Source organism: Malus domestica, chromosome 03 (genome assembly GCF_042453785.1).
Source record: "Malus domestica chromosome 03, GDT2T_hap1".
Classification (NCBI taxonomy): domain Eukaryota; kingdom Viridiplantae; phylum Streptophyta; class Magnoliopsida; order Rosales; family Rosaceae; genus Malus; species Malus domestica.
The window spans coordinates 6,240,228-6,381,480 of NC_091663.1; the positions used below are offsets into that span (position 1 = coordinate 6,240,228).

General features: G+C 38.2%; 18 protein-coding genes, 4 long non-coding RNA genes and 4 pseudogenes across 28 annotated transcripts; 17 read left to right on the forward strand and 9 right to left on the reverse strand.

Moving 5' to 3' along the window:
- Positions 1-237: 237 nt before the first annotated feature.
- Positions 238-1,961, reverse strand: LOC103418759 (uncharacterized). The gene has a single exon (XM_017327683.3). The coding sequence runs from the start codon at positions 1,616-1,618 to the stop codon at positions 491-493; it is 1,128 nt and encodes a 375-aa protein (XP_017183172.3). The 5' UTR covers positions 1,619-1,961; the 3' UTR covers positions 238-490.
- A 9,642-nt stretch (positions 1,962-11,603) lies between these two features.
- LOC108173111 (uncharacterized) lies at positions 11,604-13,407 on the reverse strand. The gene is made up of 3 exons (XR_011578944.1): positions 13,194-13,407; positions 12,490-12,553; positions 11,604-11,832 (listed from the first exon to the last, which is right to left on the reverse strand). It is a non-coding gene; the product is annotated as an uncharacterized lncRNA (long non-coding RNA).
- A 1,591-nt stretch (positions 13,408-14,998) lies between these two features.
- On the forward strand, positions 14,999-18,923 carry LOC103418927 (sodium-dependent phosphate transport protein 1, chloroplastic). Its single transcript, XM_008357049.4, has 10 exons — positions 14,999-15,666; positions 15,765-15,872; positions 16,311-16,466; positions 16,639-16,854; positions 17,041-17,250; positions 17,455-17,592; positions 17,715-17,816; positions 17,916-17,981; positions 18,185-18,269; positions 18,440-18,923. The coding sequence occupies exons 1-10, from the start codon at positions 15,262-15,264 to the stop codon at positions 18,535-18,537; spliced, it is 1,584 nt and encodes a 527-aa protein (XP_008355271.3). The 5' UTR covers positions 14,999-15,261; the 3' UTR covers positions 18,538-18,923.
- A 494-nt stretch (positions 18,924-19,417) lies between these two features.
- LOC103418919 (cytochrome P450 86A1) lies at positions 19,418-21,806 on the reverse strand. Its single transcript, XM_008357037.4, has 2 exons — positions 21,163-21,806; positions 19,418-21,062 (listed from the first exon to the last, which is right to left on the reverse strand). The coding sequence occupies exons 1-2, from the start codon at positions 21,746-21,748 to the stop codon at positions 20,074-20,076; spliced, it is 1,575 nt and encodes a 524-aa protein (XP_008355259.3). The 5' UTR covers positions 21,749-21,806; the 3' UTR covers positions 19,418-20,073.
- A 5,169-nt stretch (positions 21,807-26,975) lies between these two features.
- On the forward strand, positions 26,976-27,254 carry LOC103418963 (uncharacterized). The gene has a single exon (XM_008357084.4). The coding sequence runs from the start codon at positions 26,976-26,978 to the stop codon at positions 27,252-27,254; it is 279 nt and encodes a 92-aa protein (XP_008355306.3).
- A 634-nt stretch (positions 27,255-27,888) lies between these two features.
- Positions 27,889-29,021, reverse strand: LOC139194048 (uncharacterized). The gene is made up of 2 exons (XR_011578737.1): positions 28,736-29,021; positions 27,889-28,567 (listed from the first exon to the last, which is right to left on the reverse strand). It is a non-coding gene; the product is annotated as an uncharacterized lncRNA (long non-coding RNA).
- Positions 29,022-30,661: 1,640 nt separating this feature from the next.
- Positions 30,662-31,141, reverse strand: LOC103420210 (josephin-like protein). The gene has a single exon (XM_070819504.1). The coding sequence runs from the start codon at positions 31,139-31,141 to the stop codon at positions 30,662-30,664; it is 480 nt and encodes a 159-aa protein (XP_070675605.1).
- Positions 31,142-31,632: 491 nt separating this feature from the next.
- Positions 31,633-33,655, forward strand: LOC103418944 (large ribosomal subunit protein uL4c-like). Its single transcript, XM_017327485.3, has 2 exons — positions 31,633-32,697; positions 33,404-33,655. Exons 1-2 carry the CDS (start codon positions 31,836-31,838, stop codon positions 33,439-33,441), a joined length of 900 nt encoding a protein of 299 aa, XP_017182974.3. The 5' UTR covers positions 31,633-31,835; the 3' UTR covers positions 33,442-33,655.
- LOC103418935 (phosphomethylpyrimidine synthase, chloroplastic) lies at positions 33,538-37,781 on the reverse strand. Of its 6 annotated transcripts, none has more exons than XR_003771960.2 (6): positions 37,632-37,752; positions 36,559-36,871; positions 36,289-36,416; positions 34,578-36,099; positions 34,334-34,413; positions 33,538-34,164 (listed from the first exon to the last, which is right to left on the reverse strand). XR_003771960.2 is itself a non-coding variant. In XM_029099667.2 (5 exons), exons 2-4 carry the CDS (start codon positions 36,867-36,869, stop codon positions 34,580-34,582), a joined length of 1,959 nt encoding a protein of 652 aa, XP_028955500.2. In that variant the 5' UTR covers positions 36,870-36,871; positions 37,625-37,781; the 3' UTR covers positions 34,244-34,413; positions 34,578-34,579. The 6 variants fall into 6 exon arrangements, 4 of the variants coding, with proteins under 4 accessions (XP_028955500.2, XP_028955499.2, XP_028955501.2 ...); XR_003771959.2 differs by having other exon boundaries at positions 33,538-34,185; XM_029099667.2 differs by lacking the exon at positions 33,538-34,164 and having other exon boundaries at positions 34,244-34,413; positions 37,625-37,781.
- Positions 37,782-40,692: 2,911 nt separating this feature from the next.
- On the reverse strand, positions 40,693-46,723 carry LOC103418972 (ATP-dependent zinc metalloprotease FTSH 9, chloroplastic). 2 transcript variants are annotated; one of them, XM_070818199.1, is made up of 14 exons: positions 45,651-46,723; positions 45,235-45,300; positions 45,000-45,134; positions 44,800-44,865; positions 44,154-44,339; positions 43,971-44,057; positions 43,769-43,882; positions 43,488-43,612; positions 43,245-43,353; positions 42,493-42,618; positions 41,978-42,301; positions 41,769-41,892; positions 41,108-41,247; positions 40,693-41,012 (listed from the first exon to the last, which is right to left on the reverse strand). In XM_070818199.1, the coding sequence occupies exons 1-13, from the start codon at positions 46,527-46,529 to the stop codon at positions 41,120-41,122; spliced, it is 2,469 nt and encodes an 822-aa protein (XP_070674300.1). In that variant the 5' UTR covers positions 46,530-46,723; the 3' UTR covers positions 40,693-41,012; positions 41,108-41,119. The 2 variants fall into 2 exon arrangements, with proteins under 2 accessions (XP_070674300.1, XP_008355315.3); XM_008357093.4 differs by having other exon boundaries at positions 40,693-41,247.
- A 4,966-nt stretch (positions 46,724-51,689) lies between these two features.
- Positions 51,690-54,156, reverse strand: LOC139194407 (uncharacterized). Its single transcript, XR_011579200.1, has 5 exons — positions 53,982-54,156; positions 53,738-53,897; positions 53,564-53,632; positions 52,805-52,863; positions 51,690-51,890 (listed from the first exon to the last, which is right to left on the reverse strand). It is a non-coding gene; the product is annotated as an uncharacterized lncRNA (long non-coding RNA).
- A 3,639-nt stretch (positions 54,157-57,795) lies between these two features.
- On the forward strand, positions 57,796-58,365 carry LOC139194168 (uncharacterized). The gene has a single exon (XM_070818563.1). The coding sequence runs from the start codon at positions 57,796-57,798 to the stop codon at positions 58,363-58,365; it is 570 nt and encodes a 189-aa protein (XP_070674664.1).
- A 3,444-nt stretch (positions 58,366-61,809) lies between these two features.
- Positions 61,810-62,379, forward strand: LOC139194224 (uncharacterized; annotated as a pseudogene).
- A 4,753-nt stretch (positions 62,380-67,132) lies between these two features.
- Positions 67,133-67,702, forward strand: LOC108172163 (uncharacterized). Its single transcript, XM_017329409.3, has one exon. It carries the CDS (start codon positions 67,133-67,135, stop codon positions 67,700-67,702), a length of 570 nt encoding a protein of 189 aa, XP_017184898.3.
- Positions 67,703-75,886: 8,184 nt separating this feature from the next.
- Positions 75,887-76,602, forward strand: LOC139194169 (uncharacterized; annotated as a pseudogene).
- Positions 76,603-78,766: 2,164 nt separating this feature from the next.
- LOC139194170 (uncharacterized) lies at positions 78,767-79,336 on the forward strand. Its single transcript, XM_070818564.1, has one exon. It carries the CDS (start codon positions 78,767-78,769, stop codon positions 79,334-79,336), a length of 570 nt encoding a protein of 189 aa, XP_070674665.1.
- Positions 79,337-86,571: 7,235 nt separating this feature from the next.
- Positions 86,572-87,142, forward strand: LOC114824146 (uncharacterized; annotated as a pseudogene).
- A 3,859-nt stretch (positions 87,143-91,001) lies between these two features.
- LOC108169977 (uncharacterized) lies at positions 91,002-91,571 on the forward strand. Its single transcript, XM_017324381.3, has one exon. The coding sequence runs from the start codon at positions 91,002-91,004 to the stop codon at positions 91,569-91,571; it is 570 nt and encodes a 189-aa protein (XP_017179870.3).
- Positions 91,572-97,354: 5,783 nt separating this feature from the next.
- LOC139194620 (uncharacterized) lies at positions 97,355-100,630 on the forward strand (annotated as a pseudogene).
- A 2,250-nt stretch (positions 100,631-102,880) lies between these two features.
- On the forward strand, positions 102,881-103,450 carry LOC139194171 (uncharacterized). Its single transcript, XM_070818565.1, has one exon. It carries the CDS (start codon positions 102,881-102,883, stop codon positions 103,448-103,450), a length of 570 nt encoding a protein of 189 aa, XP_070674666.1.
- Positions 103,451-108,126: 4,676 nt separating this feature from the next.
- On the forward strand, positions 108,127-108,696 carry LOC139194172 (uncharacterized). Its single transcript, XM_070818566.1, has one exon. The coding sequence runs from the start codon at positions 108,127-108,129 to the stop codon at positions 108,694-108,696; it is 570 nt and encodes a 189-aa protein (XP_070674667.1).
- A 552-nt stretch (positions 108,697-109,248) lies between these two features.
- On the reverse strand, positions 109,249-110,037 carry LOC139194173 (uncharacterized). Its single transcript, XR_011578945.1, has 2 exons — positions 109,555-110,037; positions 109,249-109,457 (listed from the first exon to the last, which is right to left on the reverse strand). It is a non-coding gene; the product is annotated as an uncharacterized lncRNA (long non-coding RNA).
- Positions 110,038-112,455: 2,418 nt separating this feature from the next.
- Positions 112,456-113,025, forward strand: LOC114824148 (uncharacterized). Its single transcript, XM_029100545.2, has one exon. The coding sequence runs from the start codon at positions 112,456-112,458 to the stop codon at positions 113,023-113,025; it is 570 nt and encodes a 189-aa protein (XP_028956378.2).
- Positions 113,026-124,212: 11,187 nt separating this feature from the next.
- On the forward strand, positions 124,213-124,782 carry LOC114824147 (uncharacterized). The gene has a single exon (XM_029100544.2). The coding sequence runs from the start codon at positions 124,213-124,215 to the stop codon at positions 124,780-124,782; it is 570 nt and encodes a 189-aa protein (XP_028956377.2).
- A 2,873-nt stretch (positions 124,783-127,655) lies between these two features.
- On the forward strand, positions 127,656-128,225 carry LOC139194353 (uncharacterized). The gene has a single exon (XM_070818663.1). It carries the CDS (start codon positions 127,656-127,658, stop codon positions 128,223-128,225), a length of 570 nt encoding a protein of 189 aa, XP_070674764.1.
- A 10,477-nt stretch (positions 128,226-138,702) lies between these two features.
- On the forward strand, positions 138,703-139,272 carry LOC139194174 (uncharacterized). Its single transcript, XM_070818567.1, has one exon. It carries the CDS (start codon positions 138,703-138,705, stop codon positions 139,270-139,272), a length of 570 nt encoding a protein of 189 aa, XP_070674668.1.
- Positions 139,273-141,253: the final 1,981 nt, after the last annotated feature.

Genomic DNA, 141,253 nt, shown 5'->3' on the forward strand with positions numbered 1-141,253 from the left:
TTAATCAATATTTAAATAATAATTCAATCATCAGCTTCCATATTATTTAGTTTACAAAATTTACTCTACAAATTTAGTCCATAGCGATAATTAACATGGTAGGATGCACCAATTACCAAATACATCCAATCCAAATATCACATGTAAGTTGTAACATGTTAAATGGGATAGGACGACAAGCCGACAAGGCCACAAGGAGCAGGAGCTCAACCTACACACTCCACACACACTTAACAATTAACATCAACAGTTCATCATCTAATATATATTATACCAAGAATCAAAATATATCCACATACCAAAATTAATTATCAAAATCATGATGCTGGCAGCTGTGACATGTTTTTGGTCACAGGCTAAGAAAAAACCTGGGGTGAATCAAACAATATCACCACCACACATCACCAAAATATATTCACAATCCTTGCTAAAAAATAAGGACTAATACATGTTTATATTGCATGCATCAAACGCTTAAACTATAACACCGTTACATGGTATATATGATCACAAAGCAAGGAAGAACGGCTCTTGGATTAAACACCAAAAGCTCCTCCTCGTCCACCCTCGTGTGGACCCCGCTGCCTTCTCTGCCGACAACCGAGTCGAATCCGCCGCCCTCTTTGTCCACGTCGTCAATATCCTCCTCAGTGTCACACCCGACCCGACCCGCCACGACCCGGCAGACCAGCATAGCCCGCTTCACGTTCATGAACTGAAACTCCTCCTCGATATCCTCTGGAATTGCCACGTGTGCTCTGGAGCTACTCGACAGCGTGGAAATTCCGTCCAACTTGGGTGAGAATCCAGATTTAATAATTCCACAAACACTGCAGTACTCGTGATTACAAATCCCAGAATTCCCGTTGAGTCCCAAATCGCAAACGAAAGTTGAGCAGTGAAATCTGAGAAGCTCGTTGCCGTCGGCGATGCACCGCTCATCCCTCCTCCGAACGGTGCCGTTTCGCGCCGCCTTGGACTTGACCAGCTCTCTGTACTCCTCGAACCTCGACAGGATTTTTCCGCTGTTGTGGATCTTCAGGATCCGGTGAATTTCGGGGGCTTTTCGCGTATCGGTCCAACCTGTTTTGAATATGATTCGGACAATGTTTTTGCCCGAGTCTCCGTCATGAAGCTCCGAAACGGCGTGGTGGATCGCCTGGTGGTGATCGAGAGTCTCGGGTTTCGGGAAGATTTCCCCGCAGGCGGTGCAGGGGAAGATATCGTTTCGGAGAGGGAACAATTGGTGGGAATCGGCCGAGATATCTGATTCGGGGAGCGACCCAGGTAGGTATTTGGGGTCGGAGTCAGGTAGGACGAGGGAGACGATGGAGTGGTGGGAGGATCGAGGTGGCGTGGAGAGGTGGGATTGGATGATGTTGGTGCAGGTGATTTTGTAGGATTTGGAGGTGAAAATGCGTTTGAGATAGGACCAGGAGGTGGAGAGGGCTTTTTGGGGTTTTAGGGTGCTGGGTTTGGAGAGGTGAGTGGAGATTTTACGGCGGTGATGAGGGTTTTTTGGGTGGTTGGCAGTGGCGGTGGAAGAGAAACAGCCGAGGTGGAGGAGGAGGATGAGGAGAGAGAGGAACTTGTTGAAGAGGGTTGATATGTTAGCCATATTAGGGTTTTGGAAAATGAGAGCACAGTAGATGTAGTATAGATAGCTATAGGATATGCATGGAGACAGAGAGAGAGAGAGAGAGAGAGAGAGAGAGAGAGATCAGATAATTGGGGAAGAAGGAGGAGGAGGAGGAGGAGGAGGAGGAGGAGGAGGAGGAGGAGGAGAGAGAAGGAATAGATGATCATGAAAGGTGAAGGAGATAGAGAGGGGGAGGAGGTGGGACATGGGAGCAGACAGAGCAGTGGAAGAAGAATAAAGCTAAAAGAGAGAAAGAGTAGGTGGAAGGCAACTTCATGGTATCTCTTTGTCTGCCTCTACATCTCTGTCTCGTTTCTTTTAGATGATGGGGAGATATATAGTGAGAGCTTTGCCGGTTCATGAGATTGTGACTAGCAGGGCCGGCCCAGGCCAAGTGCGGGGCAACCGTCCAGAGCCCAAAAAAATTAGGGACACCAAAATTATTAGGGTGGTATATTTACATATGTTTTTATAAGAGTATAAATTTATAAAATTTGATCCAAAAACACATAAATTTAACTAGAAGTGGTGGTTTGTCATTTGTAAATAAACACTATGTGTGCTTATTTACTTTCCTTTTTTTACAAAATTTTTTTATAAGAGTATAAATTTAGAAAATTTGGTTAAAGGATCAAAAAGTTTAATTAGAAACAATGATTTTTGTTGTTTAAAATTAACAAGTGGTCCTAAGTTCGAAATGCTATGTGCATGTTTATTCTTTTCAATTTTTATAAATTTTTGTTTGGTTGGTAATTTATTTTTAGTTACTATCTAGTAGCTATGTGGATTGTTATTTTTAAATATTCGTTTAAATTCAAGTCTAATCTTCAACAAAGAATAATACGTAAACCAAATTTGCAAATTATATGACGTGTCATCAAAATGTTTAATTTAGTACCCATTCATTAATAATACATATTAATTAAAGATTCGAAAACATCATTATTTTTTAGTCCAGTATTGACAAGTTTAGTAAATAAGAAAAAAACACCTCACGATTTATTCAAAAACACATTCAAAGTTCAAATGGAAAACAAAACTCATCATCTATCTACTTGTAAGCCCGCAGTTTTTTTGTTTCCCTCTCTCAATACAAAATAAATTAGTCTTTCTGTGTTTCTAAATTATTGAGTTTGAAGTGTTTTTCTAAGTACAAAATAAATTAGTCTTTCTGTGTTTCTAAATTATTGAGTTTGAAGTGTTTTTCTAAGTATAATTTTTTCGATGTCTTATGTGTGAAAATAAATAATTTTCTTACATGAAGTTAGGGCATTTTTTTTTACGTCGCCCCGGGCCTCAAAAATCTCTGGACCGGCCCTGGTGACTAGGGTAGGGTTAACAATATATTTCGAGAGAGAGTGTGAATCCTACGTTAAAAATTGGAGAATATAAGGACCTGTTTCACATATTATTACCATAACATGCTTTTGACTGTGATTAACTGTCTTCCATTTCAAGGGCAATTCAAAATACATGCATCATATATTTGTATAGGGGATGAATCTTAGGTACAAAATTCGGATTTCATATGCGGTTATGATTAAGGACAAATTTGGCAATCTAACAGCTAGAAACTGTACTTGCATAAAAAAAAAGGTGAATCTGTCATTCTAACATTATTTGAATCTTAATTATTAACAATTTAAGAAATATTGTCATCTAATTTACCAAGACATATTAGTTAGTAATTAACATCTGAAGAAACTGTATATTCAATTGAGATTTTGAAAGATTTTAAAAGAGTTATAAATTCATCGATTTTAATGGAGTTTTATAGACTCGTTGAGATTCTATCATAAAACCAATTAGAAACAAGGGGAGGAGCCCAACTTACTTATAAGCCCATGTAAAGTCCCTTATCTCATCAATGTGGGATTCATTTTCAACACGACCCCTCACGTGTAGCGAATTTTCAAGCCTAACATGTGGACAACACAACGGGGTGACGTGGCTGTTTGGCTTTATAGTGGGACAACCAGCTCTGATACCATGAAGAAAGTTGAGGTTCCATCATAAAATCTATTGGCAATATGAGAAGTATCTCAACTTACTTATAAGCCCATGCAAGTCCCTCATCTCATCAATGTGGGTTTTACTCATGAAGAAGTTTGGGTTCCACTATAAAATCAACTGACAATATGGGGAGTAGCCTAACTAATTATAAGCACATGCAAGGTCCTTCGTCTCATTAATGTGAGATTGATTTTCAACACGCCCCTTGATTCATCATTTTTTTAATGAACGATATTATCTACACTAAGGGCGAATGGGTGGACTTAGCCTCACAATGGACTAACAATAATATGGTTCAAATTTGCTTTTTGTGAGAATCGAATATAAGACTCTCACTTATAAGTGAAGAAGAATACTACTAGATCATAATAATAAATAGTGATTCATCATTTTTTATGACTTGTACTTTTTATGGTTTCACATGAAGCATGCTTTTGTTCAGCTTGAAGATGATACATGCACTTGAAACACCCCGCATGCATCACATGGTTCTTACTTTTCTGTCGCAACTTTAACCGTAATTAGCGTTCTCTTACATTTTGTTGAGATATACAAAAATACAACTTGTCTATAATTTCCTTTTAATAAAAACTATGAAATAAAATGCAATCACTTATTTCTATGATGTAATTGTATTGAATTTTAAATTTGACTTTTTTAAATAACTAATTTGAATCGAATTATTATTATTTTATTGTATAACTTAACCTAAATATACACAAATTTTAATTAAATACATCTTCGTATCAAACACGTAAACTCCGTACGCATGCACTTCTTGATCATGAAGTAGATACCTAAATTAAAATGAATTAGTCACGTCAAGGATCGACAATCCAAAATTCTTCATCATTGTCAACAATTGATTGAGGACTGAGATTGGCATGTGGAATTGCTTAAGCTCGTCATCATTCACGATCATGTATCAATATAATATAACTTGGAAATTAAAGAAGAGATTAATAAATTGATCAAGAACAGACTCTTAGATGTGATACTATGGAATGGATGTGGTTACACACGTGCATGGTTCTCCCACAAAAGCGGCCAACCCATTTAATTAAACAATTTTTTTTATATACAAAACCAACAATTCAATATTTAAATGGGGTTTAACATGCATGGCCATTTCTCAAAGACAATCCAAAGCCTGCTCTTGCCATTGCTGTCCAGGAAACTTTAACGAAAAGTTTATGGTACTATTTATTTTAATAAAAAAAACCATATTTTTATACTAAAAAGTCAATCCTGGTACTATTCACTTTACCCTTTATCTTGTCATTTTCATTAAAACTTAAAGTTTTCAAGCCATTTTCATTAGTTTTTCTTTTTAATTAAGTTTAGTTTGTTTTTTCTTTGATAGATCGATATGAACACAATGATGCATTACTTGTGTCCAAAATTGCAGGGTTTTAGTTTTTATGACTAAAAATCGAGTTATGCGACAAAATTTCACTTATTTAGGATGGCATTGTATGTGGAGGATCCCCAAAAGTACATGCATGAAACCAATATAATTTTGTAAAGGTTGGTGAAGCCAAACGTTGAGGTTTAAATCGGTTTTAGTGCTTCACAGAATCGATTCTATTTTACAACGAGAAATGCGGACTTTTCAAAGTAAGATTCTCTATGAATTTTTTGTCATAGTTTATGACATATCTCGACCTAGGATGTTTACTCGGATTTCGAATCGAACTGTGCTGGCCGACATCTGGAGAGAGACGAAACCATAAAGTATAGTGATGTAGAAAATGTGAATAAATTTAAACCTAAAAGTGCCTAAATATAAGAGTGCGCTGTGAGCGGGAATAAACCTATTTCACACGTGATGTCAGAGCACAAGTACAATACAGTAAAATAGGGTGAGAATTATACAATCGAATGTAATCGTCTACACCAAGATTTGCCAATAATCCTCATCAGTACGAAAGCTCTGCTACTAGAACCTGAAGGGGCGAAAAACAAGGGTGAGTGGGCCTAAAAATAAAGTTTTATAAAAACCTTTTTGAAAACATAATTAACCTCTCGCTGTAAAACAAGTATAGTTTCCAAAATATACATACTACATATAGTATGAACATACTTACCATAGCCTGCAATAGCTCAAGAGTTAAATATGACACAATATTTCATAAGTAAATGCATGACGTCCGTAATCAACATAATCTCGCATAAGCAAACATCTCATATCGAGTGCTCATTGACACATGCTGACACACGAGTTCATGCAAAGGTATTCTGACATGAACAGGACTGGGTGTAACAATGATATATACTATAGTACTACAATCACGTGAAGATTGGCGCTATGCGCAACACATATAAGTCGGAGCTGCCTATTGCAACTTGTACGATAGGACTGACACCTACAAGGGATCCAAAGTGAGCGTACAGTGCGATGTGCATATACACATGAAAGATTAGCCCTGGCCTGGGCGAGTACTAACACCGGTGCAGCAAACGATGAGCAAATAACATAAATGTAGCCATGCCATAATGATTTGATAATTCTAATCAACATAATATTATTCATAGCCGTAAATTTAGCTAAGGCATCCCGTAAGATTCATAATGATTTCCTAATTCTCTTCATTACGTCATTTTCTATAAATATTAATTTAACTACGACATTCATATAGAAAATTCATTATTAGATGTATATATGGAAACTAAACATATATATATATATATATGTGTATGTATATATCAAGAAAAGACCCACTCACAAATCATCTCGTTAAGTCGAACCTGACTCGCAGCATCGAGAGTCCTTGCGAGCCGTTTCGCCTAGAAACAAACCATTTACGTAAATACGTAATGTACTAATGTATAAACGCATTTTCGTACAAAGTGTGGGGGAAAAAGAGGGCGGATTTAGGTCCAGCACGTCGAGAAACCTAAGGTGGGACCTCGGGTTTCTCCACGCACCGCACGCGCCGATGACCTATGTAAGCCCACGCACGCCCACGTGCCTGCGAGTACCATCGTACTCGCCTTCCTTGCGAAGGCCTGCGTTTTACAGGTTTTTTGTCCGACTTCCAGAGCTCATATTGAGCTTGATTCTCCACCAAAATCAATAATTCAAGAGCCATTTTGAAGTTAGAAATGTAGAGAGCAACACCATACCAAGGTGAGACCGAGTTAAGGTCGGTGTTGGCCGAAAAAATGGCCTAAAAGTTGTCAGATGACCACGGTTCCTAATTTTCCAGAAATCTGGAAAACTTCCTCCCTCGCCATTTATGTTATGAAACCAATCCAAACTTCACTCATTAAGCCTAAAAGTCATTTTAAACCACGAGGGGGAGATCACACAAAGCATAATCGACACCCACCTTCATAGAAAGTGGTGAGATCCATGCCGGATAGTCTCCGCAGTGTTAGAACTCTAAGATTCGAGAGCTATTCCCGTTGGGATGTCTGGAATTAAACCTAGGGCTAGGTTTCATATGATATGATATATTGGGAACGTTGGTTCAATGGTCATCTGTCGTGGAAGACGGCGATGATGATGACCTTAACCTCATGGTTGTCCTGTGTTTGTAGAGATAAGAGAGACGACATGAAGATTGAGGGAGAAAGATCCATAACAAGAGAGAGACAGAGGGATATGGTATAATGGTTCAGGTGTAGTTCGTCGGAAACGTGGCGAGGTGGTGGTTGTACTGCTCGGCTCCACCTTTTTTTTGTTTTTTTTATACAGAGAGAAGAGAGAGGTGAGAGATGAGAGGGAGAAGATATAGGGAAGATAGAGAGTTCCGAGTGATTTGGAAGGCATGAGATTTGGGGGAAAAGAAGTGGGGAGTCCCACTAGACAGAAATTCAAGGGAAAATATTAAAATAATAGAGAGCCAAATATTTAGGATGATGATGAAATTATTAAAATGCTCTTCGACTTCGTAAGTCCGTAAAATTTTTATTGCAACTCCGAATTCGATTCTGCTTGCGCCTACGTGTCTGTATCGTCGAGTAGTTCGAGAATATGGCAAAATAGTAGCTCGAACGCGTTACAAAAAGACAGTCAACAAAGTCAACGACCTCACCTCTAGGGGAATTTTCGTCAATTCTCACATTTAAAATTACTAAAATCATAAAATTAGGGACAGGTCGTCATAGTTTAACGTTTATTTCGTGCCAACATTATAAAATATTGTGCAAAAAACATGAGGTGACAGAAAGTCCATGGAGAGTCCTACTTTTGAGAGAGTTTCCTTAGCATTTCTCTTTTACAATTTATCTAGTGTTGGTAGCCATGCATTTTAGATAGGGGTGAGCATTAAACCGACCAAATCAACTGGTTCAAACAAAATTAATTTGGTCTGTTTGGTGATCAAGTAAAAACAAATAATTTAAAAATCGAACCAAAACAATTTATTTTTTGTTTGGTTCTATTTTGATACTTTTAAAATCGATCAAAACCAAATCGAACTGACCATGTATCTTTGAATTATTAATTAGTTTATTTTACAAGTTGTAATGATTATTAACAATAAGGTGATTTATATGTATTTCATGCTTATATGAGGTTATAGCTAATAAATTGTTTGCTAGCATGAGACTTTATTTAATTGAAACTTGGTTCTATTTGACTTGATGAACTTTTATGTTCTGAAAAATTTAATCTTTCAATCCAATTGGAACGCACGAGATGTGAATGTTTAGAAGAATAAAACTCTTAAAATGTACAATGTTTTTTATTTATGTGTTGAATAGGCTTAAACCAACCGAATCAAACCAAATCAAACCGATATGATCTCCCCATTTTTTATTTGGTTTAGTTCGATTTGAATAGTGGTATTGATCAAAATTGAATCGAACTGAACCACTGAATACTATTTGATTCAGTTATATTTTTTATTGTCAAACCAAACCGATGTAATCTGCCCCTCTACTTAAATTAAAATAGGATTTCGATGGATTCATCAAACAAAGTAGAATTATACTTTATCTCGTGATATATTGGTTTGATTAACATCAATATATATGCCACAACGGTTTTCATTATTTCAAATCGCGTCCTAGCTTTCTTTTATGGTAGGCCAATATGATTCGTCTTTGGCTGATGAAATATTGTTCTGGAATCTCCCTACTTCTATCTTATAATGAGAGGTAATCATGGTACATAATTGGCCTATGACCTACCTTAATGGGAAATTAAGTACAAAATTAATCGCACTAAATTGTCAAAATTTTAGAGTAGAAACTCGAAAATGTAACATTTTCAATAGGGCCACATACGTTTAGCCTCAGTTTTATGAAAATTTGAAAGAAATTGAGGTTTCACTTTTTAAAAACCAATTGACAATAGATGAATGGCACAGTTTCTTATAAGTTTTTGTAAAGTTTCACACATAACGTCATGTAAGTTAATATGCTTTAGTGGGAAAAGGCTGTGTTGTTGTTGTTGTAGTACAATTAAGGAAGATGAAGTTCCATCCTGAATCTGAATGAGATCATTAACTCTTCATAAAACCTTGCATGCTAACTAAGGGTTTGCGGTAGTTTAACCCACAAGTAGTCTTACTTTTTAAACAATTTTCACCCTTTGAATTCTTAAAATTAATCTTAGGGTCAAATTAACCCACAAGTAATTTTACTTTTTAAACAATCTTCATCGTTTGAATTCTTAAAATAAATCTTAAGATCAATTTCTACTGTTTATTTTTCAGACTACTCGATAGTCTCATACTATTAAAGAAAAATTGACTAACAGTGCGCTTGACTTGGACCATACTGTTGACTTAAAGAAGAAGTAAACACACCAGGCTAAAGAGGAAGAAAAAGAAGTAAAAGAAGCTTCTGCAGTGTTGTTTTTATCTTTTAGTAAAGCTTTCATTTGCACAGCAAAGAAATTGTATCTTCTATCTTGACTAGGTATTATTTCCTTTCTCCTTTGCCCCAGTCAGTAGGAGAAAGATGCCGACATTGATTTGCTTTTAGATTAGTAGGTAATGATGGTGTGAATTCTTCTACCGGAACAGGATCTTCCCCGGATCTACTTTGCGGGAATTTTAAGGATCTTCATATTCTAACATTTTATCGTACATCGTGCAGACAGTTTTTGTCAGCTATTATTTATGTTTAATTTTAAATAAAAAAAATTGAATGCTTATTTATCGCACGATACACGATGAATAACTAAGATGTAAAGTTCTTTAAAAGCTCCACAATTTAGATCTGGATGGATCCAAATCCGTAATTCAAATTGGTGACCAAATATGCGTACGTGATAATATGATGTCACTTGGGAAGGGCAGCTTTAATTGGTCACCATTTCAATTGTTAATCATGTATGGAAATAAACTATCTTATCATGATACACTAAGAGGGCTTGAGGCTATATATTATTTTTCCTCATCATCCTCAAGTAATGGAGTTGCTTATTACCATGTTTATTTTTGTTAGATAAGTTTAAATTTAAGATTTGTGTAGTAAATAAACATAAATTTCAAATTTTAAAATCATTCAATGACAATAAGTAGGTGATGAACATTATCACCACTTGAAAGATTTTTCAGTGTGTCGGGAACACATTCCGGTACACTAAGTATAATAATACAATTGGTTTGAAACTTGAAAAACAAAATTCCACCAATAATGTTATGACATTTAGGATACCGAGCCATGTTCCTGACACACTTAAAAGTGTTTAGCAAAAATGCACCTTATATAATCCTCATCTAAGGAGCTCATGTGTGCTAAACGTCACTGAGTATGGAGAGTATCAATTTGTTGTTCATTTGGTGAGGAAACTTGTTTTCTCATTCGGGTATTCAGTTGTTAGGATCTGCATCAACAATTATGCGATCGTTCGAAGTGAATCTCATTCATATCTTCGGAACTTGTATAACTATAAAAGGAGTGGAAGATATAGACCTGGATTTAAAGTTTGAATCGGCTAGAGCAGTATACTTATCTTTCTACATCAAAGTTTGAATCTCCTTCTTTATAGTTTAAAATATATTAATCGATCAAGATATTGCTCCAATAAGAAAAAGCGTTGAAGATAAAGAAATTGATAATAGAATCACACATCGTGCATACATGGATGAATGCGGAGCGTTGATGCATATAGGCTACACAATTCATTTGATAATTCTTCTTATATGTGGTGGGATCAAAGCTCAAAAGTCTTTTGTCGAAAGCTGAAGGAGTCTTTAGCAATAAGTTTTCAGTTTTTATAGAAAAAAGCCTTTCTTCTTACATATAGGCTACACAATTCATTTGATAATTCTCTTACATGTGGTGGGATCAAAGCTCAAAAGTCTTTTGTCGAAAGCTGAAGGAGTCTTTAGCAACAAGTTTTCAGTTTTTATAGAAAAAAGCCTTCCTTCTGAAACTCTAATTGCTTGACACGACTGACCTACAAAGCGTTTTGGTTCCATCCACGACGTTGTAGTCATCATTGCAATTACTTGTATAAGAACCTTGAGCTTGAATATCTGAAAGAACTGTGGACTTTATGCGCAGTTTAGGCATTTTCTTTTGCAAGGTATGATGGCTAATGAGTGACCCAAGAGAATAAATTTCATTGGGACACAAGTTTTATGAAAGTTATTTTACAGGGACATTAGGGAAAATATTTCAAGTAAGATCATTGAGGGAACAAAGATTGGACCCATTTTGGAGTCAATTTTGCATACAAGAAGATATAATCATCTCACATTATGTGACACGCACCGATCCTGATGTCCTAGGGACATTAGGATGGCCACGTGCTGGCCCACACCCGAAGGTGACACAAGCCATTTAATGAAGGGAGTTTTAACAAAACACTCCCGGTACTGTTCATTTTTAACGAAAAACCACATTTTAACCTTTAACTTGCACTATTCACTATACCTTTAAAAAGAGCTTTTCATTAAAAGATAAGTTTTTTTGGACTTTTCGTTAGTTTTCCTTTTAATGAATGCATATGCTGAGAACATGTAAATCATGAATATAAAACTATAGCAAAATAATAAGATGTGACTATTCATTTCTGCATGAAGATAGTGATATAAATAATATTCAACTGCCAACAATGAAAACACATTGATAATTCATGACATGTTCAGAGCATACATCTAATTCAGAATACAACGGAAGGTGCAATCACAAAGATGTCAAAGCAGAGGTGATGGCACGATATCACTGGTAGGGGAAAGCCTCGTAGCACGGGTCGTAATCCTCGTTCCTATATCCTGAGGGGGGTAAAACAAATATGAGTGGACCAAGTTGATAAATATATATAATATTGAAACAGTTATCAACATACTAACCCTCAAAGTTTTATGAAAACTAATAGCATAATATGTGATAGGTTTTCCGAAAACCCTAGCATACCATAAAATCTTTCATAAAACATATCTTGTATATAGTGTGCTAACTAGTGGTATCAATATCGTCAGAAGGCATAGAGAACTCTTCATTTAGAACACTTCATTTGCCAAATAGGCACCAACCTACGCTCGGTCGAAGCCAATATAAGTATCATCGCATGTAGGTAGCACAACGACCACTAGATACGCACAAAAACATTGAATGTAGTCTTTCCCAAAACATAAGTACATATATCTCAAAATCATCTTCGTAGCATATAGTCATCATCATGTATACTATAAAGAAGTGTAAAGAAAACATGTTCATAAATAGTATGTAGTCATCCATCATATATACTATAAAGAACATTAGTTCGATAAAATATGGTATTCCAAAATATTCATAGTATAGCATGATAATCCATAAGTGTAAATCCAAATTGCTTATAAAACGTTTTCATAAAACGTAATCATTAAATCATGTTTTTCATGTATGCATTTCTACTATTAAAGCATGCATTTTAGAAGGGGTCCACTCACAGATACTCCGTCGTCGTAGAGCCGTATGAAATAGGAATGACGGAATCACCGCTAATAATTGCACCTAAGCACATAAAAGGTACAATTAACAAAACTATACTCAAACGATTGAATTTCAAGAAATGGACGTCATAAAACGTCGAAATTAGCCTAGGAGAGGTTGTCCCGGATGAAACACCAAAAAAGTCAACAAAATTCAACGTTGACCGTTGACAGATCAAAGTCAAAGTCCATGGATCTGGGCTGGGTTGGATCCGGGTTAGGCTTTGGGTCAGTGGCTGGTAACCTAGCCCAAGGGGAAAGGGTTTATGGTTAAACGGGCTGAGGGCCTTGGGTTCTATATAAAGGGTTTAGGCTTGAAAGCCTGGCCCAATGCCTTTGGGTTTTAGAAAATAAAAATAAATAAATAAAATAAAAAGGTTAACGGGCCTAAGGCCGGAGTCCCTTACGGCCCAGAGGCCTAATCTAACAAGAATTTGGGTTTGGGCTGCCCTAAAGCTTTGGGCTTGGGGTTTAGGCCCAAAGGCCCTGGGTCACTTGTTCTCGCCGGGGAAGGAGGCCGGAGCCTACCGTGCTCCGGTCAACATCGATCTACCACCCTAGGGTATGATTTAGGTACCAAAAGGAAGCTTAGGAGGAGAGGGAGAGTTTCCAAACCTGTTTCACGATAAGTGGTAGCCGGAGGTGAGGGAGAGTTTCCAAACCTGTTTCATAACAAGGGGTAGCCGGAGGTGGCCTGAATATGGGCTCGAAGTAATCGAGCTCGCGGAGGGGTTAGGTGGCCTCTATGCTTCACCAAGAAGAGAAAGAGGGAGAGAGTTACCACGATGGTGAAGGTGGCAAGGGTGTTGTCGTCGTCGGGGTGTTCCATTGGGTATCAACATGGGTGTGTTGCCGGGAATTAGAGGGAAGGTGAGCTGAGAGAGATAGAAAGTTGAGAGAGAGATCGAGGAAAAGAATGAGATAAGAAGAGGGATAAGGTTAAGGACTGCCACGTGGCAAGCTAAGAGGGAAGGAGAATCTAAAGCGAGGGTTCGGATTTGGTTAAGGATAAGGGGACTAAAATGTGATTTCAATAAAACTTTAGGGTACAAAAGTAAAATTACAAATATTGGGGGTGGGCTTTAACATTATGCCAAAAATGAAAAATCGATGTCACGAATCTTCTCTTAGACCATGTCTACTAAAATCACCCAAATTTAAAAACCAAATAACCGTTGGATTAAACAATAGTCATTTTAGTGTTTATTTGCAAAACCGTATTCATTCATTTTCTTCACTACAAATAAATGTCTTAATGATTTTGTATTGCTTAATTTTTTATAAGGATGATCTATGTATAGTGAATTCAAATATAGACGTTTTAGATTGTTAAAAGACAATACGAAGTGAGTTCTACAAAATAGGTATAAAAAAATAAATGTCTCCAAATCTTAACCCTATATATATGAATAGGAAATGGTTAATAGCACTCGACGTGCACACTACCTTGGTATTGAAAAACAATCTTACTGTATATGATAATATCATGTTGGTTGAGAAAAAAAATGTTACGTAGTATAATAGTACTTGTGGATGGATAATGCCTAAGGGCCGAAGTTTACTATTTGAATATTCTCGCTTGTAAGCAAGATTCAGCTTTCGAACTAAAGTTTGTGAGCGCAGCCTCGCAACCAAATGTGGGAGGACACACCATCAGCCCAAGAACGAGCTTCCACCACTAATTGCTTGACGTCAAAGTAAGTGAAGGTGACCAAGTGACTAAGAGAACGAGCTTCCACCATCAATGAGTGGTGATCATTTGTCATATATCGACTAATTGTTTGACTATGGGCAATAAGTTGATATATTGCAAATGATTAGCACGCATGAGGGGCAAACCAAAAGCTAGACACTCCATTAGCCCGAGTTTAGCTTGAACATTTTGGACATTAAAATCACAGGTTTTAATAAAACAATGAGATATGGTCCACGCGCTACGTAGTGTAAATATAAAAAATTCAAAGAAAATTTCGATTGAAAAAAAAAAACGGTTGGATGAGGGAATTTTGTTTCTTACAAACGATAACGTTAATTGATTGAATCGTTAGTTGTTAGTGCCTCATAGAAAATCCACTTAAAATTACTTTTGAAATAAGCATATGACATGTGATTCTTCAAAAGACGCTTCCATAGTTCACGAACATTCTTAAGTCATGAGACTTTCTCTAATGAACATCAAAAGTGCACATTTAAGTTACATGTTTAAATAACAGTAGTTAAATCACTTAATTAACGGAATCTAGCGATTCTTTTTCAGATGTGTTATTTAAGTGTGCACTTTTGATATGCATTAAAAAAATATTCATTTAAGTCAGAAACGCATTTAACTGTAAAGAGAAATAAAAATTTAGCCTCCCAAGAGCAAGCCCTATAGTTTGAAATAGAAGCCTAAGCCCAAACCTTTCCAAATGCCACAGCCCAGTCCATTGAGAAGCATTAAATAGCAATTCTAATTCAATTTTCAGTTAACCACCCGCCAACCCAAAACAAAGCGGAAATAACCGTCCGCCTCCTAACCTTACCCTCAACAATCCAAATCCCTTCCGTGCAACCGCCACGTGTTCTAACCTCAGCCAGTGCAGATAAATATCCCTCCACATTTCCCCTCTCCGAAATCTTCCCCGACCTTATAGCATGCGTCTCGCGCGCTGCGATGCTCAGAACTCGGAACAGTCACTCAGCGACACAGTAACTCAGTGACTCAACGAGTCGTTTCATGATCTGGAAACCATGAATGCCAGAGCACTTCTTTACTCCTTCTCTCCGAAGCCCAATATCGCCCCGCCCGATTTTTCGGCCACCAAGATCAGCGCCGATAACCCGAGACCCCAAACGCCGTTTCGGTTTCGAGTGCGGATTCGCAACAGGGAGCAGTACTGCTGCTTCGTTCGCGTTTCGGGCGGCGGAGGCGGAAACCGGAGGGGCGGGAAAGTGTTTGCGGACGTTAAATCGGAGGCGTACGACATATCGGAATCCGTGGATAAGTTCGACAAGGGGTTGAGCGATGTCGTTTCGGTGAAGGAGGATTTGGAAGCGGAGTCTGCGGCGGAGGTTTCGTGGTTACAAGAGTTTCCGAAACGATGGGTCATTGTCGTTTTGTGCTTTTCGGCTTTCCTTCTATGCAACATGGACAGAGTAAGCTTTAATGGTTCTGCAATTTGGGAATGTTAAAACTGGAAGATGGAAGTTAATCACGGCAGTTAAAAAGTAACTTTTTGTGTGAATTATGGCAGGTAAATATGAGCATTGCAATACTGCCCATGTCAGCAGAGTACAATTGGAACCCAGCAACTGTGGGTTTGATACAATCTTCTTTCTTCTGGGGATACCTCCTCACTCAGGTTAATTACATTTATGCACTTCTCCTAATTAGTAATTACATGTTTGAACTTGCTTTATAAGCTCTCAATTTGAGTTTATATGCGATAGGGTTAAGCTAGTTGATCAGAGTAATGTGCCCGCTTTATTGCACCTGAGTTTATTAAACCCATTTTTCTATAGATTAGAGTAGTTTAGAATATCGTGTTGTCAAACAACATTAAGCAGATAACCATATAGGCCTAAATCCTTTCCTACTGAATTTAAATTGTATAGCCGATGAGATTAACATATCGGTTTTTCTTTTAGTTATGTTGAAGGGAATCAAAATCTTGAACTTACCATAATCCTAACCTATTACTCCGCCTTCCCTCGCTACTTGGGTTAACCCCGGGGACTCAACACTTTGGTGTTTCATCTTTTTTTTTTTTTTTTTTTTAACTTATAACTGTGAGTGGCAGATTGCTGGTGGAATATGGGCAGACACAGTAGGTGGGAAGCAAGTACTGGCATTTGGAGTCATTTGGTGGTCCATTGCTACTATTCTCACTCCTGTTGCTGCTAAAATTGGATTGCCTTTCCTACTAGTTGTTCGCGCTTTCATGGGGATTGGTGAGGTTGGTCTTCTAAAATTCATCAGTAATATCTAATATGTAGGAAGTAGTTTGCTTATCAGTTACTAATATCTATGATTATTCGTTAACTTTTGCTAATTACTAATTCCTAATCACTATGGTTATTTGTTAAATTTTACTAATTACTATTCACTTAGTCTGCTTTTCGGTTCAGGGTGTTGCTATGCCTGCCATGAATAATATACTGTCAAAATGGATTCCTGTAGCAGAGAGAAGTCGATCTTTGGCTCTGGTTTACAGTGGAATGTATCTTGGATCGGTCACCGGCTTGGCCTTTTCGCCATATCTAATACATCAGTTTGGATGGCCATCAGTCTTTTACTCCTTTGGTTCCCTGGGGACGGTCTGGTTCGCTGTATGGCTAAGTAAGGTGAGCGATATTTTAAAATCCCCCACATAGAATAGTACGGTTTTGTCAAGAAGCATGTTACTTGCAAGATAAGTTACGACTTTTCTCTTTAAGTTTGGTTATTTGTAAGCAATGTCATCATTTTTCCAATACTGATGTATAAGATTAATATTTGATTTTTTTTTTTTCATGGGGCTGTTGATGTAGGCACATAGTTCACCTCTCGAGGATCCAGAGCTGCGACCGGCGGAGAAGAAGCTTATTCTTGCAAGTAGTATTTCCAAGGAACCTGTTAAAGTGATTCCTTGGAAATTAATTTTGTCAAAAGCACCTGTTTGGGCCCTGATAGTGTCTCACTTCTGCCACAATTGGGGTACATTTATTCTTCTCACATGGATGCCAACATACTATAACCAAGTAAGTCATAATTTCTTGCATTTGTTACCCTAGTTTCATGCTGCCTAGTTTTCCTTCTAGTATATAAATTAACTTTCTTGTGGCTTTGTCAAAATAGACGGTACTATGAAATGGGTTAATGCTTGTTGCTGCAGAGTGGCCAAGTGTTCAATCGGGCCTGAAATTGCAAGTTGAATACTGATTTTACATTAATCCAACCATCAGGTACTGAAGTTCAATCTTACCGAATCAGGGCTATTCTGCGTCCTGCCCTGGTTAACAATGGCGTTTTCTGCAAATCTTGGCGGTTGGATTGCAGACACACTAGTCAGTAAGGGTTTCTCCGTGACAAGGGTTCGGAAGGTATTACATTAACATCATCTTTTTTTATCTAAACCAAACAGTATCTGGGGAACAATCTTCCTAGAAAATCACATTTCTCTAAATCAGCTGTCTGCGTTGCTAATCTATATCATCCATTGCAGATTATGCAAACAATTGGGTTTTTAGGCCCCGCTTTCTTCCTAACACAGTTGAGCCATATTAATTCTCCTGCAATGGCTGTTCTATGTATGGCATGCAGTCAGGTATGCTTCTTTTCAAAGCTTGGTACAATTGCTTAATATTTTGGTTGTTCATTTGCTATCATTTGCCTTATCTTGTTTTTGTCTCTTTTGCTTGGATAGGGAACTGATGCATTCTCACAATCTGGTCTATATTCAAACCATCAAGATATTGCCCCACGATATTCTGTAAGTATTGGTTTTAGTATCTGGTTTTGGCTTGTATGTTCAAATTTGATCCGTGTAATTTAACCGTGGGATCAAACATCCTACTAAGTTCCAACATAAGCCTGTCGATCACTTGCCAATGCACGCGTTCGGATTTGTAGTATTGTATGGCAGAGTGAAGAGTAAATATGGTTCTAATTATCTTTTTTCCAAATGTTTCTCAGGGGGTATTGCTTGGTCTGTCAAATACCGCCGGAGTGCTGGCAGGTGTATTTGGAACAGCGTCCACTGGTTACATCTTACAACATGGTTAGTCTCCATCTGTTGCAGATTTTAGTTTTCATTTCACACATGTGGAAATCAAATTGGCCATAAATTTTTGGCCTCGACATCCAGTCAGGACATCAAGTTGTAAGCTTTAGGCAGCAAGCAGTTTCTAAGTTCTAACATCCCTCCCTCTCCACATTGACTATTTCCAGGTTCTTGGGACGATGTGTTCAAGGTTTCAGTAGGGCTTTACCTGGTCGGAACTGTTGTCTGGAATCTTTTCTCAACTGGCGAAAAGGTCATAGATTAGTTCACAGATAACTTGATCCTTAACAATCGCTCGGGGCTTCGATCCTGAATACAGAAGTACCAAAAACGCCATGAAATTCAATTTGCAAGGAAAGCTACATCTTTTTGTTGAGATTCTTGGACTTGATGGAGAATTGTTCGAAGATTTTGACATGGAACGGCGAGCTCGAAATCTGAAACGGCGTTTGGTAAATTTGGTTGCATTTCATACCCATTGTCATGAAAGATGAATATATAGAAAAATTAAATGACCTCAACACACAGCCATTTTCTGTAAATGTTGTATCAAATACTAACAATTCAAATATTTATGGTTATGTAGCAATATATTGTAATCTGCATGTATATGCATTTCCCATTAATATACCCTTTTGAATCATTCTTAAACTGTTGTTTCTTCTTATAAACAATAGTTTTAATGGGTTAAATTGTTAAATGTTAGAGGAAATGGGATCGGTGATGATCGAACTGCATCACTGCATACGCATTATTGTTTTCCGCCACTGCGATAAAGTAACATCTGCTTCATTCTTTAACATTGAATCATTATACAAGTTGGTACATCAATTACATCGAAAATTTACCTTGTAATCCTCCTACAATATCATCATACAAGTTGGTGTTTAGGATTGGGTGGAAAGAAATAATTTATTACATTCAATTTTTTGAAGAGAGAAAAATTGTGTGCAACTTCAAATTAGAAGATAGACTCCCTCCTACAAGTTGGTTAGCTACTAATGATTTGTTAATCATATCTCTCGGATAAGTGACATTCGATTCTCCCTCCTTCGCTTCGTTTGTGCAAAACAAAAACATCACCCTAACTAAATTAAAAATGTTAAAACAATTGGCAATCTAGTTTAACTATTACATATATAGAATAGGTTAAAGAGTGTACATTTACATTTTATTAATAAAAGTATTAATAAAAAACACATCAAATAATATGGAATATAATTAACAACACAAGGACATCATCAAATCTTCCAACTTTAGATGAGCAACCATCACTCACCCATTCAACCCACTTTTTTACTTAACCCACCCAACAAAACCAACAATTGACAACGTATACATTTTTCTTAATTACAACCAAGAAATTTTTCAGTGTGTCAGGAACACAACTCGAAACATCAAGTGTCAAAATACAATTGGCTAAATTCTTTTTTAATTTTAAGCCAATTATATTATAACACTTAGTATTCCAAACCGTGTTTCCAGCATACTAAGAACTCGTTTGAATGTGTTTTTAAAATGACTGAAAATGCTTTTAGAGAAAATGTTTTTTGGTTCCAAAAGCACTTAAAGTGCTTTCTGCAAGAAGCACTAGTTATGTGTTTCTTTCAATAAGCACTTTAAGTGATTTTCCAGAATTTACTTGCATTTTTACTAAGGATTGGTTTCAAAAACATTTTCACTAAAAGCGCTTTCAGTCATTTTAAAAACATATCTAAACGAACTTTAAAAAATCTCTCTTACCCACTGGCCACCAAAGTACACATGCCATAGTTTTTCTGAATCTCGAAAATACCCCTGCCTATGCTGAGGTGGCAGCGGCCTGAGTAACTTGATCTGGCCCACCTCCAAGCTTACGTGGATGCAAATACACCTGAAGCCCGTCCTTCATGAAGAGCGTGAGTGACATCTTCTGCTGGGCCCGGAATCCGGGAACCAGAGACAGCCGGTAACGCAAGAGCACGGCGGAAGCCACCGACTTCATCTGCAGGTAAGCCAAGTCCTTCCCCAAACAAGTCCTCGGTCCAGCATTGAACGCCACGAACTTGTAACCGTCCTTGGGCGGTTCGAACTTCCCGTCGGCGGAGATCCACCGGTCCGGTTTAAACTCCATGCAATCTTCCCCCCAGATGCTCTTCATCCTCCCCACCGAGTAAATCGAATACGTCACTGTCGAACCGGCCGGCACGAAAGTCCCGTCCGGCAGAATGTCGTCGTTCACGACGTACTTAAAATCCTCCGGCACGGAGGGGTATAATCGTAAAGTCTCAGACAGCGCCGCCTTCAAATAAACCAGCTTATCCGCCTCGTCGAAAACCAAAGGCTCCTTGACCCAGAGTCGCGGATCATCGCCACGTGTCTGTTTCAGGACTGTCGAGATCTCGGCGACGATTTTCTCCTCGATTTGTGGATTTTCCATGACAAGGTGGAAGAACCAGCTGAGCGCCACCGACGAGGTGTCGCGGCCGGCGAGGACAAAGTTGAGGGCTATCCGCTGGAGGACGGCGCTGGGGAACTGGTTGCCGTCGATGTCGCGCTTGTTCATGAAGCGAGAGATGAGGTCGTCGGACGGCGTCAACTTGCGTGCGGCGACGGCGTCGTTCATATAGTCCCCAACGACTTCGAGGCTCTTCTCCAGCTGTCGCTCGGCGCCGAGGCCGAAAAGCTTCTGGATTCTCCATAGGAAGGAAGGATAGAGGAGGCGCTTGAGAGTGGCTTCGGTGGCGTTGTCGAATGCCTTCGAAAACGGGTTGTCGGGTAGCTCCGGCGACAGCGTTTCCGGGTCCTTGCCTGGTGGGAAAATGTTAGTTTGAATATCAATACATGAATAGATATTATGCGAGCTCAGGGGTGATAGTGTAATTATAACATAAACTTGGGGGCTGCTTACCAAATGTGAGTCCACAAATGTTGTCGAAAGTCAAGCGAAGCAAAAGGTCCTGCAAGTCCACCGCGATGTGATCTCTCGCCGCCTTATCCAAAATGCACCAAAGCCGGTTCCTGATCGTCCGGTTCACCCACCGAGCCATGGCCTGCCGCAATGTCCGCGTCGTGAACTCCAACGCGGCCGTCTTCCTCTGTGTCAGCCACGTCTCTCCGTCGCTATTGAATATCCCCTCCCCCAAAAGATCGTGAAATGCTGCCTGGTACGTCGGTCCCTTGGGATAATTATCGAACCGTGTTCGGAGAATATGTTCGATGTTTTTAGGGTTGCATGTCACGGTGAACAACCCTTGCCTGCGAGCCAGGAAAGGGAGAGCGAGCGTGCATGTTTGATATGTGGCTGAACCCCCAGTGGCGCGGAGGTTGTTTGTGATCCAATCGTGGATTTGCTTCCGGTTTGAGAAGAGAAACGGAATGCTGCCCACGACCGGCCAGACGCTTGGTCCAGTGAGTTTTCGAGCCAAGAGGTAGAACCAGAAGAGGTATACGGATGCGGCAGCAAATAGGGCGGAGAAAATAGGTAGGGCTTCCATTTTAGCTGGCTATATTAGTGTTGTGGTTCTAGAATTGGCCGATCGAGCAGTATATAATAAGAGAAAAAGTGAAACGGGTGTATATATAAAGATCGATATAAACTAAAATGTTGAAGTTTCGTAGGAAGAGTTGTTGGGAAATTTGGGGCATACAAGTCGCTGCCAATTAGTTGATAGGAAATTGACTGTACGTGGAAATATGTACACGAAAACCTAATAAAAAAATTTAGGGTTCTTTAGATACAAGTCTATGCAATACTTATTTTCTTGACAAAAACCCATTTCATTTTAAACATCCAAATAAAACCCAAATTTGAAGTAGACTGCCATGTAAACAAATAAATACCTATTATTTTCAAACTATTTACAATTGTGCCACAACACTCTAATTATGTTAATGAATTTAATTATCCACCATAATTGTGAGAAATAAGTGCCTTATTATTATAAAATTATCTACTTTATACTTCTCTTACCATCATATATTTCATTTCTTTTATTTGTTTGACAATCATTGTTGGTAAATTATTTTGCATGTATGTATTAGACACATTTTGTTAAAATTATATATATGCATACAAATAATTTATCTATATTTTTATGTAAAATAATATGCAATTAATTAATTTGAATCAATTGGCAAAAAACATTTATTTATTTTGTAGGTAAATTATTTTTGATGTGATATTACATATGTACTAGCCACATTTTGTTATTATTATATAGAGTGTGCAATCAATCGACATTTTTTTTTATTTTGTAGGTAAATTATTTTGCATGTAGGTAAATTGTTATATATATATATATATATATTGCAAAATATTGGTATTTAATTAATTTTGAATAAAAAATATTTATTTATTTTGTAGGTAAATTATTTTACATATATCATTACATAATTTACTAGGAACTTATATTGTTATATATGTTGTGCAAAATAATTTACTTATGTTACATTTAAAATATTGATAATTTTGAATAAATTAACTTTTTTTATATTTGTAGGATATACTAATTTACTTGTTAGCATCATGTGAAAACAACTATATAAGGAACATTGGTATCATGTAAACATTTAATTGAATGAAATAATGTAAAATAAATGGAGATAATAAGTGAGAGACCCAAAGTAAGTGTTATTAGGGGTAATTTAGACATCCAAAAATACAAATTTTGCCAAGTGAAACTTAATTATGGATATTGCTTAGTTGGAGCCTAGTCATTGGGTTTTTGTTAGAGAAATTTATCATGATGGGTTTTAATTAAAGAAAATTGAATTGCAAGGAGTGTACTCATATTTTCAGAAAAAGGTAATTAGTGAGGGTTTATATTGTTAATTTGTGGTCGATTGAGTAGGTGCGTGGAAGATATTTGCTTATGGGGTGTGTTTAATTAGTTAACAGGATCAAATCATTATTTACTGATTAATTAGGTGGGGTTTGAACTTGTTTTTAACTGTCTTATTGTTGCTTTCGTCACTGGCCCTAAGCAAATGCCTCCGGCCGAAGTCGACATGTTAAGGTACGCGGTATCATTTTCAATCCTTGTACATGACATTGGCTTACAATATGGTTAATTTCTTGATTTAGAAAGATGATGCTTACATGATAATTTAGAAAGATCATGCTTACATTGTAATTTAGAAAGATGATGCTTGCATGAACCAGGCCTTGCATATATAGGTACAAGAAATTGAGATTTAAAATCCAACTTTTTAGTATAAGGTTTATCTCTTGTTTTAACGTATGATATGATATTGTTATTGTGTGATAACATTACACCAATAGTTGAGAGTCACTTATGTATATGGGTAACTGCCTCTAGCATTTTTCTTGTTTGATCATAGAATGTTATTGTAGGATACAGTTGGAAGTTACTCATGTGCACGAGTGACTATGCTCGCACTTTTCATGTCTGATAATAATTAGACCGTTAGGTTGAAAATCTTAATTAATTACTAATTTAGTGTTCTAATAAAGCACTTACAACTAAAAGAACATGTAACTCAATAACATGCATGTGTGTATCCTTTTAACCGTAACACTCTAAAATGACTTCAGAAAAATGATGAGTGTGTTCACACTAATTTTTAATTATTTAAACTGGGAAATAAAATTCCTCATTTGCCTTTTCATTTGACAGGAAAATTGACAGAGTTGACGAAATTGATCTGTAGTACAACGTGGGTCATATTCTAAGGACCACAAATATATAGTGTAATGCGGTAATTAGCCTTTGCATAGATAAAACTACAACCCAGGTTATAATTTAGGTCACAAAAAAAAAAAAATGGTAACAAAAACATCATAGATGCTATAGAGAAGCACTTATACGCTACTTTCACTACAACTTTTAGTGAAGAATCAGGCAATGTACATAGAACCTGGTTTTTTTTTTTTCTGTGTGGACAGAAGCTGGTTTCTGGAATTCTACTTCTGTGCATGCCACCGAAAATTGTAAGCTTACAAGTAAAGTTATGGCTATCCATTTTCCATGGTGGGTGTGACAAATATATACGAACGAGTTATCTTTTTAATTCTCATCATATATATTTTTCTTAGAGTGCTATTTAGTTTTTATTAATTTCCTGCCAAGCAATGGATTTAATTCCTAACTAGGGTTCTTCAAAATACTCGAAACACTTTCTTGGAGTGTATGCACATACAAAGAGAATGAGTAAGGAGCTTAATTTAATTTCTCAGAACCTAAAGCCATGCACATTTTGGTTGAAATCTCTGTGAGTGTGAGAGTAAAGGGTGGGTGGAATCGGTTGACCCGATTTGACAAAAGGGGTTCAACTGTTCAAAAATCTGGAAAACGAAATCTTAAATATGTGTTTCTTTTAAGTGAAACAACTGGCTGAGACCTAATAAGAGACGTAGCTGAGTTGCCTGTCATAGTCTCATTTGATCTGGAATATTAATATTGCAAGTACGAAAAGATAAATCTTTGCATACAAGAATTCAGAAGTGGACACCAATCCATGTCCAAATCTCACGTTTCAGCGCAATAATATTGTACAGAAATTCTATGCATGCTGAATTCAGTAAAAAACGGTTGGCTACAGGTTACATATTTGTCGATACACCAGGATTGGCCAATCCACACGGCAAGGGCTTCTTCACTCCCATTGATTTGCACGCATGTGGATCGATTTTCCTTAGAGAAATTTTATTTGAATCTATGTAAATAACATATGTAATTGACTTTTTTTTTTTGAAAAAAAAAAAAAAGCCGTCCTTGCCCCATCACTCCTCCCAATAGCATTTTCATGGCTACCTTTTTTCTTTTTCTTTTTTTTTTTGCTACCAAACACAAACATTTACCTTTTTTATTTATACTGATGTGCATAAGTAACAAATCAAACAATTCATCCCCTTATATTTATCAACAAGCAAGGAAGTTTATAATCTAAGAATATTGGTAAGAAGTTTTTCCTTAGAATTTTTCAATTGCAGAAATTTTAACAAACCATTCGGAATTGATGAAAAAAATTGAAACCCAAATACTCATCTTTTAAACTTTAAAAAAATTGAAATCAAACGAAGAAAATATTCATAAATTGAGTCATACCCAAGTTGGAAGATTCAAAACTTCAAAATCACCATCCATCAATAAAAAAATTTGTTTTTCTCTACAAGACCTATTAGGGTTTTAGTAAGAATGAACGTAGGATAAACAAGGAGTGATGGTAGGGTTTAATGGGTTTATTGATCAATTTGAATTTTATTATTAATTTCATTTTGTACTTAATAGTAATTATGCAATAGGGTAAAATAGACAATTAACAATTTAAATTTAAGTTGGGTGTAGAAAGAGGTTACATGGGTTCAAATAAAATTTCCCTTTTCGTTATTCACATCGTTTACTATGCCGTAAAGATTGGCGGCAGTACATTCGCGCCAATCTTTACGGTAAGGGCTTCTTCATTGCCTAACTCATACGGCAGGCTAGTTAGGAGAAGGACTTGCATATAATATATGTACACCATTTTCGTCGTGTTTTATGTCATTGGTATAATGTTATGCGGAGAGAATTTGTATTACATTGTCTTATTTGTTGAGAGTGTTAGAGTGAATGTAGAATTATGGAGAATAATATGCTTCTCAACTTGATTTATTATTAATATGTAACACCAATGTAGTGGTGTATGAATAACATGGAAGTCTTTTCTATAGTTTGGTCTTCTTCATAGCTAATCTATTAGCTTGGTCCCACCCTCTCTTCTCTTCATGACATTATCGAAACCTAAGTCAAATCCACTCTAACATTTGGGCCAGTTCGAGGAAAGAATATGGAGAAAAATTTAGGTTCGTCGGGTTAGAAGGGGTTCGGCCAACTTGTTGATAACCAAACCAGACTATTGAGCAGTAGTTGCTCATAGTGGTTGGAGTTACTTCCTCTAGTTCTATTAGCCTGATTTATGGGCCCGTTGCCCTGGTATCATTTCAGGAACGTATCATTTCAGGTCAAAAAGAAGCTTGCACTAACAGATTTTGATTAGGTGAATTCAGTAATTTCCTAAATTATATTGAATAAAAAATGGATGCCAACTCCAAGTGTCCATGTCGAAGGTAGAAATGGAATAGTGATGAAGAAAACTTATCCCTTTTAATTATTACAAAAATTGTAGAATTGTGAAGAATAAGTTTCTTTGGTAACTATGCCATCATTTACATTCACAGTGGAAATGCTTACAAGTTAACATCTTTTTTTCTCCATATGCATTGAATCTAAAGAGTTATTTGATCGAATAAAAGTTCCACGCTTTGTTCTCGTAGTTTGTTAACGTTAAACCCCCTTAAAAGTTAGACCTAGTTGGCTAACCATCTCCACTTGGCACATATTTTAAAACTCTAGTCTCCACTAACTGCACAGGTTATGGTACTGCCACGTCTCCTAATCACATCCATGTCACTAAGGATGAGCCCTCATCTTACAAAATACCCTTCATTTTTCCTCCTTGTAGAATTTACAAACACCTGCAAAAATATTGGCCAAAAATATTTGAGGAATGAGAGGATAAGACACTTGTGGAGACCTTGTGCCACAAACACTTCCATTCAAATCTAAGTCACCATACAAAAATCATCCAACGGCTCACATTCACTTAAAAAAGGCTAGGAGGATATATTATCCTTCTCACTTTGCTTCCCTCATCTTATTCACTCCCAACTATTCCAAACTTTCATACCATTTTCCTGTGGAGATTCAAACAAGCTTAAAAATGGCTTCCTTGACAATGGTCTTTCCCCCAGTGGTGACCGGCTGGGCAACTGGGCAAGTGTACGCTGCAACGGCGGCCAAGGGAGGAAGCAAAGAAGAGAAGGGTCTGCTTGATTGGATCCTTGGAGGGCTAGCAAAGGAGGACCAGCTGCTTGAGGTTGATCCAATCCTGAAGAAGGTTGAGGACAAGAATGGTACCGTCAGCGGCCGCAAGGGCACTGTAGTTGTGCCGCCGAAGAAGCAGGGTGGCTTCGGAGGCCTTTTTGCTAAGAAGGACTGATCATTTGGATGATTGGTTCCCACAAACTGGTTCAGGCAGTATTCTGTGTCTCATTTGCTTTCTGTACTCATTGATCATTGTGAAACACGTTAAGCTGTGTTAAATTCTTCATCTCTCTCTCTCTCTGCATCTAAAGAATTTCATTTGGATATCCATTTTTGATCAGCTGGGAGATAATATATATGATATATTTTGGAAATTAGAATAGCTTGTGGCAAATGGGGTTCTGATTCGTTGATGTTTTCTTTGTGACAAATGATTTTCACACGCGTTTTTTTTTTTCTCCCCACACCACAAAAAGCGGTGAAGATTAGTAGATAATGGTTTAGGAGATAAACTTTAGTGGGACAGTTTGACTAACCACGTGGTCAGACCACTCTCACAAGCGAACGAGCCCCTTACGTAGGTGCAACCCCGAATGCACGGATTGCACCCTTTGTGACAGTGGCCTGAGTCACCGGGTGTACTATATGACTTCACAAACCCTTGAGCTTTGCAATCGTCTTCCTCTCTTTGTTTTTCGAATCACGTTGGAATTTGATCTTCATCGATGCCACCTTACCTCCGATGATATTTTTTTCTCTGTTCTTAAAAGGGTTAGGCCGGTCTCAAAACTAGAAGAAGAAGCAGCCTGTTAACGCTTAGAAATTTGCATTATACAAGGACACCAATATACAAACAATACAACCATATGCATAGGGATAGCTATCATATTTGATACATCAAACTTCCGTACAATACTAAATTAAACTTTGTTTCTCAATTTCATTCGTTACCATCGATTGATGTAACGACGTTGGGATAGAAATTCATAAATTTCATTGAAAATCTAAGGAGAATGTTTGGCCATAGAAGTTGATCTTGAAATAGATGAAGAGTTGATGAACTCAATGCAATCTTCTATGGCTTCTTCTCTATGAGAATCAACAGGAGCCACGAATGGCATCGATCTTCTAGATGATGAGTCCTTCCGTGAAGGCCTCGCCCTCACAGACGCCGTGCCCAGACATAGAGTTCCCGCCACCCTGTCGGCAAGATTTTTGAGTAGTCTCATCGGCAAGAATCCAGACCACATAGGAAACCTGAATCTAAAAGTTTCAGCAAACCTTCCATCTTGCACAACGCTACTTGTTGTAGTTTGTTTCTTCTTGACATACTCTCTGTGGCTCACCTGGGTCTTGGCTCTTGTTGCCATAAAAAAAATTTTGAGGTCGGTAAGAAAAACAGAGCGAGGGCGAGATTGATAGAGCTACGAGCGGAATTGATAACGAGCTAGCTCTTATAGTCGGAGGTTGGAATAGTGTCAACAAGATCTGCCAAAAAAGGAAGATGAAGACAGTGAAAAAAAAACTCCAGCAGTAACCAAACGCATGATCTTTCTGTTCAAGTATCAATAAAGTGACCCCTAAAATCAACAAAGTACAAAAAACAAATAGAATGGACGGAAAGTGAAATTAGTAGCACATCAGCATTGTTCACACCTGTAATTTTCAGCATAGACTCTGTGTCATCATTCGCAGGAGTCTTCTACGTGCCCCCGTTCACCTGATTAGTCACATGATAAGTGAGAAAGATGGAAATGGAAATCTTTCTCGGGATAAGAAATTTTTTTCACTGCTGATGACTTTATCCCTGAGACCATTGTGTTGGAACATTCACACAACACACACATAAATAGAGCTTTTTAGGCCATCCAGAAGAATTTACTGCTTACAATTTAAGTTTCCTCAGTTCGTATACTCTACAAATCTACTGCTTATAGCAGTGGTGGTGACTGTTGAGAGACAATGGAAAACATTAATTGAAAGAACCGAGGAAAAATAGTCCGAAAAAGTTGATCGTTCACGAAGAAAGCGAAGGGCGAAAAGGATATCTTATAAGACGTAGGGAAGAAGACACCAGCAAGCATCCTGCTAGTTAGGTGCTTTTGTGGGGGATAATGCTTGTTAGGTGCTTTTGATCATTGTTAGAATCTCTAAAGCAAGCCGTCTGTCATAAGATATTAGGGTAAATAGATGGTCGTGCGGCACTTACTTTAGAGAGTAGACAGAGGTTTCAATGACTTAAGATAGTATGAAGGATATATAAATACCACTCAAGTTTTTAAAACCCCATCGAAATCATAGCATAACATGCACTAGCTCTCTAGATCAACAACTTTTCTTCATTAAACAAACTATCTTATGGGGCCAGTTTGATAACCATTTCGTTTTAGTATTAGTTTTCGTTGTTTGTGCAAGAGATAGACGGGAAGTATATGGGGGGAAAAGGGGACGAAAAAGGGTGGGCGATAGGTGGAGGGAAGGAAAATGAATGAGATGTATGAAATGAAAACTCGAAAGTGAAAACTTAAAATTGTTTTCACTATTTTGTTACCATTCCATATGCGTTTCTCCCATTGAAATCATGGCGTAACATGCACTAGCTCTCTAGATCAACAACTTTTCTTCATTAAACAAATTATCTTAAGAGGCCAGTTTGATAACCATTTCGTTTTAGTTTTCGTTGTGTGTGCAAGAGATAGACGGAAAGTACGGGGACAAGGGTACAAAAAAGGATGGACGGTAGGTGGAGGGAAGGAAAATGAAAGAGATGTATGAAATGAAAACTTGAAAGTAGAAACTTAAAATTGTTTTCACTATTTTGTGTACCATTCCATATACGTTTCTCCCACATCCCATACACCAATCTTCTGTATCCGCCCTTCTCCCATGTATTTCACCTCTATCTCTAACCGAAAAATAAAAGCTAAAAACGAAATGTTAACAAATTGTCCCTTAAGATCCAAAACTACGAGTTTTGTTTTCTACAGAGCAAGAAACTAATCAACAAAACTTGCAAAACTCACAATCAATCCATCCGAACTTTTCCTTTCAGACGTATCATCAGTCAACCATCAAACCAAACTGATTAGTGACAACTTGAAATCAGTACACACAATATCGCTCAAATTATATCTTATCAAATGATACTGATTAGCTTACTTGAACTCAATTTCTTGATTAGATACACTCAATATCATGCAAATTATATCTTATCACTATGTCAAGCACATGATCCACGTTCATACGAAACCAAACTCAATCATTTCTAATCAGTATCCAGATGTTTACTAGAGATTAACCGACAGAAGCCCCTTCAAGACCAGAAATGCAAGGACTGAAATCATTTAGTAGCATCCTTACCACCCAATACATCATCCTATTAATTCTGATGTCTCCTCAATAATCTTAAGCACCGAAACACAATACACGCACAAGGGGAACAAACCGAAAAGGAAAAACAAAACGAAACTGTTTCTTCTATCAGCTGATTGTAACTTAAGTTTGTTACAAGCAGAGTTTATATACAGTCATTTGAACATCCTATCAGATTATTTGATTCAAGTAAAAGAAAATCACTATGTATTATTCATAACAAGCAAAACTTATCCACCATGTCCAATGATGTAATCCAAGAATTCTCTTAACCTTTTTCAGTGTCTTCAAAAGCCTCAGGAGCAAAAAGATCACTATCCAAATTGTACCGAACCCGTCAATCTTCCTCAACGTAACCCAATGACTACTTTTCCAAACCCCGGCAAACATTCTAACTGGAACATTAAGCAGAACGCCCATCAAACCAGCATCTCCAGGCCTGTCTAGATCAATTGAAGATGTGCCGTTACGCCGATCGTGCCAAACCACATTCTTCCCCTTGTCTTCTAAAGTAGCAATTAGTACATTTATGTCATAGTTTCCAGTGAGTGCATTATGATGGGGTTTGAAGAGCCCAGAAAAGGGTGTCCATTTTTCCTTGTTGGGTTCTTCAAGAACAAATTTTTCAGCAATCTCATCCAAGCTTGACCGAGTAAATGCATCTTTTTTCTGTGCTACAAACTTTTTCATTTTCTTCAGGTAATTTTACGATTCTGAGTAACAGAATGGATAATTCGAACAAGAGAAAATGGTGCATAACCTTTTAACTCAAGTAAGCAATAGTCCCCCAACTAAAAATCTATGATCACTAGCTCTTTAACTCATTAAAACGTACAAATATGATCTTTTTTTCGTCAATTCCGCCAGACTTTGATCAAAATGAGTTATGTTGTAAGGACTATTGTTACAATTAGATGAGAGTTGAGGGACAATTGCTCTAATTGGGTTGAAAGTGGGACTATTTCTCCAATTGGATTAAAGTTGAGGGACATTGCTACAAATGTCTCACTTGAATTTCTATATTTGCTTCTTGATTCAGCACAGAAGTTCTATCGGAATTGACAAAAAGAACCATAACTGCACATTTTGATGAGTTAAACAACCAATGGTCACAAACTTTTAGTCAAGGTCTCTACTTCAAGTTAAAGTTAAAGTAGCATTGTGGCGGTTGGGCGTTGGCTATGCAAAAACCGAACTGCAAAGTGGCGAAGTGGATGAAAAACGCAACGTCGGATAACCTTATGGGCAAAACCACAAGACATGTCGTTTATACAAAAACGCGCCTGGCACGGATAGGCAGCGGGCGCTGTGGTAGTGGATAACAAATTTGAACACCATCACTCACAGTTGCAAACTCTATCACTCGAGCTCCAGCTCTCCAACAATGGCGACCTCCGCAGCGCCCATATCGCTCTCCTTTTTCACCTCCTCAATCTTCCTCCCCTCCTCGTCCCACAAACCCTTCTCAGTCCTCGCACCCACCAATTCTCTCAAAACCCCCAAACCCCTCATCGTCTCCGCTGAGCTCGCCACCCTCCCAGTCCTCTCCTTCACCGGAGATAAGGTCGGCGAGACCTTCCTCGACCTCAAGTCCGCGCTACCGGATACCGCTCGTGCCGTCGTCCACCGCGCCATCATCACTGATCTCCAGAACAAGCGCCGCGGCACAGCATCCACCCTCACCCGCGCGGAGGTCAGCGGAGGAGGGAGAAAACCCTACCCGCAGAAGAAGACGGGTCATGCCCGTCAGGGTTCGACCCGCACCCCGCTCAGGCCCGGCGGAGGGGTCGTGTTCGGACCCAAGCCCAGGGATTGGAGCATCAAGATCAATCGAAAGGAGAAACGGCTCGCGATTTCGACGGCGGTGGCGAGCGCGGTGGAGAACACTATCGTGGTGGAGGATTTCAGTGACGAGTTTGAGAAGCTTGAGAAGCCGAAGACGACGGAGTTTATTGCGGCGATGAGGAGGTGGGGTTTGGACCCGAAGGAGAAGACGACGTTTCTGGTGACGGAGGTGGCGAACAATGTGAGGCTTTCGAGCAGAAATATTGGGACTTTGAAGATGCTGACGCCGAGGACTTTGAATTTGTTCGATATTTTGAATGCCGATAAGTTGATCATGACGCCGGAGACAGTGGATTATCTGAATGCGAGGTATGGGGTTGATTACGACGGAGAGACGGAGGACGAGGAGGACGACGAAGAGGGTGCAGAGCTGGAAGAAGACGGAGGAGTTGACATTCAAGGTTAAGTTTTTATGCCATTTTTTGAAGCCAGTTTGGTATGATTTGATTTGGGTTTGTTTAGTTTATGTGCATTTGTACAACTAGTTTTTTGGATTGGTGAATTTGTTGAAAATTTTGAATTGAGCATGAGAACATATGTATGCATATTTACGTTTTAATAAAACACTTTTGGTACTATTCACTTTTTAACGAAAAATCACTCTTACTATTCACTATCCCTTTATTTGTCATTTTTTATTAAAATTAAAGTTTTTTTTTTTATACTTTTCGTTAGTTTTCCTTACGGTTAATTAGGTTCCGAACCTGGAACATGGAGGATAAAAGTTAAGGCAATGTGTTTTTTCTGTTCCTAACAAGTGATATTAGGGAGGAAGAAAATGAACATAGACACTCGGGGACAGGGTGCAATGTGGTTGTTTATTTATCAAACTCATATTTGTCGATTCTAGTGAGCTTAGGGGGAAATCGAATATAGGACTTAGGTGCTGGAGGGAATGCGATTTTAGCGGAGGGGAGAATCGAATCCAGGACCTCCGGGGTAGGGGGCAATGTGGTTTTCCTTTTTTCAAAGTCTTATTTGTTGATTCTTGCTTGAGTTAGGATGTGCAGGAAGGATTAGGGATTTTTGCAAGTTTCAGTTTTATAGGATGTTTTCTTGGAATTTCCTTTCGTTGATCCGTTTTCGTTTTTCGATTTCGGATTGCAGTGACAGCGGCAGATGAGAGTTCTGATGCGGCCGAGTGAGGCTACAGACGAACTGTTTTTGTAACCAATTTGCATCCCCTAGATTAACCTGTGAGGAGGATTCATTTCAGTTCATCCCTAACGGGGTGATCAAGATTGCAGCCAAGTCATTTTTGTATTTGTTGTAAAATTTGCAGATGAAATTCAATACAATGTATCTATTCAGTTCTCCGAATTTGTTAGCAGGAAATTCGGGAAAATAACCCTTTTCTAACGCATGAAAGACTCGAGTCATTTTTCTTCAAGATTTAGAAATATAGCCTCGAGTGATGCTCGAGTGGTTACAGTTTTAGAAACTACAAATTCGGAGCAAAATGAACCGAGATTTGAGCATGTTTTTGCACTTAATTGTGTGCATACCTTTCCGTTTTTACCAGCTCCGAGCTCGAAAAATGAGTTTTGAGGACGAAACCAGTTGCAAAAGACGAGAGAACAAAATGATAATGTTCAGTGTGATACTATGTAGTGAAGCCGGTGAGTTATAGGCATTAGTTTCCGGTTTGTACCATAGAATTGCCACTCAGTTACTCCCAACCGTGCAGACTGATTGGATCGGCAATGATGCCATCAGCTAGCCTGAACCGTGGACGAAAGCTCTCCCTCCCTGTGCAAGCACAGAAACAGGAAAAAGAGATGCACACTCCCTACGCAGGCATTAACCTGTTCAGGTTCAAAGGGACTATCTCAGCCCGACCTGCTCGCATACTAACCACGAGGCCAGTGCTGGAGCAGGTACAGGCACCCCTGGTGCGTCCTTTATGTCAATATGATGCTAAAAACTAAAAATATAAACACATCGATGTAATATGAACAGAAAGCATTTTATTACGAAGAAACACAAGCTCAAGCAAGAAAAGGATAATGTCATAGCATGAAAATGAAAACCTAAGACCTCCATTGTGCACAAGCCAATCATGCACGCAAGCCTCCAGAGTCGTCAAACTGATTCTGGTTATTCACGCAAACCTGCAACTGTTCCCATTGTAAAACAAAAGAACGAAAAAAGAATTAGAACAGCGTAGATTTGATCTGTATTTGCTAAATGAAGATAGTAGAATGCACGATAGTAAGTTTCTTCTTCAAACCGATTCACTAATGAATGCAGCTTAAATTTAAAAAACAAAACATTTACTGACCTTCACCTCTCTGTGGACCTCTCTGCGGCTTTCACATAACTTTCTGGCAAGTAAATTTCCCCTCCAACGTCACCATGTTGTTCTCCACTGACAGTTTTCTTGGCAGCAAGAAACTCAGCACTCATAGCATCCATTCCACGAATCACAGCTTCCTCAGCACTCCCGTAACCATGCTCTTCAGCGTACTTCCTCACATCCTCCGTTATCTTCATAGAACAGAACTTTGGACCGCACATGGAGCAAAAATGGGCCACCTTGGCACCATCAGCCGGCAGAGTTTCATCATGGAATGACATGGCAGTCATAGGGTCTAGTGACAAGGCGAACTGGTCCATCCACCGGAACTCAAATCTTGCCTTGCTCAGTGCATCATCCCATGCTTGAGCATATGGGTGACCTTTGGCTAGATCAGCGGCATGAGCAGCTATCTTATATGCTATAACTCCAGCCTTCACATCATCACGGTTTGGCAACCCAAGGTGCTCTTTTGGGGTTACATAACAGAGAAGGGCAGTGCCTAGAGCCCCAATGTTGGCAGCACCAATGGCAGAGGTGATGTGATCATATCCTGGAGCAATATCAGTTGTTAGAGGACCAAGAGTGTAGAAAGGCGCTTCGTTACACCATTCGAGCTGTTTTTTCATGTTTTCAGGAATTTTATGCATTGGAACATGTCCAGGTCCTTCATTCATGACCTGAACATCCTTTTCCCATGCCCTACGGGTCAGTTCGCCCTGAGTTAAGAGTTCTGCGAACTGTGCAGTGTCGTTGGCATCATAAATGGAACCAGGTCTCAGCCCGTCACCAATTGACAGGGCCACATCATATTGATTGCAGATGTCAAGTATGTCATCCCAGTGCTCATAAGCGAAATTCTCTTTGTGATAAGCTAAGCACCACTTTGCATGAATGGATCCTCCTCGTGAAACAATACCAGTCATACGCTTTGCTGTTAGTGGGATGTACCGTAGTAGAACCCCAGCATGGATGGTGAAGTAATCTACACCCTGCTCGGCTTGTTCAATAAGAGTTTCTCTGAACACTTCCCAGTTAAGGTTTTCTGCAATTCCGTCCACTTTTTCAAGCGCTTGATAAATGGGTACGGTCCCTACTGGCACAGGAGAGTTACGCAGGATCCATTCACGGGTCTCATGGATGTGGCGTCCTGTAGAGAGGTCCATAACAGTGTCAGCACCCCACATAGTTGCCCATTGGACCTTGTAAACTTCCTCTTCGATAGAGCTGGCAACAGCAGAATTTCCAATGTTTGCATTAACTTTGACCAAAAATTTTCTTCCGACAATCATTGGCTCCAGCTCCAAGTGTTTCTTATTGGAAGGGATAATTGCCCGCCCACGAGCTACTTCTGATCTCACAAACTCTGGATCAAGCTTCTCACGAGTGGCACAGTACAACATCTCCTCAGTTATAATTCCCTGCTTAGCATAGTACATCTGAGTGTATCTTGGTGCACCTAATTTGTCTCGCCTCTCAATCCAATCTTTCCGCAGTTCAGGGAGTCCTATTTATCAATTTCAACCAAGTAAATGAATAAAGAAATCTCATTTAAGCCCAAAACACAAGAATTGAAAGACATTTTAGTGGAAACCACGTTATCGATCCAAATTGAACATTATATAACAATTTTCAATCAAATGTTTCAGTTCGAGGGGTGAAGAAGACTACCAATAAAACAGATGTTGGTGCTTACCAACACGCGGGCTAATGTTTTGTGGACCACTGGTATCATAGTTGTCAAATGGAGGTTCATCCCCAGCCAGGTGGACTCGTCGAAAGGGAACTTTTAGCACATGACCAGTTTCTTCATGAACAACTTCCCTGCCGGGCAAATCACACATCAGTACACCACAAATCAAATAACATGTGTACCTTATGATTCACGAAAGATTTAACAAGTTAGACATTTCAAGACGCACAAAAAAAATCAAGTGGAGCAATGGGAGAAGAGAATGAGACATACATGTGTTCTTTTGTGCTCTTGGGAAAACATTGTTCGAAAGATGGAAGAGGCAGAAAATCTGGAGAAGCGGGATCAACTGTATGCCTTGGTAGTTTGGGTTTCTCAGAATTGGTTGCTGGGGGATCAAAGGTTAGTGTAGCTTTAGCACCTGAGCTCGGGGAACTAAGGCACACTTCCTTCTTAAACGGACTTGAAAGACGCCCAACTGCATCAAACCCGGGCAAGAAGGTAGTCGTCGGGAACTTTGCTGCAGAAGAATGACTGCCATTCTTGCATACAACCGATGTCAGGGCACTATGCACCGATGCCATATCTGAATTGAGCAAACAATTGGGACATCAAAATTCAATCCACGAGCAACTAAAAACTACCTAGATGCATATAGAATTTACAGCCAACACATTCGGCAACCCCAAGCCACCAAGGCTCCCATTTTACGAGGGTCGGGGGAGGAACGTCTATATTACACAGCATTACCCTTGCTTTTACAAAGAGACTGTTTTCACGACTTAAACCCATGACCTTTTTGGTCACAAAGGAAGCAACTTTCCGTTGCACCAAGGCTCGTCCACAGCCAACAGATTCGATGTAAAAAAAAATTAATCCTAGGATCATGGTAATTGGTAAATATCCAAAGGTAGGTAATCTCTCCTCATCCCACCAAGCAATCTTTATCAAGATATCAAATTTATAAGAAGTGCAGAACAAGATCAATCCAAAGGCATGTTATTTTATGAAACTTTCATCTCAATCTTATCAGTTCATGTCTCCAAAACATCATCTCACATGAATAATAACAAATCTAACCAAAAAACAGAAAATAATTTTATAAAACCAATTTCCTATTTTTATTCACAATTTCACATCCATGTCAGAAAATGAACAATTCCCAGGAAACCAAAATCATAATAAGTTTGAGAATTTGGGTTCATTCCACAAGCACCTTAAACTTTCTAGGCAACCAAACAGAAAATTAGGACCAACCCCAAGTGAGCTAAAAGGATTAAAATGAGAGTGAAATTGTTGGGTTTTGAAGAGAGCGAAGGAAGAGAGAGAAAGGATGAACCTGGAACCTGGGGCTGGTAGAAGAAGGAGGCTTCTCACAGTCTTATCTTGTTCTCTCACTACGGAAAATTTCAAAGACAATCTGAGCACCTGCCCAGGATTACGTTGTAGCATTTTATAGGGAGTTAAAAAGCAACGTCCTCGTGTGTGCTCCAAAAGGCAACCAGAAGGCGAACACTTACGTGGCTCCAAATGATTTTACCAGTCAGATATTTTCTGTAGTCTCTTAACTCGATGAAAAATTAATTCATATTACCTATTAATTTAGGAAAAATGCTAAAAAAATTTGAAAATTTTAACGAAAAACTCACGGTACTGTTTACTCTAACGGAAAACTACATTTTTACATTAAAAAATCAAACCTGGTACTATTTATTTTACCATTTATTTCATCTTTATCGTTAAAACTCAAAATTTTTAAATCATTTTCATTAGTTTTCCTACGAAACTTTGTCAAAGCAAGATTTTCTCTCACCTCATAATATAATGTTAATTTTCATGCTAATATTATTACAAAACATATTAAATCAAATCAGATACATTCTATAATATTCTCATTCAATGAAAATCAATATACATTACCTATTATTTAGTGGCATTAAATCTTTACTTCGTATGGAATTTTAAAATTTGGTTTACTAGCTATCACATTAGAATCATAGATTTCATTGAAACACACAACTCACAAGATCACTCAGTGATTTTGTCTCTCCAAACGTTTGCAACGAATCCAAAATATAAGCAATTTCGTATATATTTTCTTAGTTATGTTGGATCTATTTATGGGACTTGATTGCTAACCAAACAAAATTACCAGACTAATATTGTCGAAACTAAAATCACAATGGTTGAAGAAGAAAATGTGTCAAACTTGAACAACAAAACTTGTAACTTCTGCATATTATTATGAAGAATATTTGCCTCCAAAGTCCAAACATAAAAAGAGTAGCTAATACAGTTTAGAATGTCATTACGTATTAAGCAACTTGCTAATTATGCATGTTATATGCCATTGCGATGCAAAAGCCGTCAAACGTGCTACGTCCGCATTAGTAATATATATAATATATATGGGAATAGATACGTAACATCAATTTTTTTATGGAAACTTTAACGAAAAACTCTTGGTACTATTTACTTTAACGAAAAACTATATTTTTACACTAAAAAGTCAATCCTGATACTATTCACTTTACCCTTTATTTTGTCTTTATTGTTAAAACTCAAAGTTTTCAAATCATTTTCATTAGTTTTCCTTTTTTTTATACACATTTTTGTAGGGTTCATTTCATACTATATTTCAATGATGTAAAACGTTTATCTTTCAGGTATTTCCTAAAATATTATGTCTACTAAAAATCATCAAAATCTGAAACCATATAACCGTTGGATTAAGGGTTTAGGTTTTTTTTTTGTTTTTTGTTTTTTTGTTTTTTTTGTTTGTAGAATCTTATTCTTCCATTTTCTTTACTACAAACTAATGTATTAATAGTTTTGGATTTGTCTAATTTTTTGCAAAAACAGTATATTAATGATCTTCTAAAAGATTGATGGCTCTGATCGTTAAAATTCATCGTGGAGTGGGCTCTACGAAAACGTGTAGAAAAAGTAGTGTTACAGATCTGCCCCTATATATATGTCCATTTACATCAATTAAACATCATTTTTTATTAAAAATAAATATGAATGAGTAAACACGTATCTCTCATTTTTATGTAAGATTGTAAATTATCTAGTGGCTGCTCTTGTTCTCCATCACTTATTAACATTACGCTCGTTAATCATTAATGTATCATCGCAGATAACTCTCAACCATTGATGCATAAAGAATTTATCAAATAACCACTAGTAGAAAACCAACTTATTCACGCTAGTGAACTCAAGCATTTACAGTCTTCAACAAACCACATATTGAGACGATTCTTGTTGCTACTTTCCTTTCCCTTCTACAAGGACACAATATTTTTCCTTTTTAAATATCTAAAGCTACACCAAAAAAAATTTATTTGGTCCCTATTACTTCTGGTTTGACCGTTTTGGTTCATGTTACTTTTGTTGTGACCCAATTCACATTGTATTGCTTATAGTCGAACATTTTGTCTACATATATATAAATAGTCATTTCTCTTTATTTAAAAAATATAAATTATTTATTTAAATATTGAAAGAAACTTTCACGCATATGTATCAAATTGTGATCGTATGAACTTTTACAGGCAAAAGAAACCGAATATTTATCATCATAAATTATCCCTGAAGTAATTAGTTGGCATTTGGGTTCCCAATCATCAAATTTGACCAACACATAATTGTCACTAAATAATAAACATAAAGTGGATTCGTAGTGGAGAAAAAGTTGAAGTTACTAGTGAATGAATAGGACACTGAAAAATTTACAGAAAGATATGGGGACAGTGGTCCTTCAGCAGGTTTAGAAGTTCCTCTTCTTCCTTCGGCCAAAACCCTAAACGCCAAACTCCTGCGTTGCTTTCAGAAGGGGACGCTGATATTTTTGCACTCCGTAATATCAAGGCATAAAGATTACAAAATCAATAATAACCGAGAATTAGAAGATGTTTTAAATTTGTTGGGTTTTCTACCCTTAGCTCAACTATTCTACGAGAGAACTGCATATTGGCTTGAGATACGAGCACAATGACTTCCCCCTCGTCTGGAATTCCTCCGACTACAGATCGGAACCGGTGGAGACTTCATAACCCCACGGGTGAAACAATGATCGAAAACAGAAACCACCAACAAATCAAACTATATGCCTGCGGTATTCGGATTTCTAATCCACTTTGGCATACCCTGATGCCAAAACTGGCCCATGGGAAGACCTGACGCCGTCGACCACAGCTTCTCACCACCGGAGTTCAAGCTTAGGGCAAACTATCCTCTATCCACATGCGTAACATAAATTAAGCTGGTCAAATTTGATCATTTTTCCGGCAACAATGTCAGTAAGTGACAAAGATGAATTATCAACATCGTCATCTAGTAGTTCACTTCTCCTAACGATGCCATCCCAAAGCCAAAAATACGACATGCACACCATTCATCTGAACATTTTGAACCAATATATGGAGAATATTATATATTTCGTATAATATTTATCGTATGCAACTCATGAACAATTACAATTGCAGATACGACGGATCATGTGTAATTAACAGGCAATGTACAACAGTTTCAGATACCAACCCGGTTGTGCTGAAGTTAATATGGTGACTGACACACTTGAGAAGGCTTGTACAGGTACTATTCTCCGACTTCTTTCCCTGCTCTTAGGTTGGCAAACTTGGGCTGGTAAATAGTGTGTCCAAACAAAGAGCGTGCTCACACTCGTTAAAAAATGACCCAATATACACACAAGTTGCAAGTGGGATCTGCAGCCAATAACGAGGATGAATTCACTGACGAGATAATGGCACAAAGAGCAGTAAGCTACTCCATATTTCACACCGAGGAGAAGAAGTATAACCAGATATGGTTGTTAACCAGAGATGGTCTGCAATGAGGGAAGAGACTCTTGCTTGCCACTAATGAAGATTGAAAGTTCCGTTGGTGCAACCACCAATTTTAACCACTTTTGTAGCTCTTCGCCTTCTACCTTTTCTTTTTCTGAACAATAAAACACTATCAGAATACCATGATAACTGCAAAAAGTCCGCACCCTAAGCTAAAGATTTGCCAGTAATATAAGCATACTATTGTATATGAGATTCCCTTAAGCTCAACAGATTCATAAAACCAGGAAAATCTAACAAATACAACTATGAACTTGCATCTTTGATCAACGAGGCCCATAGTAACTGCAGTATATAAGTTGCAGTACGACAAATTTGCAAGTGATTATGAGAGATTACAGCTACCTTCCACATGGCTAGATGTCCAAAAGGCCAAAAGACTAAACTGAAACAGGACTTCATTTCATCAATAGCCACTCTTATTATAATTTTTTTTCCCACCTACTTTTATTTGCAAGAAAAGCTCCCAGGAAATTTGTGTCATGCTGGTTTCTACCAATTTGACGCTACCGCAAAAGTACCAGTGCATATAACAAAATAGCAAAAACCTTCAAATTATATAAAACCACAGAACATAGGGAACAATACGATAATATCAAAGAAGCAAAATATAACCTTCCAACTGAGAACCAAGACCCTCCAAAACAGTAGGATTAGCACGTACAACCGAAAGAGCTATATCCAAAGCAGATTGTAGCAAAGCTTTAACCTCTCCTTGAACAAGATCAACAAGATGCCCCTGTTGTTATCATTCTAGGGTCAGTATTTACAGCAATAAATTTATTTAAAAAAAAAAACAAAATAAAAATAAAAATGCACAGGACCTGATCCCTTCCCCAAAGAGCACCTCCTCCAGACTCATCCATTCCACCAGCAGAAAGTGTTGCTATAGACACAGGGCCAATGTTCTGATTGAGACCATACTCAGCTACTGCTTTGTATGCCATGTCAGTTGCTCGTCGTATATCATCAAGTGCACCCGTTGAGACACGACCTGAATATACAAATTCTTCTGCTGCACGTCCTCCAAGAAGTGTAACCAAACGTCCACGCAACTCATCAATGAAGAGTAAATATCTATCTTCCGTAGTTGGAGGAATATAAGTGAAGCCCAACGCCCCTCCTGATCTTGGCAATATGCTCAATTTCTGATAACACAAAGACACAGCAATTAGTATATCCATGCAAATTGAAAGTTAATAAATGAGCTACTGCATGAGCAGGACTTGTATTATTCACAATTTCTCGTATTACATTTCCAAGTTACTTTATTCTTATCCGTTCATTAGTAATATAAATATAAAGAAGAACTATTTTCAGTAATCTCTAAAAAATTCACCTCAACACGTGGCTGTCCAGGAAGAAGGCTTGCAACAGCAGTCCCCACTACTGCATGACCAGCTTCATGTCGTGCAACTACAGCCTTCTCACTTCCCTGCAACTTGGCAGTCTTCTTTTCTATACCCTATAACAAGTACTTCGGCTTAGTTTCTCAACTAAGTAATAAAAAACCAACACATTTCTTTTAAAAATGTTTTCATTGCATGACTCGCACAGGGTGGTAGGAAATGCGTTGCAAGATTGTATATCAAGAAGCATAATCTTAAAATAAAGAAATAAAATAAAAACCAGAACAAGGAAATGAGGCTCTCGGGTCATTAAAGCACATACAAGTACAGACAATACAGTCTAGTGGTATTCCTCTTCACTTATAAGTGAGAGGTCTTAGGTTTGACTCTCGCCAAAGGCGAATTTGAACCACATTACTGCAAGTCCATTGTGAGGCTTAGCTTACTCCCCCACCCCCTTAGCGTAGATAAGATCGTTTGTTCAAAAAAAAAAATGTACAGACACTACAGACGATCAGGACAAAGACCAAGTGGACTAAGGGTTGTAAAAATATAAACAAATACCCTAAGAGACCAACAACATTGACCATGTCAAAAAATTCTAATAGTGAACATATGAAAGAGAGAAAATTGAGAAACTAATAAAATAAAGAAATATGATTTATTACAGTCTGCAATCATAATTCAGGGAAATAGGTTTAACTGATACTTGAGTATGTGGAACAAGGGGAGAGAGACTTACAGCTATTAATCTCTCCACAGCTTGAATAAAATCAATTTTTTCCACAACCAACTTGCTTTGTCTTCCAGCCAATAAAGCAGCTTCATTCACCAAATTTGCGAGATCTGCCCTGCAGGATATATATCAGAAATGTCATTCCCAATCTACTGGTCACAAACATGACTTTTTCTTCAATTGTTTAATTATTTACTGTTCATTGCAGACTTTAAACACACTGAAAATTGAGCAAATAATAACACATACCCGGTAAAGCCAGTGGTCATAGAAGCAATGTCACCAAGGTAGACATCTTTTGCCAAAGGAAGTTCTTTTTTGGTAGCATGCACCTTTAGAATCTCTTCTCTTCCTCTCCTATCTGGTGTTTCCACCTAACGAGAAAAGACAGGCTTTAATGTGATATAACATTATGTATATTCGTAAAAAATATACATATATACATACTTATGAGGAATAAATTGTTTCCATGTGAAACTTGTTTTCATATCATTTAAAACTCAGAAAGATACTAGAGAAGGACTACAAACCATAACCACACGATCAAATCTCCCTGGTCGACGAAGTGCTGGGTCTAAGACATCGGCGCGATTAGTTGCTCCAAGAACAATAACTGCAGAGTTGCTGTCAAATCCATCCATCTCCTGCATTTGAATTCATACATATGAATGTCAGTGACATGTAGCCAAAGTCACCCAGATGCTCAAAACTAAGTGGCAGAAAAAAGCTTACAGTGAGCAACTGATTCAAGGTTTGTTCTCGCTCATCATTGCTGACAATACGGAACTTTCCATCACGGCTTTTTGCCACAGCATCTATCTGTGCAAAAGAAGAAATATTAACTAATCCACTAAAACTATATAGGTCAAGAATCAAGATAGTTACACAACAGAATTACATTGTCCATATCCATACCTCATCAATAAATATTATGGATGGTGACTCCTTTTTTGCCCGTGCAAATAGATCCCTTACACGAGAGGCACCCATGCCAACATACAACTCTACAAACTCACTAGCAGAGCAACTTATAAAGGGCACATCAGCTTCCCCAGCCACAGCCTTGGCAAGAAGAGTCTTACCTGTCCCAGGAAGACCCACCTGTAAGATAAACAAGCCATGCTTACTAGTTATTACACAAACAGAGAACAAAGCCCTCTTCCACAAATCCTCCAGTAATGTACCGAATTACAACCAGTGAATGGGACCATTCAAGGGTAAAACTATATGATTCTCCAGGTGCAAAGATATATCTGGTCATTGATACAATACACCCTAACAGTCGACCAATAGCAAATCAAGTGTCAAAAGGATACTACAGAGAGTACTCCTAAGTGAGCAGTAGCGCTCTATGTTACCCTATCTACACCCAGTGTCAATTCCCTATATGTCTGGCCTCCGTGCGAAAAAAACGTGGCATGGGAGTCCGGGAAAGGCATACCATAGTTGGCTCATCAAGTTAACCATAAATGCTAAACATTTGAATTGAGACCATTGACTTCCCACTCCCTGGTTTTCGAGGTCTAATCATCATTGATTAATTAGTCTTTTGGTAACTCACCAGGAGAACTCCACGTGGAGGACGAGCACCAAGTCGTATATACTTGTCTGGATTCCGAAGAAATTCCTGGCCAGAAAACATGGGCATAAATAAAAGTGGAATAAACATTCAGAAACAGTAGGAAGCCTTTTAGGATCCTCTAAAAGACTCTGATGATTCGTTTGGTGATATCAAAGTAAACTGAGGAGTATCCAACGTACCACAATTTCTTCTAGCTCCGCTTTAGCCTCATCAACACCAGCAACATCAGCAAAGGTTATTGCTTCCCCTTGTTCGGATGCTTTAGCACCAGCAGAGCCCCCAGATTTCCTGTTCCTAATCTGACCGGCTGTTTGCTGTACATAAGAATGTACTCAATGAGAACCATATAGCACATGCTTAAAAGAACAAAAAGAAAGAGACAAAGGGTTGAAAGAAAAAAGCACTGGCTCGCACCTGAGTAAAGTTAACAGGGAACCTGTGGAGAAGCCCTGCAAGCACAGCAGCATAAAACAAAGCTATCTGCAAGGACCAAAGCCAAGTCAACTGATTAAAACTTCTTCCATACAACATCTTTAACTTCTATCAAAATACATACCCGCGAACAGAAAAGAAAACGTCTTATGAATAGAAACACATGTTAAAACATAAGGGGTTGCATGTTAGTATATAGTTCATACGCTGAGATTATCATAATACTCGTATTCAGTCCTTCTACACATACAAATCTAATATAATTTGTATGTATTAGCATATGTGATTAAGTTCCAAACCCGACTACTTAGTCGACAAGAATTGATCTTTGCTTGTTTTTGTCAAGATAATTGTTTACAGCAGCATAACTAAACAGCATCAAACAACCAAAAACTCACCATTGCAGAGTTCAAGAATCCGCCTGACCGTTTATCCGGTGACCCGAACTCCACCTCATTCTCAAGCATTTTCTCATACGGCGTCTTGATATCAGTTGGCCTTGTCGTCGTGTAAACCACCCTCTTTGTCGGAGCCACGCTTCTTACCAAAGCCTCCGATTCCTGAAACTTGCTCGCCCCACCACCACTCACTTCACTTTCTTGCTCACCCTGCTCAGACTTCAACTTAAACATAACATGAACCCCATCAACCTCAACCTTCTGCACCTGGTTACTATTAATCTTGCTCAGAAAATCACTGTACGGCACGCTAACGAACGTGGTGGGCGTCCTCGGCTCCGACCCAGGTAACGGAATTCCGGGCCGGAGCAACCGCATGACGAAAATTACAATACCCAATTGTAACAGCAAGATTCCAATTTCTTGTGCCTGAACTATCGGCTGCCACCGCCATTTCCCTCCTTTCGACCACCACCAATTCTCTTTCTTTCGACTCTCTCGCCGCCGATTTGAAGCCGGCGAGCTCGAACTTGGCGGGTTATTGTTCACAGCCTGGCCCTCCGTCGGCTTCGCCTCGCTCTTCTCCCCGGAATCGGTGTCCTGACCGCTCGCCGAAACCCGAACCTTTCGAAACCCTCCGTGGTTCCTCCAGAGGCCGCCGAACCTCTCGGAAACTCTCACAGCTCTGCCGCCCTGTCCGTGCAACGTGACCGGAGGAAACACCGCCGCGTTCGAAACGCACCGCCTCGGTTCCTGGTTGAAACCCCTCGATTGACTGCGGAGGAATCCCAATCCATGGCGGCAATGATAAGCATTAGAATTCAAATTCAGGCAAAACCTATTGTGGATTGTTGGACGTAAATACTCGACGGACGACATCCCAGAAAAACCCTAGAAATTCCAAATTCAAAAGTTCATGTATGCATGTTTCATAACTCTCCCTATCCGATAAAAAAAGAGAAATTCTTGAGCTCTCCCAATGCCCCTCTGAGACAAAAGGTCGGAACTTTAGGAACACAGAAGAGAGAGAAAGAGAGCTGATAAAAAACGAGATTAAATTTGGGATGCGAACCGTCGGATCAAGTAGGAGTTGGAGATCTTAACCGTCAACTTTCCTTTTTCCGTATCGTTATCCTCCGTTTTTTCCCTCTACCTCGCCCACAAGCTTCGCGCCCGTTAATTGGCTTTCTTTATTTAATTATTTATGTTTTTGTTTAAAAAAAAACAAACGATAAATAATCTCTACTAATTAATAAAAAAATATATGATATCCACACATCATTTTTTACTTCTCTCACACATTTTTAATTTTCAACCGTCGGATCAGATGAATTAAAGAAGATCAACGAACATTAATTAACAAATGGTGTGTGAGAAGTAAAAAGAGGTGTGTGGATAGCACATCCCTTAATAAAATAGTCATTATCAACCAAAATCTTATAAAATTATCAATTTAATCCTCTAATTAAAACAAAACATGAATAAGAAATATGAGGCAGAAATGTAATTTCACACAAACAAATTTTGCTGTTTTTTTTTTTTCAAAACGTCATCTACATGTAATCCTAACATATATCTAATTATATAAAAAAAATAAAAAAAAAATTTCTCACTCTCACGTTTTCTATCACTCCCCTTTTCTCTCATTCTATTTCAAAAACAAAAATAAAAAAGTTGAGAAGTATTATTAGCACTCCAAAAATCTCATTCTACGCTCTGTATTTTTCTATCTAAATATAGAAACTTTGGAGTGTAGAATGAAAATTTTGAAATGTCAATAACAATTCCCAAAAATTTTCTCACACACTTTGTGTGTGCCCATATGCTAGTATATTTTACAAAATGATAAACTTACTAACCACTCTATCACTACATAGATTTTTCAGTGTCCCTAGAGTATGAAGAAATTTTTAGAGGCAGGTGGTGTTTTCATAAGAGGGAATCTAACACTTAGATATTCTTTTATTTTCCTTTTTAATTAACTAAATTTAGATGTTAAATTCTCATATGTGGAGAATTCCACCTGGCACAAGTGTCAGCAACACCTAAAAAGCGCAATATATTATTATACAAGTAAAGAAAAGTTTTTTTTTTATCAAATATACATCCTCTTGTGTAATGATGTATGACATATATGTTCATTTTTCGACTATACTGAAAAATTTCTCCTCACTACATGGGTGGTTTTTATATTTTTTTGAATTTAAATTTTCTTTTGAAAATTCAGCAAGAGTAGAACAATTTGGAATTACGAAAGCTTCACTCTTTTTGCTTTTTATATATATAAATAAAATACGGTAAAAAGATAATAGACATATATAGAGTTGTGATTGTCCGTGTCTTAATACTTGTATGATCGTTTAACTTGTTATAATATGAGTGAAACAAAATGGTTATGAATTTCTATAAATATAATATCAATAATTACACACTTCTGATTTAATTATACCATGTGATGGTACGCATGCTACATTCGGATAAGGCTTAATACACATCTATTGAGCTTGCTACTTTTCCCCTCGCGGTCAGACGGGCAATGCTGTGGCCCTTGTTGAGGCCGACAAAGACCCCACTCTTGCCCGCTGTGGGAACCATTTCCTTGGCGCGGCTCGGAGAAAACCCTAGATCTTGGCTTGGCGGTGGAGAGTATGCACTTAGAGGTTAGTTTCACCAACACGTGTTCTAACATATGACCAGTATTTTGGAAAAAAAAAATATATATATATATATATATATTTTTTTTTTTTTTTGAGGAACACGCCCAGTAGACAAAGTCATAGTACAATTAGTTAAATTTTTTATTTAAAAGTATAATTACTTTTAATATACTGAGGTTTTTTTTTTTTTCAAGTGAAAGATTTGTTAAATTGATTGCTAGATTAAAAAATCAATTAAATCGAATTCACATCGTGATGTAAGAGCAACATTTTTTTCCATCATTATAAAATGATGGAGAATAGAGAGAGAAGTCATTTTATTTTTAGCATAAAAAAGTATACATTAAATATAATAAGGAAAACTAATGAAAAGGGCTTGAAAACTTTGAGTTTTAATGATAAGGACAAAATAAAGGGTAAAGTGAATAGTACCAAGATTGACTTTTTAGTGTAAAAATGTGGTTTTTCGTTAAGGTGAACAGTACCAGATGCTTTTCGTTAAAATTCCCTAAATAATAAGGTATCAAAATTGAGTGAGCTATTTAAACTACATACGTTAAAATAAGCAATTAAAGCATGAAGTTACAAAAAAACCTCCCTGGACTACAGGTTGTTAAGCCGTGTGGCTCCGCCATTGCCACTGGGCTCCTGCAATGATTTCGTGTTTGTATCTATTAATAGTTATTGTGACTTGCATCTCTGGAACCCATCAACAAGATTTGTATGCAAAATACCGAACCCCAATTTTATGGGAAGATAAAAGACTCTACGACAATGGCGGAGCCACCCACAAGGCTTAGGTGGGTTGTAGCTCAGGAAGGTTTTCTGTATAGTGCTATTCATGCACTTATTTTTACTTTTTACATATCTCTCAATTTTCTATTATCGGATTGAATGAATTAAAGATGATTAATTGTAAAAAAATAATAAGGGTGTGCTGGATGTAAAAATAGATGTGTGGACAACACTATTCTTTTGTAAACTCATGCTTATAGCCCACTCAATTTCAATACAGGTTATTGTTTATTGTATATTTAGTAGAGGATATGTAGTAAATAATACGTTTTATGCTAAAAATTGAAAATAAATTCTATCTCCCATCCTCCTTTTATCCTATTTATTAAAGAAAAAAAATCATTTACCCTATGCAATTTAGCAATTGTGCTTCTTACTCAAGAAAGGAAAAATAATTTTTTTAACTCAGCAATTAAATCCCTATCTTCGCAATTCCTTATTTATGTTGCAATTTTTTAATGAATGTCACCTTTGAATGTACCTTTTATACTGATTATTATATAATTTTATATAAGCAAATAAATAACATATGATTTTATTTTACTAATTTCAGCTAGCCCACCCAAGAAAATAATCATGCATCCGCCCTTGCTCTACGAATGCAAGTTCCAATTTAGGGTTTGGGTTATGTGTCGGCTATACTAATGACTACAAGCTCTTTGTAGCTGATCTTACTAGGAATTTTGAGACTGTTGTGTATATGGAGATGTTCTCGTTGAGAGCTAACTATTGGAAAGGTATTCATGTCCCTGACCATGAGAGTGATGAATCGGACTTGGATTGTCTGCTCTCCCCATCTAATACCCTTCCCATCTCCTCCTATTTCTATGGTCACGGTTAAGCCACGTCAACATTTTATATTCTCATTACTTTTTGTCTTATTATTTCTATAAAAAAATCAATATAAAATATTGACCTAACTTAACCGTGATCACAGAAAATAAGAGAAGATTAGAAGAGAATGACAGACAATCCAAGTCTGTGATGAATCTGGCCTTGTAGATCTCGTCAGTCTTTTCAAATTCATATACAAGTCCAAAACAGGCATCCCAAACCATAGTTACCTCAATCCGGACATCACGAAGAAGTCAAAAAATTCACTTTCGAAGATATGACAACAGGAAATAATCCTTTAATCCTTAAATTGCTATTCTCCAATCACTTTTCTTCGCTAAATGTCGCTTCCTCCGTTTAATTTATTACATGTAAAATAACCAAAATTTTGAGCATGAGGTGCGTGAACCCTTTTTTTGTCAAACAATATATTTTGTTAAATTAGATGTTAGATTAGCTACCGACGGAGAACCAATGCTATCATGCAATGGCTCAATTCCTTTCCACCATTGTGGTAAAGGACCACTTGCAGGTGCATGAATCTTGGACTATTCTCTTTAAATTTGACATTGGTGACCTACATGTGCTGACCCATCGGAAATGGAATTTATACGGTGATAAACCAATCTTCATTACTGAAAACGTATCTATGAAATTGATCAGGATTGAATGTGTTAAAGAAGAGAAGCCTGTTTGCAGTCGCTCTTATAGCCTGAATGAGGTGCCGTTAAGTAATATATCTCTGACGCAGTTTGAATTCATCACCCTATATGTTAGTGTCTTTTTGTCAGGAGTTTAGTTTCATTTGTTTCTAACTAACCTTGCTTTATGTAGATTTGGTAGTCTTTCTATTCCTGCAATTCTGTATGAAGACTTCCGTTATCCCAATCCTATTTCTTAATTCTACATCTACAACATCTTTGATCCGATCGAAATAGGATTTGGTTTTTTTTTTATATTTATTTCAATGGCCAGTAATTTTTTATTTCACCAGGTGGTTTGCTACCCGTTTATTTGGGACAGGGCATACCTTATTAACCTAAAAGTTTAGGGCGTGCTTAATTTGACCTTGAGGTGACAATGAGTCACTCATCCATCACATAATCAATCTATTTAATGTCTTACTTAGTTATAAGTCGATGCTACTAGAAGTATTTTAGGGCTTGTTTACTAATCTGTAATCAAAATTAGAGGAATTGAATTGATGGGGAGTTGGAATTGAATTCCTGTTGTAACTGTTTACTAAAGTTATCTGGAATTGGAGTAAAAATAGTATTGATTTCGTATAAGTTGTTTACTAATTTACTGGAATCGAAATACCATCCAATACAATTACTAAAATGCCTTTATCGAAAATAATAAATTGTATTATTATTTATACATACTAATTAATAAAAACATTTATTTATTAAAAGAGAGAAAATAAATAAATAAAAAATAAAAGAAATCCTAATCAATCTTATCCCTTTTTCTCTTTCGTCAAAAAAAAAAAAAAAAACTTAGGGCTTGTTTGGTATCCTATTTGAAATTTTTTATAATTTCTCAAAACATTTCTTAAGAATTTTTCTTGAAAACAATTTTCTTTAAGACTCAAAAACTTGTTTGGTATGTGATTTAAATTTTTTAAATCTTACAACTAAAACTGGACAAAAAGATTCATAAAAAGGGGGTCGAGAGAGAAATAGGAGAGAGGAGGAAAGAAAGTAAGAGATGATCGGAGGAAAGAGAAAGAAGTGAGAAGATCGGAGGAGATAGAGAGGAAGATGTGACACACCCCGTCCCGAAGGAGGGCATGCTGGCCGTCACGTGAGAGTGACGTAACCATTTGCACAGTACGGAAGCTTTAAGATACAATTTATAAGTTGATACACCCGAAGGTGAGTCCTAATTTTGTCCAATCTGTCAGAACACCGTCGAATTCCTCGTAGTCACCACACCTTTGTGATTCCTGAACCTGGAGGGGCGCAAAACCAAAATTGAGTGGGTCAGTAAAACAATTCTTTTCCAAATCCAAATATTTCTCAAAACGTTGTAACCCCTCTCCGTAAAACCTGTATACTTTCCCAGAAATATAAAATATAAATATACATATATATATTCTCAATACTTCAATTCATTAACTCAACATTTTCTCATATTAATTATGCCATGCCACATCATCTCAACATTTCTCATATTAATTATGCCATGCCATATCATCTCAACAGTAATAAGGTATGAATGCATCAACATAAATCATATCAGGTGCAATAAAGTAATCAACCGGAGGCCCTCTATTAGCCCGGTTGAACCTAGAGCTCAAAATCTATCACTCTCACACTCTGCCGGAGTCACTCCGCGTGACCTGTACGGCCTTCTGCACACAAGTTACGCTCTAGTGCTTCTCATAAATCATCTGTGCACATAATCTAAGGTCACCCACCAGTCGGAATCTCACTAACACTCTCGCGACTGGCCTGTCGTACCCACTCCGCGTGGACTGTACGACTAGCATCTACTTGGATCCAAGACGAGCGTGCGATGCGGTGAATACTATAAGCACTAAACTATGGTGCAGGATTTGAGCTCAATATACATCAACATCATCATAACAGAAATAAATACTCACCTGTGCGTCCACCGCACCATTTCATACATATGCATCATAAATCAATTCTTACCTGTGCGTCCACCGCACCAATTCATATATATGCATCATAAATCAATTCTTACCTGTGCGTCCACCGCACCAATTCATACATATGCATCATATATTAATTCATGCATGGCAGTTCAACTCACATTTCTATATACTTTTCATATCAATTCTATTTCTGGGAAACGTCAATTATATATATATATATACGGAAAACAAAACTGCCCACTCACCTGGAGTTCGTCCAACAACTCCCTAGCACCACACATCAAGGCGTCACGACGATCGCCGCCTAGAATAGTAATCAAATCCAACCTCAGAATTCATATCGATAGAATATATAACTTATATAAAATACGTCCCTACGTAGATCGATCCGGAAGATCTGCCACTCAGATTTTAAATCCATAACTTCCAGAGGTCCACAATATATCTAGGACAACATCCTAAAATTTCATCACCATCCAACGGTCGGATCTCCGTCAATTTCCAAAACTAAGTGACGGTTAACATTTTATATTATGGACTTACAATTCCAATTCCGGAAGATCCGTAACTCGGATTCCCAATCCGTAAGTTCCAATAATCCTCAAATATTACGTATTACAACGTATCAAAGTTTGGTAACGATCCAACGGTCGGATCGTCAATTCACATTTTTACCTAAATGTGAAAACTATAAAACGTTATTCGAACACCTAACCAACAATCCTTAATAACTTTCTCATACGGTGCTCAATTTGGGTATATGAATATACCACGGTGATCTACTCGACGTCACGGACGTCGACATATTTTTAAAATAATTTTATTTTTATTTATTTATTTTTTTTACTGTAGCACCTTCTTCTTCCTTGGGTCGCCGGACTGGTTTTTCCGGCGGCCGTTTTCCGGGCAATTTTTCAAATTGCCATAACTTTGTCATTTCTCAACGAAATCAAGTGATTCAAAAACGAGAGTTGTAGCCCTTGAAGAGAAAAAGAGAATGGTACCTTGCACAACACCTAGTTCGCCGTGGTTTGGCCGGAAACTGCCTCGAAAGCCTCGGAGGTCGCCGGAAACTGGGTATTTTTCAAATGAGTATAACTTCTTCAATACTCAACAAAATTGAGTGAAACAAAAAGGAAAGTTGTAGTACTTGACGAGACGAAGAGATTGATACCTACCTCGACTCCTAACTCACCGGGGATTCGCCGGAAAGAGCCTCGAAAGCTCCGGCCAAACTTTGAACTTGTCGATCTCCGTGTTCTTACGTCCAAAAACTTCCAACGAAGCACTCCGAGCTTCCTTGGGACTTCCTTAAGCTCACTGTGATCTTGTTTTAAGCTAAAACACCACCATTTAAGAGTTTATGAACAGTGCCATTTCACGGGAACTTTGAAAACTAGGGTTTTCCGAAGTAGAACTTACCTGAAATTGATGTCTACGTGATTGTGGAAGTTCCAGGAGTCCAAATGTGGTCTTATCTTGGACGTTTGTTTATGTTTTAGGTGGTTTTGGGTGAGGTTGAGCGTCGGAGAGGAAGAGAGAGAGAACTGAGAGTGAGAGAGAGTCGTGAGGGAAGAGAGAGAGTGAATGACAGTATACGGGAATTGGGGAGGGAATCAGGGTAGGAGGCCCTACTTAAATCCCAAACACAACTTTAAACATACTAATGTAAATCCAATTGTTAAATTTTCGCCCCTTAGTCCCGCTTAAGGGCATTTTGGTCTTTTCACGTCCTCGGAATTAAAATTCCGGGACGGGCTGTGACAAGATGAGTGAGAGAAAGAATCGAAAGAATGAAGAGAGCGGATTGGAGGAGAGACGAAAAAAGTTAAAAAAAAAAGAGAAGGGGGAGAGAGAAAGAAGAAAAGAGAGATAGATTTGGAGTGAGAGGGAATGAGGGAGAGAAAAGAAATGAGTGAGTTTAAGTTTAAAAACTCTAAAAACTCATTTTTTGTGTTTTTAGATAATAAACTATATTTTTGAGTTAGTCTTGAGTTCAGTTTTTGAAAATAATCCTACCAAACAAGTTTTTAAGGCTAAAACTTGAAAATTATTTTTAAGTTTAAAAAGTTGGATTCAAGTAGAATATCAAACAGAGTCTTATCTTTCTATTCATAGAAACCCACTCCTCATCGCCATCGTAACTCTCTCTCTCTCAATCCATTGCGTTATAATTTCAAGATTATCTGTTTCAAGTTCACGGCATCTAATGGCAAGTGGATTTTGGTTGGGTTGATGGCCTGGGGTGGTTGCGATGATCAGGGAAGGAGTGGCATTGGTCAAGGGCGCTGGGCAACAGAGGATGGATCTGCTCTGGTAATGAGAAGGGTAGTGTAGGAATTTTGAAAATAAAGTGAGGGTATAATTGGTTGAAGATTTGCATTCCGGATTCCTCATAACACTTGGAATTGGATTACCACTTACATCTAAGAAATCCAATTCCACCAATAAAAGGAATTGAATTCCAAAATTTGTGTGGGCCCCACTGCTTTTTTAATTCCTCAATATTTAGTAATTAACACCGAAGTACTCTATAATTGAAATTCAATTCCACATTTTCATTTCAATTACGGATATAAACACGCCCTCAGTATATTTTGCTGCAACAGATAACTTGGATTCCAGATGTTTAGAAAATCTGCTCTACATATCTAGACCTAGATAGCTCACCTAGCATAAGGTCGCTTGTAAACATTTGGTAGTTTAGGGACTTTGGAGCTTGGATCAAGAATGCATTAAGACACAAGAAATTCAAAATGGCATTGCATTTTAGCAACTCATATTTCTTGTCGCCATAGCTATGGAAGTGTCGTATGGTGGCTTTTACAGAATCACCTTGTAGAGTTCCAGTAGCAATACCCGAAAATATTGAATCTTATTTTCCACTTGGGTATATAGCTTTGAGAGTTGTAACTCAAGTTCATATTGGCAGTATCTTACAGATTTTAATTTGTGGGCAGTGAAGTCAAATCTTGATGGTGTTAAATTTGAAGAGTGTGTTCTTTCAGTTCTTTGGTGCATTTTTATAAGACCCTTTTATTATTGCCGTTCATTTTGGCATAAATTAAACAACTGAATTGCTAGTTGAGAGTAAAACTAATGTATAACAAATGGCCGAAGGAAATAGACCTAAGGAATACAAAAGGGCGCAGCAATAATATACAGATTAGGTGTATGTGCTCTGTTTTGGATCCATGATACCTTGTCGAAAAAAGTGTGGCGTCCCAATTTAAACTCACTGGTTTGCTATGATATATGATGGATTTTAGCGCCGTTTGGGCTTCCAAAACTACATTTTAAATTCTATAATAAAAATCGGATCATTCGATTTAAGTATGATTAATGTTGGTCTTATTCCCAAAACCCTTGAGCCTTTCCGAGGCTGTTTTTGAGTCTATTTAATCCATTTGGCTCCCAATGTAATGCATCAATTTAGAAATAATCAAGACAACCTTTCGGTTTTATCCCAATCTCTAGTGGATTCCACAAACCTTTATTCTTCAAGATTTACGTTTGTAATCCTTTATGCTCGTGCTGCATCAAAAACTGTTTACCTGATTCGAAATAAAATGGAAGCCATATCCGTGCAAGAAAGAGACATAATTTGTTGAGGAAGGTGGGAATTTCAACAACTCAAAGAAAAGGACCGCGCACGACCACACCACTTCCAACTCAAGGTCCGGTGCCAATATGCTGACTTCCTAGAAGCGAAGGGTAGTACTTTCCGCCATTGGAAAACTGGTGGGTGCATTCCAGCAAGTCGTATTCCACTTTTAGAGACTAGTAAAACATTAATATCGTTCACATCAGTTGTAGCAAAAACAAATTGATAACTTTCAATATGGGCTTCGACTCTGATAGTGGAATACATTAGGTTTCTAAAAGCCCTCACTACATTTTGGTACAAAATTAAAACTTAAGAGCTAGTTTGATAACCAATTCGTTTTAAGTTTTTTATTTTATTTTTAATTATATAGATTGATGAAAAATATGTGATCTGAAGATCAATGAAGATAGGCGAAGGATAGATGGTGAAAGCAGTGTGAATTGATGTTCTAAAAAGCAGTCTAGACAGCTAACCAGTACCACGATTAATTACTAAAAGGTTAGAAAATTAAGTATGGCAGCTACGTGGATCTAGGCAGAATAAGTGTTTATTTTGTTTTTTTTTAATTAACTTTGAGTCTTGACTCACCATTTCCCAGACAAAAAAAAAGGAAACCAAGAATGCGATGTGGTCGTCTCTCTTTGCGATAGTTCTTTGATGTTTTCAATAAATTGTAGTACTTTATATAATTTATTTATATTTATATTTTTCATTTTAAGTTTCCCCATTACAAGTATAATTTTTACTTATTTTAAAAAAAATATGTATATACACTTATTTGTATGTCATATAATAAATTTAATTAAGATAAAAAAAACCTTAGGCCACTAGTTAGAACCCTACCCGCCGCTCGATAATGACCTAGCGATATTTAAAACATTGGTGTGAAGGGAATATGTTTGGAAATCAAACACAAAATTTCTTGATTATGCTCCCTCAGCTGATTTTCAGAACGCCCTTTTGATTATTTCTTCGAATGGTGTAAAGCCCAAGTTTGGATGTTATAATCCACAACCCTTAGGTTCCATAAACTTTCCGGAGGCCGGATGAGGCGCTGAAGTTCCAGGTTAGGGGTCCATGTCCCCACGCTCATAGGCCGCCTATCGTAACCTCGCTTAATAGGGCTCAATCCTCCTAAGCTGCTAACCGAACACGACGAAATGGGCTAAAAGAAACTCCTCTAATACTATCAATCTGAATTTTTTAGATTCTTCTAACATCATATATATTGATAAGTAAATATGGATGTAAATGAATCTGTAAAAAAACAAATGAAATGACTTAAATTAATCCTTGCGATGTAATGAAAAAATCCTTTTGATAAGCATGCATCACTTTTGGTTATGTTGGAGTTTCTAGAAATGAGGAGTTGGTTAATTAAACTAGAATAGGTTAGGTGGTTTGCATCCAGTGTGTTATCAGTTAGTACGATAAAGAAAAAACAAAAACTAAAGAACCAGAAAACTAGTCACGTCAAAAGAAATGGGTTTCTTTACCTCTACACTCCTAAATTTAGACCCATACCCGCTCCTTGAGTTGTTTATAAATATGATCTCCGTTCATCCATTCCATAAATCAAACAAATATTTGTAATCACTTCATCAATTTAAGAAACATACACCTTGAGAAATGGACTCCTCAATCGGATATGCAACTTTCATTGCATCATTGCTCTTATGTCTTTCATCGTCTCCAACACCATTTGCAAATGCAAGAGCGTCTCCATTAATTAGAAGCGTTTGCAAGCAAACCCAAGACCAATTCGGCTACAACTACAAGCAATGCGTAAAATCTCTTTGGAAAGATATTCCAACTCGATCAGCATCTAATCTCAAAGATCTTGACACAGCCATTCTTAAATTAGCACTAACAAACGCACAACAAAGCAAAGCTTTCTTTGTCAATGCGCTCAACACCACCGGCAACAATATTGTTAAGGACTCCGGAGCAGTAAAACAATGTGCAGATTCATATGATTTTGCAGTAGACGGTTTCGCTTTCTCAATGCGAGGGATCAAAGATAATGACAAATCAGTCTCCCAAATACTCACACAAGTACAAGACGAAATTGTTCGTTGCGGAAAAGCATTGACCTCTACCGAAATTGAACTTCCTTATTTAGTATCTTCGACAAACTTTTTGACCATGTTATATAGGGATGTTGCATTCCTCATTACTTCCCAGTTATTCCATATCTAGAAAAGTCACGTGAACAATGTATTAAATTTAGCCGCATTACTTGAATACTAAATAATATACATATGATTACTCTATATTTAATTTGTAAAAGAAAAGAAAATGAAAAATTACTGTAAGAAAAGAAAAAGTTGTTTTAATATTGAATCCTTCTGTGTTGCTCTTTTGGTTGTCCATATTACACACATACCCAAATATACTATACGTTGAATTCTTAAGAACACAATTTGCCATGCATCTTCAATCTTGACAGCATAAGTGGAAACTTTCAAACTGTAATTCTTTTATTGATTATTCAAATTTGAATAGATGAAGAAAAAAATGTATGGCAATGTGCATATATAACCATGAGAGCATTTCCGATGACCGCACTACATGGAGTCACATTGATACTGATACAATTACACTTTTAAGTTTTGAGGTTTGGATTTTCTTTTTCTCCACTTTTTTACTGCTTTCAGTTTTCAATGAGTTTTGGGTACACAATCATACCAAAAAAAGCCAATTGTTAAGAAAGAGTTCTAAAGTTTGGTCACATCGAGCATCCTTCCGTTGATAGGATACACGGGTCAAAGTGAAGACTTAAGTTCAGAGACGAAGTTGGCTCCCTCATTGAATTGTCGCGGTGCTGTGGAATCTCGACCTCCATCTCTATTCGTGCTAGAAAGAAACAGAATTTGTTAAGGCAGGTGGGAATTTGAACAATTCAAAGAAAAAACCGCGTTCCACCACATTATTCCCGGTTCATTCCTCGGTCCAGAAATCTGAATCGGGACGATTGAACCGATCTTGGACCAGTCGAGATCGCCAAGTGAGCCACGGGAGTGGGCTGTGCCACGTGCAAGGCTCGTGGGCATGGTGCGGCGCTAGGAACGCATTAGATTTGGGCTGAGGAAATGGTCAGCGCAGCTCGGGCCTGTGCTGCTTGGGTAACGGTTTGGGCCTGCTCGCGCTGGGCTTAGCTCGACTGCCCTGCAGTGTGAGCTGCAGATTGGGCCGCCTGCTGGGCTACTTACGTAACTGCTACCAGCGCCTGGGCATGGGTTTGGGCTGCTGTAGTGGCAACACATAAGGCCATGGTCTACTGCCATGGAGTTGGCCCATTCCCCACTGCCATAGTGGTCCCCGTGGTTGCCATGGTGGTGGTGCTCGGTGGTGGCAAAGTTGCTCCTCTTGTCGCCACGTTGAGCCTTGTGGATCGTCGTGGTGGGGCTACATCGCAATCTCCATCACTTGATCCGGATATTTGAATGTAGGAAGTTTCGTTCGTTGTGGTTTCCAAATTTCTTGTCATTGTACTTTTCTTTTACGTTTATTCAAAGAATTTTTTATATGAAAAAATTATAGGAATAAGAACGTACGCAAAATTTACGAATGAACAAAAAATGAGAAACCTTGAATGCGAGAGTCTACTTTGAGCGTGTGAACCAAATTATCAATGAAAACACCAATTTGTGGTTGCACATTTCCGCCTTCTTCTTCTTGGCCGAAGAACCTCCAATGCCAAAGTTAGAATTTGAGAGAGAAAGTGTTTAGAGAATTTTTGGAGAAGAATGAACTTAGGTTGTTGGGAGAAATGAGAGCTAATTATAGGGGTGTGGTTGGCCCTTATTTGGAGAAAAGGGGTCCGGCCACTTATGGTTATTTTTGGGTGTAATTGAAAGATTTTATGTCAAATTTTCAATCAATTAGAAAATTAATTAATTAATTAGGAAATTAATCAATTAATTTAGGTAATTAATCATAATTTGAATGAATAATTGAGGGTTACCTTGTGGGAAGGATTTGATGAGGATGGATGAATTAGATTTTGAATAAATACCTATTTTGATCACCTTTGACCTTGATTGAGTCGTGATTGTCCACTGCGTGGAAGTTCCGGTGTAGCTCGAGGGTAATTTTGTCGTTTTCATCCAAAAGGACACGCCTTCATAATTTTAATGATTATTTTTGACTCCACATTATCTGCTTGAGACTTAATGAAATGACGTAAAATAAAAAAAAAAAATTTGCATATATCAAACTATAATTAAAAAGGTTTTTACATGTAAGAAGTCAACTAAAATTTAAAATTTGGTACTTTTATAAGCATGGATAAAACTAGAGCACAGAAGTTTCCCAAAAGAAATTTCTTTATCAGTTAAATTAAGGCTAACTAATGATCATTATTATAATCGAAGGATTGATTGTTAAGAGAACTGCGTAAAGAAACAAGGGAACAACGAAAACACTAACGCTTGGTAGAAGAATTCGATGTCACCAGAACAGGCGAATAATGGACATAAGGATTGTTTGCCTGGGCTGTGCCTGGAGTTTCAGAGGGACGACTATTCTTATGATAAGGGTCTATATATTATTAAGACCTTCAGATGCCGATTAATGGTTAGGAAAAGGTTATGAAGACCTTCAGATGCCGTCGCACTTAAAAGCAATAAATAATATGCCAACTTTTGCCTAGTAAACCATATTGTTGGATATTGTTTCATATATACTTTTCCGTTTTCGCTTATATGATAGACACACTTAAATTTGTTATAGCAAATATAAATTTGTTGAGATTCTTCAGAAGTCTATATATTATTTTTATCGAGAAGTAAATATGAATGTAGATGAATTTGTAAAAAGCAAATGAAATGGCCAATAGTTAGGACCCTAACGGCCGCTCGATAATGGTCTGGCGATGTTTAAAGCATTGGTGTGAAAGGAATATTTCTGGAAATCAAACACAAAATGTCTTGATTATACTCCCTCGGCTGATTTCCGAATCATCCTTGTGATTATTCCTTCGAACGGTGTAAGGCCCAGGTTTGAATGTTATACCCCACAACCCTTAGGTTGGATAAATTTTTCGGAGGTTGAACAAGGCGCTGGACTTCCGGGTCAGGGATCCATGTCCCCATGCCCCTAGGCTGCCTATCGCAACTGTGTTAATAGGGCTTGAGCCTCCCAAATTGCTAACCGAACACAACAAAATGGGCTAAAAGATACTCCTCTAACATTGTCAATTTGAATTTTTTAGATTCTTCTAACATGATATATATTGATAAGTAAATATGGATGTAGATGAATTTGTCAAAAAACAAATGAAATGGCTAAATTAATCATTGCAATGGAATAAAAAAAAAAAAACTTTTCATAAGCATGCATCACTTTTGGATATGTTGGAGTTTCTAGAAATAATGAGTTGGTTAATTAAACTAGAATAGGTTTGGTGGTTTGCATCCAATGCGTTTTTAGTTAGTACCTAAGAGAAAAACAAAAACTAAAGGACCAGAAAACTAAACACGTCAAAAGACATGGGTTTCTTTACCTTCTGCGCTCCTAAATTTAGACCCATACCCCCTCCTTGAGTTGTTTATAATATGATCTCCATTCATCCATTGCTTAAACCAAACGAATAATTTATAATCACCTTAGCATCAATTTAAGAAACATACACCTTGAGTAATGGAGTCCTCAATCGGATATGCAACTTTCATTGCATCCTTGGTCTTATGTCTCTCATCGTTCCCAACACCATTTGCAAATGCACGAGCGTCTCCATTAATTAGAAGTGTTTGCAAGCAAACCCAAGACTAATTTGGCTACAACTACAAGCAATGCATAAAATCTATGTGGAAAGATATTCCAACTCAGTCAGCATCTAATCTCAAAGATCTTGACACAGCCATTCTTAAATTAGCACTAACAAATGCACAACAAAGCAAAGCTTTCTTTGTCAATAAACTCAACACCACTGGCAACAATATTGTTAAGGGTTCCGGAGCAGTAAAACAATGTGCGGATTCATATGATTTTGCAGTAGACGGTTTCGCTTTCTCAATGAGAGGGATCAAAGATAATGACAAATCAGTCTCCGAAATACTCACACAAGTACAAGATGAAATTGTTCATTGCGAAAAGGCATTGACCTCTACCGAAATTGAACTTCCTTATTTAGAATCTTCGACAAACTTTTTGACCATGTTATATAGGGATGTTGCATTCCTCATTACTTCCCAGTTATTCCATATCTAGAAAAGATACGTGAACAATGTATTAAATTCAGTACGCATTACTTAAATACTAAAAAATATACATATAATTAATGTATGTTTAATTTGTAAAAGAAAAGGAAAGAATGAAAAATTAATGTAAGAAAACAAAAAATTGTTTTAACATTGGATCATTCTATGTTGTTATTTTGGTTGTCCATATATACTACACATATACCTAGATATACTACACGTTGACCCTACAATAATTATGGGCACTGCGCACAATAAATTATATATGCCCTTTGAGCCAAAAGAGCACCAACAATTGTGCCCATGAACCAATAGCAACAGTGCAGCAACTAAAATATTGTATGTGCCCTCTATGAGTGTCACCATTTGTCAAAGAGCACAATAAGGTATGTTGTGCTGAAAAGTGTAAGCACAAATAAAGGTCATTTTGTGCCAAGTTCTTACAAAGTTGTCAAATGACTGCTGCCACCCATGTATGTTAGCACATTTATTGTTATTGTGCCCAATATGTCAACTATTTAAAAAAAAAATTAAAAACTGAAATCACCTACAAATTGAGATTTGAGGCTAAACCAAAAATTATTTTTTCATAAAATTAAAACAGCCCACAACCACAAGCATCTATAATATTACAATTTACAAAGATATTCACAACCATTATATATAAAAACAACTATAATTTTACATGTTCTATCCCCAACTAAAATAAAACTAAAATTATAAAGGTTTTAAGTGAATATCGGTTCTCTCATGAATAAGAACATCAAATATTAAGGTTTTAAGCGAACCTGCACAGTGAAGGTGAAAGAAAATTGAATTGTCCATTTGGTTACTGAGAAAGTGAAAGAAAATTGAAGGGAAAGTTGGGAAAAGGGAGAATTTACATCAATGGTGAAGATGCCAATGGTAGTTTCTAGGGTGGCCTCCGGCGACCCTCCTTTTTTGCTTGCCCACATCTTTCTGACTATCTAGATCGATGTAGCTTGAAGAAGACAATAGTAGGAAAGAAAATCAAGTAGATCTATATATTTTTTGAAAATCAAATCAAATAAGAGAGAATTAGAGAGAGAGACCGAATCTAGGATTTGGGAATGTAGAGAATAAAGATGGTCCGAATCTGGGAGTTATGCCTTGGATTGGTTCATCAAAAACCATCAGATCGGGAAAAGGAAGAGAGATGGACCGAATCTGGGAAGGTAGAGAGAGAAAGGGAGTCGGAGAGAGAGACAGAGGTCGACAAGAGGATTCTAGAGGTATAATTAGACGGTCGTTGGTGACGGGTGGACAACGACTTTGTTGTATGAAAGAGGAGGGAAAGAGAGGATAGGGGGAGAAAGGAAGACTGCTGAGGAGGACAAGGAGTAGAGTTTAAGAGAGAGGGTGAGAGAGGAAAGGCGTGAACTAATGGCGCGTTTACTAATCCGTAATCAAATTGGAAGGAATTAAATTGAGGAGGAATTGGATTAAGGAGGAAATGAAATGAGGCGGAATCAGAATCGGATTCCTGTTGAAGTTGTTTACTAAAACTGTCTGGAATCGGAATAGAATTCCATAAAGCTGTTTACTAATTTAGCAGAATCGGAATGTAAACCAGTATGATTACTAAAATGCCCTTGTTCCAAGTAATGTAAATACTAAATTGTCCTTGTTGAAAATAAATGATTTTTATGCTATAATTATTGAAAATTAAGTTTATTTATATAAAATTAAATTTATCTTTACAAACTTGACTTTTCTTCCTCCCATCCTCCTATCTCTATCTTTCCTACACCTTATTCCAGAGCACCCCCGGTCGACCTCCCACGCCTCTCCATTTCCTCTCATCCCCATCTTTTCTTTACCTTCTTCCAGAGCACCCCCAGTTGATCTCCCATGCCTCTCCGTTTCCTCTCATCCCCATCTTTTCTTCGACTTCCAGAGCACCCCCAGTCTCCCATGCCTCTTCGTTTCATCCTTGCTGCCTTCTTCTTTCCCAGCCCGCACAACCCTTCCCACCACCTATCATACTCACAGGTCCTCCACGCTTCCCAATCCTCCATATCCTCTTTTTCCCCAGCCCCCACAACCTCCCATATTCACAGATCCTCCCACTGCCTCCCATATTCACATGTCCTCCCACCACCCATGCGACCTCCCAATTTGGGTGGATTTGTAGAAGACGAATTGAGAAGGTAATTTAGGAACAAAAGTCTGATTCCTGGAGGACAGCAATACAAGGAATTCAATTACCACCTGTTGCTAGAGAATTCGACTCCGGGAAATTTCGGAGTGTGATTCCGGAATTCAACTGGGTCCCACACGATTTTTGATTCCTCTCACGTTAGTAAACACCGGTGTAAGCCGTAATCAGAATTCAATTCCGTTTCTTGATTCTCATTACCTTTACGTAAACGCGCCCTAAATGTAAAGGAATTGAGAATGGGAAAAAGTAAAAGCAATGACACGAAAACTTACTTTTAATTTAAATATATTACATCGGAGAGCACGAAATCTTTTATTGTGCTTTCGTAAATTAATAAACAAATCTTATTTCTAACATTTATAAGGGTGACACATGCAAGTAGGCACAAATACACTTCATTTTTGGCACAAACTAGTGTTCTTTTTGCTTAGAGAGCACATATAAAATAGTTTTGTGTTCAATGATACTCAACACGCACAGATATGTATTGGTGCTCAATGAAAATGAAAAGGACAAAGATCAATTGTGTTCTTAACCCACTTTTCTTGTAGTGTGAATTCTTAAGAATACAATTTGCTATGTATCTTTAATCTTGACAGCATCAGTGGAAACTTTCAAACTCTAATTCTTTGTAGATTATTCAAATTTGAAAAGATGAAGAAAAGAACGCATGGCAATGTGCATATATAACCATAATAGCATTTCAAATGACTGCACAACATGGAGTCACATTGATACTGATACAATTACACTTTGAGGTTTGGATTTTCTTTTTCTCCACTTTTCTACTGCTTTCAGTTTTCAATGAGTTTTGGGTATACAATCTCACAAAGAAAAAGCCAATTGGCAAGAAAGAGATCTAAAGATTGGTCCGTTGAGCACCCTTCCGTTGATAGGATACATGAGTCAAAAGGAAGACTTGATTTCAGAGATGAAGTTGGTTCGCTCAATGAATTGTCGTGGTGCTGTGGGAATCTCGACCTCCATCTCCGTCCGTGCAAGAAAGCGACATGATATGTTGAGGCAGGTGGGAATTTCAACAACTCAAAGAAAAGGACTGCGCATCACCACACCACTTCCAACTCAAGGTCCGGTGGCAATATGCTAACTTCCTAGAAGCGAAGGGTAGTACTTTCTGCCATTGGAAAACTAGTGGGTGCATTCCAACAAGTCGTATTCCACTTTTAGAGACTAGTAAAACTTTAATATCGATCACATATGTTGTAGCAAAAACAAATTGATAACTTTCAATATGGGCTTCAACTCCGATAGTTACATTAGGTTTCTATAAGCCCTCACTACATTTTGGTACAAAATTAAAACTTAAGAGCTAGTTTGATAACCAATTCGTTTTAAGTTTTTAATTTTATTTTTAATTATATAGATTGATGAAAGCAGTGTGAATCGATGTTCTAAAAAGTAGTCTAGACAGCTAGCCAGCACCACGATTAATTACTAAATGGTTAGAAAATCAAGTATGGCACCTACGTGGGTTTAGGCAGAATAAATGTTTGTTTTGTTTTTTTTAATTAACTTTGAGTCTTGACTCACCCTTTCCCAGACAGAAAAAGGAAACCAATAATGCGATGTGGTCGTCTCTTTTTGCGATAGTTCTTTGATGTTTACATTATACAATTTATTTATATTTATATTTTTCATTTTAAGTTTCCCCATTACAATTATAATTTTTACTTATTTAATTTTTTTTAAATATATATATGCACTTATTTGTATGTCATATAATAAATTTAATTAAGATAAAAAAAAACCTTAGGCAACTAGTTAGAACCCTACCCGCCGCTCGATAACGATCTAGCGATATTTAAAACATTGGTGTGAACGGAATATGTTTGGAAATCAAACACAAAATTTATTGATTATGCTCCCTCAACTGATTATCAGAACGCCCTTTTGATTATTCCTTCGAATGCTGTAAAGCCCAAGTTTGGATGTTATAATCCACAACCCTTAGGTTCCATAAACTTTCCGGAGGCTGGATGAGACACTGGAGTTCCAGGTTAGGGGTCCATGTCCCCACGCTCATAGGCTGCCTATCGTAACCTCGCTTAATAGGGCTCGACCCTCCTAAGCTACTAACCAAACACGACGAAATGGGCTAAAAGAAACTCCTCTAATACCATCAATCTGAATTTTTTAGATTCTTCTAACATCATATATATTGATAAGTAAATATGGATGTAAAAGAATCAGTTAAAAAACAAATGAAATGACTTAAATTAATCCTTGCGATGTAATGAAAAAATCCTTTTGATAAGCATGCATCACTTTTGGTTATGTTGGAGTTTCTAGAAATGAGGAGTTGGTTAATTAAACTAGAATAGGTTAGGTGGTTTGCATCCAGTGTGTTATCAGTTAGTACGTTAAAGAAAAAAAAAAAACTAAAGAACCAAAAAACTAGTCACGCCAAAAGAAATGGGTTTCTTTACCTTCTGCACCCCTAAATTTAGACCCATTCCCGCTCCTTGAGTTGTTTATAAATATGATCTCCGTTCATCCATTCCATAAATCAAACAAATATTTGTAATCACTTTTTCAATTTAAGAAACATACACCTTGAGAAATGGACTCCTCAACCGGATATGCAACTTTCATTGCATCATTGCTCTTATGTCTTTCATCGTCTCCAACACCATTTGCAAATGCAAGAGCGTCTCCATTAATTAGAAGCGTTTGCAAGCAAACCCAAGACCAATTCGGCTACAACTACAAGCAATGCGTAAAATCTCTTTGGAAAGATATTCCAACTCGATCAGCATCTAATCTCAAAGATCTTGACACAACCATTCTTAAATTAGCACTAACAAACGCACAACAAAGCAAAGATTTCTTTGTCAATGCGCTCAACACCACCGACAACAATATTGTTAAGGGCTCTGGAGCAGTAAAACAATGTGCAGATTCATATGATTTTGCAGTAGATGGTTTCATTTTCTCAATACGAGGGATGAAAGATAATGACAAATCGGTCTCCCAAATACTCACACAAGTACAAGACGAAATTGTTCGTTGCGGAAAAGCATTAACCTCTACTGAAATTGAACTTCCTTATTTAGTATCTTCGACAAACTTTTTGACCATGTTATATAGGGATGTTGCATTCCTCATTACTTCCCAGTTATTCCATATCTAGAAAAGATACGTGAACAATGTATTAAATTCAGTACGCATTACTTGAATACTAAATCATATACATATGATTACTCTATATTTAATTTGTAAAAGAAAAGAAAATAAAAAATTACTGTAAGAAAACCAAAAGTTGTTTTAATATTGAATGCTTCTGTGTTGCTCTTTTGGTTGTCCATATTAGACATATACCCAAATATACCACACATTGAATTCTTAAGAACACAATTTGCTATGCATCTTTAATCTTGACAACATCAGTGGAAACTTTCAAACTATAATTCTTTTATTGATTATTCAAATTTGAATAGATGAAGAAAAAAATGCATGGCAATGTGCATATATAACCATGATAGCATTTCTAATGATCGCACAACATGGAGTCACATTGATACTGATACAATTACACTTTTGAGTTTTGTGGTTTGCATTTTGTTTTTCTCCACTTTTCTTCTGCTTTCAAATTTCAATTAGTTTTGGGTACACAATCATACCCAAAAAAGCCAATTGTCAAGAAAGAGTTCTAAAGTTTGGTCACGTCGAGCACCCTTCCATTGATAGGATACACGGGTCAAAGTGAAGACTTGAGTTCAGAGATGAAGTTGGCTCGCTCATTGAATTGTTGTGGTGCTGTGGAATCTCGACCTCCATCTCTATTCGTGCAAGAAAGAAATAGAATTTGTTGATGCGGAATTTGAACAATTCAAAGAAAAAACCGCGTTCCACCACACTATAGGGGCTTTGGCCAAAGAACCTCTGATGCCAAAGTTAGAATTTGAGAGAGAAAGTGTATAGAGAATTTTTGGAGAAGAATGAACTTAGGTTTTTGGCAGAAATGGGAGCTATTTATAGGGGTGTGGCCGGCCCCCTTATTTGGAGAAAAGGGATCCGGCCACTTATGGTGGTTTTTGGGTGTAATTGAAAGATATTATGTCAAAATAATATGTTGCAATCAATTAGGAAATTAATTAATTAATTAGGAAATTAATCAATTAATTTAGGTAATTAATCCTAATTTGAATGAATAAATGAGGGTTACCTTGTGTGGAGGATGTGATGTGGATGAATGATATAGATTTTGAATAAATACCTATTTTGATCACTTTTGACCTTGATTGAGTCGTGATTGTCCGCTACTTGTTTGTGGAAGTTTCGGTGTAGCTTGAAGGTAATTTTGTCATTTTCACCCAAAAGTACACGTGTCGCCTCCATAACTTTCTTGATTATTTCTTACTCCACAAATACCGCACATCTGTTGGGCTGGTCACAGGAAAGGGCAACAGGTGTAAAGTTCTCCAGCTTTGATGCAGATTCTCACTTGGACTTGGAATTAGATTCTTCTAGGAAAGGGAAATAAATCACCTCCAAAGCCTATTTAAGCCTACCTTAAGTAGGGGATTAAATCAACTTCGGAGGGCAATTATTTATCCCTATAAGAAAGAGAGAAAACTAGAGGATATTTGTTCCCCCTCCCCTAGCACTCTTCTTTGCTTGCACGTGTAAAGAACAGTCTTCCGTTGATTTCTTTGTCTTCTCCGCGCTGCACCGATGTAAGAAAAACTTAATTTTCCTTGTCTTCTTCTTGGGTGGTGTTGCCACGGGACAACTGTTGGGGTGGTGCGGAACGTCGGCTAGCAGGGGCCAGGAGTTGACTTGGCATGGGGCAAAGAGGTGGTGTGGTAGGGGTCATTGCTTGTGCTGCTCGGCTTGGCTGAAGCCAAGGACTGGCTCGACATGGGCCGAGGAAGTGGCGTGGCATGAGCTGCTTGCCAAAAATGAGGAAACTATTTGAGTTTGATTTCTCAGCTGTCGTACATGGAGCAGTCAAAGATAGAGTTGTCAAGATCGGAGCAACTAAAGATGAAGTGTCGGATAAGCGAACTGTTAAGTCTACAGTGGTTGTTGCCCCCTGACTATTTGATGCCTAGTTGGTCTTCAAGCATTCGATTTTTTGAGTTATGTGGCCTTCTCGCACTGGAGAGCTTACCCAGATGGATGTCGGGGAATTAGTTTACCCTATCGTACTGGAGAGCAATTAGTTCACCCTCTCGCATTGAAGAACAATTAGTTTACCCTCTCGCACTGGAGAGCAATTAGTTTACCTTCGCACACTGGAGAGCAATTAGTTTATCCTCTCGCACTGGAGAGCAAACCCAGATGGGTGTCGGGGAATTAGTTTATCCTCTCGCAATGGAGAGCAAACCCAGATGGGTGTCGGGGAATTAGTTTCCCCTCTCGCATTGGATAGTAATTAATTTATCCTCTCGCACTGGAGAGCAGACCCAGATAGGGGTTTGAGCAGTTGTTGTAGACAGCTGTTGAGCCAAGCTTATGAATAACTTCTTGAATCTTCATTGAGAATAAATAAATGGATCAACCGTGCTGGAAGGTAGAAATTGCATAACAAATTGGATAATCCTCGACTTGTGAGGTTTTGTTCGTCGAGCTACTAAACTTAATTGGAAAAACACTAACGGGGTTCAGGGGGTGATGGAGATTTCCTTTGCTTATGTAGGCTGTGTCGTTGACCTGTCAAGATACTCGTCGCACCGGCCCTCATTTGTCAGCTTCTCAAGGTACTGCTTCCATTTCTGACAGCCGTCGGTAGTGTGGCTTGGTCCTTGATGGAATGCACAATATTTTGTCTGATCCAGCCTGGTAAGATCGCTCTTCATAGGTGGTGTTCTTGAGCTTACTTAGAACTGTGAACTTGGTGAATGTTTCGAGTGCTGAGTCTTCTCTGGTCGAAGGATGCTTCTTTACTGACTCATTTTTGTTAGACTGCTTGACCTCATCCTATAATGCGTGCTTCTCCGCCAAAGCATACAAAGCTGCCATGGTCAGTTCTTCTCCCATGATCAATTTTTCGAATAAAGGGTGTTCGATGAGAAGCCCATTTTTGAATGTTGTCGTTGCTATGCCTTCGATATAGCCAATAATCTTGGCCTTCTCTGCTTTGAACCTCTTGATATAGTCGCGAATTGTCTCCTAATGGCCTTTTACGATGCTGAAGAGATGATCGGATGTCCTTTTGATTGAGCGGTTAGACGAATATTCCTTAGTGAAAACTAAGGAAAGTTCGTTGAAACTCCGAATCGACTGTGGCGGCAGTGTGTGAAACCAGTCTTGCACCTCGCCTTGTAGAGTTGTTGCAAAAAATTTGCACAAAAGCGCGTTGTTGTTCCTGTAGAGGATCATGGTACTACAGTAGTGCTTGAGATGTTGGTCCGGATCTTCATCTCCCTTGTATGGAGTAAAGTGAGGCATAGTGAACCCGCGAGGTGGATCTGTCTGTTCAATCTTATGCATGAATGGTGACCTGCGTATGTTGGTCATGTTTCGTTGAAAAGCATCGTCAGTAGCCTCGTTGCACTGGAAATCGCGTAATCGTTCAATTAGGAGCCTCTCAACTTCTTCTTGAATTTGCCTCTGATGGGGCTGTGGAACTTTTGGCTGCCCCCGGTCGTGACCTATTGGTCTAGGCCACTCTTTCTTATGCTCGACTCGTCTATGTCGTGGCTGCGGTGCATGTGGCACGTTCATGGCAAGTGAGCGGGCTAATTGCAGGCTACCGGTTGAACTTGAGCCAGATTGAGGGACTACTTCTCTCCATCCGCCGTTTTGCCTACTCCAATGTGAGGTGAAAAATGCTCTTTGCGAGCCTAGTTGTGAATAAACACTTCGCCTGGAAGATTGTCCATGTTGATAATCAGAGTGTGGCCTCAACCGTGAACGTATGCTCATTTGTGGGCTTGATTGGGAGTGCACGCTCATCCGCGTGCTAAGATGAGAGTATACGCTATCTCGAGGATCCATGCGGGAGCGTCAACTGCTAGAACGCCCGAATCATGGCTGGTTGAGAGGCTATTTGCCTGGACGCTGCTGGAGAGGTTCGTCGTCTGCCTTTGTCATGCTTCGGGAAACCTCGTCTAAAGCACGTTGCATCTCGGTGCATTGCAAGAGCTGATTCACCAAAGTCGTATGTTGTGCGAGGACGCTTGTTAACTCTTTTACTTGTCGAGACAAGTGTGGTTCGTCATTCGGGTTGGAAGAGCTTAGACGGTATGTGTCTCCTTGAGCAGCGGAAGTGTAGTGGACTTTGGGCGCAAGATTTGAGTTGGGAAATGTCAAATCTGCGGATAAATGGGGTGAAAATATCCCCAGTTTAATCGTTGGTCTAGAAATCTGAATCCAAGACTGTTGAACCGGTCTTGGACTAGTCAGGAACACCAAGTGAGCCACGGGAGTGGGTTGGGTCTCGAAAGTGGGTCGTGTCATATGCGGGGCGCGTGGGCGCGGTGCGGCGCTGAGAGCGCATTAGATTTAGGCCAAAGGAATGGTCAGCGCAACTCAGGCTTGCAATGCGTCTTGGGCTTGCTCGTGCTGGGCATGGCTTGGCTGCCCTGCAACATGGGCTGGAGATTGGGCCACCTGCTGTGATACTTGTGCGGTTGCTGCTAGCGCTTAGGCCTAGGCTTGGTCCTGGGTTTGGGCTGTTGTAGTGGCAGCGCATAAGGCTATGGTCTGCTACCATCGAGCTGGCCCACTCCTCACTGCCACGGTGGTCCCCGTAGCTACCATAGTGGTGCTGCGTGTGAATCAAACTCTCAATGAAAACACCAATTTATGGTTGCAAATTTCTGCCTTCTTCTTCTTGGACGAAAATGCACCTGCAAAACAATTAACACTTTAAGTCAAGGCCAAGAGCCTCACACGCCCACGATGAATGAGGGGCTTTGGCCGAAGAACCTCTGATGCCAAAGTTAGAATTTGAGAAAGAAAGTGTTTAGAGAATTTTTGGAGAAGAATGAACTTAGGTTTTTGGGAGAAATGAGAGCTATTTATAGGGAAGTAGCCGACACCTATTTGGAGAAAAGGGGTTTGGCCACTTGTGGTGGTTTTTGGATGTAATTGCAAGATATTATGTCAAAATAATATCTTGCAATCAATTAGAAAATTATTTAATTAATTAGAAAATTAATCAATTAATTAGGAAATTAATCAATTAATTTAGGTAATTAATCCAAATTTGAATGAATAATTGAGGGTTACCTTATGGGGAGGATTTGATGAGAATGGATGAAATAGATTTTGAATAAATATCTATTTTGATCACTATTGACCTTGATTGAGTCGTTATGGTCCGCTACTTGTGCGTGGAAGTTCCAGTGTAGCTCGTGGGTAATTTTGTCATTTTCACCCAAAAGTACAAGTGTCGCCTCCATAATTTTTTTGATTATTTTTTACTCCACATTATTTGCGTGAGATTCACATATATCAAACTATAATTGAAAAGGTTTTTACATGTAAAAAGTCAAGTAGGACTAAAATTTAAAATTTGGTACTTTTATAAGCATGGATACAACTAGAGCACAAAAGTTTCCCAAAAGAAATTTCTTTATCAGTTAAATTAAGGCTAGCTAATGATCATTATTATAATCGAAGGATTGATTCTTAAGAGAACTGCGTAAAGAAACAAGGGAACAACAAAAACACTAACGCTTGGTAGAAGAATTCGATGTCACCAGAACAGGCGAATAATGGACAAAAGGATTGTTTGCCTGGGCTGTGCCTGGAGTTTCAGAGGGACGACTATCCTTATGATAAGGGTCTGTCTCGGTATACAACAACAAAAAGAGAGAAAGAAATGCCGATAAACAATATGCCAACTTTTGTCTACTAAAGCATATTGTTGGATATTGTTTCATATATACTTTTCCGTTTTCGCCTATATGATAGACACACTTAAATTTCTTATAGCAAATATAAATTTGTGGAGATTCTTCAGAAGTCCATATATTATTTGTATCGAGAAGTAAATATGAATGTAGAGGAATTTGTAAAAAGCAAATGAAATGGCCTAAATTAATCCTTCCGATGTAATAAAATAAAATAAAATACTTTTGTTAAGCATGCTTCACTTTTTGTCATGTTCTAGAAAGGAGAAGCTGGTTTCAGTTCAAAACAAATTAAACTAGAATAGGTTTGGTGGTTTGCATCCAATGCGAGGTCTCTCTTTGAGATTGTTCTTTGATGTTTTCAATAATTTGTAGTACTTTATAATTTATTTACATTTATTTTTTGCATTTTAAGTTTCTCCATTATGTCACATCCAGGCTCGGGTCCCCACCACATCCCGGGATCGACTCCGCTGTAACACGATATTGTCCGCTTTGCCCTCACGGTTTTATTTCTAGGAACTCACACGAGAACTTCCCAGTGGGTCACCCATCATGAGATTGCTCTCGCGCGAACTCGCTTAACTTCAGAGTTCCAATAAAACCCGAAGCCAGTGAGCTCCCAAAAAGCCTCGTGCTAGGAAGAGATAGGAATATACATATAAGGCTTATATGATCCACTCTCCTGGGCGATGTGAGATGTTACAATCCACCCCCCCTTACGGGCCCGACTTCCTTGTCTACACACTCCCTCTGATACCAAATTGTCACATCCCGGCCTGGGCCCCCACCACATCCCAGGCTCGACTCCGCCGTAGCACGATATTGTCCGCTTTGGGCCCCGACCACGCCCTCACGGTTTTATTTCTAGGAACTCACACAAGAACTTTCCAGTGGGTCAGCCATCATAGGATAGCTCTCGTGCGAACTCGCTTAACTTCGGAGTTCCGATGGAACCCGAAGCCAGTGAGCTCCCAAAATGCATCGTGCTAGGAAGAGATGGAAATATACATATAAGGCTTACAGGATTCACTCCTCTGGGCGATGTGGGATGTTACAATTACAAGTATAGTTTATTTACTTATTTTAAGTATAAATATGCACCTATTTATATGTCATATAATAAATCTAATAAAGATATTAAAAAAAAAAACCTAGGTCAACAGTTAGGACCCTAACGGCCGCTCGATAATGGTCTAGCGATGTTTAAAGCATTGGTGTGAACGGAATGTTTTTGGAAATCAAGCACAAAATGTCTTGATTATACTCCCTCAGCTCATTTCCGAATCATTATTCCTTCGAACGGCACAAAGCTCAGGTTTGAATGTTAAAACCCACAACCCTTAGGTTGGATAAACTTTTCGAAGGTCGAACAAGGTGTTGGACTTCCGGGTCAAGGATCCATGTCCCCATGCCCCTAGGCCGCCTATCGCAACCATGCTTAATAGGACTCGAGCCTCCCAAATTGCTAACCGAACACGACGAAATGGGTTAAAAGATACTCCTCTAACACTATCAATTTGAATTTTTTAGATTCTTCTAACAACATATATATTGATAAGTAAATATGGATGTGGATGAATTTGTCAAAAAAAAAAAAAACAAATGAAATGGCTGTGGATGCAAATTTCTGCCTTCTTCTTCTTGGAAAAAATTGCACCTACAAAACAATTAACACCTTAGGTTAAGGCCAAGAGCCTCACGCGCCCACGATGAATGGGGGGCTTTGGTCGAAGAACCTCCGATGCCAAAGTTAGAATTTAGAGAGAAAAATATTTGGAGAGTTTTTGGGAGTTTTGCAAGAGTGCGGACCTCCTTTTTTAGAAAAAATAGGGTCATATATATAGGGAATGGAGGTGGCCGGCCCTTAGAGGTTTTTTGTGTGAAAATGGGTGATTTAATTGGTGATTAATGGATTAATTAGGAATTAATCTCCATTTATATGGAATAATTTGTAGGTTATGAAGTAATTACCTAAAATGAGGATGGATGAGATAATTTGGAATTGGTTACCTTTTTTGGACATTCTTGGCTTGATTAAAGAATGATTGTCCACGGCTCGTGCGTAGGACAATCGGTGTGTCTCAAGGGTAACTTTGTCAATTTACCAAAAATCCACGTGTCGCCTTGTGATTATTTTTGGCTCCACAATGGCTAAATTAATCATTGCAATGGAACAAATAAAAAATTACTTTTCACAAGCATGCATCACCTTTGGATATATTGGAGTTTCTGGACAGGATGAGTTGGTTAATTAAACTAGAATAGGTTTGGTGGTTTGCATCCAATGCATTATTAGTTAGTACGTAAGAGAAAAAACAAAAACTAAAGGACCAGAAAACTAAACACGTCAAAAGACATGGGTTTCTTTACCTTCTGTGCTCCTAAATTTAGACCCATACCCCCTCCTTGAGTTGTTTATAATATGATCTCCATTCATCCATTGCTTAAACCAAACCAATAATTTATAATCACTTTAGCATCAATTTAAGAAACATACACCTTGAGCAATGGAGTCCTCAATCGGATATGCAACTTTCATTGCATCCTTGCTCATTTGTCTCTCATCGTTTCCAACACCATTTGCAAATGCACGAGCGTCTCCATTAATTAGAAGTGTTTGCAAGCAAACCCAAGACCAATTTGGCTACAACTACAAGCAATGCATAAAATCTCTTTGGAAAGATATTCCAACTTGATCAACATCTAATCTCAAAGATCTTAACACAGCCATTCTTAAATTAGCACTAACAAATGCACAACAAAGCAAAGCTTTCTTTATCAATGCACTCAACACCACCGGCAACAATATTGTTAAGGGCTCCGGAGCAATAAAACAATGTGCAGATTCATATGATTTTGCGGTAGACGGTTTCGCTTTCTCAGTGAGAGGGATCAAAGATAATGACAAATCAGTCTCCGAAATACTCACACAAGTACAAGATGAAATTGTTCGTTGCGAAAAGGCATTGACCTCTACCGAAATTGAACTTCCTTATTTAGTATCTTCGACAAACTTTTTGATCATGTTGTATAGGGATGTTGCATTCCTCATTACTTCCCAGTTATTCCATATCTAGAAAAGATACGTGAACAATGTATTAAATTCAGTACGCATTACTTAAATACTAAATAATATACATATAATTAATGTATGTTTAATTTGTAAAAGCAAAGAAAAGAATGAAAAATTAATGTAAGAAAACAAAAAATTGTTTTAACATTGAATCCTTCTATGTTGTTATTTTAGTTGTCCATATATACTACACATATACCCATATATACTACACGTTGAATTCTTAAGAACACAATTTGCTATGCATCTTTAATCTTGACAGCATCAATGGAAACTTTCAAACTATAATTCTTTGTTGATTATTCAAATTTGAAAAGATGAAGAAAAGAACGCATGGCAATGTGCGTATATAACCATAATAGCATTTCAAATGACCGCACAAAATGGAGTCACATGGATATTGATACAATTACACCTTTGAGTTTTGAGGTTTGGATTTTCTTTTTCTCCACTTTTTTACTGCTTTCAGTTTTCAATGAGTTTTGGGTATACAATCACACAGAAAAAGCCAATTGGCAAGAAAGAGATCTAAAGATTGGTCCGTTGAGCACCCTTCTGTTGATAGGATACACGGGTCAAAAGGAAAACTTGATTTCAAAGACGAAGTTGGTTTGCTCATTGAATTGTTGTGGTGCTGTAGGAGTCTCGACCTCCATCTCCATCCGTGCAAGAAAGAGACATAATTTGTTGAGGCAGGTGGGAATTTCAACAACTCAAAGAAAAGGACCTCTCACCACCACACCACTTCCAACTAAAGGTTTGATGCCAATATGCTGACTTCCTAGAAGTGAAGGGTAGTACTTTCTGCCATTGGAAAACTGGTGGGTGCATTCCAGCAAGTCGTATTCCACTTTTAAAGACTAGAAAAACCTTAATATCGATCACATCCGTTGTAGCAAAAACAGATTGATAACTTTCAATATGGGCTTCGACTCCGATAGTGGAATACATTACGTTTCTATAAGCCCTAACTACATTTTGGTACAAAATTAAAACTTAAGGGCTAGGTTGATAACCAATTCGTTTTAAGTTTTTAATTTTATTTTTAATTATATAGATTGATGAAAAATATGTGATCTGAAGATTAATGAAGATAGGCGAAGGATAGATGGTGAAAGCAGTATGAATCGATGTTCTAAAAAGCAGTCTAGACAGCTAGCCAGCACCACGATTAATTACTAAACGGTTAGAAAATCAAGTATGGCATCTACGTGGGTCTAGGCAGAATAAGTGTTAGTTTTGTTTTAATTAACTTTGAGTCTTGACTCACCCTTTCCCAGACAAAAAAAAGGAAACCAAGAATGCGATGTGGTCGTCTCTCTTTGCGATAGTTCTTTGATGTTTTCAATAAATTGTAGTACTTTATATAATTTATTTATATTTATATTTTTCATTTTAAGTTTCCCCATTACAATTATAATTTTTACTTATTTATTTTTTTAAATATATATATGCACTTATTTGTATGTCATATAATAAATTTAATTAAGATAAAAAAAAAACCTCAGGCCACTGGTTAGAACCCCACCCGCCGCTCGATAACGACCTAGCGATATTTAACACATTGGTGTGAATTGAATATGTTTGGAAATCAAACACAAAATTTCTTGATTATGCTCCCTCAGCTGATTATCAGAATACCCTTTTGATTATTCATTTGAATGGTGTAAGGCCCAAGTTTGGATGTTATAATCCACAACCCTTAGGTTCCATAAACTTTCCGGAGGCCGGATGAGGCGCTAGACTTCCAGGTTAGGGGTCCAAGTCCCCATGTTCATAGGCCGCCTATCGTAACCTTGCTTAATAAGGCTCGATCCTCCTAAGCTGCTAACCGAACATGACGAAATGGGCTAAAAGAAACACCTCTAATACCATCAATTTGAATTTTTTAGATTCTTCTAACATCATATATATTGATAAGTAAATATGGATGTAAATGAATTTGTAAAAAAACAAATGAAATGACTTAAATTAATCCTTGCGATGTAATGAAAAAATCCCTTTGATAACCATGCATCAGTTTTGGTTATGTTGGAGTTTCTACAAATGAGGAGTTGGTTAATTAAACTAGAATAGGTTAGGTGGTTTGCATCCAGTGTGTTATTAGTTAGTACGTTAAAGAAAAAACAAAAACTAAAAGACCAGAAAACTAAAGTAAAAAGAAATGGGTTTCTTTACCTTCTGCACTCCTAAATTTAGACCCATACCCGCTCCTTGAGTTGTTTATAAATATGATCTCCGTTCATCCATTCCATAAATCAAACAAATATTTGTAATCACTTTTCATCAATTTAAGAAACATACACCTTGAGAAATGGACTCCTCAATCGGATATGCAACTTTCATTGCATCATTGCTCTTATGTCTTTCATCGTCTCCAACACCATTTGCAAATGCAAGAGCGTCTCCATTAATTAGAAGCGTTTGCAAGCAAAACCAAGACCAATTCGGCTACAACTACAAGCAATGCGTAAAATCTCTTTGGAAAGATATTCCAACTCGATCAGCATCTAATCTCAAAGATCTTGACACATCCATTCTTAAATTAGCACTAACAAATGCACAACAAAGCAAAGCTTTCTTTGTCAATGCGCTGAACACCACCGGCAACAATATTGTTAAGGGATCCGGAGCAGTAAAACAATGTGCAGATTCATATGATTTTGCAGTAGACGGTTTCGCTTTCTCAATGCGAGGGATCAAAGATAATGACAAATCGGTCTCCCAAATACTCACACAAGTACAAGACGAAATTGTTCGTTGCGGAAAAGCATTGACCTCTACCGAAATTGAAATTCCTTATTTAGTATCTTCGACAAACTTTTTGACCATGTTATATAGGGATGTATCATTCCTCATTACTTCCCAGTTATTCCATATCTAGAAAAGATACGTGAACAATGTATTAAATTTAGTACGCATTACTTGAATACTAAATCATATACATATGATTATTCTATATTTATTGGAAAAAGAAAATAAAATGAAAAATTACTGTAAGAAAACAAAAAGTTGTTTTAATATTGAATCCTTCTGTGTTGCCCTTTTGGTTGTATATTAGACATATACCCAAATATACCACATGTTGAATTCTTAAGAACACAATTTGCTATGCATCTTTAATCTTGACAGCATCAATGGAAACTTTCAAACTATAATCTTTTATTGATTATTCAAATTTGAATAGATGAAGAAAAAAACACATGGCAATGTGCATATATAACCATGATAGCATTTCCGATAACCGCACAACATGGTGTCACATTGATACTGATACAATTACACTTTTGAGTTTTGAGGTTTGGATTTTCTTTTTCTCCACTTTTTTACTGCTTTCAGTTTTCAATGAGTTTTGGGTACACAACCATACCAAAAAAGGCCAATTGTCAAGAAAGAGTTCTAAAGTTTGGTCACGTCGAGCACCCTTTCGTTGATAGGATACACTGGTCAAAGTGAAGACTTGAGTTCAGAGACGAAGTTGGCTCACTCACTGAATTGTCGCGGTGTTGTGGAATCTCGACCTCCATCTCTATTTGTGCAAGAAAGAAACAGAATTTGTTGAGGCGGGTGGGAATTTCAACAATTCAAAGAAAAAACTGCATTCCACCACACTACTTCCAACTCAAGGTTTGGTGCCAATATGCTGACTCTCCTAGAAGCAAAGGGCATTACTTTTCACCATTGGAAAATTGGTGGGTGCAATCCAGCAAATCGTATTCCTCTTTAAGAGACTAGTAAAACCTTAATATCGATGACATCCGTTGTAGCATAAATAAGTTTCAATTAGATCTTATTTCTTTTATGGCTAACTCATGACTTCATGAATTTGACGGGTGGTGTTGGAAAATATAAAGAAAGGTATTTTAGAGATTTGATTTGATATGATTTAATTTTATTTGGTCTAGGTTTCCTTGTCTTGTGGACAATGATTGTTTTGATTTATTTCCTAGTATTCCTTTTTTGTAATCTTATAAATACCTCCTTATGGAGAAGAATAAAATATTTAAGTTTTATTCGAGAATTATGAGATTGTAGAGAACTCCAAAGTTATCTTAAATCCTTTATTTTCAAACACACACACAAAGCAAAGTTTGTGTGAGATACGTTCATTTTGTTATAAATCAAACAACTGAATTGCTAACTGAGAGTAAAACTAATGTAACAAATGGCCGAACGAAATAGACCTAAGGAATATGAAAGGGCGCAACAGTAGTTTACAGATTAGGCGTCTGTGCTCCGTTTTGGGTCCATGATACCTTGTCGAAAAGAGCGGGGCGTCCTAGTTTAAATTCATTGGTTTGCTATGATATATTGATGGATTTTAGGGCCGTTTGGGCTTCCAAAACTACATTTTAAATTTTGTAATAAAAATCCGATCTTTCTATTTAAGTATGATTAATGTTGTTCTTATTCCCAAAACCCTTGAGCCTTTCCGAGGCTGTTTATAAGTCTATTTAAAGTCATTTGGCTCCCAATGTAATGCATCAACTTAGAAAAAATCCAGACAACCTTTCGGTTTTATCCCAATCTCTAGTGGATCCCACAAACCTTTGTTCTTCAAGATTTACATTTGTAATCCTTCTATGCTCGTGCTGCATCAAAAACTGTTTAGCTGATTCGAAATAAAATGGAAGCCATATATAGAATTGTGTTATTTGGGGTTTTCCTCTGCTTGTTTTCAAGGGCCGTTGATGTAAAAATTAAGGAGAGTGATTTCTACACACTACATATGCCCTTGTATTTCTGATCTTTGGATTAAATAAATGAAAGGAGAATCAAGGGACCTTAAATAAACAAGGATTGCAGAAGGAGAAAGCGTTTGCGGAAATATTTTCCCAAGATATTAATGCTTCCCAAATGGATATGATACTTGCTAGAGAGTTGATTAAAGATACTCTGTTCTTCTGTGTCTTATGTATAAATCTTCAACTAACTTTAGGAACGTTTGGTTCTCATAAAAAGCTTTAGAAAATAGCTGATGAGCAAAACCAGAATATGGGAAAGTGTGCATAAAACTTTAACGGGGGTGTTAAAGTTTTACACTGCAATCTGTTTGCAATAACTCGAGTTAGCATCCTTTTGGATCCAACTAATATCGCTAAACTACTTAATACTCATTAGTTTCATAAACAAATAAATTGGATCCAAGATGGATACCAAACAACCGTTCCTTCAGTTTAGATTCCTGAGGGCTTTGTCATAGGATATGAACCCCATGAACCAGAATTCATGACCATCCCTTGTGAGTTGTGACAATATATATATATTTTTCTGAAGGGTTCCATCTGTTTGCTGAAGGATTTACTGTTCTTAACTAATTAAGCGGCACCACCACCTACGTGAGATTAACTAACTAGTGAATGAAAAACTTAAGAATTCGAATTTTATGTCCACTAGAATATCTACCTTGTAATGCATGAGAGTTGGATTTCCTGGGCACAAATGGTAAGAGAAATCACTGCAGAAGGCTATTCATTTATCGGAGATGTACAGCATCCCAATCACAGGTTCATGAGAAGTTGATAGATAGCAAGCATATGAATGTAAGAGCTTTTATCCTGTCATTCTTTCAAATGTCTGCTGAAACATTTTTTCTTCTCCTCGGGCAATAAGCACCTTTGTTACGGTATTTAGCCTTGCCATCATTGCTTCTGTGAAACTCGGGCACGTTCTCACTGTCATGAGAAAATTCCAAAATTTGTTTGACATAGGCTACTCGTATGATATACGAAATGAAGATCGATTAAGATCAATCAATTCAAAATTTCTGTAGGCTCTACCAAGAAAGAAAACTTAACAAATTGGCGTTTTTCTTCTATTAAACTTGATTGCAAGGGAGAAATTAACATAGGAATTCATTTAGAGAGAAACTCACGGTGGTTCCAGACATTGTCCGCCTTGGCCTTTGCTCTTATGGTGGCAACTTCAACCCTTTTACCGCACTGGCAAAATGCCTCAACCATATTAGCCATCGGACCAGCAGCAGAAAGTAATAAAAATTAAAAATAAAAATGATCATCTGAACTTATCTGTGGTTGCAAATTTCCGTCTTCTTCTTCTTGGACGAAAATGCACTTGCAAAATAATTAACACCTTAGGTCAAGGTCAAGAGTCTCACGCGCCCACGATGAATGGGGGGAGGGGGGCTTTGGCCGAAGAACCTCCGAGGCCAAAGTTAGAATTTGATAGAGAAAATGTTTAGAGAATTTTTGGAGAATAATGAACTTAGGTTTTTGGGAGAAATGGGAGCTATTTATAGGGGTGTGGCCGACCCCTATTTGGAGTAAAGGGGTTCGGCCACTTATGGTGGTTCCGGTGTAGTTCGAGGATAATTTTGTCATTTTCATTCAAAAGTACACATGTCGCATCCATAATTTTCTTGATTAATTTTTACTCCACAAATGCCCCAACACCTACTGGGCTGCTCACAGGAAAGGGCAGCATGTGTAGAGATCTCCAACTTTGATGCAGATTCTCATTTAGACTTGGAATTAGACTATTCTAGGAAAGGGAATTAAATCACCTCCAAAGCCTATTTAAGCCTACCTTAAGTAGAGGATTAAATCAACTTCGGAGGGCAGTTATTTATCCTTACAAGAAAGAGAGAAAACTAGAGGATATTTGTTCCCCCTCCTCTAGCACTATTGTTTGCTTGCCTGTGTAAAAAAAACTTAATTCTCCTTGTCTTCTTCTTGGGTGGTGCTGCCATGGGGCAGCTGTCGATATGGTGTGGCATGTCGACTGACAGAGGCCAGAAGTCGGCTTGGCATGGACCAAATAGGTGTTATGGTAGGGGCCATTGTTTATGCTGCTTGACTTGACTAAAGCCAAGGATGGGCTCGGCATGGGCCGAGGAAGTGGTGTGGTATGGGCCACGGTTTGGTCTGTTTGCCAAAAATGAGGAAACTGCTTGAGTTTGATTTCTCAACTGCAGTAGATGAAGCAGTCAATGATGGTGCTGCCAAGATCGAAGCTGTTAAAGATGAAGTGTCAAATGAGTGAACTGTTGAGTGCAAAGTGGTTACTGCCCCCTCACCATTTGCTGCCTATTTGGTTTTCAAGCAATCGGTCTTTTGAGCTATGTGGCATTCTCGCACTGGAGAGCTTACCCAGATGGGTGTTGGGGAATTAGTTTACCCTCTCGCATTGGAGAGCTTACCATTATGGGTGTTGGGGAATTGGTTTACCCTATCGCTGGAGAACAATTAGTTTATTCTCTAGCACTTGAGGGTAGACCCATATGGGTGTCGGAGGATTAGTTTACCCTATCACACTGGAGAGCAATTAGTTTATCCTCTCGCACTGGAGAGTTGACCCATATAGGGGTTTGAGTAGTTGTTGTAGACAACAGTTGAGCCAGGCTTATGAATAACTTCTTGAATCTTCATTGAGAATAAAGAAATGGATCAACTGTGCAGGAAGGTAGAAATTTTATAACAAACTGGATAATCCTCGGCTTGCTAGGTTTTGTTCATCGAGCTGCTTGAGACTTTGAACTTATTTGGAAAAGCCCTAACGGGGCTCAAGAGGTGATGGCAATTTCCTTTGCTTGTGTAAGCCGTGTCGTTAACCTGTTAAGATACTTGTTGCACCGGCTTTTATTTGTCAGCTTCTCAAGGTACTACTTCTACTTCTGGTAGTCGTTGGTAGTGTGGCCTAGTCCTTGATGGAATGTGCAATACTTTTTCTGATCTAGCTTAGTAAGATCGCTCTTCATAGGTGGCGGCAGTTCGAACCAAGGTTTGTTCTTGAGCTTACGGAGAATTTGGCCGATTGTAATTGTGAACTTGGCGAATGTTTCAGGCGCTGAGTCTTCTCTGGTTGGGGGATGCTTCTTTTCTGACTTATTTTTGTTAGATTGCTTGTCCTCGTCTCAGAGTGCGTGCTTCTCCGCCAAAGCATACGAAGCTACCAGGGTCAGTTCTTCTCCCATGATCAATTTTTCAAAAAAAGGGTGTTCGGTGTGAAGCCCATTTTTGAATGTTGTCATTGCTATGTCTTCGTTGCAACCAACAATCTTGGCCTTCTCTGCTTTGAACCTCTTGACATAGTCGCGAATTGTCTCCTAATAGCCTTTTACGATGCTGAAAGATGATTAGATGTCATTTTGATTGAGCAGTTAGATGAATATTCCTTAGTGAAAACTAAGGAAAGTTCATTGAAGCTCTGGATCGACTACGACAGCAGGGTGTGAAACCAGTCTTGCGCGTCGTCTTGTAGAGTTGTGGCAAAATTTTTGCACATAAGCGCGTCGTTGTTCTTGTAGAAGATCATGGTACTGTGGTAGTGCTTGAGATGTTAGTATGGATCTTCGTCACCTTTATACGGAGTGAACTGAGGCACAGTGAACCCGCGAGGTGGATTTGTCTGCTCAATCTTATACGTGAATGGTGACCTGCTTATGTTAGTCATGTCTCGTCAAAGCGCATCGTTAATAGCCTCATTGCGCTGGAAATCACGCAATCATTCAGTCAGGAGCCTCTCAACTTCTTCTTGAATTTGCCTATACTGGGGCAATGGAACTTTCGGCTGCCCCCGATTATGACCTATTAGTCTAAGTTGCTCTTCCCTTTGCTCGACTCGTTTATGCCTGGCTGCGGTGCATGTGGCACGTCCTTAGCAAGTGAGCGGGCTGTTTGCAGGCTGCCGGTTGAACTTGAGCTAGATTGAGTGACTACTTCTCTCAATCCGCCATGCTACCTACTCCGATGTGAGGTGGAGAATGCTCTTTACGAGCCAAGTTGTGAATGAACACTTCGCTAAGGTTGTCCATGTTGATAATCGGAGTGTAGCCTTAACCATGAACGTATGCTAGTTTGTAGGCTTAATCGGGCGTGCACGCTCATTCGCCTACTAAGATGAGAGCATACGCTATCTCGAGGATCCAAGCGGGAGAGTAAACTACTAGAATGCTTGGATTATGGTTGGTTGATGGCCCATTTACAGGGACGCTGCTGGAGAGGTTCATCGTCTGCCCTTGTCATGCTTCGGGACACCTTGTCTAGAGCATGTTGCATCTTGGTACACAGTAAGAGTTGATTCACCAAGGTCATCTGCTATGCGATGGCGTTTGTCAACTCTATAACTTGTCGTGACAAGTGTGGTTCGTCATTCGGGTTGGAATACCTTGGATGGTATGCATCTCCTTGAGCAGCGGAAGTGTAATGGACTGCAAGCGCAAGATTTGAGTTTGGAAATGTCAAATCTACGGAGAAATGGGGTGAAAATGTTCCAGGTTTAATCATCGGTAAAAAAATCTGAATCTGGGACTATTGAACTGGTCTTGGACCGGTCGGGATCGCCAAGTGAGCCATATGAGCGGGTTGGGCCGTGGAAGTGAGCAGTGGCATATGCAGGGCACGTGGGAGGGGTGCGGTGCTGGGAACGCATTGGATTTGGGCAGAAGGAATGGTCAGCCCAACTCGGGCCTGCAATGAGTCTTGAGCCTGCGCTGCTTGGGTAGCAGTTTGGGCTTGCTCGAGTTTGGGTTGGCTTGGCAGCCCTACAGCGTGGGCTGTAGATTGGGACGCATGTTAGGCTACTTGTGCAGCTGCTGCCAGCACCTAGTTTTAGGCTTGGGTATTGTTTTAGGTTTGGGCTGTTGTAGTGGCAACACATAAGACTATGGTTTGCTGCCATGAAGCTGGCACACTCCCCACTGCCACGGTGGTCCCCGTGGCTACCATGGTGGTGGTGCTCCATGGTGGCAAAATTGCTCCTCTTGCCGCCGCGTTGAGCTTTGTGGATCGTCGTGGTGAGGCTACATCGCAATCTTTATCACTTGATCCGGATCTTTGAACGTCGGAAGTTTCGTTCGTTGTGATTTCCAAATTTCTTGTCATTGTACTTTTCTTTTAAGTTTATTCAACAAAAAATTTATATGAAAAAAATTCTAGGAATAAGAACGTACGAAAAATCTACGAATGAACAAAAACTAAAGGACCAGAAAACTAAACACGTCCAAAGACATGGGTTTCTTTACGTTCTACGCTCCTAAATTTAGACCCATACCCCCTCCTCAAGTTGTTTATAATATGATCTCCATTCATCCATTGCTTAAACCAAACGAATAATTTATAATCACTTTAGCATCAATTTAAGAAATATACACCTTGAGCAATGGAGTCCTCAATCGGATATGTAACTTTCATTGCATCCTTGCACTTATGTCTCTCATCGTTTCCAACACCATTTGCAAATGCACGAGCGTCTCCATTAATTAAAAGTGTTTGCAAGAAAACCCAAGACCAATTTGGCTACAACTACAAGCAATGCATAAAATCTCTTTGGGAAAGATATTCCAACTCGGTCAGCATCTAATCTGAAAGATCTTGACACAACCATTATTAAATTAGCACTAACAAATGCACAACAAAGCAAAGCTTTCTTTGTCAATAAACTCAACACCACCGGCAACAATATTGTTAAGGGCTTCGGAGCAGTAAAACAATGTGCAAATTCATATGATTTTGCGGTAGACGGTTTCGCTTTCTCAATGAGAGGGATCAAAGATAATGACAAATCAGTCTCCCAAATACTCACACAAGTACAAGATGAAATTGTTCGTTGCGAAAAGGCATTGACCTCTACCGAAATTGAACTTCCTTATTTAGTATCTTCGACAAACTTTTTGACCATGTTATATAGGGATGTTGCATTTCTCATTACTTCCCAGTTATTCCATATCTAGAAAAGATACATGAACAATGTATTAAATTCAGTACGCATTACTTAAATTTAGTACGCATTAATGTAAGAAAACAAAAAATTGTTTTTATATTGAATCCTTCTATGTTGTTATTTTGGTTGTCCATATATACTACAATATTAAATTATATGTGCCCCTTGAGGCCAAAGAGCACCAACAATTGTGCCCATGAACCAATAGCAACAGTGCAGCAACTAAAATATTGTATGTGCCCTCTATGGGCGTCACCATTTGTCAAAGAGCACAATAAGGTATGCTGTGCTAAAAAGTGTAAGCACAAATAAAGGTCCTTTTGTGCCGAGTTCTTACAAAGTTGTCAAATGACTGCTGCCACCCATGTATGTTAGCACATTTATTGTTATTGTGCCCAATATGTCAACTATTTAAAAAATAAAAAGAAAAAACTGAAATCACCTACAAATTATGATTTGAGGCTAAACAAAAAATTATTTTTACATAAAATTAAAACAGCCCACAACCACAAGCATCTATAATATTACAATTTACAAAGATATTCACAACCATTATATATAAAAACAACTATAATTTTACATGTTCTATCCCTAACTAAAATAAAACAAAAATTATAAAGGTTTTAAGTGAATATCGGTTCTGTCAAGAATAAGAACATCAAATATTAAGGTTTTAAGTGAACCTGCACAGTGAAAGTGAAAGAAAATGAATTGTCCATTTGGTTACTGAGAAAGGGAAAGAAAATTGAAGGGAAAGTTTGGGAAAAAGGAGAATTTACCTCGATGGTGAAGATGCCAATGGTGGTTTCTAGGGTGGCCTCCGGCGACCCTCCTTTTTTTCTTGCCCACATCTTTCTGACTATCCAGATCGATGTAGCTTGAAGAAGACAATAGTAGGAAAGAAAATCAAATAGATTTATATATTTTTTGAAAATCAAATCAAATAAGAGAGAATTAGAGAGAGAGACCGAATCTAGGATTTGGGAATGTAGAGAATAAAGATGGTCTGAATCTGGGAGTTATGCCTTGGATTGGTTCATAAAAAACCACCAGATCGAGAAAAGGAAGAGAGGCGGACCAAATCTGGGAAGGTAGAGAGAGAAAGGGAGTCGGAGAGAGAGACAGAGGTCGACAAGAGTATTCTAGAGGTATAATTAGATGGTCATTGGTGACAGGTGGACAACGGCCTTGTTGCATGAAAGAGGAGGGAGAGAGAGGATGAGGGAGAAAGGAAGACTGCTGAGGAGGACAAGGAGTAGAGTTTAAGAGAGGGGGTGAGAGAGGAAAGGCATGAACTAAATGTAAAGGAATTGAGAATGCGAAAAAGTAAAAGCAATGGACACGAAAACCTACTTTTAATTTAAATATAAGGGTGTGCTATTCACACACCTCTTTTTACTTTTCACACATTATTTTTAATTTTTATCGTTGATCTTCTTTAATTCATCTGATCCGATGGTTGAAAACTAAAAAGGTGTGGGAAAAGTAAAAAGGGGTGTGTGGATATCACACCCCCAAATATATTACATCGGAGAGCAAGAAATCTTTTATTGTGCTTTCGTAAATTAATAAACAAATCTTATTTCTAACATTTATAAGGGTGACACATGCAAGTAAGCACAAATACACTTCATTTTCGGCACAAACCAGTGTTCTTTTTGCTTAGAGAGCACATATAGAATAGTTTTGTGTTCAATGATACTCAACACACACATATATGTATTGGTGCTCAATGAAAATGAAAAGGACACAGATCAATTGTGTTCTTAGCCTACTTTTCTTGTAGTGTGAATTCTTAAGAACACAATTTGCTATGTATCTTTAGTCTTGACAACATCAGTGGAAACTTTCAAACTCTAATTCTTTGTTGATTATTCAAATTTGAAAAGATGAAGAAAAGAACGCATGGCAATGTGCATATATGACCATAATAGCATTTCAAATGACCGCACAACATGGAGTCACATTGATACTGATACAATTACACTTTGAGGTTTGGATTTTCTTTTTCTCCACTTTTCTATTGCTTTCAGTTTTAAATGAGTTTTGGGTATACAATCTCACAAAGAAAAAGCCAATTCGCAAGAAAGAGATCTAAAGATTGGTCCGTTGAGCACCCTTCCGTTGATAGGATACATGAGTCAAAAGGAAGACTTGATTTCAGAGACGAAGTTGGTTTGCTCAATGAATTGTCGTGGTGCTGTGGGAATCTCGCCTTCCATCTCCGTCTGTGCAAGAAAGCGATATGATATGTTGAGTCAGGTGGGAATTTCAATAACTCAAACAAAAGGACCGCACACCACCACACCACTTCCAATTCAAGGTCCGGTGGCAATATGCTAACTTCCTAGAAACGAAGGGTAGTACTTTCCGCCATTGGAAAACTGGTGGGTGCATTCCAACAAGTCGTATTCCACTTTTAGAGACTAGTAAAACTTTAATATTGATCACATCTGTTGTAGCAAAAACAAATTGATAACTTTCAATTTGGGCTTCAACTCCGATAGTTACATTAGGTTTCTATAAGCCCTCACTACATTTTGGTACAAAATTAAAACTTAAGAGCTAGTTTGATAACCAATTCGTCTTAAGTTTTTAATTTTATTTTTAATTATATAGATTGATGAAAAATATGTGATATGAAGATCAATGAAGATAGGCGAAGGATAGATGGTGAAAGCAGTGTGAATCGATGTTCTAAAAAGTAGTCTAGACAGCTATCCAGCACCACGATTAATTACTAAATGGTTAGAAAATCAAGTATGGCATCCACGTGGGTTTAGGCAGAATAAGTGTTTGTTTTGTTTTTTTTAATGAACTTTGAGTCTTGACTCACCCTTTCCCAGACAGAAAAAGGAAACCAATAATGCGATGTGGTCGTCTCTTTTTGCGATAGTTCTTTGATGTTTTCAATAAATTGTAGTAATTTATAGAATTTAATTATATTTATATTTTTCATTTTAAGTTTCCCCATTACAATTATAATTTTTACTTATTTAATTTTTTTAAATATATATATGCACTTATTTGTATGTCATATAATAAATTTAATTAAGATAAAAAAAACCTTAGGCAACTAGTTAGAACCCTACCCGCCGCTCGATAACGATCTAGTGATATTTAAAACATTGGTGTGAACGGAATATGTCTGGAAATCAAACATAAAATTTCTTGATTATGCTCCCTCAACTGATTATTAGAACGTCCTTTTGATTCTTCCTTCGAATGGTGTAAACCATGCTATAATCCACAACCCTTAGGTTCCATAAACTTTCCAGAGGCCGGATGAGGTGTTGGACTTCCAAGTTAGGGGTCCATGTCCCCACGCTCATGGGCTGCCTATCGTAACCTTGCTTAATAGGGCTCGATCCTCCTAAGCTACTAACCAAACACGACGAAATTGGCTAAAAGAAACTCCTCTAATACTATCAATCTAATTTTTTTAGATTCTTCTAACATCATATATATTGATAAGTAAATGTGGATGTAAATGAATCAGTTAAAAAACAAATGAAATGACTTAAATTAATCCTTGCGATGTAATGAAAAAATCCTTTTGATAAGCATGCATCACTTTTGGTTATGTTGGAGTTTCTAGAAATGAGGAGTTGGTTAATTAAACTAGAAAAGGTTAGGTGGTTTGCATCCAGTGTGTTATCAGTTAGTACGTTAAAGAAAGAATAAAAACTAAAGAACCAAAAAACTAGTCACGTCAAAAGAAATGGGTTTCTTTACCTTCTGCACCCCTAAATTTAGACCCATTCCCGCTCCTTGAGTTGTTTATAAATATGATCTCCGTTCATCCATTCCATAAATCAAACAAATATTTGTAATCACTTCTTCAATTTAAGAAACATACACCTTGAGAAATGGACTCCTCAATCGGATATGCAACTTTCATTGCATCATTGCTCTTATGTCTTTCATCGTCTCCAACACCATTTGCAAATGCAAGAGCGTCTCCATTAATTAGAAGCGTTTGCAAGCAAACCCAAGACCAATTCGGCTACAACTACAAGCAATGCGTTAAATCTCTTTGGAAAGATAATCCAACTCGATCAGCATCTAATCTCAAAGATCTTGTCACAGCCATTCTTAAATTAGCACTAACAAATGCACAACAAAGCAAAGCTTTCTTTGTCAATGAGCTCAACACCACCGGCAACAATATTGTTAAGGGCTCCGGAGCAGTAAAACAATGTGCAGATTCATATGATTTTGCAGTAGACGGTTTCGCTTTCTCAATACGAGGGATCAAAGATAATGACAAATCGGTCTCCCAAATACTCACACAAGTACAAGACGAAATTGTTCGTTGCGGAAAAGCATTGACCTCTACCGAAATTGAACTTCCTTATTTAGTATCTTCGACAAACTTTTTGACCATGTTATATAGGGATGTTGCATTCCTCATTACTTCCCAGTTATTCCATATCTAGAAAAGATACGTGAACAATGTATTAAATTCAGTACGCATTACTTGAATACTAAATCATATACATATGATGACTCTATATTTAATTTGTAAAAGAAAAGAAAATGAAAAATTACTGTAAGAAAACCAAAAGTTGTTTTAATATTGAATCCTTCTGTGTTGCTCTTTTGGTTGTCCATATTAGATATATACCCAAATATACGACACGTTGAATTCTTAAGAGCACAATTTGCTATGCATCTTTAATCTTGGCAACATCAGTGGAAACTTTCAAACTATAATTTTTTTATTGATTATTCAAATTTGAATAGATGAAGAAAAAAATGCATGTTAATGTGCATATATAACCATGATAGCATTTCCGATGACCGTACAACATGGAGTCACATTGATACTGATACAATTACACTTTTGAGTTTTGCGGTTTGGATTTTCTTTTTCTCCACTTTTCTTCTGCTTTCAAATTTCAATGAGTTTTGGGTACACAATCATACCAAAAAAAGCCAATTGTCAAGAAAGAGTTCTAAAGTTTGGTCACGTCGAGCACCCTTCTGTTGATAGGATACACGGGTCAAAGTGAAGACTTGAGTTCAAAGACGAAGTTGGCTCGCTCATTGAATTGTTGTGGTGCTATGGAATCTCGACCTCCATCTCTATTCGTGCAAGAAAGAAATAGAATTTGTTGAGGCAGAATTTGAACAATTCAAAGAAAAAACTGCGTTCCACCACACTATAGGGGCTTTGGCCAAAGAACCTCTAATGCCAAAGTTAGAATTTGAGAGAGAAAGTGTATAGAGAATTTTTGGAGAAGAATGAACTTAGGTTTTTGGCAGAAATGGGACCTATTTATAGGGGTGTGGCCGGCCCCTATTTAGAGAAAAGGGATCCGATCACTTATTGTGGTTTTTGGGTGTAATTGTAAGATATTATGTCAAAATAATATGTTGCAATCAATTAGGAAATTAATTAGAAAATTAATCAATTAATTTAGGTAATTAATCCTAATTTGAATGAATCAATGAGGGTTACCTTGTGTGGAGGATTTGATGAGGATGAATGAAATAGATTTTGAATAAATACCTTTTTTGATCACTTTTGACCTTGATTGAGTCGTGATTGTCCGCTATTTACATGTGGAAGTTCCGATGTAGGTTGAGGGTAATTTTGTCCTTTTCACCCAAAAGTACACGTGTTGCCTCCATAACTTTCTTGATTATTTTTTACTCCACAAATACCCCACATTTGATGGGCTGCTCGCAGAAAAGGGCAACATGTGTAGAGATCTCCAGCTTTGATGCAAATTCTCACTTGGACTTGGAATTAGATTCTTCTAGGAAAGGGAAATAAATCGCCTCCAAAGCCTATTTAAGCCTACCTTAAGTAGGGGATTAAATCAACTTCGGATGGCAATTATTTATCCCTACAAGTAAGAGAGAAAACTAGAGGATATTTGTTCCCCTCCCCCTAGCACTCTTCTTTGCTTGCACGTGCAAAGAACAGTCTTCCGTTGATTTCTTTGTCTTTTCCACGCTGTACCGATGTAATAATATCTTAATTTTCCTTATCTTCTTCTTGGGTGGTGTTGCCACGGGACAGCTGTCGGGGTGGTGCGGCACATCGACTAGCAGGGGCCAGGAGTCGACTTGGCATGGGGCAAGGAAGTGGTGTGGTAGGGGTCATTACTTGTGCTGCTTGGCTTGGCTGAAGCCAATGACTGGCTCGACATGGGCCGAGGAAGTGGCGTGGCATGGGCTGCTTGCCAAAAATGAGGAAATTGTTTGAGTTTGATTTTTCAGCTGCCGAGCAGTCAAGGATGGAGTTGTCAAGATCGGAGCAACTAAAGATAAAGTGTCGGATAAGCGAACTGTTGAGTCTAAAGTGGTTGTTGCCCCCTGACCATTTGATGCCTAGTTAGTCTTCAAGCATTCGATCTTTTGAGCTATGTGGCATTCTCGCACTGGAGAGCTTACCCAGATGGGTGTCGGGGAATTAGTTTACCCTCTCACACTGAAGAGCAATTAGTTCACCCTCTCGTATTGAAAAACAATTAGTTTACCCTCTCGCATTGGAGAGCAATTAGTTTACCTTCGCACACTAGAGAGCAATTAGTTTATCCTCTCGCACTGGAGAGCAAACACAGATGAGTGTCAGGGAATTAGTTTATCCTCTCGCACTGGAAAGCAAACCTAGATGGGTGCTGGGGAATTAGTTTCCCCTATCGCATTGGAAAGTAATTAATTTATCCTCTCACACTGGAGAGCAGACCCAGATAGGGGTTTGAGCAGTTGTTGTAGACAACAGTTGAGCCAGGCTTATGAATAACTTCTTGAATCTTTATTTAGAATAAAGAAATGGATCAACCGTGCTGGAAGGTAGAAATTGCATAACAAATTGGATAATCCTCGACTTGTGAGGTCTTGTTCGTTAAGCTACTAAACTTATTTGAAAAAACACTAACGGGGTTCAGGGGGTGATAGAGATTTCCTTTGCTTATGTAGGCTGTGTCGTTAACCTGTTAAGATACTTGTCGCATTGGCCCTCATTTGTCAGCTTCTCAAGGTACTGCTTCCACTTCTAGCAGCCGTTGGTAGTGTGGCTTGGTCCTTGATGGAATGCACAATATTTTGTCTGATCCAGCCTGGTAAGATCGCCTTTCACATGTGGTGTTTTTGAGCTTCCTTAGAATTTGGCCGATTGGAACTGTGAACTTGGTGAATGTTTCGAGCGTTGAGTATTCTCTCGTCGAGGGATGCTTTTTTACTGACTTATTTTTGTTAGACTGCTTGGCCTCGTCCCATAATGCGTGCTTCTCCGCCAAAGCATACGAAGCTGCCATGGTCAGTTCTTCTCCCATGATCAATTTTTTGAATAATGGATGTTCGATGAGAATCCCATTTTTGAATGTTGTCGTTGCTATGCCTTAGATATAGCCAACAATCATGGCCTTCTCCGCTTTGAACCTTTTGATATAGTCACAAATTGTCTCCCAATGGCCTTTTACGATGTTGAAGAGATGATCGGATGTCATTTTGATTGAGCGGTTAGACTAATATTCCTTAGTGAAAACTAAGGAAAGTTTGTTGAAACTCCGAATCGACTGTGCCGGCAGTGTGTGAAACCAGTCTTGCATATCGCCTTGTAGAGTTGTGGAAAAAAATTTGCACAAAAGAGCGTTGTTGTTCCTGTAGAGGATCATGGTACTACAGTAGTGCTTGAGATGTTGGTCCGGATCTTCATCTTCCTTGTACGGAGTAAAGTGAGGCATAGTGAACCCGTGAGGTGAATCTATCTGTTCAATCTTATCCATGAATGGTAACTTGCTTATGTTGGTCATGTTTCATTGAAATGCATCATCAGTAGCTTTGTTGCACTGGAAATCGCGTAATCGTTCAGTCAGGAGCCTCTCAACTTCTTCTTGAATTTGCCTCTGCTGAGGCAGTGGAACTTTCGGCTGCCCCCGGTCGTGACCTATTGGTCTAGGTCGCTCTTCCTTATGCTCGACTTGTCTATGTCGTGGTTGCGGTGCATGTGGCACGTCCCTGGCAAACAAGCTGGCTAATTGCAGGCTACCGGTTGAACTTGAGCCAGGTTAATTGACTACTTCTCTCCATCCGCCGTGCTGCCTACTTTAATGTGAGGTGAAGAATGCTCTTTACGAGCCTAGTTGTGAATAAACACTTCGCCTGGCAGGTTGTCCATGTTGATAATCGGAGTGTGGCCTCAATCGTGAACATATGCTCATTCATAGGCTTGATTGGGAGTGCACGCTCATTCGCGTCCTAAGATGAGAGTATACGCTATCTCGAGGATCCATGCGGGAGCGTCAACTGCTAGAACGCTTGGATCGTGGCTGGTTAAGAGGCCGTTTGCCTGGACGCTGCTGGAGAGGTTTGTTGTCTGCCCTTGTCATGCTTTGGGAAACCTTGTCTAGAGCATGTTACATCTCGGTGCATTGCAAGAGCTGATTCACCAAAGTCGTTTGTTGTGCGAGGACGCTTGTCAACTCTTTTACTTGTCGAGACAAGTGTGGTTCGTCATTTGGGTTGAAAGAGCTTAGACGGTATGCGTCTCCTTGAGTAGCAGAAGTGTAGTGGACTTCGGGCACAAGATTTGAGTTGGGAAATGTCAAGTTGGTCCAAAAATCTGAATTCAGGACTGTATACGTCCCCTTGAGCTTAGACGGTATACGTCCCCAGTTTAATCGTTGGTCCAGAAATCTGAATCCAGGACTGTTGAATCGGTCTTGGACTAGTCAGGATCACCAACTGAGCCACGGGGATGGGTTGGGTCTCGGAAGTGGGTCGTGCCATGTGCGGGGCGCGGTGTAGTGATGAGAGCGCATTAGATTTGGGCCGAGGGAGTGGTTAGCGCAGCTCAAGCCTGCAATGCATCATGGGCTTACTCGTGCTGGGCATGGCTTGGCTGCCCTGCAACATGGGCTGCAGATTAGGCCACCTGCTGGGATACTTGTACAGCTGCTGCTAGCGCCTAGGCCTGGGTTTGGGCTGCTGTAGTGGCAGCGCATAAGGTTATGGTCTGCTGCCATCGATCTGGCCCACTCTTCACTGCCACGGTGGTCCTTATAGCTACCATAGTAGTGGTGCTACGTGGTGGCAAAGTTGCTCCTTTTGCCACCGCGTTGAGCCTTGTGGATCGTCGTGGTGGGGCTACATCGCAATCTCCATCACTTGATCCGAATCTTTGAACATAAGAAGTTTCGTTCATTGTGGTTTTCAAATTTCTTGTCATTGTACTTTTCTTTTACGTTTATTCAAAGAATTTTTTATATGAAAAAATTCTAGGAATAAGAACGTACGAAAAATCTATGAATGAACAAAAAAATGAGAAACCTTGAATGCGAGAGTCTTCTTCGAGCGTGTGAATCAAACTCTCAATGAAAGCACCAATTTGTGGTTGCAAATTTCCGACTTCTTCTTCTTGGACGAAAATGCACCTGCAAAACAATTAACACTTTAAGTCAAGGCCAAGAGCCTCACACGCCCACGATGAATTGGGGGGGGGGCTTTGGCCGAAGAACCTCTGATGCCAAAGTTAAAATTTGAGAAAGAAAGTGTTTAGAGAATTTTTGGAGAAGAATGAACTTAGGTTTTTGGGAGAAATGAGAGTTATTTATAGGGGAGTGGCTGACACCTATTTGGAGAAAAGGGGTCTGGCCACTTATGGTGGTTTTTGGATGCAATTGCAAGATATTATGTCAAAATAATATCTTGCAATCAATTAGAAAATTAATTAATTAATTAGGAAATTAATCAATTAATTTAGGTAATTAATCCTAATTTGAATGAATAATTGAGGGTTACCTTGTGGGGAGGATTTGATGAGGATGGATGAAATAGAGTTTGAATAAATATCTATTTTGATCACTATTGACCTTGATTGAGTCGTTATGGTCCGCTACTTGTGCGTGGAAGTTCCAGTGTAGCTTGAGGGTAATTTTGTCATTTTCACCCAAAAGTACACGTGTCGCCTCCATAATTTTCTTGATTATTTTTTACTCCACATTATCTGCGTGAGATTCACATATATCAAACTATAATTGAAAAGGTTTTTACATGTAAGAAGTCAAGTAGCACTAAAATTTAAAATTTGGTACTTTTATAAGCATGGATAAAACTAGAGCACAAAAGTTTCCCAAAAGAAATTTTTTTATCAGTTAAATTAAGGCTAGCTAATGATCATTATTATAATCGAAGGATTGATTCTAAAGAGAACTGCGTAAAGAAACAAGGGAACAACAAAAACACTAACGCTTGGTAGAAGAATTCGATGTCACCAGAACAGGCGAATAATGGACATAAGGATTGTTTGCGTGGGCTGTGCCTGGAGTTTCAGAGGGACGACTATCCTTATGATAAAGGTCTGTCTCGGTATACAACAACAAAAAGAGAGAAAAGAAATGCCGATAAACAATATGCCAACTTTTGTCTACTAAAGCATATTGTTGGATATTGTTTCATATATACTTTTCCGTTTTGCTTATATGATAGACACACTTAAATTTGTTATAGAAAATATAAATTTGTGGAGATTCTTCAGAAGTCCATATATTATTTTTATCGAGAAGTAAATATGAACGTAGAGGAATTTGTAAAAAGCAAATGAAATGGCCTAAATTAATCCCTCCAATGTAATAAAATAAAATAAAATCCTTTTGTTAAGCATGCTTCACTTTTTTGTCATGTTCTAGATAGGAGAAGCTGGTTTCAGTTCAAACAAATTAAACTAGAATAGGTTTGGTGGTTTGCATCCAAGGCGATATGTTCGTCTCTCTTTGCGAGAATTCTTTGATATTTTCAATAGTTTGTAGTACTTTATAATTTATTTACATTTATTTTTTGCATTTTAAGTTTCTCCATTATGTCACATCCCGGCCCGTGCTCCCACCACATTCCGGGCTCGATTCCGCCGTAGCACGATATTGCCCGCTTTGCCCTCATGGTTTTATTTCTAGGAACTCACACGAGAACTTCCCAGTGGATCACCCATCATGAGATTGCTCTCGCGCGAGCTCACTTAACTTCTGAGTTCCGATGAAACCCGAAGACAGTTAGCTCCTAAAATGCCTCGTGCTAGGAAGAGATGAGAATATACATATAAGGCTTATAGGATCCATTCCCCTGGGCAATGTGGGATGTTACAATCCACCCACCTTACGAGCACGACGTCCTTATCTGCACACTCCCGGCCAGGGATTGGCTCTGATACCAAATTGTCTCATCCCAGCCGGGTCCCCACCACATCCTGGGCTTTACTCCGCTGTAGCACGATATTGTTCGCTTTGGGCCTCGACCACGCCCTCACGGTTTTATTTCTAGGAGCTCACACAAGAACTTCCCAGTGGGTCAGCCATCATGGGATTGCTCTCGCGCAAACTCGCTTAACTTCGGAGTTCCGATGGAACCCGAAGCCAGTGAGCTCCCAAAAGGCCTTGTGCTAGGAAGAGGTGGAAATATACATATAAGGCTTCATGATTCACTTCTCTGGGCGATGTCGGATGTTACAATTACAAGTATAGTTTATTTATTTATTTTAAGTATAAATATGCACCTATTTTTATGTCATATAATAAATCTAATAACGATATTAAAAAAAAAAAACCTAGGTCAACAGTTAGGACCCTAACGGCCGCTCGATAACGGTCTAGCAATGTTTAAAGCATTGGTGTGAACATAATGTTTTTGGAAATCAAACACAAAATGTCTTGATTATACTTCCTCAACTCATTTTTATTCCTTCGAATGGCGCAAAGCTCAGGTTTGAATGTTATAACCCACAACCCTTAGGTTGGATAAACTTTTCAAAGGTCGAACAAGGCGTTGGACTTCCGGGTCAAGGATCCATGTCCCCATGCCCCTAGGCCGCCTATCGCAATCGTGCTTAATAGCGCTCGAGCCTCCCAAATTGCTAACCGAACATGACGAAATGGGTTAAAAGATACTCCTCTAACACTATCAATTTGAATTTTTTGGATTCTTCTAACAACATATATATTGATAAGTAAATATGGATGTAGAAGAATTTGTCAAAAAAACAAATGAAATGGCTGTGGATGCAAATTTCCGCCTTCTTTTTCTTGGACAAAATTGCACCTACAAAACAATTAACACCTTAGGTCAAGGCCAAGAGCCTCACGCGCCCACGATGAATGGGGGGGCTTTGGCCGAAGAACCTCCGATGCCAAAGTTAGAATTTAGAGGGAAAAGTATTTGGAGAGTTTTTGGGAGTTTTGCAAGAGTGTGGACCTCCTTTTTTTAGTAAAAATCGGGTCATATATATAGGGAATGGAGGTGGCCGGCCCTTAGAGGGTTTTTGTGTGAAAATGGGTGATTTAATTGGTGATTAATGGATTAATTGGTGATTAATGTATTAATTAGGAATTAATCCATTAATTAGCCAATTAATCTTCATTTATATGGAATAATTTGTAGGTTATGAAGTAATTATCTAAGATGAGGATAGATGAGATAAATTGGAATTGGTTACCTTTTTTGGACACTCTTGGCTTGATTAAAGAATGATCGTCCACTGCTCGCGCGTAAGACAACCTGTGTGTCTCAAGGGTAACTTTGTCATTTTAACCAAAAATTCACGTGTCGCCTTGTGATTATTTTTGGCTCCACAATGGCTAAATTAATCATTGTAATGGAATAAAAAAAATAAAAAATTACTTTTCATAAGCATGCATCACCTCTGGATATGTTGGAGTTTCTAGAAAGGATGAGTTGGTTAATTAAACTAGAATAGGTTTGGTGGTTTGCATCCAATGCGTTATTAGTTAGTACGTAAGAGAAAAACAAAAACTAAAGGACCTGAAAACTAAACACGTCAAAAGACATAGGTTTCTTTACCTTCTGCACTCCTAAATTTAGACCCATACCCCCTCCTTGAGTTGTTTATAATACGATCTCCATTCATCCATTGCTTAAACCAAACGAATAATTTAGCATCAATTTAAGAAACATACACCTTGAGCAATGGAGTCCTCAATCGGATATGCAACTTTCATTGCATCCTTGCTCTTATGTCTCTCATCGTTTCCAACACCATTTGCAAATGCACGAGCGTCTCTATTAATTAGAAGTGTTTGCAAGTAAACCCAAGACCAATTTGGCTACAACTACAAGCAATGCATAAAATCTCTTTGGAAAGATATTTCAACTTGATCAACATCTAATCTCAAAGATCTTGACACAGCCATTCTTAAATTAGCACTAACAAATGCACAACAAAGCAAAGCTTTCTTTCTCAATGCACTCAACACCACCGACAACAATATTGTTAAGGGCTCTAGAGCAGTAAAACAATGTACAGGTTCTTATGATTTTGCGGTAGACGGTTTCGCTTTCTCAGTGAGAGGGATCAAAGATAATGACAAATCAGTCTCCCAAATACTCACACAAGTACAAGATGAAATTGTTCGTTGCGAAAAGGCATTGACCTCTACCGAAATTGAACTTCCTTACTTAGTATCTTCGACAAACTTTTGGACCATGTTATAGGGATGTTGCATTCCTCATTACTTCCCAGTTATTCCATATCTAGAAAAGATACGTGAACAATGTATTAAATTTAGTACGCATTACTTAAATACTAAATAATATACATATAATTAATGTATGTTTAATTTGTAAAAGCAAAGAAAAGAATGAAAAATTAATGTAAGACAACAAAAAATTGTTTTAATATTGAATCCCTCTATGTTGTTATTTTGGTTGTCCATATATACTACACATATACCCAGATATAATACACGTTGAATTCTTAAGAACACAATTTGCTATGCATCTTTAATCTTGATAGCATCAGTGGAAACTTTCAAACTATAATTCTTTGTTGATTATTCAAATTTGAAAAGATGAAGAAAAGAATGCATGGCAATGTGCGTATATAACCATAATAGCATTTGAAATGACCACACAAAATGGAGTCATATTGATACTGATACAATTACACTATTGAGTTTTGAGGTTTTGATTTTCTTTTTCTCCACTTTTTTACTGCTTTCAGTTTTAAATGAGTTTTGGGTATACAATCACACAGAAAAAGCCAATTGGCATGAAAGAGATCTAAAGATTGGTCCGTTGAGCACCCTTCCGTTGATAGGATACACGGGTCAAAAGGAAAACTTGATTTCAGAGACGAAGTTGGTTTGCTCATTGAATTGTTGTGGTGCTGTGGGAGTCTCGACCTCCATCTCCGTCCGTGCAAGAAAGAGACATAATTTGTTGAGGCAGGTGGGAATTTCAACAACTCAAAGAAAAGGACCGCGCACCACCACACCACCACACCACCACACCACTTCCAACTCAAGGTTCGATGCCAATATGTTGACTTCTTAGAAGCGAAGGGTAGTACTTTCTGCCATTGGAAAACTGGTGGGTGCATTCCAGCAAGTCGTATTCCACTTTTAGAGACTAGTAAAACTTTAATATCAATCACATTTGTTGTAGCAAAAACAAATTGATAACTTTCAATATAGGCTTCGACTCTGATAGTGGAATACATTAGGTTTCTATAAGCCCTCACTACATTTTGGTACAAAATTAAAACTTAAGAGCTAGTTTGATAACCAATTCGTTTTAAGTTTTTAATTTTTTTTTTAATTATATAGATTGATGAAAAATATGTGATCTGAAGATCAATGAAGATAGGCAAATGATAGATGGTGAAAGTAGTATGAATCGATGTTCTAAAAAGTAGTCTAGATAGCTAGCTAGCACCACGATTAATTACTAAACGGTTAGAAAATCAAGAATGGCATCAACGTGGGTCTAGGCAGAATAAGTGTTTGTTTTAATTAACTTTGAGTCTTGACTCACCTTTTCCCAGACAAAAAAAGGAAACCAAGAATGCGATGTGGTCGTCTCTCTTTGCGATAGTTCTTTGATGTTTTCAATAAATTGTAGTACTTTATATAGTTTATTTATATTTATATTTTTCATTTTAAGTTTCCCCATTACAATTATAATTTTTACTTATTTATATATATATATATATATATATGAACTTATTTATATGTCATATAATAAATTTAATTAAGAAAAAAAAAAAAACCTTAGGCCACTAGTTAGAACCCTAGCCGCCGCATGATAACGACCTAGCGATATTTAATACATTGGTGTGAACAGAATATGTTTGGAAATCAAACAGAAAATTTCTTGATTATGCTCCCTTAGCTGATTATCAAAATGCCCTTTTGATTATTCCTTCGAATGGTGTAATGCCCAAGTTTGGATGTTATAATCCACAACCTTAAGGTTCTGTAAACTTTTCGGAGGCTGGATAAGGCGCTGGACTTCCAGGTTAGGGGTCCATGCCCCCACATTCATGGGCTAAAAGAAACTCCTCTAATACTATCAATTTGAATTTTTTTGATTCTTCTAACATCATATATATTGATAAGTAAATATGGATGTAAATGAATCTATAAAAAGACAAATGAAATGACTTAAATTAATCCTTGAGATGTAATGAAAAAATCCTTTTGATAAGCATGCATCACTTTTGGTTATGTTGGAGTTTCTAGAAATGAGGAGTTGGTTAATTAAACTAGAATATGTTAGTGTTTGCATCCAGTGTGTTATCAGTTAGTACGTTAAAAAAAAAACAAAAATTAAAGGACCAGAAAACTAAAGTCAAAAGAAATGGGTTTCTTTACCTTCTGCACTCCTAAATTTAGACCCATACCCGCTCTTTGAGTTGTTTATAAAGATGATCTCCATTCATCCATTCCATAAATCAAACAAATATTTGTAATCACTTCATCAATTTAAGAAACATACACCTTGAGAAATGGACTCCTCAATCAGATATGCAACTTTCATTGCATCATTGCTCTTTTGTCTTTCATCGTCTCCGACACCATTTGCAAATGCTAGAGCGTCTTCATTAATTAGAAGCGTTTGCAAGCAAACCCAAGACCAATTCGGCTACAACTACAAGCAATGCGTAAAATCTCTTTGGAAAGATATTCCAACTCGATCAGCATCTAATCTCAAAGATCTTGACACAGCCATTCTTAAATTAGCACTAACAAATGCACAACAAAGCAAAGCTTTCTTTGTCAATGCGCTCAACACCACCGGTAACAATATTGTTAAGGGCTCTGGAGAAGTAAAACAATGTGCAGATTCATATGATTTTGCTGTAGACGGTTTCGCTTTCTCAATGCAAGGGATCAAAGATAATGACAAATCGGTCTCCCAAATACTCACACAAGTACAAGACGAAATTGTTCGTTGCGGAAAAGCATTAACCTCTACCGAAATTGAACTTCCTTATTTAGTATCTTCGACAAACTTTTTGACCATGTTTTATAGGGATGTTGCATTCCTCATTACTTCCCAGTTATTCCATGTCTAGAAAAGATACGTGAACAATGTATTAGTACGCATTACTTGAATACTAAATCATATATATACAATTACTCTATATTTATTTGTAAAAGGAAATAAAATGAAAAATTACTGTAAAAAAACAAAAAGTTGTTTTAATATTGAATCCTTCTGTGTTGCTCTTTTGGTTGTCCATATTAGACATATACCCAAATATACCACATGTTGAATTCTTAAGAACAGAATTTGCTATGCATGTTTAATCTTGACAGCATCAGTGGAAGCTTTCAAGCTATAATTCTTTTATTGTTAGACTACCAGGGTCTGTTCTTCTCCCATGATCAATTTTTCGAAAAAAAGGTGTTCGGTGGGAAGCCCATTTTTGAATGTTGTTGTTGCTATGTCTTCATTACAACTAACAATCTTGGCCTTCTTTGAACCTCTTGACATAGTCGCGAATTGTTTCCCAATAGCCTTTTACGATGCTAAAAAGATGATCAGATGTCATTTTGATTGAGCGGTTAGATGAATATTCCTTAGTGAAAACTAAGGAAATTTCATTGAAACTCTGGATCGACTATGGCAGTAGGGTGTTAAACCAGTCTTGCACGTCGCCTTGTAGAGTTGTGGCAAAACTTTTTCACGTAAGCGCATCGTTGTTCTTGTAGAGGATCATGGTACTGTGGTAGTGCTTGAGATGTTGGTCTGGATCTTTGTCACCCTTATACAGAGTAAAGTGAGGTATAGTGAACCCGCGAGGTGGATTTGTCTGCTCAATCTCATCCATGAATGGTGACCTACTTATGTTAGTCATGTCTCGTCAAAGCGCAGCGTCAGTAGCCTCGTTGCGCTAGAAATTGCGTAATCATTCAGTCAAGAGCCTTTTAACTTCTTCTTGAATTTGCCTCTGCTGGGGCAATGGAACTTTCGACTGCCCCCGATTGTGACCTATTAGTCTAGGTTGTTCTTCCCTTTGCTTGACTCGTCTATGCCGTGGCTGCGGTGCATATGACACGTCCATGGTAAGTGAGTGAGCTGTTTGCAGGCTACCGGTTGAACTTGCGCTGGATTGAGTGACTATTTCTCTCAATTCGCCATGCTACCTACTCCGATGTGAGGTGGAGAATGCTCCTTACAAGTTTAGTTATGAATGAACACTTTGCTAAGGTTGTCCAAATTGATAATCGGAGTGTAGCCTTAACCATGAACGTATGTTAGTCTGAAGACTTAATCGGGAGTGCACACTCATTCGCCTACTAAGATGAGAGCATACGCTATCTCGAGGATCCAGGCGGGAGAGTAAACTATTAGAATGCTTAGATCGTGGCTGGTTGATGGGCCATTTACCGAGACGCTGCTGGAGAGGTTCGTCGTCTGCCCTTGTCATGATTCGGGACACCTCGTCTAGAGCACGTTGCATCTCAGTACATTGTAAGAGTTGATTCACCAAGGTCGTCTGCTATGCGAGGGTGCTTGTCAACTCTATAACTTGCCGTGACAAGAGTGGTTCGTCATTTGGGTTGGAATACCTTGGACGGTATGCGTCTCCTTGAGTAGCGGAAGTGTAATGGACTCCAAGCACAATATTTAAGTTAGGAAATGTCAAATATATGGAGAAATGGGATGAAAATGTCCCCGGTTCAATCATTGGTCAAAAAATCTGAATCTGGGACTGTTGAACCGGTCTTGGACCGATCGGGATCACCAAGTGAGCCACGGGAGCTGGTTCGGCAGTGGAAGTAAGCAGTGCCACATACAGGGCACGTGGGCGGGGTGAGGTGCAGGGAACGTATTGGATTTAGGCCGAGGGAATGGTCAGCTCAACTCGGGCCTGCAATGCGTCTTGGGCCTGCGCTGCTTGGGGAGCGGTTTGGGCCTGCTCACACTATGGTTGGATCGGCTGCCCTACATCGTGGGCTGTAGATTAGGCTGCCTGTTAGGCTACTTGCACAGCTATAACCAGCGCCTAGGCTTGGGCTTGGTTTTGGGTTTGGGCTGCTGTAGTGGCAGCGCAGAAGACCATGGTTTGCTGCCATGAAGTTGGCCCACTCCCCACTGATGGCTGCCACGGTGGTGGTGCTCCATGGTGGCAAAATTGCTCCTCTTGCTGCCGCGTTGAGCCTTATGGATCCTCGTGTTAGGGCTACATCAAAATCTCCACCACTTGATCCGTATCTTTGAACGTAGTTAATTTCATTCGTTGTGGTTTCCAAATTTCTTGTCATTGTACTTTTCTTTTAAGTTTATTCAACAAAAAATTTATATGAAAAAATTCTAAGAATAAAAACATACGAAAAATCTACGAATGAACAAAAAATGAGAAACCTTGAATGCGAGAGTCTTCTTCAAGCGTGTGAATCAAACTGTCAATGAAAGCACCAATTTGTGGTTGCAAATTTCCGCCTTATTCTTCTTGGACGAAAATGCACATGCAAAACAATTAACACCTTAGGTCAAGGCCAAGAGCCTTACACGGCCACGATGAATGGGAGGGGCTTTGGCAGAAGAACCTCCGATGCCAACATTAGAATTTGAGAAAGAAAGTGTTTAAAGAATTTTTGGAGATGAATGAACTTAGGTTTTTGGGAGAAATGAGAGCTATTTATAGGGGTGTGGTCGACCCCTATTTGGAGAAAAAGGGGCCAGTTATGGTGGTTTTTGGGTGTAATTGCAAGATAATATGTCAAAATAATATCTTGCAATCAATTAGGAAATTAATTTAGGTAATTAATCCTAATTTGAATGAATAATTGAGGGTTACCTTGCGGGGAGGATTTGACGATGATGGATGAAATAGATTTTGAATAAATACCTATTTTGATTACTTTTGACCTTGATTGAGTCGTGATTGTCCGTTGCTTGTTCGTGGAAGTTCTGGTATAGCTTGAGGGTAATTTTGTCATTTTCACCCAAAAGTACACGTGTTGCCTCCATAATTTTCTTGATTATTTTTTACTCCACATTATCTGCGTGAGACTTAATGAAATGACGTAAAAAAAAAATTATTCGCATATATCAAACTATAATTGAAAAACGTAAGAAGTCCAGTAGCACTAAAATTTAAAATTTGGTACTTTTACAAGCATGAATAAAACTAGAGCACAAAAGTTTCCCACAAGAAATTTCTTTATCAGTTAAATTAAGGCTAACTAATGATCATTATTATAATCGAAGGATTGATTGTTAAGAGAACTGCGTAAAGAGACAAGGGAACAACGAAAACACTAATGCTTGGTAGAAGAATTGTCACCAGAACAGGCGAATAATGGACATAATGATTGTTTGCCTGGGCTGTGCCTGGAGTTTCAGAGGGACGACTATTCTTATGATAAGGGTCTATATATTATTAAGACCTTCAGATGCCAATGAATGGTTAGGAAAAGGTTATGAAGACCTTCAGATGCCGTCGCACTTAAAAGCAATAAAGAATATACCAACTTTTGTCTAGTAAAGCATATTGTTGGATATTGTTTCATATGTACTTTTCCGTTTTCGCTTATGATAGACACACTTAAATTTGTTATAGCAAATATAAATTTGTTGAGATTCTTCAGAAGTCTATATATTATTTTTATCGAGAAGTTAATATGAATGTAGATGAATTTGTAGAAAGCAAATGAAATGTCCTAAATTAATCCTTCCGATGTAATAAAATAAAATAAAATCCTTTTGTTAAGCATGCTTCACTTTTTGTCATGTTCTAGAAAGGAGAAGCTGGTTTCAGTTCAAAACAAATTAAACTATAATCGGTTTGGTGGTTTGCATCCAATGCGATGTGTTCGTCTCGCTTTCCGATAGTTCTTTGATGTTTTCAATAATTTGTAGTACTTTATAATTTATTTACATATATTTTTTGCATTTTAAGTTTCTCCATTACAAGTATAGTTTATTTATTTATTTTAAGTATAAATATGCACCTATTTATATGTCATATAATAAATCTAATAAAGATTTAAAGCATTGGTGTGAACAGAACATTTCTGGAAAGAATTGGTGTGAACGGAATGGAAATCAAACACAAAATGTCTTGATTATACTCCCTTGGCTGATTTCCGAATCACCCTTGTGATTATTCCTTCGAACGGTGCAAGGCCCATGTTTGAATGTTATAACCCACAACCCTTAGGTTGGATAAACTTTTCGGAGGTCGAACAAGGCCCTGGACTTTCGAGCCAGGGATCCATGTCCCCATGCCCCTAGGCCACCTATCGCAACCATACTTAATAGGGCTTGAGCCTCCCAAATTGCTAACCGAACACAACGAAATAGGCTAAAAGATACTCCTCTAACACTGTCAATTTGAATTTTTTAGATTCTTTGATATCTATTGATAAGTAAAGCAAATGAAATGGCCAAATTAATCATTGCAATGGAATAAAAAAAAAAATTTCATAAGCATACATCACTTTTGGATATATTTGAGTTTCTAGAAATGATGAGTTGGTTAATTAAACTAGAATAGGTTTGGTGGTTTGCATCCAATGCATTATTAGTTAGTACGTAAGAGAAAAAACAAAAACTAAAGGACCAGAAAACTAAACACGTCAAAAGACATGTGTTTCTTTACCTTTTGCGCTCCTAAATTTAGACCCATACCTGCTCCTTTAGTTGTTTATAATATGATCTCCATTCATCCATTGCTTAAACCAAACGAATAATTTATAATCACTTTAGCATCAATTTAAGAAACATACACCTTGAGCAATGGAGTCCTCAATCAGATATGCAACTTTCATTGCATCCTTGCTCTTATGTCTCTCATCATTTCCAACACCATTTGCAAATGCACGAGCATCTCCATTAATTAGAAGTGTTTGCAAGCAAACCCAAGAACAATTTGGCTACAACTACAAGCAATGCATAAAATCTCTTTGGAAAGATATTCCAACTCGGTCAGCATCTAATCTCAAAGATCTTGACACAACCATTCTTAAATTAGCACTGACAAATGCACAACAAAGCAAAGCTTTCTTTGTCAATAAACTCAACACCACCGGCAACAATATTGTTAAGGGCTCTGGAGCAGTAAAACAATGTGGAGATTCATATGATTTTGCGGTAGACGGTTTCGCTTTCTCAGTGAGAGGGATCAAAGACAATGACAAATCAGTCTCCCAAATACTCATACAAGTACAAGATGAAATTGTTCGTTGCGAAAAGGCATTGACCTCTACCGAAATTGAACTTCCTTATTTAGTATCTTCGACAAACTTTTTGACCATGTTATATAGGGATGTTGCATTCCTCATTACTTCCCAGTTATTCCATATCTAGAAAAGATACGTGAACAATGTATTAAATTCAGTACGCATTACTTAAATACTAAATAATATACATATAATTAATGTATGTTTAATTTGTAAAAGAAAAGAAAAGAATGAAAAATTAATGTAAGAAAAAATATTTGTTTTAAATTGAATCCTTCTATGTTGTTATTTTGGTTGTCCATATATACTACACATGTATCCAGATATACTACACGTTGATTCTACAATAAATATGGGCAATGCGAATAAATTATATGTGACCTTTGAGGCCAAAGAGCACCAACAATTGCGCCCATGAACCAATAGCAACAATGCAACAACTAAAATATTGTCTGTGCCTTCTATGGGCGTTACCATTTGTCAAAGAGCACAATAAGGTATGCTATGCTGAAAAGTGTAAGCACAAATAAAGGTCCTTTTGTGCCCAGTTCTTACAAAGTTGTCAAATGACTGCTGCCACCCATGTATGTTAGCACATTTATTGTTATTGTGCCTAATATGTCAACTATTCAAAAAAAAAATTAAAAACTCAAATCACTTACAAATTGAGATTTGAGGCTAAACAAAAAATTATTTTTTCATAAAATTAAAACAGCCCACAACCACAAGCATCTATAATATTACAATTTACAAAGATATTCACAACCATTATATATAAAAACAACTATAATTTTACATGTTCTATCCCCAACTAAAATTATAAAGGTTTTAAGTGAATATCGGTTCTCTCAAGAATAAGAACATCAAATATTAAGGTTTTAAGTGAACCTGCACAGTGAAAGTGAAAGAAAATTGAATCGTCCATTTGGTTACTGAGAAAGTGAAAGAAAATTGAAGGGAAAGTTTGGGAAAAAGGAGAATTTACCTTGATGGTGAAGATGCCAATGGTTGTTTCTAGGGTGGCCTCCGGCGACCCGCCATTTTTGCTTGCCCATATCTTTCTGACTATCTAGATCGATGTAGCTTGAAGAAGACAATAGTTGGAAAGAAAATCAAATAGATCTATATATTTTTTGAAAATCAAATCAAATAAGAGAGAATTAGAGAGAGAGAGAGAGAGACCGATTCTAGGAATTGGGAATGTAGAGAATAAAGATGGTCCGAATCTGGGAGTTATGCCTTGGATTGGTTCATCAAAAACCACCAGATCGGGAAAAGAAGGAGAGACGGACTGAATCTAGGAAGGTAGAGAGAGAAAGGGAGTCGGAGAGAGAGACAGAGGTCGACAAGAGGATTCTAGAGGTGTATAATTAGACGGTCGTTGGTGACGGGTGGACAACGACTTTGTTGCATGAAAGAGGAAGGATAGAGAGGATGGGGGAGAAAGGAAGACTGCTGAGGAGGACAAGGAGTAGAGTTTAAGAGAGGGGGTGAGAGAGGAAAGGCGTGAACTAAATGTAAAGGAATTGAGAATGGGAAAAAGTAAAAGCAATGGACACGAAAATCTTTTATTGTGCACGAAATCTTTTATTGTGCTTTCTTAAATTAATAAACAAATCTTATTTCTAACATTTATAAGGGTGACACATGCAAGGAGGCACAAATACACTTAATTTTCGGCACAAACCAGTGTTCTTTTTGCTTCGAGAGCACATATAAAATAGTTTTGTGTTCAAAGATACTCAACACGCACAGATATGTATTGGTGCTCAATGAAAATGAAAAGGACACATATCAATTGTGTTCTTAGCCCACTTTTCTTGTAGTGTGAATTCTTAAGAACACAATTTGCTATGTATCTTTAATCTTGACAGCATCAGTGGAAACTTTCAAACTCTAATTCTTTGTTGATTATTTAAATTTGAAAAGATGAAGAAAAGAACGCATGGCAATGTGCATATATAACCATAATAGCATTTCAAATGACCGCACAACATGGAGCCACATTGATACTGATATAATTACACTTTGAGGTTTGGATTTTCTTTCTCTCCACTTTTCTACTGCTTTCAGTTTTCAATGAGTTTTAGGTATACAATCTCACAAAGAAAAAGCCAATTGGCAAGAAAGAGATCTAAAGATTGGTCCGTTGAGCACCCTTCCGTTGATAGGATACAGGGGTCAAAAGGAAGACTTGATTTCAAAGACGAAGTTGGTTCGCTCAATGAATTGTCGTGGTGCTGTGGGAATCTCGACCTCCATCTCCGTCCGTGCAGGAAAGCGACATGATATGTTGAGGCAGGTGGGAATTTCAATAACTCAAAGAAAATGACTGCGCACAACCACACCACTTCTAACTCAAGGTCCGGTGGCAATATGCTAACTTCCTAGAAGCGAAGGGTAGTACTTTCCGCCATTGGAAAACTGGTGGGTGCATTCCAACAAGTCATATTCCAGTTTTAGAGATTAGTAAAACTTTAATATCGATCACATCTGTTGTAGCAAAACCAAATTGATAACTTTCAATATGGGCTTCAACTCTGATAGTTACATTAGGTTTCTATAAGCCCTCAATACATTTTGGTACAAAATTAAAACTTAAGAGCTAGTTTGATAACCAATTCGTCTTAAGTTTTTAATTTTATTTTTAATTATATAGATTGATGAAAAATATGTGATATGAAGATCAATGAAGATAGGCGAAGGATAGATGGTGAAAGCAGTGTGAATCGATGTTCTAAAAAGTAGTCTAGACAGCTATCCAGCACCACGATTAATTACTAAATGGTTAGAAAATCAAGTATGGCATCTACGCGGGTTTAGGCAGAATAAGTGTTTGTTTTGTTTTTTTTAATTAACTTTGAGTCTTGACTCACCCTTTCCCTGACAGAAAAAGGAAACCAAAAATGCAATGTGGTCGTCTCTTTTTGCGATAGTTCTTTGATGTTTTCAATAAATTGTAGTACTTTATATAATTTATTTATATTTATATTTTTCATTTTAAGTTTTCCCATTACAATTATAATTTTTTTAAATATATATGCAGTTATTTGTATGTCATATAATAAATTTAATTAAGATAAAAGAAAACCTTAGGCAACTAGTTAGAACCCTACCTGCCGCTCGATAACGATCTAGCGATATTTAAAACATTGGTGTGAACGGAATATGTCTGGAAATCAAACACAAATTTTTTTATTATGCTCCCTCAACTGATTATCAGAACGCCATTTTGATTATTCCTTCGAATGGTGTAAAGCCAAAGTTTGGATGTTATAATCCACAACCCTTAGGTTCCATAAACTTTCCGGAGGCCGGATGAGGCGCTAGAGTTCTAGGTTAGGGGTCCATGTCCCCACGCTCATAGGCCGCCTATCGTAACCTCGCTTAATAGGGTTCGATCCTTCTAAGCTACTAACCAAACACGACGAAATGGGCTAAAAGAAACTCCTTTAATACTATCAATCTGAATTTTTTAGATTCTTCTAACATCATATATATTGATAAGTAAATATGGATGTAAATGAATCAGTTAAAAAACAAATGAAATGATTTAAATTAATCCTTGCGATGTAATGAAAAATTCCTTTTGATAAGCATGCATCACTTTTGGTTATGTTGGAGTTTCTAGAAATGAGGAGTTGGTTAATTAAACTAGAAAAGGTTAGTTGGTTTGCATCCAGTGTGTTATTAGTTAGTACGTTAAAGAAAAAATAAAAACTAGTCACATAAAAAGAAATGGGTTTCTTTACCTTCTACACCCCTAAATTTAGACCCATTCCCGCTCCTTGTGTTGTTTATAAATATGATCTCCGTTCATCCATTCCATAAATCAAACAAATATTTGTAATCACTTCTTCAATTTAAGAAACATACACCTTGAGAAATGGACTCCTCAATCGGATATGCAACTTTCATTGCATCATTGCTCTTATGTCTTTCATCGTCTCCAACACCATTTGCAAATGCAAGAGCGTCTCCATTAATTAGAAGCGTTTGCAAGCAAACCCAAGACCAATTCGGCTACAACTACAAGCAATGTGTAAAATCTCTTTGGAAAGATATTCCAACTCGATCAGCATCTAATCTCAAAGATCTTGACACAGCCATTCTTAAATTAGCACTAACAAACGCACAACAAAGCAAAGCTTTCTTTGTCAATGCCCTCAACACCACCGACAACAATATTGTTAAGGGCTCCGAAGCAGTAAAACAATGTGCAGATTCATATGATTTTGCAGTAGATGGTTTCGCTTTCTCAATACGAGGGATCAAAGATATTGACCAATCGGTCTCCCAAATACTCACACAAGTACAAGACGAAATTGTTCGTTGCGGAAAAGCATTGACCTCTACCGAAATTGAACTTCCTTATTTAGTATCTTCGACAAACTTTTTGACCATGTTATATAGGGATGTTGCATTCCTCATTACTTCCCAGTTATTCCATATCTAGAAAAGATATGTGAACAATGTATTAAATTTAGTACGCATTACTTGAATACTAAATAATATACATATGATTACTCTATCTTTAATTTGTAAAAGAAAAGAAAATGAAAAATTACTGTAAGAAAACAAAAAGTTGTTTTAATATTGAATCCTTCTGTGTTGCTCTTTTGGTTGTCCATATTACACACATACCCAAATATACTATACGTTGAATTCTTAAGAACACAATTTGCTATGCATCTTCAATCTTGATAGCATAAGTGGAAACTTTCAAACTATAATTCTTTTATTGATTGTTCAAATTTGAATAGATGAAGAAAAAAACGCATGGCAATGTGCATATATAACCATGTTAGCATTTCCGATGACCGCACAACATGGAGTCACATTGATACTGATACAATTACACTTTTGAGTTTTGTGGTTTGGATTATCTTTTTCTCCACTTTTCTTCTGCTTTCAAATTTCAATGAGTTTGGTCACGTCGAGCACGCTTCTGTTGATAGGATACACGGGTGAAAGTGAAGACTTGAGTTCAGAGACGAAGTTGGCTTGCTCATTAAATTGTTGTGGTGCTATGGAATCTCGACCTCCATCTCTATTTGTTCAAGAAAGAAATAGAAATTGTTGAGGCGGAATTTGAACAATTCAAAGGAAAAACCGCGTTCCACCACACTATAGGGGCTTTGGCCAAAGAACCTCTGATGCCAAAGTTAGAATTTGAGAGAGAAAGTGTATAGAGATTTTTTTGGAAAAGAAAGAACTTAGGTTTTTGGCGGAAATGGGAGCTATTTATAGGGGTGTGGTCGGCCCCTATTTGGAGAAAAGGGATCCGGCCACATATAGTGGTTTTTTGGTGTAATTGTAAGATATTATGTCAAAATAATATGTTGCAATCAATTAGGAAATTAATTAGAAAATTAATTAATTAATTAGGAAATTAATCAATTAATTTAGGTAATTAATCCTAATTTGAATGAATAAATGAGGGTTACCTTGTGTGGAGGATTTGATGAGGATGAAAGAAATAGATTTTGAATAAATACCTATATTGATCACTTTTGACCTTGATTGAGTCGTGATTATCCGTTACTTGTGTGTGGAAGTTCCGGTGTAGCTTGAGGGTAATTTTGTCATTTTCACCCAAAAGTACACGTGTCGCCTTCATAACTTTCTTGATTATTTTTTACTCCACATCTGCTGGGCTGCTCGTAGGAAAGGGCAACAGGTGTAGAGATCACCAGCTTTGATGCAGATTCTCACTTGGACTTGGAATTAGATTCTTCTAGGAAAGGGAAATAAATTGCCTCCAAAGCCTATTTAAGCCTACCTTAAGTAGGGGATTAAATCAACTTCAGAGGGCAATTATTTATCCCTACAAGAAAGAGAGAAAACTAGAGGATATTTGTTCCCCTTCCCCTAGCACTCTTCGTTGCTTGCACGTGCAAAGAACCGTCTTCTGTTGATTTATTTGTCTTCTCTGCGCTGCACCGATGTAAGAAAAACCTAATTTTCCTTGTTTTCTTCTTGGGTGGTGTTGCCACGGGACAGCTGTCGGGGTGGTGCGACACGTTGGCTGGCAGGGGCCAGGAGTCGACTTGGCATAGGGCAAAAAGGTGGTGTGGTAGGGGTCATTGCTTGTGCTGCTCGGCTTGGCTGAAGCCAAGGACTGGCTCGACATGGGCCGAGGAAGTTGCGTGGCATGGGCTGCTTGCCAAAAATGAGGAAACTGTTTGAGTTTGATTTTTCAGCTGCCGTAGATGGAGCAGTCAATGATGGAGTTGTCAAGATCGGAGCCACTAAAGATGAAGTGTCGGATAAGCGAACTGTTGAGTCTAAAGTGGTTGTTGCCCCCTGACCATTTGATGCCTAGTTAGTCTTCAAGCATTCGATCTTTTGAGCTATGTGACCTTCTCACACTGGAGAGCTTACCCAGATTGGTGTCGGGGAATTAGTTTACCCTCTCGCACTGGAGAGCAATTAGTTCACCCTCTAGCATTGAAGAACAATTAGTTTACCCTCTCGTACTGGAGAGCAATTAGTTTACATTCTCACATTGGAGAGCAATTAGTTTATCCTCTCGCACTGGAGAGTAAACCTAGATGGGTGTCGGGGTATTAGTTTATCCTCTCGCACTGGAGAGCGAACCCAGATGGGTGTCGGGGAATTAGTTTCCCTTCTCGTATTGGAGAGTAATTAATTTATCCTCTCGCACTGGAGAGCATATCCAGATAAGGGTTTGAGCAGTTGTTGTAGACAGTAGTTGAGCCATGCTTTATGAATAACTTCTTGAATCTTCATTAAGAATAAAGAAATGGATCAACCTTGCTGGAAGGTAGAAATTGCATAACAAATTGGATATTCCTCGACTTATGAGGTCTTGTTCGTCAAGCTACTAAACTTATTTGGAAAAACACTAACGGGGTTCAGAGGGTGATGGAGATTTCCTTTGCTTATGTAGGCTGTGTCGTTGACCTGTCAAGATACTCGTCGCACTAGCCTTCATTTGTCAGCTTCTCAAGGTACTGCTTCCACTTCTAGCAGCTGTTGGTAATGTCGTTTGGTCCTTGATGGAATGCATAATATTTTGTTTGATCCAGCCTGGTAAGATCACCCTTCATAGGTGGTGTTCTTGAGCTTACTTAGAATTTGGCCGATTGGAACTGTGAACTTGGTGAATGTTTCGAGCGCTGAGTCTTTTCTGGTTGAGGGATGCTTCTTTACTGACTCATTTTTGTTAGACTGCTTGGCCTCATCCCATAATGCGTGCTTCTCCACCAAAGCATACGAAGCTGCCATGGTCAGTTCTTCTCCCATGATCAATTTTTCGAATAAAAGGTGTTCGGTGAGAAGCCCGTTTTTGAATGTTGTCGTTGCTATGCCTTAGATATAGCCAACAATCTTGGCATTCTCCGCTTTGAACCTCTTGATATAGTCGCGAATTGTTTCCCAATGGCCTTCTACGATGCTGAAAAGATGATCGGATGTCCTTTTGATTGAGCGGTTAGACGAATATTCCTTAGTGAAAACTAAGGAAAGTTCGTTGAAACTCCGAATCGACTGTGGTGGCAGTGTGTGAAACCAGTCTTACACCTCGCCTTGTAGAGTTGTTGCAAAACATTTGTACAAAAGTGAGGCATAGTGAACCCGCGAGGTGGATCTGTCTATTCAATCTTATCCGTGAATGGTGACCTGCTTATGTTAGTCATGTTTCGTTGAAATGCATCGTCAGTAGCCCCGTTGCACTGGAAATCGCGTAATCATTCAGTCTGGAGCTTCTCAACTTCTTCTTGAATTTGCCTCTGCTGGGGCAGTGGAAATTTCGGCTACCCCTAGTCGTGACCTATTGGTTTAAGCCATTCTTCCTTATGCTCGACTCGTCTATGTCGTGGCTGCGGTGTATGTGGCACGTCCCTGGCAAGCAAGCGAGTTAATTGCAGGCTACCGGTTGAACTTGAGCCAGATTGAATGACTACTTCTCTCCATCCGTTGTGCTGCCTACTCCAATGTGAGGTGAAGAATGCTCTTTGTGAGCCTAGTTGTGAATAAACACTTCGCCTGGAAGGTTGTCCATGTTGATAATCGGAGTGTGGCTTCAACCGTGAATGTATGCTTATTCGTGGGCTTGATTGGGAGTGCACGCTCATCCGCTTGCTAAGATAAGAGTATACGTTATCTCAATGATCCATGCGAGAGTGTCAACTGCTAAAACGCCTAGATCGTGGCTGGTTGAGAGGCCGTTTACCTGGACACTGCTGGAGAGGTTCGTCGTTTGCCCTTGTTATGCTTCGAAAAACCTCGTTTATAGCACGTTGCATTTTGGTGCATTGCAAGAGCTGATTCACCAAAGTTGTCTGCTGTGCGAGGACGCTTGTCAACTCTTTTACATGTCGAGACAAGTGTGGTTCATCATTCGGGTTGGAAGAGCTTAGACGGTATGCGTCTCCTTAAGTAGCGGAAGTGAAGTGGACTTCGGGCGCAAGATTTGAGTTGGGAAATGTCAAATCTGCGAAGAAATGGGGTGAAATGTCTCCAGTTTAATCGTTGGTCCAGAAATCTGAATCCAGGATTGTTGAACCAATCTTGGACTAGTCAGGATAACCAAGTGAGCCACGGGAGTGGGTTGGATCTCTGAAGTGAGTCGTGCCATGTGCGGGGTGCGTGGGTGCGGTACGGCGCTGAAAGCACATTAGATTTGGGCCAAGGGAATGGTCAGCGCAGCTCAGGCCTGCAATGCGTCTTGGGCTTGCTCGTGTTGGGCATGGCTTGGTTGCCCTGCAACATGGTCTGCAGATTGGGCCACCTGCTGAGGTACTTGTGCAGCTGCTGCTAGCGCCTATGCCTGGGCTTGGTCCTGGGTTTGGGCTGCTGTAGTGGCAGCGCAAAAGGCTATGGTCTACTGCCATCGAGCTGGCCCACTCCTCACTGCCACGGTGGTCCCCGAAGCTACCATAGTGGTGGTGCTTCGTGTTGGCAAAGTTGCTCCCTTTGCCATCGCATTGAGCCTTGTGGATCGTCGTGGTGGGGCTACATCGCAATCTCCATCATTTGATCCGAATCTTTGAACGTAAGAAGTTTCGTTCATTGTGGTTTCCAAATTTCTTGTCATTGTACTTTTCTTTTACGTTTATTCAAAGAATTTTTTATATGAAAAAATTCTAGGAATAAGAACGTACCAAAAAATCTACGAATGAACAAAAAAATGAGAAACCTTGAATGCGAGAGTCTTCTTCGAGTGTGTGAATCAAACTCTCAATGAAAGCACCAATTTATGGTTGCAAATTTTCGCCTTGTTCTTCTTGGACGAAAATGCACCTGCAAAACAATTAACACTTTAAGGGCTGGTTTGGTATTGCTGTGCTTTGAAAAAAAGCTGCTGCGAGAATAAGCGGCTGTGCTGTGAGAATAAGCGGCTGTGAAATAAAGCAGCAGAGTGTTTGGTAAACTTTTTTGTAAAAGTGCTTTTGGAAAAAAATGCAGTCTGATAGTGGGTCTTTTCATTAAAGGAGCATTGTAGCTCGATGTGCTTTGAAAAAAAGCCAGTTTTCCAAAGCTGCAAATAGCAGCTTCAGTTTTTTCCTTTGATTTCAGCTTATTCTCACAGCAGCTTCCAAAATATGCCCTTTTTTTCAGTTTACCAAACACCTAAAACCCTCACAGCTTTTTTTCATGGATGCTTTTTTTTTAAGCACCTCACTCCCAAACTAGGGCTAAGTCAAGGCCAAGAGCCTCACACGCCCACGATGAATTTGGGGGGGGGGGCTTTGGCCGAAGAACCTCTGATGCCAAAGTTAGAATTTGAGAAAGAAAGTGTTTAGAGAATTTTTGGAGAAGAATGAACTTAGGTTTTTGGGAGAAATGAGAGCTATTTATAGGAGAGTGGCCAACACCTATTTGGAGAAAAGGGGTCTGGCCACTTATGGTGGTTTTTGGATGTAATTGCAAGATATTATGTCAAAATAATATCTTGCAATCAATTAATTTAGGTAATTAATCCTAATTTGAATGAATAACTGAGGGTTACCTTGTGGGGAGGATTTGATGAGAATGGATGAAATAGATTTTGAATAAATATGTATTTTGATCACTATTGACCTTGATTGAGTCATTATGGTCCGCTACTTGCGCGTGGAAGTTCCGGTGTAGCTCGAGGGTAATTTTATCACTTTCACCCAAAAGTACACGTGTCGCCTCCATAATTTTCTTGATTATTTTTTACTCCACATTATTTGCGTGAGATTCACATATATCAAACTATAATTGAAAAGTTTTCAAAGTCAAGTAGCACTAAAATTTAAAATTTGGTACTTTTATAAGTATGGATAAAACTAGAGCACAAAAGTTTCCCAAAAGAAATTTCTTTATCAGTTAAATTAAGGCTAGCTAAAGATCATTATTATAATCGAAGGATTGATTCTTAAGAGAACTGCGTAAAGAAACAAGGGAACAACAAAAACACTAACGCTTGGTAGAAGAATTCGATGTCACCAGAACAGGCGAATAATGGACATAAGGATTGTTTGCCTGGGCTGTGCCTGGAGTTTCAGAGGGACGACTTTTTTGTCATGTTCTAGATAGGAGAAGCTGGTTTCAGTTCAAAACAAATTAAACTAGAATAGGTTTGGTGGTTTGCATCCAAGGCGATATGTCCGTCTCTGTTTGCGAGAATTCTTTGATATTTTCAATAATTTGTAGTACTTTATAATTTATTTACATTTATTTTTTGCATTTTAAGTTTCTCCATTATGTCACATCCCGGCCCGGGCTCCCACCACATTCCGGGCTCGATTCCGCCGTAGCACGATACTGCCTGCTTTGCCCTCATGGTTTTATTTCTAGGAACTCACACGAGAACTTCCCAGTGGGTCACCCATCATGAGATTGCTCTCGCGCGAACTCGCTTAACTTCTGAGTTCCGATGAAACCCGAAGACAGTTAGCTCCCAAAAGGCCACGTGCTAGGAAGAGATGGGAATATACATATAAGGCTTATAGGATCCATTCCCCTGGGCAATGTGGGATGTTACAATCCACCCACCTGACGAGCATGACGGCCTTATCTGCACACTCCCGGCCAGGGATTGGCTCTGATACCAAATTGTCACATCCCAGCCCGGGCCCCCACCACATCCTGGGCTCTACTCCGCTGTAGCACGATATTGTCCGCTTTGGGCCTCGACCACGCCCTCATGGTTTTATTTCTAGGAGCTCACACAAGAACTTCCCAGTGGGTCAGCCATCATGGGATTGCTCTCGCGCAAACTCGCTTAACTTCGGAGTTCCGATGGAACCCGAAGCCAGTGAGCTCCCAAAAGGCCTCGTGCTAGGAAGAGGTGGAAATATACATATAAGGCTTCATAATTCACTCATCTGGGCGATGTGGGATGTTACAATTACAAGTATAGTTTATTTATTTATTTTAAGTATAAATATGCACCTATTTTTATGTCATATAATAAATCTAATAACGATATTAAAAAAAAAAAAAAAAAAACCTAGGTCAACAGTTAGGACACTAACGGCCGCTCGATAACGGTCTAGCAATGTTTAAAGCATTCGTGTGAACAGAATGTTTCTGGAAATCAAACACAAAATGTCTTGATTATACTCCCTCAACTCATTTTCGAATCATTATTCCTTGGAATGGCGCAAAGCTCAGATTTGAATGTTATAACCCACAACCTTTAGGTTGGATAAACTTTTCAAAGGTCGAACAAGGCATTGGACTTCCGGGTCAAGGATCCATGTCCCCATGCCCTTAGGCCGCCTATCGCAACCGTGCTTAATAGGGCTCAAGCCTCCCAAATTGCTAACCGAACATGACGAAATGGGTTAAAAGATACTCCTCTAACACTATCAATTTGAATTTTTTAGATTCTTCTAACAACATATATATTGATAAGTAAATATGGATGTAGAAGAATTTGTCAAAAAAACAAATGAAATGGTTGTGGATGCAAATTTCCGCCTTCTTTTTCTTGGACAAAATTGCACCTACAAAACAATTAACACCTTAGGTCAAGGCCAAGAGCCTCACGCGCCCACGATGAATGGGGGAGCTTTGGCCGAAGAACCTCCGATGCCAAAGTTAAAATTTAGAGGGAAAAGTATTTGGAGAGTTTTTGGGAGTTTTGCAAGAGTGTGGACCTCCTTTTTTTAGTAAAAATAGGGTCATATATATAGGGAATGGAGGTGGCCGGCCCTTAGAGGCTTTTTGTGTGAAAATGGGTGATTTAATTGGTGATTAATGGATTAATTTAATTAGCCAATTAATCTTCATTTATATGGAATAATTTGTAGGTTATGAAGTAATTATCTAAGATGAGGATAGATGAGATAAATTGGAATTGGTTACCTTTTTTGGACATTCTTGGCTTAATTAAAGAATGATTGTCCACTGCTCGCGCGTAAGACAACCTGTGTGTCTCAAGGGTAACTTTGTCATTTTAACCAAAAATTCACGTGTCGCCTTGTGATTATTTTTGGCTCCACAATGGCTAAATTAATCATTGCAATGGAATAAAAAAAATAAAAAATTACTTTTCATAAGCATGCATCACCTCTGGATATGTTGGAGTTTCTAGAAAGGATGAGTTGGTTAATTAAACTGGAATAGGTTTGGTGGTTTGCATCCAATGCGTTATTAGTTAGTACGTAAGAGAAAAAACAAAAACTAAAGGATCCGAAAACTAAACACGTCAAAAGACATAGGTTTCTTTACCTTCTGCACTCCTAAATTTAGACCCATACCCCCTCCTTGAGTTGTTTATAATACGATCTCCATTCATCCATTGCTTAAACCAAACAAATAATTTATAATCACTTTAGCATCAATTTAAGAAACATACACCTTGAGCAATGGAGTCCTCAATCGGATATGCAACTTTCATTGCGTCCTTTGCAAATACACCTTGAGCAATGGAGTTCTCTCATCGTTTCCAACACCATTTGCAAATGCACGAGCGTCTCCATTAATTAGAAGTGTTTGCAAGTAAACTCAAGACCAATTTGGCTACAACTACAAGCAATGCATAAAATCTCTTTGGAAAGATATTTCAACTCGATCAGCATCTAATCTCAAAGATCATGACACAGCCATTCTTAAATTAGCCCTAACAAATGCACAACAAAGCAAAGCTTTCTTTATCAATGCACTCAACACCACCGGCAACAATATTGTTAAGGGCTCTGGAGCAGTAAAATAATGTGCAGATTCATATGATTTTGCGGTAGACGGTTTCGCTTTCTCAGTGAGAGGGATCAAAGATAATGACAAATCAGTCTCCCAAATACTCACACAAGTACAAGATGAAATTGTTCATTGCGAAAAGGCATTGACCTCTACCGAAATTGAACTTCCTTATTTAGTATCTTCGACAAACTTTTGGACCATGTTATAGGGATGTTGCATTCCTCATTACTTCCCAGTTATTCCATATCTAGAAAAGATACGTGAACAATGTATTAAATTTAGTACGCATTACTTAAATACTAAATAATATACATATAATTAATGTATGTTTAATTTGTAAAAGAAAAGAAAAGAATGAAAAATTAATGTAAGAAAACAAAAAATTGTTTTATATTGAATCCCTCTATGTTGTTATTTTGGTTTTCCATATATACTACACATATACCCAGATATAATACACGTTGAATTCTTAAGAACAAAATTTGCTATGCATCTTTAATCTTGATAGCATCTGTGGAAACTTTCAAACTATAATTCTTTGTTGATTATTCAAATTTGAAAAGATGAAGAAAAGAACGCATGGCAATGTGCGTATATAACCATAATAGCATTTCAAATGACCACACAAAATGGAGTCATATTGATACTGATACAATTACACTATTGAGTTTTGAGGTTTGGATTTTCTTTTTCTCCACTTTTTTACTGCTTACAGTTTTCAATGAGTTTTGGGTATACAATCACACAGAAAAAGCCAATTGGCATGAAAGAGATCTAAAGATTGGTCCGTTGAGCACCCTTCCGTTGATAGGATACACGGGTCAAAAGGAAAACTTGATTTCAGAGACGAAGTTGGTTTTCTCATTGAATTGTTGTGGTGCTGTGGGAGTCTCGACCTCCATCTTCGTCCGTGCAAGAAAGAGACATAATTTTTTGAGGCAGGTGGGAATTTCAACAACTCAAAGAAAAGGACCGCGCACCACCACACCACCACACCACTTCCAACTCAAGGTCCGATGCCAATATGTTGACTTCTTAGAAGCGAAGGGTAGTACTTTCTGCCATTGGAAAACTGGTGGGTGCATTCCAGCAAGTCGTATTCCACTTTTAGAGACTAGTAAAACTTTAATATCAATCACAATTGTTGTAGCAAAAACAAATTGATAACTTTCAATATGGGCTTCGACTCCGATAGTGGAATACATTAGGTTTCTATAAGCCCTCACTACATTTTGGTACAAAATTAAAACTTAAGAGCTAGTTTGATAACCAATTCGTTTTAAGTTTTTAATTTTATTTTTAATTATATAGATTGATGAAAAATATGTGATCTGAAGATCAATGAAGATAGGCGAAGGATAGATGGTGAAAGCAGTATGAATCGATGTTCTAAAAAGCAGTCTAGATAGCTAGCTAGCACCATGATTAATTACTAAACGGTTAGAAAATCAAGAATGGCATCAACGTGGGTCTAGGCAGAATAAGTGTTAGTTTTGTTTTAATTAACTTTGAGTCTTGACTCACCTTTTCCCAGACAAAAAAAGGAAACCAAGAATGCGATGTGGTCGTCTCTCTTTGCGATAGTTCTTTGATGTTTTCAATAAATTGTAGTACTTTATATAGTTTATTTATATTTATATGTTTCATTTTAAGTTTCCCCATTACAATTATAATTTTTTCTTATTCAATTTTTTAAATATATATATATATATGAACTTATTTGTATGTCATATAATAAATTTAATTAAGATAAAAAAAAAACCTTAGGCCACTAGTTAGAACCCTAGCCGCCGCACGATAACGAACTAGCGATATTTAACACATTGGTGTGAACAGAATATGTTTGGAAATCAAACAGAAAATTTCTTGATTATGCTCCCTTAGCTGATTATCAAAATGCCCTTTTGATTATTCCTTCGAATGGTGTAATGCCCAAGTTTGGATGTTATAATCCACAACTTTAAGGTTCTATAAACTTTCCAGAGGCTGGATAAGGCGCTGGACTTCCAGGTTAGGGGTCCATGTCCTCACATTCATGGGCTAAAAGAAACTCCTCTAATACTATCAATTTGAATTTTTTAGATTCTTTTAACATCATATATATTGATAAGTAAATATGGATGTAAATGAATCTATAAAAAGACAAATGAAATGACTTAAATTAATCCTTGCGATGTAATGAAAAAATCCTTTTGATAAGCATGCATCACTTTTGGTTATGTTGGAGTTTCTAGAAATGAGGAGTTGGTTAATTAAACTAGAATATGTTAGTGTTTGCATCCAGTGTGTTATCAGTTAGTACGTTAAAGAAAAAACAAAAACTAAAGGACCAGAAAACTAAAGTCAAAAGAAATGGGTTTCTTTACCTTCTACACTCCTAAATTTAGATCCATACCTGCTCCTTGAGTTGTTTATAAAGATGATCTCCATTCATCCATTCCATAAATCAAACAAATATTTGTAATCACTTCATCAATTTGAGAAACATACACCTTGAGAAATGGACTCCTCAATCGGATATGCAACTTTCATTGCATCATTGCTCTTTTGTCTTTCATCGTCTCCAACACCATTTGCAAATGCAAGAGCGTCTTCATTAATTAGAAGCGTTTGCAAGCAAACCCAAGACCAATTCGGCTACAACTACAAGCAATGCGTAAAATCTCTTTGGAAAGATATTCCAACTCGATCAGCATCTAATCTCAAAGATCTTGACACAGCCATTCTTAAATTAGCACTAACAAATGCACAACAAAGCAAAGCTTTCTTTGTCAATGCGCTCAACACCACCGGTAACAATATTATTAAGGGCTCCGGAGAAGTAAAACAATGTGCAGATTCATATGATTTTGCAGTAGACGGTTTCGCTTTCTCAATGCGAGGGATCAAAGATAATGACAAATCAGTCTCCCAAATACTCACACAAGTACAAGACGAAATTGTTCGTTGCGGAAAAGCATTGACCTCTACCGAAATTGAACTTCCTTATTTAGTATCTTCGACAAACTTTTTGACCATGTTTTATAGGGATGTTGCATTCCTCATTACTTCCCAGTTATTCCATATCTAGAAAAGATACATGAACAATGTATTAGTACGCATTACTTGAATACTAAATCATATACATACGATTACTCTATATTTATTTGTAAAAGGAAATAAAATGAAAAATTACTGTAAGAAAACAAAAAGTTGTTTTAATATTGAATCCTTCTGTGTTGCTCTTTTGGTTGTCCATATTAGACATATACCGAAATATACCACACGTTGAATTCTTAAGAACACAATTTGCTATGCATGTTTAATCTTGACAGCATTAGTGGAAGCTTTCAAACTATAATTCTTTTATTGTTAGACTACCAGGGTCTGTTCTTCTCCCATGATCAATTTTTCGAAAAAAGAGTGTTCGGTGGGAAGCCCATTTTTGAATGCTGTTGTTGCTTTGTCTTCATTGCAACCAACAATCTTAGCCTTCTTTGAACCTCTTGACATAGTCGCGAATTGTTTCCCAATAGCCTTTTACGATGCTAAAAAGATGATCAGATGTCATTTTGATTGAGCGGTTAGATGAATATTCCTTAGTGAAAACTAAGGAAATTTCATTGAAACTCTGGATCGACTACCGTAGCAGGGTGTTAAACCAGTCTTGCGCGTCGCCTGGTAGAGTTGTGGCAAAACTTTTTCACGTAAGCGCGTCGTTGTTCTTGTAGAGGATCATGGTACTGTGGTAGTGCTTGAGATGTTGGTCTGGATCTTTGTCACCCTTATACAGAGTGAAGTGAGGTATAGTGAACCCGCGAGGTGGATTTGTCTGCTCAATCTCATCCATGAATGGTGACCTGCTTATGTTAGTCATGTCTCGTCAAAGCGCATCGTCAGTAGCCTCGTTGCGCTAGAAATCGCGTAATCATTCAGTCAAGAGCCTTTTAACTTCTTCTTGAATTTGCCTCTGCTAGGGCAATGGAACTTTTGACTGCCCCCGATTGTGACCTATTAGTCTAGGCTGTTCTTCCCTTTGCTTGACTCGTCTAGGCCGTGGTTGCGGTGCATGTGGCACGTCCATGGTAAGTGAGCGGGCTGTTTGCAGGCTACCGTTGAACTTGAGCTGGATTGAGTGACTATTTCTCTCAATTCGCCATGCTACCTACTCCGATGTGAGGTGGTGAATGCTCCTTACGAGCCTAGTTATGAATGAACACTTTGCTAAGGTTGTCCTAGTTGATAATCGGAGTGTAGCCTTAACCATGAACGTATGTTAGTCTGAAGACTTAATCGGGAGTGCACACTCATTGGCCTACTAAGATGAGAGCATACGCTATCTCGAGGATCCAGGCGGGAGAGTAAACTATTAGAATGCTTGGATCGTGGCTGGTTAATGGGCCATTTGCCGAGACGCTGCTGGAGAGGTTCGTCGTCTGCCCTTGTCATGATTCGGGACACCTTGTCTAGAGCACGTTGCATCTCGGTACATTGTAAGAGTTGATTCACCAAGGTCGTCTACTATGCGAGGGTGCTTGTCAACTCTATAACTTGCCGTGACAAGAGTGGTTCGTCATTCGGGTTGGAATACCTTGGACGGTATGCGTCACCTTGAGTAGCGAAAGTGTAATGGACTCCAGGCACAATATTTAAGTTAGGAATTGTCAAATATATGGAGAAATGGGATGAAAATGTCCCCGGTTCAATCATTGGTCAAAAAATCTGAATCTGGGACTGTTGAACCGGTCTTGGACCGATCGGGATCGCCAAGTGAGCCACGGGAGCTGGTTCGGCAGTGGAAGTAAGCAGTGCCACATACAAGGCACGTGGACGGGGTGCGGTGTAGGGAACGTATTGGATTTAGGCTGAGGGAATGGTCAGCCCAACTCGTGCCTGCAATGCCCCTTGAGCCTGTGCTGCTTGGGGAGCGGTTTGGGCCTGCTCACGCTATGGTTGGATCGGCTGCCCTACAACGTGGGCTGTAGATTGGGCCGCCTATTAGGCTACTTGCGCAGCTATAACCAGCACCTAAGCTTGGGCTTGGTTTTGGGTTTGGGCTGCTGTAATGGCAGCGCATAAGTCCATGGTTTGCTGCCATGAAGCTGGCCCACTCCCCACTGATGGCTGCCACGGTGGTGGTGCTCCATTGTGGCAAAATTGCTCTTCTTGCTGCCGCGTTGAGCCTTATGGATCCTTCTGGTGGGGCTACATCAAAATCTCCACCACTTGATCCGTATCTTTGAACGTAGGAAATTTCATTCGTTGTGGTTTCCAAATTTCTTGTCATTGTACTTTTCTTTTAAGTTTATTCAACAAAAAATTTATGTGAAAAAATTCTAAGAATAAAAACATACGAAAAATCTACGAATGAACAAAAAATGAGAAACCTTGAATGCGAGAATCTTCTTCAAGCGTGTGAATCAAACTGTCAATGAAAGCACCAATTTGTGGTTGCAAATTTCCGCCTTATTCTTCTTGGACGAAAATGCACATGCAAAACAATTAACACCTTAGGTTAAGGCCAAGAGCCTTACACGGCCACGATGAATGGATGGGCTTTGGCAGAAGAACCTTCGATGCCAACATTAGTATTTGAGAAAGAAAGCGTTTAAAGAATTTTTGGAGATGAATGAACTTAGGTTTTTGGGAGAAATGAGAGCTATTTATAGGGGTGTGGTCGGCCCCTATTTGGAGAAAAAAGGATCGGCCAGTTATGGTGGTTTTTGGGTGTAATTGCAAGATATTATGTCAAAATAATATCTTGCAATCAATTAGGAAATTAATTTAGGTAATTCATCCTAATTTGAATGAATTATTGAGGGTTACCTTGCGGGGAGGATTTGACGATCTCCATACCTGCTCCTTTAGTTGTTTATAATACGATCTCCATTCATCCATTGCTTAAACCAAACGAATAATTTATAATCACTTTAGCATCAATTTAAGAAACATACACCTTGAGCAATGGAGTCCTCAATCGGATATGCAACTTTCATTGCATCCTTGCTCTTATGTCTCTCATTGTTTCCAACACCATTTTCAAATGCACGAGCATCCCCATTAATTAGAAGTGTTTGCAAGCAAACCCAAGAACAATTTGGCTACAACTACAAGCAATGCATAAAATCTCTTTGGAAATATATTCCAACTCGGTCAGCATCTAATCTCAAAGATCTTGACACAACCATTCTTAAATTAGCACTAACAAATGCACAACAAAGCAAACCTTTCTTTGTCAATAAACTCAACACCACCGGCAACAATATTGTTAAGGGCTCTGGAGCAGTAAAACAATGTGGAGATTCATATAATTTTGCGGTAGACGGTTTCGCTTTCTCAGTGAGAGGGATCAAAGACAATGACAAATCAGTCTCCCAAATACTCATACAAGTACAAGATGAAATTGTTCGTTGCGAAAAGGCATTGACCTCTACCGAAATTGAACTTCCTTATTTAGTATCTTCGACAAACTTTTTGACCATGTTATATAGGGATGTTGCATTCCTCATTACTTCCCAGTTATTCCATATCTAGAAAAGATACGTGAACAATGTATTAAATTCAGTACGCATTACTTAAATACTAAATAATATACATATAATTAATGTATGTTTAATTTGTAAAAGAAAAGAAAAGAATGAAAAATTAATGTAAGAAAAAAAAATTGTTTTAAATTGAATCCTTCTATGTTGTTATTTTGGTTGTCCATATATACTACACATGTACCCAAATATACTACACGTTGACCCTACAATAAATATGGGCACTACGAATAAATTATATGTGACCTTTGAGGCCAAAGAGCACCAACAATTGCACCCATGAACCAATAGCAACAGTGCAACAACTAAAATATTGTCTGTGCCTTCTATGGGCATCACCATTTGTCAAAGAGCACAATAAGGTATGCTATGCTGAAAAGTGTAAGCACAAATAAAGGTCCTTTTGTGCCCAGTTCTTACAAAGTTGTCAAAAGACTGTTACCACCCATGTATGTTAGCACATTTATTGTTATTGTGCCCAATATGTCAACTATTTAAAAAAAAAATTAAAAACTGAAATCACCTGCAAATTGAGATTTGAGGCTAAACAAAAAATTATTTTTTCATAAAATTAAAACAGCCCACAACCACAAGCATCTATAATATTACAATTTACAAAGATATTCACAACCATTATATATAAAAACAACTATAATTTTACATGTTCTATCCCCAACTAAAATTATAAAGGTTTTAAGTGAATATCGGTTCACTCAAGAATAAGAACATCAAATATTAAGGTTTTAAGTGAACCTGCACAGTGAAAGTGAAGGAAAATTTAATCGTCCATTTGGTTATCGAGAAAGTGAAAGAAAATTGAAGGGAAAGTTTGGGAAAAAGGAGAATTTACCTTGATGGTGAAGATGCCAATGGTGGTTTCTAGGGTGGCCTCCGGCGACCCGCCATTTTTGCTTGCCCATATCTTTCTGACTATCTAGATCGATGTAGCTTGAAGAAGACAATAGTTGGAAAGATAATCAGTCTCCCAAATACTCATACAAGTACAAGATGAAATTGTTCGTTGCGGAAAAGCATTGACCTCTACCGAAATTGAACTTCCTTATTTAGTATCTTCGACAAACTTTTTGACCATGTTATATAGGGATGTTGCATTCCTCATTATTTCCCAGTTATTCCATATCTAGAAAGGATACGTGAATAATGTATTAAATTTAGTACGCATTACTTGAATACTAAATAATATACATATGATTACTCTATATTTAATTTGTCAAAGAAAAGAAAATGAAAAATTACTGTAAGAAAACAAAAAGTTGTTTTGAATACTGAATCCTTTTGTGTTGCTCTTTTGGTTGTCCATATTACACACATACCCAAATATACTATACGTTGAATTCTTAAGAACACAATTTGCTATGCATCTTCAATCTTGACAGCATAAGTGGAAACTTTCAAACTATAATTCTTTTATTGATTATTCAAATTTGAATAGATGAAGAAAAAAACGTATGGCAATGTGCATATATATAACCATGATAGCATTTCCGATGATCGCACAACATGGAGTCACATTGATACTGATACAATTACACTTTTGAGTTTTGTGGTTTGGATTTTCTTTTTCTCCACTTTTCTTCTGCTTTCAAATTTCAATGAGTTTGGTCACATCGAGCACCCTTTCGTTGATAGGATACACGGGTGAAAGTGAAGACTTGAGTTCAGAGACGAAGTTGGCTCGCTGATTGAATTGTTGTGGTGCTGTGGAATCTTGACCTCCATCTCTATTCGTGCAAGAATGAAATAGAATTTGTTTAGGCGGAATTTGAACAATTCAAAGAAAAAACCGCGTTCCACCACACTATAGGGGCTTTGGCCAAAGAACCTCTGATGCCAAAGTTAGAATTTGAGAGAGAAAATGTATAGAGATTTTTTGGAGAAGAATGAACTTAGGTTTTTGGTAGAAATGGGAGCTATTTATAGGGGTGTTGCCGGCCCCTATTTGAAGAAAAGGGATCCAGCCACTTATGGAGGTTTTTGGGTGTAATTGTAAGATATTATGTCAAAATAATATGTTGCAATCAATTAGGAAATTAATTAGAAAATTAATTAAGTAATTAGGAAAATAATCAATTAATTTAGGTAATTAATCCTAATTTGAATGAATAAATTAGGGTTACCTTGTGTGGAGGATTTGATGAGGATGAATGAAATAGATTTTGAATAAATACCTATTTTGATCACTTTTGACATTGATTGAGTCGTGATTGTCCGCTGCTTGCATGTGGAAGTTCCGGTGTAGCTTGAGGGTAATTTTGTCCTTTTCACCCAAAAGTACACATGTCGCCTCCATAACTTTCTTGATTATGTTTTACTCCACAAATACCCCATATATGTTGGGCTGCTCGCAGGAAAGGGTAACAGGTGTAAAGATTTCCAGCTTTGATGCAGATTCTCACTTGGACATGGAATTAGATTCTTCTAGGAAAGGGAAATAAATCAGCTCCAAATCCTATTTAAGCCTTCCTTAAGTAGGGGATTAAATCAACTTCAGAGGGCAATTATTTATCCTTACAAGAAAGAGAGAAAACTAGAGGATATTTGTTCCCCTTCCCCTAGCACTCTTCTTTGCTTGCACGCGCAAAGAACCATCTTCCGTTGATTTCTTTGTCTTTTCCGCGCTGCACCGATGTAAGAAAAAATTAATTTTCCTTGTTTTCTTCTTGGGTGGTATTGCCACGGGACAGCTGTCGGGGTGGTGCGGCATGTCGACTGGCAGGGGCCAGGAGTCGACTTGGTATGAGGCAAAGAGTTGGTGTGGTAGGGGTCATTGCTTGTGCTGCTCGGCTTGGCTGAAGCCAAGGACTGGCTCGACATAGGCCGAGGAAGTGACGTGGCATGGGCTGCTTGCCAAAAATGAGGAAACTATTTGAGATTGATTTTTCAGCTGCCGTGGATAGAGTTGTCAAGATCGGAGCAACTAAAGATGAAGTGTCGGATAAGCGGATTGTTGAGTCTAAAGTGGTTGTTGCCCCTTGACCATTTGATGCCTAGTTAGTCTTCAAGCATTCGATCTTTTGAGCTATGTGGCCTTCTTGTACTGGAGAGCTTACCCAGATGGGTGTTAGGGAATTAGTTTACCCTCTCGCACTTGAGAGCAATTAGTTCACCCTCTAGCATTGAAGAGCAATTAGTTTACCCTATCGCATTGGAGAGCAATTAGTTTACCTTCTCACATTGGAGAGCAATTAGTTTATCCTCTCACACTGGAGAGCAAACCCAGATGGGTGTCGGGGAATTAGTTTATCCTCTTGCACTGGAGAGCAAACCCGGATGGGTGTTGGGGAATTAGTTTCCCCTATCGCATTGGAGAGTAATTAATTTATCCTCTCGCACTGGAGAGCAGATCCAGATAAGGGTTTGAGCAGTTGTTGTAGACAGTAGTTGAGCTAGGCTTATGAATAACTTCTTGAATCTTCATTAAGAATAAAGAAATGGATCAACTGTGCTGGAAGGTAGAAATTGCATAACAAATTGGATAATCCTCGACTTGTGAGATCTTGTTCGTCAAGCTACTAAACTTATTTGGAAAAACACTAACGGGGTTCAGGGGGTGATGGAGATTTCCTTTGCTTATGTAGGCTATGTCGTTGACTTGTCATGATACTCGTCGCACTGGCCCTCATTTGTCAGCTTCTCAAGGTACTTTTGGCAGTTGTCGGTAGTGTCGTTTGGTCCTTGATGGAATGCACAATATTTTTTCTGATCCAGCCTGGTAAGATCGCCCTTTATAGGTGGTGTTCTTGAGCTTACTTAGAATTTGGCCGATTGGAACTGTGAACTTGGTGAATGTTTCGAGCGTTGAGTCTTCTCTAGTTGAGGGATGCTTCTTTACTGACAAATTTTTGTTAAACTGCTTGGCCTCATCCCATAATGTGTGCTTCTCCACCAAAGCATACGAAGCTGCCATGGTCAGTTCTTCTCCCATTATCAATTTTTCAAAGACAATGAGCTCCCAAAAGACCTCGTGCAAGGAAGAGATGAGAATATACATATAAGGCTTACAGAATCCACTTCCCTGGGCGATGTGGGATGTTACAATCCACCCCCCTTATGGGCCCGACGTTCTCGTTTGCGCGGTCCCGATCAGGGATTGGCTCTGATACCAAATTGTCACATCCCAGCCCGGGCCCCCACCACATCCTGGGCTCTACTCCATCGTAGCACGATATTGTCTGCTTTGGGCCCTGACCACGCCCTCACGGTTTTATTTCTAGGAACTCACACAAGAACTTCCCAGTGGGTCAGTCATCATGGGATTGCTCTCGCGCGAACTCGCTTAACTTCGGAGTTCCAATGGAACCCGAAGCCAGTGAGCTCCCAAAAGGCCTCGTGCTAGGAAGAGGTGGAAATATACATATAAGGCTTACATGATTCACTCCTCTGGCGATGTGGGATGTTACAATTACAAGTATAGTTTATTTATTTATTTTAAGTATAAATATGCACCTATTTCAACAGTTAGGAACCTAACGGCCGCTCCATAATGGTCTAGCGATGTTTAAAGCATTGGTGTGAACATAATGTTTCTGGAAATCAAACACAAAATGTCTTGATTATACTCCCTCAACTCATTTCCGAATCATTATTCCTTCGAACGGCGCAAAGCTCAGGTTTGAATGTTATAACCCACAACCCTTAGGTTGGATAGACTTTTCGAAGGTCGAACAAGGCGTTGGACTTCCGGGTCAAGGATCCATGTCCCCATGCCCCTAGGCCACCTATCGCAACCGTGCTTAATAGGGCTCGAGCCTCCCAAATTGCTAACCGAACATGACGAAATGGGTTAAAAGATACTCCTCTAACACTATCAATTTGAATTTTTTAGATTCTTCTAACAACATATATATTGATAAGTAAATATGGATGTAGATGAATTTGTCAAAAAAACAAATGAAATGGTTGTGGATGCAAATTTCCGCCTTCTTTTTCTTGGACAAAAATGCACCTACAAAACAATTAACACCTTAGGTCAAGGCCAAGAGCCTCACGTGCCCACGATGAATGGGGGGCTTTGGCCAAAGAACCTCTGATGCCAAAGTTAAAATTTAGAGAGAAAAGTATTTGGAGAGTTTTTGAGAGTTTTGCAAGAATGTGGACCTCCTTTTTTTAGTAAAAATAGGGTCATATATATAGGGAATGGAGGTGGCCGGCCCTTAGAGGTTTTTTGTGTGAAAATGGGTGATTTAATTGGTGATTAATGGATTAATTAGGAATTAATCCATTAATTAGCCAATTAATCTTCATTTATATGGAATAATTTGTAGGTTATGAAGTAATTATCTAAGATGAGGATAGATGAGATAAATTGGAATTAGTTATCTTTTTTGGACACTCTTGGCTTGATGAAAGAATGATTGTCCACTGCTCGCGCGTAAGACAACCGGTGTGTCTCAAGGGTAACTTTGTCATTTTTACCAAAAATCCACGTATCGCCTTGTGATTATTTTTAGCTCCATCATGGCTAAATTAATCATTGCAATGGAATAAAAAAAATAAAAAATTACTTGTCATAAGCATGCATCACCTCTGGATATGTTGGAGTTTCTAGAAAGGATGAGTTGGTTAATTAAACTAGAAAATGTTTGGTGGTTTGCATCCAATGCGTTATTAGTTAGTACGTAAGAGAAAAAACAAAAACTAGAGGACCAGAAGACTAAACACGTCAAAAGACATAGGTTTCTTTACCTTCTGCACTCCTAAATTTAGACCCATACCCCCTCCTTGAGTTGTTTATAATATGATCTCCATTCAACCATTGCTTAAACCAAACCAATAATTTATAATCACTTTAGCATCAATTTAAGAAACATACACCTTGAGCAATGGAGTCCTCAATCGGATATGCAACTTTCATTGCATCCTTGCTCTTATGTCTCTCATCTTTTCCAACACCATTTGCAAATGCACGAGCGTCTCCATTAATTAGAAGTCTCAAGACCAATTTGGCTACAACTACAAGCAATGCATAAAATCTTTGGAAAGATATTTCAACTCGATCAGCATCTAATCTCAAAGATCTTGACACATCCATTCTTAAATTAACACTAACAAATGCACAACAAAGCAAAGTTTTCTTTACCAATGCACTCAACACCACCGACAACAATATTGTTAAGGGCTTCGGAGCAATAAAACAATGTACAGATTCATATGATTTTGCGGTAGATGGTTTCTCTTTCTCAGTGAGAGGGATCAAAGATAATGACAAATCAGTCTCCCAAATACTCACACAAGTACAAGATGAAATTGTTCGTTGCGGAAAAGCATTGACCTCTACCAAAATTGAACTTCCTTATTTAGTATCTTTGACAAACTTTTTGACCATGTTATATAGGGATGTTGCATTCCTCATTACTTCCCAGTTATTCCATATCTAGAAAAGATATGTGAACAATATATTAAATTTAGTACGCATTACTTGAATATTAAATCATATACATATGATTACTCTATATTTATTTGTAAAAGAAAATAAAATGAAAAATTACTGTAAGAAAACAAAAAGTTGTTTTAATATCGAATCCTTCTGTGTTGCTCTTTTGGTTGTCCATATTAGACATATACCCAAATATACCACACGTTGACCCTACAATAAATATGGGCATTGCGCACAATAAATTATATGTGCCCTTTGAGGCCAAGGAGCACCAACAATTGTGCCCATGAACCAATAGCAACAGTGCAGCAACTAAAATATTGTCTGTGCGCTCTATGGGCGTCACCATTTGTCAAAGAGCACAATAAGGTATGTTCTGCTGAAAAGTGTAAGCACAAATAAAGGTCCTTTTGTGCCCAGTTCTTACAAAGTTGTCAAATGACTGCTACCACCCATGTATGTTAGCACATTTATTGTTATTGTGCCCAATATGTCAACTATTTAAAAAAAAAATTAAAAACTGAAATCACCTGCAAACTGAGATTTGAGGCTAAACAAAAAATTATTTTTTCATAAAATTAAAACAGCCCACAACCACAAGCATCTATAATGTTACAATTTACAAAGATATTCACAACCATTATATATAAAAACAACTATAATTTTACATGTTCTATCCCCAACTAAAATAAAACTAAAATTATAAAGGTTTTAAGTGAATATCGGTTCTCTCAAGAATAAGAACATGAAATATTAAGGTTTTAAGTGAACCTGCACAGTGAAAGTGAAAGAAAATTGAATTGTCCATTTGGTTACTGAGAAAGTGAAAGAAAATTGAAGGGAAAGTTTGGGAAAAAGGAGAATTTACCTCGATGGTGAAGATGCCAATGGTGGTTTCTAGGGTGGCCTCCGGCGACCCTCCTTTTTTGCTTGCCCACATCTTTCTGACTATCCAGATCAATGTTGCTTGAAGAAGACAATAGTAGGAAAGAAAATCAAATAGATCTATATATTTTTTGAAAATCAAATCAAATAAGATAGAATTAGAGAGAGAGACCGAATCTAGGATTTGGGAATGTAGAGAATAATGATGGTCCGAATCTGGGAGTTATGCCTTGGATTGGTTCATCAAAAACCACCAGATCGGGAAAAGGAAGAGAGACAGACCGAATCTAGGAAGGTAGAGAGAGAAAGGGAGTCGGAGAGAGAGAGACAGAGGTCGACAAGAGGATTCTAGAGGTATAATTAGACTGTCGTTGGTGACAGGTGGACAACGGCTTTGTTGCATGAAAGAGGAGGGAGAGAGGATGGGGGAGAAAGGAAAACTGCTAAGGAGGAAAAGGAGTAGAGTTTAAGAGAGGGGGTGAGAGAGGAAAGGCGTGAACTAAATGTAAATGAATTGAGAATAGGAAAAAGTAAAAGCAATAGACACGAAAACCTACTTTTAATTTAAATATATTACATCGGAGAGCATGAAATCTTTTACTGTGCTTTCATAAATTAATAAACAAATCTTATTTCTAACATTTATAAGGGTGACACATGCAAGTAGGCACAAATACACTTCATTTTCGGCACAAACCAGTGTTCTTTTTGCTTAAAGAGCACATATAAAATAGTTTTGTGTTCAATGATACTCAACACGCACAGATATGTATTTGTGCTCAATGAAAATGAAAAGGACACAGATCAATTGTGTTTTGAGCCCACTTTTCTTGTAGTGTGAATTCTTAAGAATACAATTTGCTATGTATCTTTAATCTCGACAGCATCAGTGGAAACTTTCAAACTCTAATTCTTTGTTGATTATTCAAATTTGAAAAGATGAAGAAAAGAACGCATGGCAATGTGCATATATAACCATAATAGCATTTCAAATGACCGAACAACATGGAGTTAGACATTGATACTGATACAATTACACTTTGAGGTTTGGATTTTCTTTTTCTCCACTTTTCTACGGCTTTCAGTTTTCAATGAGTTTTGGGTATACAATCGCACAAAGAAAAAGCCAATTGGCAAGAAAGAGATCTAAAGATTGGTCCGTTGAGCATCCTTCCGTCGATAGGATACACGGGTCTAGAGGAACACTTGATTTCAGAGACGAAGTTGGTTCGCTCTTTGAATTGTCGTGGTGCTATGGGAATCTCGACCTCTACCTCCGTCCATGCAAGAAAGAGACATAATTTGTTGAGGCAGGTGGGAATTTCAACAACTCAAAGAAAAGGACCGTGCGCCACCACACCTCTTCCAACTCAAGGTCCAGTGCCAATATGCTGACTTCCTAGAAGCAAAGGGTAGTACTTTCCGCCATTGGAAAATTGGTGGGTGCATTCAGCAAGTCGTATTCCACTTTTAGAAACTAGTAAAACCTTAATATCGATCACATCCATTGTAGCAAAAACAAATTGATAACTTTCAATATGGGCTTCGACTCCGATAGTGGAATACATTATGTTTCTATAAGCCCTCACTGTCACATCTCAGACCAGGGTCCACCACATCCTGGGCTCGACTCCGCTTTAGTACAATATTGTCCTCTTTGGGCCCCTCCCACGCCCTCATGATTTTATTTCTGAGAACTCAGACGAGAACTTCTCAGTGGGTCACCCATCATGGGATTGCTCTCGCGCGAACTCGCTTAACTTCGGAGTTCCTACGGAACCCGAAGGCAGTGAGCTCCCAAAAAGCCTCGTGCTAGGTAGAAATGGGAATATACATAAAAGGCTTAAAGGATCCACTCCCCTACGCGATGTGGGATGTTACACTCACTACATTTTGGTACAAAATTAAAACTTAAGAGCTAGTTTGATAACCAATTCATTTTAAGTTTTTAATTTTATTTTTAATTATATACATTGATGAAAGTAGTGTGAATCGATGTTCTAAAAAGTAGTATAGACAGCTAGCCACCACCACGATTAATTACTAAATGGTTAGAAAATCAAGTATGGTATCTACGTGGGTTTAGGTAGAATAAGTGTTTGTTTTGTTTTATTTTAATTAACTTTGAGTCTTGACTCACCCTTTCCCAGACAGAAAAAGGAAACCAATAATGCGATGTGGTTGTCTCTTTTTGCGATAGTCCTTTGATGTTTTCAATAAATTGTAGTACTTTATATAATTTATTTATATTTATATTTTTCATTTTAAGTTTCCCTATTACAATTATAATTTTTACTTATTTAATTTTTTTTAAATATATATATGCACTTATTTGTATGTCATATAATAAATTTAATTAAGATACAAAAAAAAACCTTAGGCAACTAGTTAGAACCCTACCCACCGCTCGATAACGATCTAGCAATATTTAAAACATTGGTGTGTATGGAATATGTCTGGAAATCAAACATAAAATTTCTTGATTATGCTCCCTCAACTGATTATCAGAACGCCCTTTTGATTATTCCTTCGAATGGTGTAAAGCCCAAGTTTGGATGTTATAATCCACAACCCTTAGGTTCCATAAACTTTTCGGAAGCCAGATGAGGCGCTAGAGTTCCAGGTTAGGGGTCCATGTCCCCATGCTCATAGGCCGCGTATCGTAACCTCGCTTAATAGGGCTCGATCCTCCTAAGCTACTAACCAAACACGATGAAATGGGCTAAAAGAAACCCCTCTAATACTATCAATATGAATTTTTTAGATTCTTCTAACATCATATATATTGATAAGTAAATAAGGATGTAAATGAATCAGTTAAAAAACAAATGAAATGACTTAAATTAATCCTTGCGATGTAATGAAAAAATCCTTTTGATAAGCATGCATCACTTTTGGTTATGTTGGAGTTTCTAGAAATGAGGAGTTGGTTAATTAAACTAGAAAAGGTTCGGTGGTTTGCATCCAGTGTGTTATCAGTTAGTGCGTTAAAGAAAAAATAAAAACTAAAGAACCAAAAAACTAGTCACGTCAAAAGAAATGGGTTTCTTTACCTTCTGCACCACTAAATTTAGACCCATTCCCGCTCCTTGAGTTGTTTATAAATATGATCTCCGTTCATCCATTCCATAAATCAAACAAATATTTATAATCACTTCTTCAATTTAAGAAACATACACCTTGAGAAATGGACTCCTCAATCGGATATCCAACTTTCATTGCATCATTGCTCTTATGTCTTTCATTGTCTCCAACACCATTTGCAAATGCAAGAGCGTCTCCATTAATTAGAAGCGTTTGCAAGCAAACCCAAGACCAATTCGGCTACAACTACAAGCAATGCGTAAAATCTCTTTGGAAAGATATTCCAACTCGATCAGCATCTAATCTCAAAGATCTTGACACATCCATTCTTAAATTAGCACTAACAAACGCACAACAAAGCAAAGCTTTCTTTGTCAATGCGCTCAACACCACCGGCAACAATATTGTTAAGGGCTCCGGAGCAGTAAAACAATGCGCGGATTCATATGATTTTGCAGTAGACGGTTTCGCTTTCTCAATACGAGGGATCAAAGATAATGACAAATCGGTCTCCCAAATACTCACACAAGTACAAGACGAAATTGTTCGTTGCGGAAAAGCATTGACCTCTACCGAAATTGAACTTCCTTATTTAGTATCTTCGACAAACTTTTTTACCATGTTATATAGTGATGTTGCATTCCTCATTACTTCCCAGTTATTCCATATCTAGAAAAGATATGTGAACAATGTATTAAATTTAGTACGCATTACTTGAATACTAAATAATATACATATGATTACTCTATATTTAATTTGTAAAAGAAAAGAAAATGAAAAATTACTGTAAGAAAACAAAAAGTTGTTTTAATATTGAATCCTTCTGTGTTGCTCTTTTGGTTGTCCATATTACACACATACCAAAATATACTTGTTTGGGCCCAAAAATACTGTTTTGGGCCGAGTTGGATCTTTTTTGGCCCAGTGTGGGATAGGCCGAGGTTAGATTCATCCTTGGCCCAGAACTTGTAAACAGGTGTCGTTAGAAGATATTCAACCCATGGCCCGAGCGGTCAAAGTGGGCCATATCCTATCAGAAAGGGGAATGTGGACGAATCCTGTTGTGAGAGGGAGTCTCGACGGGATCAGGATGCTGAGATTGAACACGGTTTGATAATGAGTTGTAAAGTCCTAATAGGAATTGGATTGATCGAGATAAAGATGGATTATGATAAGGAGTTCTAATCCAGGAATGAATGGGATTCAATACAGGTTGGCTGCTATAAATAAGGAGAGAAGACATCGAAACAAACCCCTTCAATTCAACACACAACTGCCCTGCGCAAATTCTCTCAACAACCTTGAGATTTTTTCCTTTTCTTTTTTCGCCGACACACCTTCAGTTTGGATAAACAACACTGTGAAGGCAACCGGTGATATCTTCAGTCAGCATAGATAACACTATCACCGTAGAACCAGCCGGTCTCGTAGCATCTTCAATTGTCATAGATAGCACTACGTCGAGGGTGACTGGTTATCTATCCAAGTCTTGGTCGAAAAGGATTTCCGAATCCTTATTGGTCGAGGTCATCTCATTAGCCTTCTCGGTGAAGTGGGGTGTTACAGTTTATTAGGGTAGGCACATTGCACGCCGAGTTAGTTTATGATTGGATACTCTCAAGTGGGATTTAGAGTTCGGCATTCTGATGGCCGAACCACGTTTATTGTTAAGACATATATCCACTTTGAGTATTTGTGCCCCTACACTTTGGTGTCGATTCGGCATGAGTTTACTTAGACGAATACCATCACTGTGACCGAATCCGACGATGACAATTTATGAACTTCGTAAGAATAGTAGCCTTGTCTTCAGGTTCGAGAACCCAAGAGGCCGAAGCGTGTTCCTTCCTCGGTCGCAATGGCAATACGCAGAAGTCGGCCGCGCACTCAACACAACATCAACATATTTTACTCCTTGGTCGAGCTCGGCCAAAGAGTTGGCAGGCCCCGCATTCAACAATATTATACGTTGAATTCTTAAGAAAACAATTTGCTATACATCTTCAATCTTGACAGCATAAGTGGAAACTTTCAAACTATAATTTTTTTATTGATTATTCAAATTTGAATAGATAAAGAAAAAAACGCATGGAAATGTGCATATATAACCATGATAGCATTTTTGATGACCGCACAACATGGAGTCACATTGATACTGATACAATTACACTTTTGAGTTTTGTGGTTTGGATTTTCTTTTTCTCCACTTTTCTTCTGCTTTCAAATTTCAATGAGTTTTGGGTACACAATCATACCAAAAAAAAAAGCCAATTGTCAAGAAAGAGTTCTAAAGTTTGGTCACGTCGAGCACCCTTCCGTTGATAGGATACACGGGTCAAAGTGAAAACTTGAGTTCAACGACGAAGTTGGCTCGCTTATTGAATTGTTGTGGTGCTGTGGAATCTCGACCTCCATCTCTATTCGTCAAGAAAGAAATAGAATTTGTTGAGGCGGAATTTGAACAATTCAAAGAAAAAACCGCGTTCCACCACACTATATGGGTTTTGGCCAAAGAACCTGTCACATCCCGGGCCCGTTCCACCACCGTAGCACGATATTGTCCATTTTGGGCTTACCATTCCCTCACGGTTTTGTTTTTAAGAACTCACGAGCAACTTCCCAGTGGGTCACCCATCCTTGGAGTGCTTCGGCCT

What these genes read in the sequence shown, in the direction of transcription:
- LOC103418944 (XM_017327485.3), top strand. Translation starts at nt 31,836, where the DNA reads ATGGCGACCTCCGCAGCGCCCATATCGCTCTCCTTTTTCACCTCCTCA. An exon ending in CGGAGGAGTTGACATTCAAG is followed by an intron (nt 32,698 to 33,403) that starts GTTAAGTTTTTA and finishes TTCGGATTGCAG; the next exon opens with TGACAGCGGCAGATGAGAGT.
- LOC103418935 (XM_029099666.2), bottom strand. Translation starts at nt 37,737, where the DNA reads ATGCTACAACGTAATCCTGGGCAGGTGCTCAGATTGTCTTTGAAATTT. An exon ending in AAGAGCACAAAAGAACACAT is followed by an intron (nt 36,417 to 36,558) that starts GTATGTCTCATT and finishes TTTGCCCGGCAG; the next exon opens with GGAAGTTGTTCATGAAGAAA. An exon ending in AAACATTAGCCCGCGTGTTG is followed by an intron (nt 36,100 to 36,288) that starts GTAAGCACCAAC and finishes ATTGATAAATAG; the next exon opens with GACTCCCTGAACTGCGGAAA.
- LOC103418963 (XM_008357084.4), top strand. Translation starts at nt 26,976, where the DNA reads ATGGCTTCCTTGACAATGGTCTTTCCCCCAGTGGTGACCGGCTGGGCA.
- LOC114824147 (XM_029100544.2), top strand. Translation starts at nt 124,213, where the DNA reads ATGGACTCCTCAATCGGATATGCAACTTTCATTGCATCATTGCTCTTT.
- LOC103418972 (XM_070818199.1), bottom strand. Translation starts at nt 46,529, where the DNA reads ATGTCGTCCGTCGAGTATTTACGTCCAACAATCCACAATAGGTTTTGC. An exon ending in CTCCACGTGGAGTTCTCCTG is followed by an intron (nt 44,340 to 44,799) that starts GTGAGTTACCAA and finishes TTTATCTTACAG; the next exon opens with GTGGGTCTTCCTGGGACAGG. An exon ending in TCTTGGTTCTCAGTTGGAAG is followed by an intron (nt 41,248 to 41,768) that starts GTTATATTTTGC and finishes TTTATTGTTCAG; the next exon opens with AAAAAGAAAAGGTAGAAGGC.
- LOC139194171 (XM_070818565.1), top strand. Translation starts at nt 102,881, where the DNA reads ATGGACTCCTCAATCAGATATGCAACTTTCATTGCATCATTGCTCTTT.
- LOC103420210 (XM_070819504.1), bottom strand. Translation starts at nt 31,141, where the DNA reads ATGAAAAAGTTTGTAGCACAGAAAAAAGATGCATTTACTCGGTCAAGC.
- LOC108172163 (XM_017329409.3), top strand. Translation starts at nt 67,133, where the DNA reads ATGGACTCCTCAACCGGATATGCAACTTTCATTGCATCATTGCTCTTA.
- LOC139194353 (XM_070818663.1), top strand. Translation starts at nt 127,656, where the DNA reads ATGGAGTCCTCAATCGGATATGCAACTTTCATTGCATCCTTGCTCTTA.
- LOC139194174 (XM_070818567.1), top strand. Translation starts at nt 138,703, where the DNA reads ATGGACTCCTCAATCGGATATCCAACTTTCATTGCATCATTGCTCTTA.
- LOC139194168 (XM_070818563.1), top strand. Translation starts at nt 57,796, where the DNA reads ATGGACTCCTCAATCGGATATGCAACTTTCATTGCATCATTGCTCTTA.
- LOC103418919 (XM_008357037.4), bottom strand. Translation starts at nt 21,748, where the DNA reads ATGGAAGCCCTACCTATTTTCTCCGCCCTATTTGCTGCCGCATCCGTA. An exon ending in CATTTGTGGACTCACATTTG is followed by an intron (nt 21,063 to 21,162) that starts GTAAGCAGCCCC and finishes TTTTCCCACCAG; the next exon opens with GCAAGGACCCGGAAACGCTG.
- LOC103418759 (XM_017327683.3), bottom strand. Translation starts at nt 1,618, where the DNA reads ATGGCTAACATATCAACCCTCTTCAACAAGTTCCTCTCTCTCCTCATC.
- LOC114824148 (XM_029100545.2), top strand. Translation starts at nt 112,456, where the DNA reads ATGGACTCCTCAATCGGATATGCAACTTTCATTGCATCATTGCTCTTA.
- LOC103418927 (XM_008357049.4), top strand. Translation starts at nt 15,262, where the DNA reads ATGAATGCCAGAGCACTTCTTTACTCCTTCTCTCCGAAGCCCAATATC. An exon ending in CCGTGACAAGGGTTCGGAAG is followed by an intron (nt 17,593 to 17,714) that starts GTATTACATTAA and finishes CATCCATTGCAG; the next exon opens with ATTATGCAAACAATTGGGTT. An exon ending in ATATTGCCCCACGATATTCT is followed by an intron (nt 17,982 to 18,184) that starts GTAAGTATTGGT and finishes AATGTTTCTCAG; the next exon opens with GGGGTATTGCTTGGTCTGTC.
- LOC108169977 (XM_017324381.3), top strand. Translation starts at nt 91,002, where the DNA reads ATGGACTCCTCAATCGGATATGCAACTTTCATTGCATCATTGCTCTTA.
- LOC139194172 (XM_070818566.1), top strand. Translation starts at nt 108,127, where the DNA reads ATGGAGTCCTCAATCAGATATGCAACTTTCATTGCATCCTTGCTCTTA.
- LOC139194170 (XM_070818564.1), top strand. Translation starts at nt 78,767, where the DNA reads ATGGACTCCTCAATCGGATATGCAACTTTCATTGCATCATTGCTCTTA.